The 126977-nt window shown below is 50.0% G+C and overlaps 6 protein-coding genes and 1 pseudogene across 6 annotated transcripts; 6 read left to right on the forward strand and 1 right to left on the reverse strand.

Annotated features, from left to right (window-relative positions):
- The first annotated feature begins 5071 nt into the window (after positions 1-5071).
- On the forward strand, positions 5072-10046 carry LOC136130998 (keratin, type II cytoskeletal 6A-like). The gene is made up of 10 exons (XM_065887677.1): positions 5072-5297; positions 5358-5671; positions 6627-6841; positions 7185-7245; positions 7390-7485; positions 7612-7776; positions 8263-8388; positions 9214-9434; positions 9654-9688; positions 9802-10046. Exons 1-10 carry the CDS (start codon positions 5072-5074, stop codon positions 10044-10046), a joined length of 1704 nt encoding a protein of 567 aa, XP_065743749.1.
- A 5987-nt stretch (positions 10047-16033) lies between these two features.
- On the forward strand, positions 16034-29020 carry LOC136131380 (keratin, type II cytoskeletal 6A-like; annotated as a pseudogene).
- A 5453-nt stretch (positions 29021-34473) lies between these two features.
- LOC136131382 (keratin, type II cytoskeletal 75-like) lies at positions 34474-56555 on the forward strand. Its single transcript, XM_065888167.1, is given in 11 exon segments — positions 34474-34596; positions 34599-34858; positions 34860-34971; positions 35497-35718; positions 37830-37883; positions 38243-38354; positions 39178-39329; positions 41230-41355; positions 49411-49631; positions 50399-50569; positions 56429-56555. Coding segments are annotated over 11 exon segments (1680 nt in total).
- A 3000-nt stretch (positions 56556-59555) lies between these two features.
- On the forward strand, positions 59556-67551 carry KRT84 (keratin 84). Its single transcript, XM_065888168.1, is given in 13 exon segments — positions 59556-59584; positions 59865-60056; positions 60058-60397; positions 61637-61845; positions 62454-62514; positions 62991-63045; positions 63048-63073; positions 64000-64162; positions 64291-64418; positions 64909-65133; positions 65593-65623; positions 67150-67340; positions 67342-67551. Coding segments are annotated over 13 exon segments (1860 nt in total).
- Positions 67552-77551: 10000 nt separating this feature from the next.
- On the forward strand, positions 77552-84072 carry KRT85 (keratin 85). Its single transcript, XM_065887878.1, is given in 11 exon segments — positions 77552-77971; positions 79603-79811; positions 80381-80441; positions 80540-80635; positions 81291-81442; positions 81681-81784; positions 81787-81833; positions 82241-82461; positions 83220-83251; positions 83883-83909; positions 83912-84072. Coding segments are annotated over 11 exon segments (1530 nt in total).
- Positions 84073-91542: 7470 nt separating this feature from the next.
- On the reverse strand, positions 91543-98078 carry KRT86 (keratin 86). Its single transcript, XM_065886550.1, is given in 9 exon segments — positions 91543-91724; positions 91859-91890; positions 93782-94002; positions 94256-94381; positions 94644-94808; positions 95033-95128; positions 95904-95964; positions 96765-96973; positions 97710-98078. Coding segments are annotated over 9 exon segments (1461 nt in total).
- A 9566-nt stretch (positions 98079-107644) lies between these two features.
- On the forward strand, positions 107645-113152 carry LOC136131145 (keratin, type II microfibrillar, component 7C). The gene is made up of 9 exons (XM_065887879.1): positions 107645-108075; positions 108813-109021; positions 109823-109883; positions 110660-110755; positions 110980-111144; positions 111407-111532; positions 111786-112006; positions 112276-112307; positions 112555-113152. The coding sequence occupies exons 1-9, from the start codon at positions 107707-107709 to the stop codon at positions 112752-112754; spliced, it is 1479 nt and encodes a 492-aa protein (XP_065743951.1). The 5' UTR covers positions 107645-107706; the 3' UTR covers positions 112755-113152.
- Positions 113153-126977: the final 13825 nt, after the last annotated feature.

The raw sequence follows: 126977 nt of genomic DNA on the forward strand, positions 1-126977 counted from the left end.
CTCCCAGAGTCATCCCTACAGAATCCCTTGCTAGCTAACCCTTCATTGTACTTGGCCTTGAGAAAAGCTGACAGTAGATCCCAGGATGGGAGCAGAAAAGGGTTGAGGAGTTCTTCTCTAACAGCAGCTGGATTCCTTTAACCATGAGTTTTGCTGGGCAGTGCCTTCTCCTCAATGCTCTTACTTCCTGGGCTCCAGGGGTGTCCCTTTAGCACTAGAAAGTGAGTGGCAGAGGAAAACCATCCTCTTGTGGTCTGGGAGGCCGATCCCCTCAGATGTGCCATTTTCCCTAACATTCTTACTGCCCCCAACCTCCTCATGCACCTATAGAACCCCCTTCTTTAACCCCACTGCCATCTGTATCTGTACTCCCTTCCTTAAGAAACTCCTCTCCATCAAATGCAATAATGGAAGACCTTTCCTTCTTGCTTCTGTTTGAAACTGCAAGCCTAGAATTTATCTGGATTCTTATGAAGGTTTTCCTTCATCCCGCCTTTCTATCTCTCCATTCCTCTTGCCTAAACTGATTTTCTTCATAGCACTTTCAGGGTGTAGCCACAAAGAAATCAGAAACTGCATTTAATAGACCTCTTTTTGGTAATAATATTTGTACTGTTATTTTGACACTATCATAGGTTTGTTGTAGGATAAAGCAAATAAGTAATATGTCATTCAGAGCTCAGCTTTTCAGAGTGAGTAAAATAAATACAGGTATAAAATCATCCTGTATTCTATCTGAATTAGAAATATCAGTATAAACTTCTGATGTGAGTACTTTTTAATCATATTTTTACGTTTTTCTTAGCTCTATCCATTGAAAAGTCTTCAAAGCAAGAATAACCCAGTAACAATGAGCACCCATAGCATGCAAATTTTAGCTTGTGAATATCATTTCTCAATAAAAGGTACCAGAGCTACTCACAGAAATGGCTGATTCCATGTCTGTTGCAAGACAAGTACAAGGTAGCCTTGAGACATCTCATCCCTGTCAACAAGGGAGCTTTCAAAGTCCAATGCGTTTCTGTCCAAAGGACACAGAAGCCAATCTGAGGAGCTCCCATTGGCCTAAAATGGACAGTTTAAGCACCAGAAGGATTAATGCCTGCAATGGACTCAAACATATCAAATATATTTTTTGAACTGTGAATTTATAATTATACAAACCCCAAAAAACAAACAAAAAAAAATAACTTTCTTTATTACATTTGGAAATTGCTGGGGTCCCACCCCACTATTCTAAAATTGCAAAATAAAGGGAAAAAAGCACTTATTCTGCCTTTCCTGTATCAATTAACTACATATTAGGTTACCTAAAAAGGAAACAATGACAATTCCTTCCTTATAGATGACTCCCAGGTGATAAATGCAGAGGCAGGATGTTAAATTAATAAGTTACCAGTTTGCAACCCCTCATGAAATGTCAATCTGGGAATTGATCAATGAATATTAAAATATTACACGACAAATTTATTGGACACTTTTTCAGGGAGGGTTAAGACTGGAACTATAGATATACCTAGATCAATCTTCACCTCACTAAATTGAACAACTTGTATTATATGCCTCATGATCTGATGCAACATGGGGCACACATCACCAGCTGGGACATAATCTTGCCGGAAACAATGGAACTAAATCTAATCAACTCTAATATAACTAGTACCTAGGAAAAACCGGCGTTACAAGTTATGTGGCACCGACAGAAACAACGAGCCAAATCCAGAACGTAGACGTTCTAGAGAAAAAAAACAATTTGTCCACAAATCAGTGGTATATAAAAGAAAACAATGGAATCTATTACAGAATGAAAGAAGCTTAAGAGAACCAACAGTCCAATGCGATATGTGAATCTAGTTAGGATGTTGCTTCAAGCAAACCAGCATAAAAAGACATCTTTGAGATTATCAGAGAAGTATGAACATAAATGAGTAGGTTTCATTAAGAAGTGACTGTTGCTCATGATTGACATAAAACTGTTGTACAGTTAGATTTAAAAGCCTTTAAGAACTTAGACATGCGTGCAAATATTGACAAGTGAAATGACTTAATGTCTTAATTTCCTTGAAGATACATCAACAGAAGTAGAAGGTTTCAATATAAGAAGTAGTGGAATTAGATGAGACATGCTGAGAAATCTGGATAAGTGTTTAATCTGGGGGATTGGTACGTGGTGGTTTACATACTATTCTCTTTCATTGTATCTGTTGGGCTTTCAATGATGCAAACTGTGACTAAACAATAAGGGATGTTCTTCCACTGAGGAGAACACAAATATATTTTGGGATTAAATTTCTGATTATGGTAAATATGCTGGCTTGTAGAAAACTTTCAGGTGACTCTTATCATGGCTCAGGGAAGGGAGAGGCCCTGAGCACAATGAAGTCTTCATTGAATCCAATAGCTTCCATGCAGCATGAGAAAGGAAAATTAATATTTTGAATTTCAATCATTGCTTAATATTTTAAATGCTATATGTATTTTAAATATAAATATATGAATGGGAGACTTCTGAATGTAGCCTAATGGAGGAAAGGGAGGCATTTCCCCCTCTCAGATATTATCTTAAAACAAACAAGGAGAACAAGAAATGTAAAAGTAATCTCCACACTCAACCCCCAAAAGGAAAACATCTTAAAGTGCTTCAATCAAAAAACAATAAAAATAGAAAACTCTTCTCACAGAAAGAAAGAAATCAAACACAGTTATTGGGAAACTGAGAGAGAAGATGCCCTCAGTGCAGATCTCAGAAAATCCAGTGAAGAACACTCTTGAGAGCAAACAAATCAAAACTAAACAATGTGGTAACCACAGAGGGACAGAACACAAAGTTAACCCTGAGGTTTTCCTACTGCCAGGCACTGATGACTCATTTAACTCCTACTGTATGAATGTGAAGAACACGTCCTCGGGTGCAAATCCAAGAATTGCTGGTTTGCAACAGTCAGAAGTGGGTGTGTGTGTTCCAGGGAGGACCCATTTGCCATGAAGTTTCAAGACCCGGTGAAGGTAGGGTTGAGTAAGGGATCAGAGGCAAGGTCTATTGGCAACAGGTTGTCGGGGAGGCAAAGAAGACTGAGACTGAACTGCGAGCCATGCTGCAGCCATCTTCCTTGGCTTCGTCTAATTAAAATTAAAAGAATTATTCACACAGCCTGTGCCATAATGAGAATTCCTGTTAGCCTGGTTGCAGCCTGGCCCCTCCTCCCAGAATACCGCCTCCAAAAGACAGGTCCAGAAGGAGCTCGCCTCTTTCAAAGATGAGCCCTTGTTAGAAAGGAACAATTCCAGGCCCCACGAAGGATACTTTACATTGAAACAGGAAAACAAAAGTCACTTAGAAAACACTCCACAGAAAAAAGTGACAAAAATTATTACCGAAAAGGCAATGAAATAAACACCACGGTGAAATAAGAGAACAAAGGGGCAGTAGAATGAGAAATAAAAGATTAAAATATTAGTTGATAGAGCTCAGAAAAGGAGCAGAGAAGAAAGATAAAGCCACAATAGAAATGAAGGCCAAGCTGAAAGCAGCATAAGACGTTGCTGAGGCATGGCAATGGACCACAGGTAAAGGTGGAGAAAACAGCCTGTAGAAAATAGCATGAGAATCGAGTGAAAACATAGATATGGGAGACAAAGTACATATACCATGAGTGCAACTTCTAAAGAAAATATATATGTATGTATATATTCAATATATATACCCGCATGCATCACACATACCCAAGGAAAAACACAGAAACATATCTAAGTGATGTGACTACAAGGGTACACAGGGAAGTGGCAACACTGCTTTGTCTTCCTAGACAGGAGTGGGGAATGATCTCGAGCATGTAATTTTTTCCTTAACCATTTTTTCCTTAACTTGTTTAATTTTTCAGTTAATAAGTAGGTGTGTAAATATCAATATTCAGTATATAAGTAGGCATTCTATGACATTTGTATCTGTAATGTTTAAGTAGATAGCTTATTAAGCTGCTAGTTTGAACTGTCAGTTTACAGGATACACAAAGGACATGAGATCATGTTAAATGAGATAACATGACTATGCAAATGCACAGGACAAATAACCTGTTTTGTTTTTTTTTTTCACAAATAAACTGCAAGTGGAAAAGCGGAGGAGGATTTAAGGACTTAAATGATTTTACAGATGTATTACTTTAAAGACATATCACCGAAATACAAAATGTATGGGACTTATTAGAATCCTGATTTGGACAACCAAAACATAAAATATAAATAACACAAACAGATTTAGTTCAAGATTGAATAGATACTCCTTAATGTTAATGCATACATAAATATTAAGGATATATAAATGGTATTTGGTTATGTATTTAAAAAGCACCTCATTTACAAAATAAATGTTGAATTCTGTACTAAAGAAATGATATGACCTCTGGGATTTGCTTTTGAATATTTTAAGATTGATAGGGAATTGGGTGGGAGTACAGAAAAAATAAGGCTGACCATGAGTTAATAATTTGTATAAAATCCAGTGATAGATATGCAGAGGCCCATTATATTGTAAATCTACGTATCTACCTGTGGGAAATTTTTAATGAAAGCAAAAAAAAGTCATGTTTAACTTCTGTAATCAGTGAAAACGCTAATAATTATAGGTAAGGGATAAGCAATAGGTTATTTTGATCTCCAGTATTTCTGCCTTGTGGGTGAAACACCAAGGCAGAGGACCCTCAGTACATTTCATACATGAGCATAACATGGAGAACCTCTGTGTGAGTCAGTGACTAACTCCCAGCTAAGTGAATTCAGACCAGTCTTATTGTACTGAGAGCAGTCAAAGCTGGAAGGCAGGAGAAATTTTCCCTGACTAAAGGAAACCTAAAATGCAACCTTCAGATTTCATAACTTTTCTAATAAACCACATGTGATCTCACTGTTTGTAAAGCCCAGCCTCCCCAACCTGCAGGCTCACCTTCCAGCACTGAGCCCAGCCCATTTTCCCCATATATAAGCCACTGCTGGGAACCTCGTCTCACCGATCTGCTCCTCTCAGCTCTACCCTCCACCTCTCACGCCCTCCTCAGCCTCTTCGACTTCAGGAAGCATGACTTCCAAATCCACCGTGAGAAGCCAAAGCAGCAGCCGCCGTGTCTTCAGTGCTGGCTCAGCCAGAGTCCCTGCGGTCAACCGCTCTGGCTTCAGCAGCATGTCCGTGTGCCGCTCCAGGGGCAGTGGAGGCTTCCCTGGAGTAGGTGGAGGAGCTACTTTTGGCAGCCGCAGCCTCTATGGCATCGGGGGCCCCAAGAGGATCTCCCTCGGAGGGGGCAGCTGTGCCCTCGGTGGCGGATATGACGGCAGAGCTGGAGGCGGCCTTGGCGTTGGAGGTGGAGCCGGGAGTGGATTTGGTTTCTGCGGTGGAGCTGGTGGTGGCTTTGGGCTCGGTGGCGGAGCTGGTGGTGGTTTTGGGCTCGGTGGTGGAGCTGGTGGTGGTTTGGGGCTCGGTGGTGGAGCTGGCTTTGGTGGTGGCTATGGGGGCTCTGGCTTCTCTCAATGCCCCCCTGGAGGCATCCAAGAGGTCACCATCAACCAGAGTCTCCTGACTCCCCTCAACCTGCAAATCGACCCCACCATCCAGCGAGTCAAGACTGAGGAGCGGGAGCAGATCAAGACCCTCAACAACAGGTTCGCCTCCTTCATCGACAAGGTGAGCCGGGAGTACCTGCCCTCCACTGGGATTTCAGAGTCCCCAGTCGAGAGACGCAACCAATGTCCTACCAGGGGGAGCCTCGGGAGAGAGGGAGGAGGGGACTCGGGCTAGCTCTCCACTGGGATGCAGGACAGGCTCCATGTGGGCCACAGGTAGAAGGTGATAAAAATCATTTACAACTACTGATCCCTTAAATGTCTTCATTCCTGTCTGGGAAGCATTCTCCACTCTTGATAACCCTCAAGCAAAGGAAAGGAACTGAGAGAATGGAACGACTTAGCTTGATCTTCTGAAGGGTCTAAGAAATTAAAAAGGGAATTACAGTGGAAATAACACTTGAGCCTTAGCTGGGGTGGCGGCGGGGAAGGAAAGAAGATAAAAAACCAAAGGAAATTACAGGAAAAAAGACTCAGAAACATGTGTATGTGCATAGAAATACGTAACTTGTAAAACCAGATCATGAGCATTAAGGGAGCTTGTTTTAGAGGGACTCATACACTAGATGGGAAAGAAGATTAAATCCAATCATCAATAGGGTTGGAATTTAACCATTAGATTCTAAACATTTGACATCCCTTTAACTGAGATACACTCTATAAAATAACTCTGTGCGATATACGAGAGAAATACTATTTTAAAGTACATTCGTGACTGTGCTTATCAAGAGGAAGAAAAGAAATGTTGAAAGTCACTGAGTGACAGACCCTGTAATTGAGAAGAGAGACTATCTGATAGCTCCCTGGGGAAACTTGGCCAGTGAGATCTGTGTGGTGTGGAGGAAAACAGTCAGGGGAGCAGAACTGTCAGCCTGAGCCTCTGTACATGCTCTGGAGTAGCCCAGCACCATGGGGACCATCAGATCTGCTTGGGGACAGTCAACTCACCTCTCTTCCTTCCTTCCTTCCCTCCTTCTTTCCTTTGTTGGACAAATAACCATCTTGTCTTTCTCCAGGTCCGATTCCTGGAGCAGCAGAACAAGGTCCTGGAAACCAAGTGGGCCCTGCTGCAGGAGCAGGGCACAAAGACCGTGAGGCAGAGCCTGGAGCCTTTGTTCGAGCAGTACATCAACAATCTCAGGAGACAGCTGGACTGCCTTGGCTCAGAGAGAAGCCGCCTGGACTCAGAGCTCAGCGGGATGCAGGACACGGTAGAGGACTTCAAGAAGAAGTGAGTTACAGGAGAGAAAAGGGCTCAGTTTCCTGAAGCCCACGCTTCAAGTCTATTAGATGACCAGGTCCAAATGAGGGCATGATTCTTAGTAAAACGTGTCCATGGAAATGAAACCACAATTCTTGCCTAAACACAAACCCCGAAGAACAAAAGGGCCATACAGGTGGATGGGGAGAGTAAAGATGTAAACAATTTAGGGACCACAGAATTCATCTTTTAGGCTTACTGGCAGGAAAGCTCCATTTGGATATATCCATTGTGGGAAGTTGGGATCCCAGGCTGCCTTTTCTGTATCATCTTCACCACTGACTCAATTCGGTTTTACCCTTTCTAATTCCAGATATGAAGATGAAATCAACAAGCGCATGTCAGCAGAGAATGAATTTGTGAATCTAAAGAAGGTGAGATGAGTAAGATCAGGGGTTCATGTTTCTTTGCCGAAGGAGAGGACTCTCAGAAAAGAATAATCAGCGAGACTAAAGGAGGAGCAGACTGGGAAGGAGGGCTTGGCTCATCTGATCCCAAGTTTTTGGCTTCTTCCCTAGGATGTGGATGTTGCTTACATGAATAAGGTTGATCTACAAGCCAATGCAGATGCTCTCATCGATGAGATCAACTTCCTCAGAGCCCTCTATGAAGCAGTAAGCATCTTTCTACACTCTGTTTTATTGACTCTAAAGAGATTTGCAAAGGATGTAAAATCTTAGGCTTGGGTAACTCTGTAAATGTCATGGGAGAAGAGGATCTGACGATCTCATGTTCTGCAGGAACTGGCTCAGGTGCAAACCCACGTCTCAGATACTTCTGTCGTCCTCTCCATGGACAACAACCGCACCCTGGACCTGGACAGCATCATCGCTGAAGTCAAAGCCCAATATGAAGAGATCGCTCGCAGGAGCCGGGAGGAGGCTGAGTCCTGGTACAAGTGCAAGGTGAGCGGTGAGGGGGAAGCTGTTGAAGAATCCCTGTACCTCCCCCTTGAAGACCAGCAAGGTTTCCCGAGACTTCACTCGGGAAATTTACGTCTAGGAAGCAGGGGTCCTCTCAAGGAACATGTACCCTGAACCAACAGAGTAGATCTTTACATTATTTATGTCCAAGGTTCTTTGACTAGTAAGTCAAAGAACCTAAATGTAGGACAAAAGCTACCATAGATAAAGGCCAAGGGATCTTTGCTTTAGCTTCACCCTTATGCTGATTCTCAGAAACAATACAGAGGATGTTCTGGTCCTGAAGAGAACCAGGCAGTCAGTGGTCCTACCAAGGGTGGTGTGTGATGGGTGTACAGGGTCCATGACCTTGTAACACCAATCTTCTTAAAATGCCTTGTGGAGAAACTATTAGTTTCGATTTGTGAAAACCTTGATTAGTGTCCTGTGAAGCCCATGAACACCATCCTCTCTCCCTCTGGCTTACAGTACGAGGAGCTGCAGAATTCGGCGTGCAGATATGGGGATGACCTGTGCAACACCAAACAGGAGATCTCTGAGATCAAACGCATGATCCAGAGGCTGAGATCTGAGATCGACCACGTCAAGAAGCAGGTATGGTGGGGACCATGGAGGAGAAAAGCATCCTTTCCTTCCTAGACCACCAGGGATCATCAACCACCATGTAGGGAATTCCTGGGCACTGAGGGAACAGCAGGGAGGGGAGGACATGTACTTCCTCCCTTAGTGAGTTCCCACAGTTTAGAGAGATGGATCCCAACCCAAGAGCAGGAAACAAATGCATGACAGGACCAATCCTGACAGGTCGACGGTACAAAGATACAGTCTTGAGGCACTGAAGTGAGATTCGATAAGAGGAATGATTGATTTGGGAATGCAAGACACAAGCTGGCAAAGAAAAGGTCAGGCCAGAAAGTGTGAGGTAGAGTGCTGCAAATATGCTCAGATTTGATGTGAAAAAGAAGCTGAGAAAAGACACAGGACAAATGAGGGTTTTCCAAAAATGTGAAGTGGAAGGAAGTCAAGGTCACAGCAGTTTAAAGTGAAATCATCTCCTCACTGTGGGTGTCTGTGGTTTTGTGTGAGTTAGTGTCCACCCACATGCACTTACCCAAACTGTCAATATTCAGAAGAAGCCAGTGGGTCCATTTCTTCCAATGTCCCCTGGTCTTGGGTCTGCTGTAGTATCTTCCAGCAGTCACCACCTCCATCTTCATTAGGGTGGTTAACACAGAGGCGCAGAGGGAGCTCCTAGCCTAGTTCAGGTTTGCAGAATGGAAAAAGACTGGACAGAAAGAATCAAACCTCCTTTTCCATGGAATCTGGGCTCTAGAGCTCTTCCTCCCTGGGAAAGAAGAACCATGGTTCATCTCCTCAGGAGTCCAGATTGCAGGTTCATCGGCCCATCTTCCCCTCTAGTGCACCAACCTGCAATCCGCCATCGCCGATGCAGAGCAGCGTGGGGAGTTGGCCCTCAAGGATGCCAAGAACAAGCTGGCCGAGCTGGAGAATGCCCTGCAGAAGGCCAAGCAGGACATGGCGCAGCTACTGAAGGACTACCAGGAGCTCATGAATGTCAAGCTGGCCCTGGACGTGGAGATCGCCACCTACAGGAAGCTGCTGGAGGGCGAGGAGTGCAGGTGAGTAACTCACACAACCGCCTCAAACATCTGGGTCCATCTCCAAGGTGTCCAGCCAGTGAGCACCACTGGAAGGCACTCTAGTCGTGGCCATAATGCCACTCCCAGAAAACCACGTAGAAGGCACGTTCCCCATGGGCTCTCCTCACGCCAAAGCTTCCCACGCTGGTCCAGTTCTGGCTCTGAGGTCTTATAATGGCTGTGTCTCCTCTCTCCTAGGCTGTATGGGGAAGGCGTTGGACAAGTCAACATCTGTAAGTATCTTCACTTGCCTCTCTCCCTTGCCCTTGTGCTCTTCTGACTGGACTCTGTGTGGCAGAGTGAGCTCACCATGTCTTCTCATGGCCTTGTCTCCTTGCCTCTCCAGCCGTGGTACAGTCCACCACCTCCAGTGGCTATGGCGGTGCTGGCGGTGCTGGCGGTGTCAGCAGCGGCTACGGCATGGGCGGAGGCAGTGGCTACTCTTACGGCAGTGGTCAGAGCATTGGAGGTGGCTTCAGTTCCGGCAGTGGCAGAGCCATAAGTGGTGGCCTCAGCTCCTCCGGGGGCAGCAGTTCCACCGTCAAATTCACCACCACCTCCTCCTCCGGCAGGAAGAGCTACAAGTCTTGAACGCCTGCCACGGGCTCGTGGTCCCACAGCGTCTCAGGCTCCCTCTCCGGCTTCACTGCCCTTTCCTCCAGTTGCTTCCTCTCTCCTGCTTCTTTCTTCTCTTACTCCTTGAGTTAGAACTGAAGTTGCTGAGTGCCCTTGTGTCCTCTCTGCCACACCTGCTGCATCTGAGCTTCCATTGCTCACCATCGGAAGGTCCCTGTCTGGGTCCTACTCCAGAACAGGACAATCCCCCTAGCTTTCCACTGGCCCAGTATGTCCCATCTCACAGGTGTTGTGTTCCTCCCTTGCAGTGATCATGAATGCACAAGTGACTAGTTCTATGATGTACGGGGGTCTGTATCCTTGTGATGCTTCCTCTGCTCTTTGCTCACTTGTATTGCTAAATAAAGCAGATTTATACTATAATGCGTGGTTTCATATTGCCTTGCTTTGTTACCAATGGTTCTTGAGGTTTTCATCGGGCAAATGCCTTTCCAGGAATGAAGCATACTCCCAATCCCCTTGTGCTTCACCCCCCTCCTTTAGAGAACTTCAACAAACAGCAGTTTGGCATCCTTATGCTCAGATTTCCCTCACGGATAAGATTTCATCTAAATGTTTGGCAAGTGTAATGGGAAGAATATGGTTCACCATATTGTATACTCTCCTTTTAATTGCCCATACCAAGAAGTAATGGTTGAGTTTCTCTTCCTTCTTCTCTAATATCACTCCAGCCATGCCCAAGGGATCAACTCTCAATGTCCAGTAGGGGAAAGATATTTCTGGTCTAACATAGCAAAATGACATTTAACAAGAGAGTAAGATGTTTGATTTTTATTTAGACTTAACTTCATGACCAACAAACTTGCCTGACAAGGTGTATCAAGGGTAGTTAAAGTGGATATACTGCTGAGCTGAAATTCTATTTCTAGAAAAGTATTCTGAAGAAATACTACAAATGCAGGAAGAAGTATGTACATGGATGTGAATCCCATCTTCCCAGCAGGGAAAATTAAAAGCAGGAGAGCTGGTCAAATCACCACCAAACTCAGATTCTGGTTTCTTGAAGTGTGAAGGCAAAACGAGAATGGAAATATCTACCTTCTCACACCTTAAGACTCTTGCGGAGATGGATGAAGCTGAATCCTTCATCTCTCTGGTGTGCTCTGGCTACTGCGACTTCTCTGAATGGGTAATGAAAACTCAGGATATGGTGCAAGGCTCATCATTCACTAGTGCTGCCTTTTGTCCACACCATTCCCTATTTCCTCATGAGTGACCAGTATCTCCCTTGCCCCCAGGCTCTTACAACACAAGCGAAAGTTTCTTGGATTCAGTAATATAAAGAGGGTGAATCTGGATCCTTTTGTATCAATATTCTGCTGTATTCACCTATAACCATTCCCCCAGCAAAGTGGGCAGCCTCTCACATTTGTACCTCCTCACTTTGCCCAGAACTTCCCCAACAGCTGGTATGTGATGGTTTGGTTCCAAAATCTAAGCCCACTTAGTATTTATATTATTATGTACCCGTGAGGAATAATGGAAAGAAAATACTGACCAGGAAAAATATATAGAATATATCAATGAATAGTAAACAGGTTGCAAAATAATATGTACACATGGATTTATCTTATTAAAATCTTATGGTACATGTGCTGATAGCAAAATGGCAGACTGTAAACCACCAAGCTCTCCTTTTGCCAAAGAAACATTGAAAAAAACAACCAGAAGCTGTCTGAACAAACTTTGCAGGAGCTCTGGAAAACACTCAAAAGTTTACAGCAAACAAGCAAATGCCCAATCAAGAAAATCCACCTTCAAAACGATAGCAAAGCTTTGTGACAATTTTCCTAGCACTTGCCCTGCCCTATACCTGGTGTAGTTGTGGTCTTGAGAAAGCAGCAGCCTTATTCTAGAACTTTCCCCCACCCCTCTCCCACCCTGCAGTCCCCTCTCAAACCCATTTGCTCCTCTTGGTCACCCTCCACCACCCAACACATGCATCTTGAACCAGAGAGCAGATGCAGATTATTTGCAAATTACTGTGCAAGTCTCTTCAAACACATCTGGGGCATTCCTGAAGAAATAATACAAGATTCTCACCTTTGTTCCACATAAATCCAAATGCAGACAAGAGAAGCAGCAGGTACAGTTAGTAAAAACTGTAGGGCAGACTACAAACCCACAGAGGCCTGGGGCAAAAGATTACGGGAGAAGATATGCAATAGACCCTCTGACCATCTAAGGTCTAGAAGCTAAGCTGGAGTGAGACTCTGGGAAATGAGGACATTCAGGCGCAGCTGTGTATATGAGAGAATTTAGAAAACTGTGCCTAGGTCCAGACAAGACACCTGCTCACAAAATTCTTGAGAAGGTCTTAAGCATTAACCTTGGGCTGATCTCTAGGTTCAGAGCAAGCCCCACTAAGTGGTGAAGGAGTATCCAGTCACAGGGAGAGTTGGTTGCTCTCGGTTTGTTATTTTGGCTTTTGGTGGTTGTTTTTTTTTCAGCTCCTGGTATACAAGAAGATCTTCATCAAGACAGTAGCTGAACACAAGCTATAGGAGCAGCCTGAAGTTGAGGTTTTACTGCATGCCAGGCACTGTTGACTCATTTAACACAACTAGGTCAATGTGAAGGACAGGTCCTCAGGTGCAAATCCAAGAATCCCTTGTTTGCAAGTCAGAACTGGGAGTAGGACCTGAGGCAGGACCACATTAGTCATGATCTTTCTAGAAACTGGGAACTAGCATTGAATAACAAATCAGAAACAAGGCCTATTGGCAGCATTTTGTTAACAAGAGGGGCAAAAAGCAGAGAGAATGTGAATTTGCCACTCTGCAGTGATTTGTTGGGCAAGGTTTTCAAGGAATAAGAGAATTATTCGCACAGCCTGTTAACCTGAATATGGCCCCAGCTCACTCCCCAGAATACTTTCTGCAAATGACTGGTCTAGAAGGAGTTCACATCATTCAAAGATGAGCACTAGTCAGAAAGGAACTGGTCCAGGACTCACTAAAGAGAATACACATTCAAAAATGAAACGAAAAAAATGTCATGAAGAACCTAGGGATAAGACAAGAATAGAGGCGCAGACCTACTGGAGAACGGACTTGAGGATATGGGGAGGGGGAAGGGGGAGCTTTAGACAGGGCGAGAGAGAGTCATGGACATATACACACTAACAAACGTAGTAAGGTAGATAGCCGGGGGGAAGCAGCCGCAAGGCACAGGGATTTTAGCTCGGGGCTTTGGGACAGCCTGGAGGGGTGGGATGGGGAGAGTGGGAGGGAGGGAGACGCAAGAGGGAAGACACATGGGAGCATATGTATATGTATAGCTGATTCACTTTGTTATAAAGCAGAAACTAACACACCATGGTAAAGCAATTATACCCCAATAAAGATGTTAAAAAAAAATGAAACGAACAGGAAAAACAAAAGGCAGATAATGACCACTCATCAGAACAAAGTCACCATAAAATATCGCCAAAATAAAACAAACCCTCTATAAAATTAGAGAAGAAAAAGTATATAATGAGACAATAAGAGATAAAACATTACTAACAGAAGTCAGATATGAGGCGGAGAGAAAAACAAAGCCAGCAGGGAAATGAAGGCCAAGTTGATGTCAGTACAAAGGACAATAGACGTGCTGAATGCACAACAAGGGCGTATGGGAGAATATGGAGAAAAGAGAATCAGGGGTCATAGAGGGAGATAACGAGGGGTTAAAGGGGGATCAAGAGGATATATAGGTAAAGAAGACAAAGTAGATTCAACACAAGAATAATTGAAACACCTAAAGGAGGAGTATACACACTCATACGCAAACTCATACACACAAATTGTACCCCCCAAAGCACAGAAACATCTTCAATTAGGTGGCTGGGGATTTGCCCTGAAATTTATTTTGATAGACAAATGTGCACAATTTAGGCATTTTTTAAATATGTAAATATTGTATGTGGGTATAAAGAATGAAATCTTGCCACTTGTGACAACATGGATGGATCTCTAGGGCATTATGTTAAGTGACATAAGTCAGACAGAGAAAGACAAGTACTGCAAAGTCTCTTATATGTGGAATCTACAAAACAAATTTTCAAAAATTTAAAAACTAAGCTCATAGACACAGAGATCAGATTGATGGTTGCCAGAGGCAGGGGAAGGGATGGGAGTGGGAGAAATGGGTGAACTGTTTTCGTGAGTTTTTTTTTTAAGTTTAAATAAATGAAATTTTAAAAGCCCACAGAGATAAAACCACATACTGTTAGAATGGCTAACATCAAAGTAATTGAGGATACCAAGGCAACAATATGGAGCAAACAGAACACTCATACACTGCTGTTGGAAACTCAAAATGATGCAACCAGGGCTTCCCTGGTGGCGCAGTGGTTGAGTGTCTGCCTGCCGATGCAGGGGACACGGGTTCATGCCCCGGTACGGGAAGATCCCACATGCCACGGAGCAGCTGGGCCCGTGAGCCATGGCCACTGGGCCTGCGAGTCCGGAGGCTGTGCTCTGCAACAGTAGAGGCCACAGCAGTGAGAGGCCCACGTACTGCAAAAAAAAAACCGAAACAAAACAGAAAAGAAAATGATGCAACCACTCTGCAAATATATATATCTATGGATGTATATAATGTAATACTCAATCTTATACACTTTCAGCTACATCTACTTCTGGAAAATAAACTTATTATTCTTCCAGATTTAAGATTCCAGATTACAGGAATATAGAGGAGAGAGTAACATATGGAATGACATCAGAGGATGCAATCACAAAAGCCAAAGAATGGAAAACTCTACAGGACAGTTAACCTAGTTTATTTAACAAATAAATGGCCAAAAAGATGAACAGCTAAATGATGTAAAGGATGTATTATTTAAAGGATGTATCATCCAAATAAACATGTATGGACCTTATTTGGACCCTGAATTAAACAAATTATAAAAATAAGTAAGAATAAAGGGAAATTTGAATGTTCACTAAACTTAGTGATGTTAAAGAATTACTGTTAAATTTTTAAGATATAAAAATAGCATTTTGTGGACTTCCCTGGCAGTCTGGTGGTTGAGACTCTGCACTTCCAATGCAGGGGACTCGGGCTCCATCCTTTGTCGGGGAGAACTAGGATCCCACATGCCGTGCATTGTGGCCAAAAATAATAATAATAAATGTTTAAAAAAATAAAATAAAGTAAAAAGAGCATTTTGGTCATTTTCTAAAGAGTCTGTTATTTAGACATAAATACTGAATTGAATATGAAATCATATGACCTTTCTTCTGGAATTTCCTTTCAAATAACTTAAGGTGGATGAAGAAAGTAGGTGGAGCTATGGATAAAATAAAGTCGGCCTTGAGATAATAATTGCAAAATCCGGGTGATGTGTATCCATCCTTAATAGACAAATAGGGGTCTATTATGTTGTTCTTATACTTTTCTATCTGTTCAAATTTTTACATACAGAAAAAACAAGTCAAATTTAACGTATTTGTAATCATTAGGGAAATGGTAATCTTTCTATTAGGGCATAAGCAAGAGATTGCTGTTAGATTTCTAAGTTCTCAGCTGTTACAAAAGATCAGATTGGAATTATGGATGAAATAAATCTGGCTTTGACATAATAATTGCAAAATTGGGATGATGGGCACGTTCATTCTGATACACAAGCAACCCATATTGAACCTTTATTTGAGACAGTCTAACTCCCAGCCTCAGTGAATTAAGAATAGTCTTGTTGTATTGATATAAATCAAAGATCAAAGGCAGGAGAATTTTTCCCTGGCTAAAGGAAGCCAAAAAGCATTCTTCATATTTTATATCTTTTCTAACAACCCAGGTATGATCTCACTGTTTGTAAAGCCCAGTCCTTCCCTACCTGCAGCCAAGCGCATTCCTCCCTGTACACTGGCTGCTGGAAACCTATCTCATACTTTTCCTCTCAGCTCTACCCTCCACCTCTCACGCCTTCCTCAGCCTCTTCGACTTCAGGAACCATGACTTCCAAATCCACCGTGAGAAGCCAAAGCAGCAGCCGCCGTGTCTTCAGTGCCGGCTCAGCCAGAGTCCCTGGGGTCGGCCACTCTGGCTTCAGCAGCATGCCCGTGTGCCGCTCCAGGGGCAGTGGTGGCCTTGCTGGAGTGGGTGGAGGAGCTAGCTTTGGCAGCCGCAGCCTCTATAGCATGGGGGGCTCCAAGAGGATCTCCCTCGGAGGGGGCAGCTGTGCCCTCGGTGGCGGATATGGCGGCAGAGCTGGAGGCGGCCTTGGCTTTGGAGGTGGAGCCGGGAGTGGATTTGGTTTCGGCGGTGGAGCTGACGGTGGTTTTGGGCTCGGTGGTGGAGCTGGCTTTGGTGGTGGCTATGGGGGCTCTGGCTTCTCTCTATGCCCCCCTGGAGGCATCCAAGAGGTCACCATCAACCAGAGTCTCCTGACTCCCCTCAACCTGCAAATCGACCCCACCATCCAGTGAGTCAAGACTGAGGAGCGGGAGCAGATCAAGACCCTCAACAACAGGTTCGCCTCCTTCATCGACAAGGTGAGCCGGGAGCACCTGCCCTCCACTGGGATTTCAGAGTCCCAAGTCGAGAGACGCAACCAATGTCCTACCAGGGGGAGCCTCGGGAGAGAGGGAGGAGGGGACTCGGGCTAGCTCTCCACTGGGATGCAGGACAGGCTCCATATGGACCACAGGCAGAAGGTGATGGAAATCATTTACAACTACTGATCCCTCAAATGTCTCTCATTCCTGCCTGGGAAGAATTCTCAACTCTTGATAATCCTGAAGCAAAGAAAAGGAAAAGAGAGAATGAAGTGGATTAACACTTACCACCAATGGGTCTACAATGGGATACAAAGAAAAGGCCAGTCACTACCTTCTCTGAGGTTCTGGCCTACCTTTCCAGCAGGAAGAAAAAAAATGAAAAAGAGAAGAAAGTAAAAGTGGAATTATTTTCCATCCAGGTGAAAAAAAGAAACATTTGAGATGTGCAAATATTTATAATTTGTTGGTTTTGTGTGTGTGTGTGTGTGTGGTACGCGGGCCTCTCACTGCTGTGGCTTCTCCCGTTGCGGAGCACAGTCTCTGGACGCGCAGGTTCAGCGGCCATGGCTCACGTGCCTAGCCACTCCGCGGCATATGGGATCTTCCCGGACCAGGGCACGAACCCGTGTCCCCTGTATTGGCAGGCGGACTCTCAACCACTGCGCCACCAGGGAAGCCCCTATAATTTGTTTTTTAAAAAAAAAGTTATTCTAGAAACAGAGTATGACCACCTATCAAGAGTGTTTTAGAAGAGATATATGCACTAAATGGGAGTTTAGATTAGAATCTAATCATCAGATAACATTTAACATCCCTTTTATTTTAGAAAATAAAAGCTTTGTATAATACATCAGGTAAAAACTATTTTAAATTACATTTTTGATTCTGCTTCTCAAGAGAAAGAGAGGAAGTGATGAAAAATCACTGATAGGCACAATAACTTATAGGGCAGGAACAGCTCAAAAGTCTATGGGGGCATTTCATCAGTGAGATCTGCCGGTTGAGAAGGAAGAATATCAACGGAGCATACTGCCCAATCTGAGCCTCTGTATATTCCCTTAGTAGCCCAGCACCATGGACACCACTCCAGCCTACTTGGAAACCAGGTAATACAGACACTTGTTCCTTTCTTTCTATGTCTGGCAAACGACTCTCTTGCCTTCCTGCAGATGTGGTTCCTGGAGCAGCAGAACAAGGGCCTGGATACCAAGTGGACCCTCCTTCAGCAGCAGGGATCCAAGCCCATGAGGCTGACCCTGATGCCTACGTTTGAGCAGTACATCAACAACCTCAGGGGGTGGAAGGAATCTCTCCTCTTCTTTAGTGGCTTCCCGGATTCATAACTCAGACACACGCAGGATCTGGTGGAGGACTTCAAGAACAAGTGAGTTACAGGAGAGAAGTGAGCTCAGTTTTCTGAAAACCACACTTCAAGTCTACCGAGTGACTAGGTCCATTTGAGGGTATCATTGCTTAGGAAAAATATCCAATGGAAATGAAAATTTCCATTGGCTTTCAAATCCTTTGCTCACTGGCTCAAGCGTCTTTCAGCACCCTCTCTGGAAATGAAGAAGAAATAAATAAGCCTGCAACAGCACCGAATGAACCTGTAACACTGAAGAAGGTGAGCTTAGCAATATTAGGTGTCCCCATTCCTTTGTTGAAGGCTGGAAGAGCCCACACATGGGAGGAGAAGATATTGGGTGGGCTGGGAGTCGGGGTCGGCTGACTCTGAGTTGTTCCTCCTTTCCCAGGACTAGGATGCTGCATGAATGAGGTTGAACTGCCCACCAAGATAAATACCCTTAACGATCAAATTGATCACTTATGTTCTTACTTTGAGATGGAGAGAACCTTACCCTGTTTGTTCATTGGTTTGTTCATTTTTCTGCTTAAGAGTCTGAGTGGATGGAATGTTTGGGAGTTGGATCTCATAGATGCATCACTGGAATCAGAGGTACTAACAATCCATATCTGGTAGGAGTGCTCTCAGATGCAATCCTACAGCTCAGACATTTCTGCGGTCCTCTCCGTGGACAACAACCATAATCTGGACCTGGACAGCACCATTCCTGAGGTCAAAGGCCTATATGGGGAGATTGCTCAAATGAGGCAAGCTGAGGCCAAGTCCTTACACCAGACCAAGGTGAGCAGTTGCCAGCAACGGGAGAGACATCCTGTGCCCGCGCCCCAGGTGGTTACACTCAGCTGTACCAGCCTACCACAGTTTTTTGAGTGGAGTTTGAAATACAAAGACCCTGGATGATTTCATAGGAGGTCTGTCGTTGCTCAGTTCACGTAGACAATTAAAGAATTTACAGTTGGGCCTATTGAATAAAAAGAAAAAAGAGTTTAATGACATTGCCCTACTGAGTTTTGCCTTCAACCTCTTCCTGATTGTGAAATCCCTTAGATATCACTAAGAACATCACTAGTTTATTGAAAAACTAGGTGCTCAATGATCATACGGAACTATTCAGTTGTGCAGCAGCAAATAATCTTGTGCCATCTATTTCCAGAGATGTCGCATCGTTTGGTGTGAGTTTATTAGATGGCTGGGAATTGAAAGCCATTTTTGGCATGTGAAAGCCCATAAACACTGTATCTACCCCCATGCACACTGCATCTCTGTTCTTCTGGACTACAGTGTAAGGAGCTGCAGGTCAAGGTACATAGACAAAGGGATGACGTGTATAACACCAAGCAGGAGAATGCTGAGCTCGACCACATGATCCAGAGACTGATCTGAGACAGACCATGGCCACATGCAGTCTACCATCTCCAGTGGCTATGGCAGTGTCAGTGGTATCAGGAGTAGCTTAGGCCTGGACAGAGGCAATGGCTATTCCTACAGCAGTGGTCACAGCGTTGGAGGTGGCTTCAGTTCCGGCAGTGGCAGAGCCATAGTGGGTGGCCTCAGCTCCTCCAGGGACAGCGGTTCCACCATCAAATAAACCACCACCTCCTCCTCCAGCAGGAAGAACTACAAGCACTGAAGTCCTCCTGTTGGTACTTGGTCCCACATTGTCTCAACCCCCCATCCAGCGGCATTGTCCTCTTCTTGGGTTGCTGCTTCTCTCCTGTCTCCAACTTCTCTTGGCCTATGAGTTAGAGCAGAAGTGGTAAGTCCTCATTTCCTCTGTCTATACTGGCTTCACCCGAGCCTCCATTACTCACCATCCGAAGGTCACCAATCAGTGTCATGAACATATGTAGACATCCTATTGATGTTCCCATCTTATTATCAGTTTCATCAGTCTACCATGATTCTAGGAAGAAAATGACCTATGCCCTCCTTGAAAACTGTCACTTGAGATCATGAAAACAGAGCAGGGAATCTTCCCTTTAACTGTCCTGCCCATTCTATCTAGACTCAGGAGTTCCCCCACAGAACAAATAAGTTATCTTCCCATGCAGTGTCCCTAAATGGTATTGACACCACCCTCTCAGCAGCAGTTATATCCCTACAATGTTTTTCTCTGCTCTCTTTGCTTTCTTTTGTTGTGTTGAATAAAGCAGATTTCTAATATAAAGATTCTGTGTTAGACTGTAGTGCTGATCATGTACTGGTTCTGAAACTTACTCATCCCATTCAGTGATCCTCATCTTTGGAGAACCACCTCTCAGCCCCACTGACAACTTACCCTGCTTCATACCCAACTCTATCAGTCAACATCATGTGATACTCAGTTATTCTGTGGGTGGATTACTACCAACTACTATTCAGCCCTCTTCCACTCAGGGTTTTTTCTCAAAATGGAGTCTTTGAGAAAGTCTCTTCAGCAAGTGGTGTTGGGAAAGCCGGACAGCTGCATGTAAATCAATGAGGTTAGAACACGCCTTCTCACCATACACAAAAACAAACTAAAAATGGCTTAAAGACTTAAACATAAGACATGACACCATAAAACTCCTATAGGAGAACATAGGCAAAACATTCTCTGACATAAATCATACCAATGTTTTCTTAGGTCAGTCTCCCAAGGCAATAGGAATAAAAACAAAAATGAACAAATGGGACCAAATCAAACTTACAAGCTTCTGCACAGCAAAGGAAAACATAAACAAAATGCAAATACAACCTACAGAATGGGAGAAAATATTTGCAAACGATGCGACTGACAAGGGCTTAATTTCCAAAATATGCAAACAACTCAACAACAAAGAAACAAACAACCCAATCAAAAAATGGGCAGAAGGCCTAGAGAGACATTTCTCCAAAGGAGAAATACAAATGGCCAATAGGCACATAAAAAGATGCTCAACATGGCTAATTACTAGAGAAATGCAAATCAAAACTGCAGTGAGGTACCACCTCACTCTGGTCAGAAGGGCCATCATTAAAAAGTCTACAAATAACAAATGCTGGAGAGGGTGTGGAGAAAAGGGAACTCTCCTACATTGTTGGTTAGAATGTGAGTTGGTGCAGCCACTGTGGAAAACAGTATGTACACTCCTCAGAAAACTAAAAATAGAATTACCATATGATCCAGCAATCCCACTCTTGGGAATATAGCCAAACAAAACTATAATTCAAAAAGATATAGGGTGACAGTGGCCTCATAGAACGAGTTTGGGAGTGTTACTCCCTTTGAAATTCTTTGGAAGAGTTTGAGAAGGATAGTTGTTAACTCTTCTCTAAATGTTTGATAGAATTTGCCTATAAAGCCATCTGGTCCTGGAATTTTGTTTGTTGGAATATTTTTAATTACAGTTTCAATTTCATTACTTGTGATTGGTGTGTTTATATTTTCTAATTCTTCTTGGTTCAGTCTTGGAAAGTTGTACCTTTCCAAGAATTTGTCCGTTTCCTCCAGTTTGTCTGCTTTATTGGCATATAGTTACTTGTAGTAGTCTCTTATGATCCCTTGTATTTCTGTGGTGTCAGTTGCAATTTCTCCTTCCAGGATACAAAATTAATGCACAGAAATGTCTTGCATTCCTATACACTAATGATGAAAAATCTGAAAGAGAAATTAAGGAAACAGTCCCACTTACTACTGCAACAAAAAGAATAAAATACCTAGGAATAAACCTACCTAAGGAGGCAAAAGACCTGTATGCAGAAAACTATAAAACACTGGTGAAAGAAATCTAAGATGACATAAACAGATGGAGAGATATACTGTGCTCCTGGAGTGGAAGAATCAATATTGTGAAAAACGACTATGCTACCCAAAGCAATCTACAGTTTCATGAAATCCCTATCAAATTACCAATGACATTTTTCACAGAATTAGAACAAAAAATTTTACAATTTGTATGGAAACACAAAAGACCCCAAATAGCCAAAGCAATCTTGATAAAGAAAAATGGAACTGGAGGAATAAGGCTCCCCAGCTTCAAACTATACTACAAAGCTACAGTAATCAAGACAGTACTGGCACAAAAACAGAAATATAGATCAATGGTACAGGATAGAAAACCCAGAGATAAATCTATGCACCTATGGTCACCTAATCTATGATAAAGGAGGCAAGAATATACAATGGAGAAAAGACAGCCTCTTCAATAGATGGTGCTGGGAAAACTGGACAACTACATGTAAAAGAATGAAATTAGAACAATTCCTAACACCATACACAAAAATGAACTCAAAATGGATTAAAGATCTAAATGTAAGACTGGACACTATAAGACTCTTAGAGGAAAATATAGGAAAAACACTCTGACATAAATCACAGCAAGATCTTTTATGACTCACCTCCTAGAGTAATGGAAATAGAAACAAAAATAAACAAATGGGACCTAATGAAACTTAAAAGCTTTTGCACAGCAAAGGAAACCATAAACAAGACGAAAAGACAACACTTAAAAGGGGAGAAAATGTTTACAAATGAAGAAACTGACAAAGGATTAATCTCCAAAATATACAAACAGTTCATGCAGCTCAATACCAAAAAAACAAACAACCCAATCAAAACATGGGTGGAAGATCTAAATAGACATTTCTCCAAAGAAGACATACAGACGGCCAACAAACACATGAAAAGATGCTCAAGATCACTAATTATTAGAAAAGTGCAAATCAAAACTGCAATGAGGTGTCACCTCACACCAGTCAGAATGGCCATCAACAAATAATCTACAAACAATAAATGCTGGAGAGGGTGTGGAGAAAAGGGAACCCTCTTGCACTGTTGGTGGGAATGTAAATTGGTACAACCACCATGGAGAACAGTATGCAGGTTCCTTAAAAAAGTAAAATAGAACTACCATATGACCCAGCAATCCCACTACTGGGCATATACCCAGAGAAAACCATAATTCAAACAGACACATGCACCCCAGTGTTCACTGCAGCACTATTTACAGTAGCCAGGACATGGAAGCAACCTAAATGTCCATCAACAGAGGAATGGATAAAGAAGCTGTGGTACATATATACAATGGAACATTACTCAGCCATAGAAAGAAACGATATTAGGTCATTTGTAGAGATGTGGATGGACCTAGAGCCTGTCATACAGAGTGAGATAAGTCAGAAATAGAAAAACAAATATTGTATATTAATGCATATATGTAGAATCTAGAAAAATGGTATAGATGATCTTATTTGTAAAGCAGAAATAGAGACACAAATGTAGAACAAGCATATGGATACCAAGGGGAAAAGGGGGGAGTGGGATGAATTGGGAGATTGGGATTGACATATATACACTATTGATACTATGTATAAAATAGATAACTAATGAGAACCTACTATATAGCACAGGCAACTCTACTCAATGCTCTATAGTGACCTATATGGGAAGGAAATCAAAAAAAGAGGGGACATATGTATGAGTATAGCTGACTCACTTTGCTGTACAGTAGACAGTAACACAACAGTGTAAAGCAACTATACTCCAATAAAAATTAATTAAAAAAAAAGAATAATGGTCCCGGTTAACAGATGACACTCAGATTAGCACGGAGGCGGTTATGGCTGGGAACATTCTCCTTTTGTGATAGGATATCCAAAAACCATTTTCAGTGTAAAATTCTATACAAGTTTTGACAAGCAAAACAGATGTTAGAGGTTTATTCAAATCTTCCCAGATATCAGTGTCAGGGTTATGATTTTGACTTTTAGACAGAAACAGATCTTTAGGCCAAGTTTACACAAGCTTTTTCTAGAATTTGGCTCATCAGGCTTTCCAACCAGATCCTACCTGTATGCAGAAGAATAAAAAGCAAGGGAAAATTCCATAAGAACAACAATTACCCATTCAATTATAATAATTGTTGCTTATTTGGAGCCACAGCAGAGACTCTCTGCCCTGGATCATAGATCAAGTTGCAATCTAGCCTTATGCCATGGTGGTCCACAGGTGTGCAAGGGTCTTGCAGCTGAGCGGGTCACTAGGCAGAAGTTTGGATCTGGGGAAGACTTCCGAGAGTTAGTGACCTCCCTACCCTACTATTACACAGCTGTAGGGTTTGAGTCAAGGGAATGATGGAAGCAGAAGTTAGGAACTACCAAGCTCTACAAAATCCCCAAAACTGGTGGGGAAACATCTCAGTGAGCCGGGCACAGACTCTGGTTCCCCCTCCCCATGTGAAAAGCTCCGTGACAGCAGGTTACTTACAGGCTTCTCTCATCACCCTGGAATGAAGGCCAGATATGTCCCCAGTCCTGTGGAGGCCAGCTACATGCCAGCAGCTTGACCTTCAGGGCAGGCATTACTATCCCAGTCAGCTATGAATAGGGCCACCAGAAAAAATAGAGGCTGCCTAGTGGAACTTGAATTTCACATAAACAGCAAAAACATTTTAACATAAGCATGCCCCAAATATTGTATGGAACCCACCTATATTGAAAAATTATTTGTTGAATTTAAAATTGAACTGGACGTCTTATATTTCTATTTGCTAAATATGACAACCCTACCTATGAACTACAGATACACTGAATGACAGACATTGAACTACAGACAAGGGCACTGGTGGTTGGGCTGCTGCTCCATATTTCTATTGTAAAGCGGCAGACAATGGGCAAGGACCAAACCCCCGCATAAGTCAGCTCAAACAGCCTTGAGATCCCCTGGGGTTTCTCAGAGTTATGTGTCATCACTGGTGATTCCTAGTGTCCATGACTTCCATGTTTCTATAATTTCTCAGGCTTGATCCTGGGAGAAGGAGACAGCAGTACACCTGGCTGGCCATTTTAGACAGAACTTAAGCCATGGATTCTAAAGGACATTGTGCTTATTTATTACGTATGTGATTTATTAAACGATGTTAACACGGAGAAAAGGGTGAAAGCAAATACATGCGTCAAAATATTAATAGTGATTGATTCTGAGGAGTGGGAATTTGGGTCAATGTTCTTTTCCCTTTTGTACGTTTTTGCTGCATAAAAGTATATCCTCCTTTTCCCCCATTGAAATACTACTTTTATTACATTGAATTCATGCATTCTCTGTCCTGTTCCAGTCATCTCTTTGTGCGATCACACCATTGTCATTACTAAAGCTTTCTATTCCATGATGGTTTCTGATACAGTGATTTCTACTCATTGCTTGTTTGTTTTCAATGTTTTCTTCTTATTCTTGTGCATTTTGTTTTGTGGTTGCTGTTGCTATTAGGTTCCCCTAGGGATCTCACAGTTTTTTTGTTGTGAATTAGAACCTCTTCTGTCATATTTTCTAATCACTGGAAGGTAGTGCATGAGAGTTACTGATTCCTGTACCAACCACCTTGCTAAACTTTATCCCAGTTCTAACGATGAAGTGACAAGAAAGAGGCAGAGCCAGGATGCAAGGACCGACCTGCCTCCTTTCGTAATCTTCGCTCTTCCCCAGTGCTAGGGCGGTGCGATCTCCCCCTTGGACTCTGGCTCCATCAGTTCCCCCTCTGGCCATGGGGAGAGGTGCAGGTGTGGACCAGGAGGGGCCGACCTGGTCTCCCCCATCACTTCAGCCCTTCCTGGCTGTGCTTGCCCTCCGGTGGAGATGCCATTGTTCTAGGGTGCTAAGAGTAAACACAGGAGTGGGCTCCTCTCCTCAGTGGGACATCTGCTGGCTCATGACATCAGCTGGTGTCACATACCCCGCACCGAGGGCAAACACCAAGGAGTGTTGCCCTTGACCCTGAGAATGCCAGCCCACCCTGAGAGAATGAGGAATGACTGCTTTTGCCCAAGCTGACACAGCATCCCATTCTCTCCTCCCCCAGCTCTGGACTCCATCCAAGCTTTATTTTGTCCTTCCTCCTCCTGAGAACCTTACCAGTCTCTGCAGCCTTATTTTCCCCACTCTGACCTCTCGTTTATTCCTTGGTGATGTAGGAGTGATGAGTGGAGTATGACTGTCTTTAGCCTGTATTACTCTCATCTAAAAACATGTTTTCCAAACCTCATTATTTGCTCATATATGCTCTATGTCACTCAGCCACCCAGCAAAGTCACTCAGCGATACAGTGTAAGGTTACCTGTGGCAGGGCCAGCTTCTAGACACTGCAGATAATTGAAAGGCAGGTAGGTGCCTTATTAAGCTCATGTTGGATTCAACTGAATTATGTGCCTACGCTTGAAGAAAAATCCCTCTCACTTGACAGAGCCAGAACCACACCCATAATCACACACACACACACACACACACACACACACACACACACACACACACCATGTAAATTAAGAGGCAAGAGCAATGCATGCACGCAAAGCATAAAGGTACGTGAACAGTGGCGGGTCCGACATCAGAGAGGCTGAGTGACTGTCAATTCCTTCAAGTGAAGGGCAGTTTTTTTAAATGTAGGGAAACCACATTTTAGATCTAAATCCATAAAGTACCATGATACCTAAACAACCTTATCAGGGTACAGCGTATAGGTACTAATCTCACAGAGACATTAAATGCTCCAGAAAAACAAAACAAAACAAGCAAACAAAAAGAACTCCATTTATTCCGGAATCACACCCTCTCAATCATTCCAGAAAGAATCAGAAATCTCATGACTTCCTGCAGAGAGGATTTCCTTGTCTACAATTAGACAGTAGAAGCCCTTTGTTACTGAGTTGAATTCCTCTTGCTGAGTTTAAGTGTATTCTATTCCCTGGTGGCTACAACAAAGCCAAAGAAACAGATTGGTCTCCTTGCATCAGGCCTTTCCCCTCCCCTCACACCTCCTATTTCCCAATACCTTCATCATTTTCACCTCTGGGCTCACTCCAGGCTGGCCAGCTCTTGCTTAATAAACCAGTGCTGGGGCAAGTGGAAAGCACATGGAAGCATTCCTTTAAAAGGAATTAGTGTCTCTCATTGGCCTGATGGGAGCATATCCAGAATATCCACCGGAGGAGAATCGCCAGCGGGCACTGAGGCGTCTGCCTGTGGGATCATACACCATTTTAGCCCTTTTCCAGGAAGTAAGGTGAGAGCAGTGCCCTGGCCGTTCAGTGTAACCTGTAGCACAGACATGGCACTGGTCGTTTCATGAAAACTATTTCATCCCATCAGATTCCAGAAATACACGTGGTTTTGCAGAGGGCTTTTCCTAGAAGCCCTCCAGGGAAGCTGCATATCAGTCAATCACACTTTGAGTGCACGCAAGAAGAGCTGACCAGTTGGAAGAGTCCTCTGCTGAGTCCTTCTTCAAAGAGACAAATTCTTTTGCAGTAATAACTCACAGATCTTAATTTTTCATCCCTCTGTCTCTAGGCTTTTGAATATTTACCCTCTTAAAGTAGAGCATGGAGAGCTACCTGCTCTCCAGTTACCTGGGGCCAATCGCTCCCAGCTTAAGGGCTCTTGGTTTCCCAACACCATCGTCATTGTCACCATCCTCATCAACAGCGTATGCTCACAGGGTGCCCGCAGGTCAGCTGGGTGTCAGGCAGTCCAGAATGAGACAGGGACTCCGAGGCCAAGGCGGAATGCTCCGCAGGCCCGGCCCTCCAGGGGATGGTGGAGAACACAGCCCCCCACCCATAAACTCCTGCCCGTAGAAATACCCAGGTAAATAACGGACAAGGTGCATGTGCATTCAGCAGATCAATGCGATCCCATCTCAAGGATCCATGAATGGAATCATTCTGCTTTATCAGTGAGAAATGTTAAACCAACCCAGCTCCCCCGGACTCTCCTCCCACGCTCGGGAGGTTGCGTCCTCTTGCGCGCACCCAAAATGTGGTCCTTGGAGCCAGCAGGGAGAGCAAGGCTCGTCTGCAGCCTTCAACATCTATCCTGCATTCAGTCATGCCACTCACTGTCTGAATTTCACCTTTTTAAATTCTGTTGTATGCCACTTTACATGACTTTTATTGTTTCACATAAGTACGTCAATTTTATCTTCCTCACAGCCCAGCAAGCCCCTTGGGGTAGGAATCGTGCAGAACATTTTACCTAGCAGGGATCAGGGTGACATGGGCACAAGTCCTGTGCTAGGGGACAGGGGACAAGAGTCCTAACTCCAGATTTACTCTCAACTTCCTGTGGGACTCTAGGCCTCTCTCTCCTCATCCATAAAATAGGGACCTCTGTAACATGTACTTCATGAACTTTTCTGGAGCTGAGGTGAAAGCAAGGGTCTGGGGTCTACACCCCAGGGTCATGGCCTGACTTCCTGGACACGTGGCAGCTGTGTCAGAGCTCCCCATGCACATCCTATGCCTACTCCTATCCATACTGTCTTAATGGTCTGTTCCCTGGATGGGTTGGTAATGGGACCCCCTTCACTCTGGTATCCCAGTGCCGAGTACACTGTAAGTTCCACAGATATTTGTTGAATGAAAATATGAACAACTGCATCTTGTCTGAAGGCTCAGGTCAAAATAACTGGGGCTGAGAGGATGAGACTAGAAAGCAGGAAGGAAGAAAGCGTTTCCATGACATCCGAGCCCACGAGACACTGGGCAGTGCCCAGCCCAGCACAGGCGTGAGGCTGACACATCCGGCTGTTTCTTCCCAGCTGGTGACACACACACCCACCCTCAGCTGCTACCCCCAAGCCCAGTAACGAGCCAATGGGATGGTGTAAAGAGCCTCCCTGGGTGCTCGGGTATCGTCCAGCCCACCCAGCCTGTGCCCACAGACCATGACGACGTTGCACGTTTACCTCGCCGGGATTCCTAGGTAGTGTGTTCCTCTGTTCGCAGATGGCCCAGGAAGAGCCGCAGGGGCATCCCATTGCTCCCCCACTTTCCTCTCCCAGCAGCATCCCCGTTTGGCAGCTCCTCCTCAGCAACAACCAGAGAGACTTGGTGAAGCGCCCCCTCCTGGGGACACGGGAGGATATTAAGATGGTCAGAGGCAGATGGCCAAGACACATCTGAATCCTTCCAGATGCTTTCGGTGGGGGGGGGGGGCGGCGGCACTGTGACGGCCCTTGAGACACTGGCATCGTACCACCCCCTCCCTCCAGGAAGAACCCCAGCTGTGCTTCCCAGGCAAAGGGGACTTTTCTCACTGGCTCTATGACGTGAGGGACGTCCGGGGCAAAAGGCATCAGAAGGGATAGGGAGCTCTGGCTTGTCTACCAGATGATTGTGTGGACTTCGGTGGTTCCTATCCTTGATTTCGTCCTCTCTGAGCCTCCCTCAGCTCTGAAGATTGACTCTGCTCCTTGGCTTCACCTCTCCATCCTGACGCATCCTGTCAACACTACGTTCACGTGTAGATTATCGTCTCGTGAATGTCCTTAGGACGTGGGTGTCCATGTGTCCATCCATGCTTTGTACATGCACGTCTTCTGGGTGTGTCTGAAGCTCTTGATCATGGAGGGAAGGGGCTGCTCCATCTTGCTTCTCTTAAGCACAAGCTTGAATGGAAAGAGCACCTCAATTTGCTGCTAAAATTGAGGAAAGGGCCTTGAGGGCCACCTGCCCACCTGCACCAGGCTCTGTACCTGCCCATTGAATCTGGACCTGAGTGAGAGCCCTGGTTATGTGGGCAATGGGAAGCAGATCAGGTAAGTTCTGGCCGTGTGCAAGTACACATCCCACGTCCTGAATCTCGGTGGTTTCTTGGGGTCAGTTGTCACGTTTAGTCCCTTTGGAGAGGAATTGTTGCCACTGAATGCAGGAGCAAAAGGGCCATGTGGTGGAATGTCTGACCTCTGTACAGGCAGGCTGGGTGGTACCTGTTAGAGATGCCAAGTGTTGAGGAAGTCGGCTGCCCCGGCAGGAACAGTCAAGGTTGAAAAGTGTTTCTGGTGGGATGTCTCAGGTACCACTGCAACAGAATTAACATCACTGTACCCAGTCCCCAGAAGTTGTAAGACTCAGGCTGTGACTGAACCTCCAGACGGCCCCAACCCCCTTTCTCTTTCAACGTGAGCTCCGGGAGGGAAGGGGTTGTCTGCTTTGTTCACTGCTATATCTCCTGTGTCTCCATCAGTGAACACCTGGCGTATAGCAAGTGCTAATAAATAGTTTTTAACTACAAGCAGAACTCCTTGAGACAGTAGGAGAGGGCTGTCTGGGATGCATCTGGCATATTGAGGGATTGGGGGTGGGTGACTGAGGCCTGGGGACTCGGACACTGTACCCAGGGACCCTGGCTCTGAGCATCAGCCAGCATGCTCTAGAGGATGACCCAATCCCCTCTGCCCCCTCCAGCCTGCCCTACTCTGGCCCTGGCCTGGTTGGAAGCCAAAGCTCCTTGGTGTGCCCCCAACCCCCATGGCCTTGGGAGGTGTGCCTCCATGTTTTCCTCCCCTCTTCCCCTGACTTCAAGCCCTGGTTGCCACCTCGGGTCAGTCTCCTTGAAATCCACCACAACCAAAAGCCTCAGTATCCCTCTAAGGATGGGAGAGACCAACCTGAGCAGAAGGTGCAGGAACAGGGAAGTGGAGGAGTTTGAAACTCCCAGCCTTGGGCACCAGAGCCCATACTATAGCTTTTGCGTCCACGACTCCTCAAACCTCAAGAAAACTCCTCCCAGACAGACCCAACAGTACAGTGTTGGAGAAACTCAGGAGATCTGGAGAACAGAAAGGAATATGTTCCTAAAGCTCTTCTTTAAATTAGACAACCTATGTCCAATGAGCTGCAGTCACAATTCTCTGTAGGGTGTTACGAGGCAGGGCAGGGGAAAGGGGACACACCCCAACCCTCCAGACCACCAGGAAACCAAGGCAGGAGGAACAATACGCCGCTGTGCAAGCCACACACAGGCCTGCTCGGGGAACAGGTGTGAAGGGGCTGGTCTTGGGCACAGTTTATCTGAGAAGGCTTCTTGCAGGGAGAGTTCAAAGCAGAATTATAAAGGAGGTTAAAAATCGAAAAAGAAACCTCGTTGGCAGGAAGGAAAGCAGAGATGTCATAGTCTCTAAGTTCTGAGGTTTTAAAGTGGGACGCCAGGGTGTCCTAGGCATTCAGGTAGACATTGTCCACCAGGGTAAAGGTCATAGTGAAGGTCAAAGGTCACAGGAGGGGGGAATGAAGGAGAAAGAGAGGTAAGACATATCTGTCTCCATCTACTTCACCAAAGTCAACGAGTAAGACAATCTAGCTTTGGAAACAACAGTCCAGGTGGGAAAATTAGAGAGAGGAGGGAGGGAAGGAAGGAAGTGGGAAACCCCAGACAAGAGGTGATGGCCAAGGGAAACAAGATTGGAAACAGGATGAGATGGCAATGCCTGGAATAGGCTCCCAGGAGAGGGTTTGGGAAAGAAAGGCATGACCCAGGAGGGAAAGCAGCCTGGAGCATCCTCCACACAGGAAGCTTAATGGGCAAGAGCTGCGGTGACCCCCATTCCCGTGGACGGGCCAACAAAGGCCCTCCCGGCCTTGACCCTTCACAAGCTTTTGTTCCCTGGAAAGCTCTGAAGAGTTTCCTCAGCATGGCTCAGGAAACAAGTGTCCCTTCTTCTGGGAGAAAGATCGTCATGCCATGAGTACAGAGAGTAAAGACGATTATTCTTTCCACTGCAGATGCATTCACCACGCCAGCTGGGATCTGGACGCGTTGGCAACCAGGCAAGAGAACTCCTGTGCTCCTCCTGGTCTGTATCAACAAAAGCTATGATTCACGGGTTCCCTGTGGAAAATGAGACTCTCAAGCAATCTCTCGATGGAGGAGAGGCCCGTTCCCTGGCCTCAGCCCCAAGGAGGAACTAGCCCAGAAAACAGAGAACTGCCACTCCAAGGGCCAAGCTGCTGCTTGAGGCTGGCGAGCGTCTGCCAACTCATCACGTGCACCTCTGAAAGGACCCCTATGTGGAGAGACCACGGAATGTGGCTCTGCTTCTCTCTGGCTCGGCAATGTTGGTCTCCTTCATTTACCAAGTGGGGACTCAGTTTCCTCATCGACAAAACAGAGACGGAATACATTTCAGCTTCTCCCATCCTCCAAAACCACTGCAAGAAGCAAGAAGTCAGCAAGACAAAAGAAGATCTAAGGATTTCTCTGTCTGACTCCGCCCGCCCCCCACCCCCACCCCGCCCCCAGGATGTGAGATGAAGACAAAAGGGGACGGAATGAGAAGCCTTGGAGACTCCTTATCAATTTCGATGGATAGGGGCTGGAGGACACAGTCAACAAGACCAACAGGGATCACTATAAACTTCCCTCTTAGAACGGCTTTTGCTTAAAACTGAATCACTTCGCTGTATATCTGAAATATTGTAAATCAACTATACTTTGATTTTTAAAGAATCAAAAAAAAAGAAAAGAGAACCGCTTTTACTGCGTCTCATAGGTTTTGGATCATCATGTTTTCATTTTCATTTGTCTTTAGGTATATTTTAAATATAAATTTATTTTTAATTTTTGGCTGCATTGGGTCTTCGGTGCTGCGTGTGGGCTTTCTCTAGTTGCAGCGAGCGGGAGCTACTCTTCCTTGCGGTGTGCAGGCTTCTCATCGCAGTGGCTTCTGTTGGTGTGGAGCACGGGCTCTAGGTGTGCCAGTTTCAGTAGTTGTGGCACACAGGCTCAGGAGTTGTGGCTCCCGGGCTCTAGAGCTCAGGCTCAGTAGTTGTGGTGCACGGGCTTAGTTGCTCCGTGGCATGTGGGATCTTCCTGGACCAGGGCTCAAACCCGTGTCCCATGCATTGGCAGGCGGATTCTTAACCACTGCACCACCAGGGAAGTCCCATGTCTCTAAGTAATTTTTGATTTCCTCTTTAATTTTTTCCATGATCCATTGATCGCTTAGTAGCATATTGTTTAACCTCCATGTGTTTATGTTCATTGCAGCATTATTTACAATTGCCAAAATATGGGAGCAACCTGAGTGTCCATCAACAGATGAATGGATAAAGAAGATGTGGTATATATATACACTGGAATACTACTCAGCCATAAAAAGACTGAAATTTTGCCATTTGCAGCAACACGGATAGACTTGGAGGGCATTATGCTAAGTGAAATAAGTCAGAGAGAGAAAGACAAATACTGTATGATATCACTTATACATGGAATCTAAAAAATACAACAAACTAGTGACTATAACAAAAGAAGAAGCAGACTCACAGTTATAGAGAACAAAAACTAGTGGTTACCAGTGAGGAGGGTCAATATAGGGGTAGGGGAGTGGGAGGTCCAAACTATTATTGAGTGTAAGATAGGCCACAAGGATGTATTTTACAACATGAAGAATATAGCCAATATTTTGTAATAACTGTAAATGGAAAGTAACCTTTTAAAATTGTATAAAATATTTAAAAAAAGATTTTTAAGACTAACAGGGAAAAAAAACCCCAAAACAAAAAGCAAGTCCTCTACTCAGTGTAGCCACTGAGGCTTTTTGATGAAGGATTAAAGGGTCAGGATTCTTGGCCATCAATAGGAAAAGTGGCCAGTCAGGGAGACTTCTGGAATAAGGCGACCTGAAACAGAGCCAAGAGGTGGTGTTTTACTGCGTACCACCTTTTCATAAGTTACTCAGTGTGCTTTCATTTTGTCTTCCCAACAGGACCACAAGCCTGTTATTAAAGAACAAGAATGTGTGTTGTGCTTCTCTCGAATCCCCACAGGACTTGCTCAGGACAGACGCCTTGATGGCACTTCCTTCACACATGCGTGATTATATCAGGAAAGAAGACACAACAAACATTGGCTCACCATTTACACGTCCTCAGTGTTGCAAAAGCTGTTTTGCCATGAATAATCATCACAAACCCCACTTTACAGACACCCACACCGAGGCCCAGAGAAGTTTCATGACTGGCCCCATGTCTCACCACTAGGAAGCGGCAGGGCCGGAATTCAAACCCATCTTCCCACTCTCTCAACTGCTCTCCACGCAGGCAGAAGACCTGGCCTTGAGGGTCACGTTATACAGGAATGGACGGGACATACGTGCGTGCACGGACGCACACACTGACGCCCCAGAATGTCGTGTGTGACCCATGCAATAGAGATGGCAGCTTCAGAGTAAAATAAAGGGGCAATCAAAATGGCTGGATTCCTGATAAAGGTGAGTGTAGAGCAGGATTTTCAAGATCTGGAGGGACTGCTTGAGCTGGGGACGGGGTCGGGAGGGGGGATAATTGCCCAGAAAGTGCTCAGGAATAAGATGCACACCTAAGGGATAGGAAGGAACAGGAAACAGTGAACCGCAGTCACTGGGGTTGACACAAGATGTTTGGACAAGAGAGAGTTGGTCCCAGGCCTAAGAGAGCGGTTTAGAAATGAGGCAGTGTTTTCTGAGTCCATTATAAGATGCATGCTTAGGACGTGACTGAAAGCTATTTACGTGCTTCTCATTCATCTGCTGATCAAGTTGTGACTAGGATGTCAGGGAACCAACCAGTGGCTTTTACACTGTTTCCAGAGGGGAGCTGAGTGTGGGCTCAAGGTTGGTGGATGCCAAGGAGATGCCATCAGAGGCCTGCCTGAGCACACCCCGCCCCTCCCAGAGGCCCATAAAAGCCTAGGGGGCAGGGAGCCCCAGCTGCCCTGTCTCCTCCATCCCCCTCCACACATACCCACATCAGGAGCTCTCCTCGCCAGCCTCTCCCAGCCACCATGTCCAGGCAGTCCACTCTCACCTTCCAGACAGGCAGCCGCAGGGGCTTCAGCATGGCCTCAGCCACCACCCTAGCCACCAGCCGCTCTCGCTTCAGCTCCGTCTCTGTGGCCCACTCCCCGGGGTGGGCAGTGGAGGGATGAGAAGGATCAGCGGTGTTGGGACCAACTGTGGAAGCCTCAGCCTCTACAACCTGGGGGGGACCAAGCAGGTCTCCATCAGTGGGTGCAGCAGCAGCTTCCGAAGTGGCTTTGATGGCAGGGCGAGCAGAGAGATTGAGGTCAGTGGTGGGTTCGGCTATGGGGGCAGAACTGGAGAGGGCTATGGGGGCCCCGGCTTCTCCGTCTGTCCCCCTGGAGGCATCCAAGAGGTCACCATCAACCAGTCTCCTGACTCCCCTCAACCTGCAAATTGACCCCACCATCCAGCAGGTACGGAAAGAAGAGCGGGAGCAGATTCAGACGCTCAATGACAAGTTTGCCTCTTTCATTGACAAGGTGAGCCGGGGGCTGCATCTTGTCCATGCGGTTGGGTTGGCAGGAAGTTTTGGAGAGGCCCCGGCCAGAGGGCAGCAGTCACCCAACGACCTCCCTGTGGAAAAGCGCATCCGCTCGGCAAGCATCTCCCAGGGGCAGAGGTATTTGCAGGTGGGGCCCCTCAGGACCTGTGGGAATTTCCCCTCATCCTCCTTGGGAGCTAGGCCAGCTGATTCAGTCAACACAGAGGGAAGGGTGAAGCTGTTAAATTCCGTGGGCAAACTAACTTAACCCAGAGCAGGTGTTGTAGAGACACTTACCCCAGGAATGGAGGCTCCCCATCAAAGCCTCCAAGGCCCACTGCACTAGTTCTGTGGAGCCCCAGAGAACATCGGGGTGGCTTGATGGGCTTTTCCATTTTGACGTGGAGTTGCCAGTTATATCATTGGCAGATGGGCATACTTTTCCTCTCTCCCGTATTAATTGGGGTGTCTGGCTCTGCCTCCCCAGTTTCTCCAGACTTCGCTCTCTTCTTCCCCCATCCAGATGTGGTTCCTGGAGTAGCAGAACGAGGTCCTGGAGACCAAATGCAGCCTGCTGCAGGAGCAGGGCACCAAGACCGTGAGGCAGAGCCTGGAGCCCATCTTCAACACCTACATCAACGACCTCCAGTGGCAGTTGGACAGCGTCACCACCAAGAGGGGCAGGCTGGGTGCTGAGCTGAGAACCATGCAGGTTGTCGTGGAATATCTCAAAAGTCAGGTGAGAGTGGGAGACCCTTCTGATCACATGCAGTCATCCCAGAACTCCTCTTTATGAGGACCAGAGGGGTGCGAAGGAGCAGATGCCCATGTCAGGGAGGTTTGGACTTGCAGTCATTATCTCATGAGAAGAAGACAGCAAAGTATGGGGTAACCAAGGGACCCTCATCTCATGTATCACTATTAACAAGAAGCCTACTCTGTCTGTCTCCATGACTGCAAAGGGACATCTGTGTCATCTCACAAAAGATTCCGACTCTGGAAACAATATATTATTTTATAATCAGCTTATTATTTAACTCTGCTGGACATGGGCTCTGTTATTGAGACACCTGCATTTCCAAGATGCACACTAAAGTATAAACCAGTCAATCTGATCCTCCTCAGGGGAGGCAATTTTGACTTGCCATCACCCAGGCTACAGTAGGTGAGGTATCTAACAGAAAGGATGGTCCTCGCCAATCCCTTAGCTGGCTCACCCTTGGTTTCTGAGTTAGAGCCACACCTACTCACTAAAAGCACACTACTTAAATGACTGCCCTGAGGTTCAGTGAAAATATATCAAAATCGACTGGAACAGTGTCCTGAACAAAGTTTACCCCACAGTTCCAGCAGGCACTTGAGGGAGCAAAAAAAAAAATTTTTTTTTTGTAAAGCAAGCATCTGCCTTTTTTTTTTTTTTTTTTTGGCTGTGTTGGGTCTTCATTTCTGTGTGAGGGCTTTCTCTAGTTGTGGCGAGCGGGGGCCACGCTTCATCGCGGTGTGTGGGTCTCTCACTGTCGCAGCCTTGTTGCGGAGCACAGGCTCCAGACACGCAGGCTCAGTAGTTGTGGCTCACGGGCCTAGTTGCTCCGCGGCATGTGGGATCTTCCCGGACCAAGGCTCGAACCTGTGTCCCCTGCATTGGCAGGCGGGCTCTCAACCACTGCGCCACCGGGGAAGCCCAGCAAAAATTTTTAAAGATTGGAATTGCGCATCTCTAAGAGGATGGAGTTGCATAAATATGTATTTCTATTCCTATCAGTTGCACACTCACCTTCTAGTCTTACAAAAGAAAAAAGGGAAAAAGAAACTCTGGCAGAAGAAATTATTCCCCTTTCACAGGGGGAGAAATAGAGGTTAAGTGAATTACCCAAAGTCACACACAGGTCAGCGGAAGAGCGGGGAAGAACTTAAGGCTTCTTAGCTCTTACTGCACCAGTACAGCCCTCCTCGGTCTGGGAAGAGTTCAATCAAACCCTTACTCATAAATGCTGGAGAGGGTGTGGAGAAAAGGGAACACCCTTGCACTGTTGGTGGGAATGCAAATTGATACAGCCACTATGGAGAACAGTATGGAGGTTCCTTAAAAAACTAAAAATAGAATTACCAGACGACCCAGCAACCCCACTACTGGGCATAAAACCTGAGAAAACCATAATTCAAAAGGAGTCATGTACCAAAATGTTCATTGCAGCTCTATTTACGACAGCTAGGACATGGAAGCAACCTAAGTGTCCATCAACAGATGAATGGATAAAGAAGATGTGGCACATATATATAATGGAATATTACTCAGCCATAACAAGAAATGAAATTGAGTTATTTGTAGTGAGGTGGATAGACCTAGAGTCTGTCATACAGAGTGAAGTAAGTCAGAAAGAGGGAAAAAATACCGTATGCTAACACAGATATATGGAATCTAAGAAAAAAAAAAGGTTATGAAGAACCTAGGGGTAAGATGGGAATAAAGACACAGACCTACTAGAGAATGGACTTGAGGATATGGGGAGGGGGAAGGGTAAGCTGTGACAAAGTGAGAGAGTGGCATGGACATATATACACTACCAAACGTAAGGTAGATAGCTAGTGGGAAGCAGCCGCATAGCACAGGGAGATCAGCTCGGTGCTTTGTGACCACCTAGAGGGGTGGGATAGGGAGGGTGGGAGGGAGGGAGACGCAAGAGGGAAGAGATATAGGAACATATGTATATGTATAACTGATTCACTTTGTTATAAAGCAGAAACTAACACACCATTGTAAAGCAATTATACTCCAATAAAGATGTTAAAAAATAAAGCAAAGAATAACCCTTACTCACAAGCACGCTCTCTCTCCCCTGTGCTTACGGGGACGAGGATGAAGTTAACAAGCGCACGGCTGCTGAAAATGAGTTTGTGGCTCTGAAGAAAGTGGTTGGGAATGTCTCTCAAAGGAGAAAATTCAAAACCGAATCCTGGAGTGTGGAGTGATGGACACTTGGGCCGCCCAAGAAAAGTGACTTCAAACTTGAGAATATCTGGATAGCTCAAACCTGCCAAAATCCTTCCTCTGTATTTATGGCCCCAATGACCCTGCTTGGGTTTCGGTTAGCCCAGGAGATTCGAGCCTGCAGTTCCCAGCAATCACCCACCCCCAACCCCAAACCCCAGATACAGAGTTTGCTAAAATCCAAACTGTAAGGGCCATGGAGGAACAGTCTGCCCAGCTTCTTTTGGACCTGCTGCCTGGTGCCAGGGTCTCAGAGGAGCATTCCGTGCTGTCTTTCCAGGACTTGGATGCCCCCTACATGAACAAGGTGGACCTGGAGGCCAAGGTCAACTCTCTGACCAAAGGGACCAATTTCCTCCTGGTGCTCTTTGAGGCAGTAAGAGCCTGCAAATGTGTTTGTCCCTCCTATGTCTGGACCCTGAAAAGAAAAGGATGTGGCAGGGTGTTATCCATATAGTGCCTCTACCCGGGATGGAGGGCTTAGGAGGTCATGGGTATTGGGAAGAACTGCTTGAAATCCTGCCACATTCAACCCCGTCCCACCTCTGAGGCTTCTGCCCCCAACCCCATGGCCTAGCAAGGAGGGAGTGCTGATTCCTAAAATCCCATGTTGTTGGGTAACATTCCCAAGGAATTAAGACCCACCTCTCCCTTCCCCATCCCAGAAAGTTCATAAGGCAAGCTGCCCCTCAGCCCTTTGGTCAGGGTGTTTCTTGACCCCTAAAGATGCCTCTTTCTGGGCACTGCCACTCTGATGGCAGAGACCTGGGTCTGTGGAAGGGGAGGGAGGGGTAGAGAGTAATGAATTCACACTGTGCAGGGGGAGGGGAGCAGGGTCCTAAAAATCACCCAATCCCGAAGAAACCTTTAATGTTGGCATATGAATCACATAAGTCGTATTCAACCTGATATAATTTGGATTCAGAGAACACTTACTCATCCTTCATACTCAGGGAAAATACACAGAAGGAAGCCCTGAGAAGGGATGCTGGGACACACTCCTATCACACTGATCTGTGACCCAGAAACTCCTCAGGGGTTGACATGGGACCTCCCCCTCCATTAAATGCCTGGCATAAGAAGAGCTGGGAAATCCCTGCCGGGGTTACCAAAGGATTCCTGACTTAGATGGGAGGTCAACTGCATTATTTCAAGACCCCTTCTTTTTTTGCTGTAGTGATGCTGATTTAACTGGCTCTGCAGGAACTGTCCCAGTGCAGACCCGGGTCAGCGACACATCGGTGGTCCTGTCCATGGACAACAACTGCAGCCTGGACCTGGATGGCATCATCGCCGAGGTCAAAGCCCAGTATGAGGACATCGCCAACCGCAGCCGGGCTGATGCTGTGTCCTGGTACCAGACCAAGGTGAGCGTGGGCACCTCCACGATAGGCTCCAGGGCTAGTGTTCTCTGAAGCCCCAAATCATTGTTTAACTACTAGCCACAAGCCTCAGGAATCATGTGAGCATTCCTGTTTCTTTCAACTTGGCAGGAGCCAAGTTGAAAACTATGAAAACTAAGCTTGAAATGCATGCGGAAACCCTAATACACACGCACACTGATACGTGGTCAAGAAATGCTGGGTGCTCAAAAGGACAGCCACAGTCCCCACACCACTTACAACTGGTTGGGGGTTGGATGAGACTCAAACAACCAAGAAACGGTCATAAAACTATTTCTAAAGGGCTTGTTTATTTACAGAGCTCCTACTATATGACAAGCAGGGTTACAAAGTTGTAAATGAATGAACTACAAAAGGAATCCAAGGTCTGGGAGGCCATGAAGTGAATGAACAGTCACAGAAAGGAAAAAGCACCAATAAAACACTTCCAAGAAGGGTGGGTTTTCAGTCTGTGTTGGAAGCAATGAGAGGAAAAGATTGCCAAGGAGCAGGGAGGGGTTCAAGGCTGAGCAAGCAGTCCCGTGGGGCTGCAAGGCAGAAATGAACACTGCTGAACAAAAGAGTTTGTACTGGGAAGAGGGAGGTTGGAATAACTCCCTCTTCCCAGGGAGGTTGGATAGAGAGCTACTATCCAAAGACGCAGATGGCCAGAAGGTTTGGCTTTGGAGGGGTGTAGTAGCGTGGATGGTCCAACCCATGAGATCAGTTCTCTGCCAAATGCAGGTGCTTTTCTGGGGCAGCTGCTCACCTACAAACTGGCTCCCATCCCTTGCCCTGATCTGGGCATGGACTTAGTCCCTACCACTGCAGCGTGGTAGAAAGGAAGCAGGGTGTCAGGTGCCAGGGGTGCAAGGACGAGGCAGCCCCTTGGTGGTAAGTGGAGGTGGGATGCACTTAACTCCAGGTGGGATGGTTGAAATGTATAGCGAATGATTCCCTTTGCTGGCAAGGCTGTTGTTCCCTTTAACTGTGTGTGAAGCAGGTGAACTATTCAGCACTTTCAAAACTGGACAGATCTTCACTCAGGCAGGGGTTCTTCTTCTGTTGGGCAAGGGCGTGGGTTTTCTTCAGGCTGCTGGAGGCCATAGGGTGCATTTATTTCTCCTAAATGAGTGTGTCCTGGATACGCACTATTAGACAGAGAGCCACCTGAGATGGAGGATTCTGTTACAATGTCTTCAGAACGGGGTACTCTACAGTCTGGGCACCAGCCAACACCATAACCCCTGCATCTCCTCCCTGTTTCCCCAACACCTGTGTCAGGAGGGCCACCAAAATTCATCGTCACAGTTGGTCTGGACGTATGTCCCGTGACCAAGAACCACCCCCCCAAGAACAATGCCAAGTCACCTCTTACTCCTAGAGCTCTGCACGCGCTTTCCTATCCCAGGGTGCTCGCACACAGGCTGTTTCCCGGTCTGGAATATTCTCCCCCAAGCCGGTCACTTAAGTCAATCCTTCCCAGCCTTCAGCACCCGGCTCAAGTATCTCCATCTCTTGAAGGACTTCCCTGCCCATCCCCCCAGCCACTTCCATATCTAGGTCAGATTCCTTTATCACACCCCCATAAGCCACTGTTCAATTCCTAAGGGGCTCATCTCAGTTTGGAACCATAAAGTTGATAATATGCTGGTTTGATTGTTGCCAGAAAACTGTAGGCAGGGCTCTGATTATGCTCTTCATGATATTTCCAGAGCCCGGGACACACCTGGCGAGTAGACGTGCTCGAAAAACATGCGAGGGAATGTGCGAATGATCAGTGAATGGATGGGCCCGCTCAGGGCACCGAGGGCCAGGCTGGGTGCACAGGCAGTGCCCTTGCCAGTGTTTGATGGACTGACTGACTCTACTCTGGTGGCATCAGTACGAGGAGCTGCAGGTCATGGCAGGCCGGCCCGGCGATGATCTCCGCAACACCAAACGAGAGATCTCTGAGATGGACCGGATGATCCAGAGGCTGAGAGCCGAGATCGACAACGTCAAGATGCAGGTACATTCTGGCAGGGCCCAGAGCTCCCCACACACTCATTTCTTCCGGGTCATTCTGCCACTCTTACAAGACTCCTACCCTGAGGGACTATATATGAAGCTCTTAGAACAATGCATGGGACACAGCAAATGGTCAATAAATGTTAGCTGTCTTTCAGTTTAATGGCCAAAGATATGAGCTTTGGAGTCAAATGGATCTGACCTCAAATCCAGCTTTGTGATCATGGGCAAGTTAATTAACCTCTCTGATCTTCAATTTCGTCATCTGTAAAACTGAGATAATAAAACCTACTTAATGGGGTTGTTGAGAGAATTAAGTGGCATAATGTAGGTAGTAGGTAGGTAGCCCTTTTTAATGTTCTGTCTGTGTTTATAATGAATGCCACGTCTGTCCTCAAGATGCTAAAGCAAAACTACTCTACTTGCTACAGCAATGATAGACTTCTTATTGTTCTCGTTATACTTATGACTCAGACTCCTCTCCACACCTGTAATAACCTCAGTGCCTGACAATAGTCCATTATTGAAAGAGAGCCCTTCTTGTTCTATGACAGCCCTACCTTTCCAGCTGACAGTAGCATATGATTAGCTTTAATTTTCTTAAGGTGTCTACCTCATTTACACCAAAAAATGTGTTTCTGAGATTACAGGTTTGACTCCTATGAACCCCAAACTCTTCATTATTTCATTAATTAGATTATTATTTTTACTACTACTAGTATTTAAATAATTTCAACCTCCATTACTTCTGCAATAAAAAATAATTCAGGTTTTTCTAAATACATTTAAAACAATTGCAAAAACGTTGCTTCAAATGGCTGCAAGCTGTTGGACACCACAGTAACCTTCCTTCTCTCCCCTCCCCCCCAATCAGGCTGAGTGGAGAGGGTGTTTCTCCGGTTAATATCTGTGAGTATGACATCCTCTTGTATCGTTTGGAGTGTATGTGGCTGGGGTCTGGGGAGCTGGTGGGCATGCTGGAGGGTGGCAGGGATACATGGGGCATTGGAGGGGATCCCACCTATAGGGGGTTCATTTTGAGAAGGTTTGAGGTTCTGAGTTCATTAAAAAGAGCTGTATTAGGAGGGTCTTTAAAGTCACCATTCTTACCTCTTTGCAAGTGAGAGAGGGGCCACAGAGGGGGCAATGGGAGGTTTGATGTAATCCTTCTGCATGGGTTTGGAAAAGCCACCGGCTGCACCTCCCACCTCCCCAAATTCCACACCTTTCTTTTTTTTTTTAACATCTTTATTAGAGTATAAATGCTTTACAATGTTGTGTTAGTTTCTGCTGTACAAAAAAGTGAATCAGCTATATGTACACATATATCCCCATATCCCATCCCTCTTGCGTTTCCCTCCCAGCCTCCCTATCCCACCCCTCTAAGTGGTCACAAACCACTGAGCTGATCTCCCTGTGAGATGCAGCTGCTTCCCACTAGCTATCTATTTTACATTTGGTAGTGTATATATGTCATTGCTACTCTCTCATTTCGTTCCAGCTTACCCTTCCCCCCTCCTTGTCCTCAAGTCCATTCTCTACGTCTGCGTCTTTATTCCTGTCCTGCCCCTAGGTTTGTCAGAAACATTTTTTTTTTAAGATTCCATATATATGTGTTAGCATATGGTATTTGTTTTCTCTTTCTGACTTACTTCACTCTGTATGACAGACTCTAGGTCTATCCACCTCACTACAAATAACTCAATTTCATTTCTTTTTATGGCTGAGTAATATTCCATTACATATATGTGCCACATCTTCTTTATCCATTCATCTGTCGATGGACACTTAGTTTCCTTCCATGTTCTGGCCATTGTAAATAGAGCTGCAGTGAACATTGGGATACATGACTCTTTTTTTTTTTTTTTTTTTTGCGGTACACGGGCCTCTCACTGTTGTGGCCTCTCCCGTTGCGGAGCACAGGCTCCGGACGCGCAGGATCAGTGGCCATGGCTCACGGGCCCAGCTGCTCCATGGCATGTGGAATCCTCCCGGACCGGGGCGCGAACCCGTGTCCCCTGCATCGGCAGGCGGACTCTCAACCACTGTGCCACCAGGGAAGCCCAGGACTTTTGATTTTAAAAGTGGGGCAATAGGAGAAGGATGAGACCAGATGGTATTTTAACAATAATAGCAAACACACAGTACCCTGTGCCAGGCATAGGCATGGTGCTTTGCAGACGTTAACTAGTGTGATATTTGTAACACAGCAGCTCTGTGAGGCAGGACCAGTGTTATCCTCATTCTACAGATGATGAAACTGAGGCCCAGAGAGGCCCAGTCACTTACCCGAAGTCACATGACTAGCACAGGACAGAGCTGGGGTTGAAACCCAGGCGGCAGGCTCAGTGTCCTGAGCCTGTGCAGCGCCAGAGTTATGCTGGAAAATGGAAGGACAGGCATTAGGAAGCATGGGGAAGCTTTAAATGCATCAATGTCACTCATCAAAGTGAGTCATTCGGCCAGACTAAATCCCTGACCCTGATTCCGTTGCCTTCGGGGGCAGTGAGTGGGTGAGGAGCTCCCTTGGAGCCTAGAGGAAATAGGCGGGCTGTCTCTGAGGCTCTGGTAAAGTGAGTAATTGCTACCTCTGCAAGTGAGCTGCAGGCAGAGGCCAGGCTCAGAACTCTCTTGGTGAGGAGGGGCTCGGGGTCAGCTGGGATTTCAGTGACTACAGCCAACTCTCAGAACAACTCAGAAAAGACAGCTGTGCCAGCAACAGGAAGCCAACTCTTCACTGCCCTCCCAGAGGGAACGACTAGATGATGTAAGCTTCCTCAGCAGCAAGATAGAATAAAGGTAGCTTCAAGAAGGACTTCCCAGAGAATGATTCGACACAGGAACAGGCTACTGGGCAGTGGCATGGAAGGTAAACTTGCAAAGTGCATGGAAGGTAAACTTGCTAATGAGAGGCAATGATAAAAGTCAACTGTGTTGAGTGGATGGAGGAGCCAGACGTGTCCAGAGATGGGGCTGGACCTGGTGCCTCCCTAGGGCATTCAGTCGGTGAGACACGGATTTGCCCCCAGAGGCTCCTACCCTCAGGCCCGATACCAACTCCCTTCCAAACCCCACAAGCCCAACTAAAACATTTTCCCCTGCCCATTCCGCCAGATATGAAGAGGAGCTCCCCCTGCAGCCCTCTGCTGAGAATGAGTCTGTTGCCTTGAAGAAGGTGAGGGAGGATGGCCCAGGGAGGGAGAAGGCCCCCTGAGCTGGCCCACTGGGCCTGGGGACACTCAGCCCCTGGACCGTGTCCAAATGTGCCTGCAGCGCGCCCACCCCGCAGACCCTGGTGCCAGCCCCACTGACCCTGGGAGAGAGGAAGGTCAGCCTCCCCCGCCCCTTGCAGAAGGACAGGGACTGACCTGGCCTCCACCTCCCAACTCATGTTAAGGGTTGTATTTACACCTGCCCAAGAAGCTGGAGATGTTGCAACCGCCAAATCAAAGCCAAAACAAAGACTCTGACTCAAACTCCCAGAGGTGAAAATCAGCTTGTTGATCCCTCACGTAGATAGCGATGTATTTTCTGGCCTGGGGTCCATAGGGAGCTCTGAGGAATGCATTCAAGGCTCCTTTAACCCCATTGTCTTCAGATGCTTCCCCATCAGAATGCCAGGCCCAGGCATGGGGTCCTGGGGCTGGGGACCCCTCACTCCATCCTTGGCTTTGTCACCCCTTCCCTTCCCCATAGGCCTAAGTGAGGAAAGGTGGGTCCCACACCCGCCACCTGCCACCACCTTGCCTGGTGGCCCAGCTGGCAGAGGGGTGGCCCCAGGTTACGACTGTCACTTCTCTGGCCGCAGGATATGGACACAGCCTTCCTGATAAAGGCTGACTTGGAGACCAATGTGGAGGTTCTAGTCCAGGAGATCGACTTCCTGAAAAGCTTATATGAGGAGGTACCTGCAGCCATGCTACCCACAGGTGGTCAGCCAGGGGCCAATCTCCCAGGGTCCCCACACCCAGGAGATCAGCCTGCTGCAGTCTCAGATCTCAGAGACCTCCATCATTGTGAAGGTGGACAAAAGCCAGGAGCTGCAGGCGGGCAGCATCGTTTCCCAGATCGAAGCCCCGTACGACAAAATCGCCAGCCGCGGCAAAGCGCAAGCGGATGCCTGGTACCAGGGCCGCCTGGTACCAGGGCCGGGGGAGGAGGCTAATGGCATGGGGTGGTTGCTAATAGTGGAGCAGAAACCGTGATTCAGGTGGCCCCAGACTTAGGTAATTAGGGCCTTGGCTGGGAGGGCAGTTGGTGTCCCTGAGGGCAATTTGATTTAACAAATATTATCATCTCAGTCTTGCCCACCCTATCTGTGAAAGGCACCATTATTATTCACTCACTCATTCATTCATTCATTTATTGAGCGTCCATCGTCTGCCAAGCACCGTTCTAGGTGCTGGAGGTCCAGCAGGGAACAGCACAAACCATCACTGCCTTCGTGTCACTTTCATTCCAGAGGCAGGGGCAGGGGCGGGACAGGCAAGACAAATAAGTACAGTGGATGTATGTTAGATGGACACGTGCTACGGAGAAAATAAATCAGGGTGAAGCGTAGGGAGTGTGGTGTGAATACGGTTTGCAACAGGGTGGCCAGGGAAGGAGGGCCTTACCTGGGTGTGTGGAACCATGAGGATACTAAGAGTCACAGCACGCCCATCCTCAAGGAAATCACAGTCCACGGGAGAGAAACGTGTAACCAGCCAAACTGAGATACGAGGTAGCATGAAGTGACCGCTAAGGTCAAGCTGCAGGCCAAGGGAATAGGATGATGATGGAAGTAACAAATTGTGTCTGGAAAGGTGGAAGCACTGGGGTGTGGTCTGGATCTCGAAGGCCAAGTATGATTTCCATAAGCGTGGGGGAAAGGACGTCTGGCTGAGGTGAAGCATGAAAGGAAGCACCATGAAAGAAATGCAGCTGGAGACACAGGGCCAGATCACAGCAGATCTGCAGAGCTGCACTGAGGCCTTTGGACGTTTTTCTGAAGGCAATGGGCACCAATCTCCAGGGAGTGTCCCAAGCAATGCTCTACCCTTTTTCTGGAGATCCATGGTGATCAAGGTGTCAAACCCTGGCCTGACGTCAGCTCCCTGTGACTCAGTCTGTGGCTCACCCACGGCCAGGATTTGCTCCGGCCGGCCCCTCCTCCAGTTGCTCTCCTGGGCCATTCATCAGTCAGGTGGGCTCAGGAAAAATAACCACAGTTTCCCATCCTCCTAAGTTAGAAGCAGAAAGATAACTCTATTATTTAAAAATTGTATTTAGCCGTGAGGATCAGAAATCAATAATAATAATGACAGTTGAAACAAATTTGATTTTTACTTTTTTCTCAAATAATTTGAAAGTAAAGAAGTAGACTGCCCACAGGTGACTCTGGGGTTCTATGTTACCATCAGGAACACAGGCTCCTTCTAGCTTTCTATTCTGTCATTCTTAGCATGGTGCTTTAATCCTCATGGTTGCCCCATGTCCCAAGATGGCTGCGATACCACCAATCTCACATGTTCATTCCAAGCAGGCAGAAGAAGAGAGGGCAAAAGGAACATGACAATTGAATCATCTCTGACTTTAAACAGCTTTCCTAGAAGCCCTACCCAGCAATGGCTGTGCACCTCGTTGAGAAAGCTGAGAAATATTCTCTTATCTGGGCTTCTGTTTGAAGAAGAGGAGAATGGGTATTGATTGGGCAACTACAGGCTTTTTCACAATAACCAAAGAGAGTGACTTGTGCTTATCTTGTTTTGCATTTTCTATGCAAAACGCTCCCATCCATTATATGCAGAAAATACAAAGTTGGCTAATTTTTTAATCTATTAATGTAATCTATAACACACTATTCAGAAATTAGATTCAATGAGCAAAAGTTTAATAAAAAAGTGTTAAGCCAAGATAGGAAATAATATTGCATTTTGTTTTCAATTGTTTTGAAGGAGAATATACAAACATATTCACCCTGGTGGGGGCAGATGTGCTGTGTCCTCAGTCCTTGGTCTGTTAGGTACCCCAGGCTGAGCACAGAATCTCTTTCCAAGGTCCAGAGCAGGGATGGAGAAAAAAAGGAGGGAAATCCCAGGGCAGAGAGAAAAGGACAAGACACAGAATCACTAAACAGAGAGTCGGGGAGTTTGGAGCTTAGAGGAGAATTTAATAAGCCTAAAGATTCAGGGCTGGAATATGAGAAAGGAATAAGGAATAGCCCAGAAAAGGACCAGAAGTGGATAGGGGATGGGGAACAAAACAAGTATAAGAATCCAAAAGCACCTGACCCAGGAAGTTAGGAGAGGAGACACGGGGGACAGTGGGAAAGGGGGCTGGGAGGGACCACAGTGTGGGTGCCCAGGTTCCGACCTCCCTATGTGGTGGTATGGGGAGCTGCGGCTGACAGCCGAGACCCACTGTGACAACCTCCACAACTGCAAGAACGAGATTCTGGAAATAAACAAGCTGATTCAGTGGTTGCAGCAAGACATTGAGAATGTCAAAGCCCAGATGAGGCCATCACAGGGTAACCCGCCATCTGGTCTTGGTCGCGATGGGGGGCGGGGGGTCCATCCTCCCTGGGGGCCCAGTTGAGGAGGGAATAAACTTGCGCTGTTTCCCACGAGAGGGAGCGAGCCCTGTCTACAGAAGAGCTGACCCACAGCAGGATGAGGAGGCTCAGGAAACACTGAGGCCCCCAGCAGAGGCTAGGCAACATACTGCAACAAGATGGAATAGCAGGGATGCTTCACTAGATGGGCGTATAGAAAAGATGTTCTCCAAGGCCCCTTCCAACCAAAGACTCTAATTCTATGATCCTGAAATTCAAGGTGACCCCGCAGAGTTCATAAACTCAGACTCACTCTCTTCTCCTAGGCTAGTGAAGACCAGGCAGACACTTAAAATCTATTAGTCACAAAGAAATTGCTTGGCTTATCTAGAGGAAACTCACAGATCTCCTTGAGGTGTTATAGACAGGAGAACTGGTCCCCATCCCCCAGAGGAACCAGATGTCACAATCCTAGGAGGAAACCCACAGCAGATTTGAATCTGACACATAACCATAACTGTAGGAAAAACTCACTCTTCCTCCTGTGTCCCTCCTTTACCCTCCCACCATCACATTCACAACACTTTCTGATACCAGATATGGGGGAAGGGTGTTTCCATACTAACCAGTTCTGCAACACCAGCTGGGTGTTCTACAACTTAACGCACTTCTGACGCTACCTACCTGGAGATAGCATCAGATCCCACAGGTTAGGGACTGCCCCCCAAGTCCCACAAGGCTGCCCCCAGTTCAGATGCTAATCACAAGTCCAGGTTGTGTTTCCGACCAATCGGCTATATATTGGAGGTCTCCATGACCCCCCTCCTTGGGTTCGATTAATTTGCTGGAGTCGCTCACAGAACTCAGGAAAATAGATTCCTTTACATCTACTGCTTTATTATAAAAGCATGTCATAAGGGATACGGATGAACACCCAGGTGGAAGAGATGAATAAGGCAAGGTATGTGGGAGGGGTGTGGAGCTTCCATGCCCTCTCCAGGCGTGCCATTCTCTCCACACCTCCGCCTGGTCACCAACCTGGAAGCTCTCGGAATCCTCTACCGTTGGGATTTTATGGAGGCTTCCTCTCATAGGCATGATCAATTATTACCTCCGTTCCCAGCCTCTCTCCCCTCTCGGGAGATTTGCGGGGGGTCTGAAAATTCCCAGCTTCTAATCATGGCTTGGTCTTTCTGGTGACCAGCCCCCATCCAGGAGCCTACCTAGAGTCACCTTAATTAAACAAAAGACATTGCCAATACCCAGGAAATTCTAAGGGGTTTAGGGACTCTGTGTCAGAAACCAGAGTCAGAGACCAAATGTTAGAACAAAGGATGATCTTACTGTGTTTATCACTTAGGAAATTACAAGGTTTGGGGGCGTTCTGTCCAGAAACTGGGGGAAGAGACCAATGTATATTGTTTCTAATTGTCTCACAACGACCATGTTCTCTGTTCTTCTAAGAGTCAGGCCAGGGCTCCAGGGCGCCCCGTAATGCCTTTCTGTGCCCTGTCCTCCCAGCGCTGCAAACTGGAGGGTGCCATAGCTGAGGCAGAGCAGCAGGGGGAGGCGGCCCTCAACGACGCCAAGTGCAAGCTGGCTGGGCTGCAGGAGGCCCTGCAGAAGGCCAAGCGGGACATGGCCTGCCTGCTCAAGGAGTTCCAGGAGGTGATGAACTCCAAGCTGGGCCTGGACATCGAGATCGCCACCTACAGGCACCTGCTGGAGGGCGAGGAGCACGGGTCAGTCAAGGATGGGCACCAGGGATGTCTGTTCTCCTGCCCTCTGTTTGCTGTCGCTGCCATTGCAGTCGTGGAAAATCTAAAACAGCACGCAGACCACAGGCCCTCCTCGTTGGCAGGGTCCACGGAGCAGGCAGAAGCGGTGGGGTGCCGCGTGCTTCTTGGCCTCATCCTCTGATGCAGTTCCCTTGTGTCTCCTTTGCCTCCCACCCCCAGGCTGCATGAAGGTGTTGGGCCCGTGAAGATGTGTGAGTAGATGAGCCCTCCGCAGCGGTTCTGGGGTCTTGGGAGCTGATCGACCCATAATAGACCACACTGGCCCCTGTCCAAGCCTCAGCGTGCTTCCCCCACCCCAAAGGGAGAGTTCTGTTTGCCTGGAGCTCCTGGAAGATGGAAAGGCTCTCCCTCAGAGCTACCCAAGTCTATGGGAGTGAGAATGAGGGGCAGACAGGCAGCGTGGTCCCAGTGCTTCAGGGCCCAGAAGCTGCAAGGAACCATATAGACAAGGGGATGCTTTTCTGGAGAAAGAGGATTTGAAGCAGGCTCAGACAAATAGAAACAGAGAGGCTGAAGCAGAAGATAGGGCTCTGGGGCAAGAGGAGAGACACGTGGGGAACTGGTAAGCACTTTATGTGGCCAGAGTGAGAGACATGGAAGTTGGTAGCTGGGATGGGAATGTCCTTAGAAGTGAGCTGCAGCAGGTGGGGGCCTGGCCTGGCCGAGATGTTTCAGGGCAGGGCCCTGAGTATCCCTTCCTGTTCCCGCAGCTGTGAACAGCTCCAAAGGCACATCCTCTACAAGCCAAGTGTGGTCAGCACACCCATGTACTGTCCAGGGGACACCAGTGTCCTCAAGAGCAGCGGGGGCTGCAGCATCACGGGTACCAGTGAAATCTACCTCCCCTGTGAGCCCCAGGGGCTACTGGGCTGTGGAAGCAGGTGGAGCTTCAGCATGAAGCCAGGGGCTGGGGGTGGCTCCTCCTGCCACAAGTGTTAGTACAGCCCCAGAGGCTAGAAGCCCAGGGGACGGGGCACCAGCCCCCAGCCCGGATGTTGTCCCCCTGTCACCAGGGTTGAAGACAAGGCTGTTCCAAAATCCCACCTTCCTATACTGATCGGAGTTTTCCCTTGGGTTTTCTCCGTGAGCCGCCCCTCAGGTATCTTCAAGAGTCACCTTTCACTTAGCTGTGTGCAGACCCTGCGCTAGGTCCTGGGGTCGGGGTGGGATGCAAAGAACGAAAATGCATCCGCCGTATATCTGGACCACTGACAGTCAGGCTCTAGTGTGGCCAAGAGAATGGCAATGGCCCCCAAACACTTCTCTTCCCCATGAGAAGGCCAAATGGGCACATCACAGCTCTGCTTTGTGGATCGCCCCATGGAACTTTCCCCACAAAGCCAGCCTCCCCCGACCCCGGGACAGTCCCCTCCTCTCTTACCTCGGTCTGTCATGCGCCTAAAAAGTGAACTCCTTTTAACACCCACCTAATACGCACACTATTACAAATATGAAAATACCCCCAAATCCCATTCCAAATTCCCAAGCCAAGTGCCAGGATTTCAGCTTCGCTCGGGACCTGCCCATGTTCCTCTCAGTTAGCACAGAATCAAGAGGTGGTCTTTGGGCAGTAGATTTACCTGCTCAGGTGTGTTGAACTGGCGCTATAAAAATACATTTTTTCCTGAGCTCACAGGGGCAGCTGACGGCTAAGAAGTGCCTAGCACAGAGGCAAGGGGACATGGAGTATTTACTGAACAAAGGCACAAAGGAATCAGCCCCACCCCTACCCTCTGCACGCAGCCAACCCTGCCCTGCTCCCTCTCCCTTGAGTTCCTCTTGCTTTGGGTCTGATATGAATGTGCTTTCCTGGCTGCAGTGGTATGGGGCTGCCTCAGCACCCTTGGAGGCCCTGACTCAGGGGCTGCGAGGGGAGGGGAGGTGCTGAGCCGACCCCACCTCCCCAGAGCACAACCCCTACTCCCGAATTGTGCTGCATCTGTAGAAGCCCTGCCCACCCAGGGATCCACGTCTCTGCCATGAGCCTCTGGGCTTGTCTATTGCCAATCCACTGACTGGTCCCAGCCTACAGGAATCAGGATTAGTGGCCCTGCTCTGTGGAGGACAATGAGGCTGAAGGGGGACTGATGGGCAGCTTTGGGGCACGGGGGGCTGGTGCGGGGTGTGGGGTTGGGAGTGGAAAGAGAAGTTATGATACAAAAGGGAAAACTACGTATGAATGATTGGCAAGTGGCCTGTGGAGTGAGTGTGGAGCCATACAAATTCCACTTAAAACCTGCACATCACACCCCAATAGTTTGCAAGTCACCTGCCACGTTAAAAACCACAGCCCTGTTCCCCACAGGCCTCCTCACCACATGGTCCCCTGCATACGTCCTAGAGAAAGTCTGTCATGTCTGTACTCGGCAGCCTCAAAGCCTGGGCTCTGCCTCCCCAGCCAGGTCCCCAGGCAGGGCAGGTGCAGGCCTGGGGAAAGCAGGGAAGATAGGCAGCAGACTGGCTAGGGCGGGGCACCTCCTAGCCTCCTCTCCCTCTCGGGAGCCCCAAGACCAGGAAATGAGACTTGGTGGCAGCGGTTCCACCCTCTGTCTGGCCCTGATACCCTCCCTGTTGCCTCACTGATCCCCTGTAACAATCCCCCCACTACAGATGCCCCCTTGTGGCTCCCCTCTCCTGAGCGCTGGGGTGTAACTCCTCTTCCCCCACAGCCCCGCATAGGGCATCTCTTCTGTGCCAAGCCCTGCATTAGAAGCTGGTGATACAGAGGTGACTACAACATGCTCGGAACCCTAGAGTGACTCTCAGCCTCACAGAGGAGTCATAAGCAGTGACAGCCAGAGAGAATGGAAACGACAAGGAAAAGCAACTTGTGATTATGCCAAGCAAGGAGATCAGAGAGAAGCTCACAGGGAGGATTACAAGGACAGGGTCTGAACAGACAAGGGTTACTGACTTATGGGCAGCATATTAAAAAGAACCCACTCACTTGTTTTTTCATTCACTCGATATAATATTTATCAAGCATCTGTTATGGGTCAGACCACCCAGGGGCTGGTATCTCTGTGGTGAACAAGGCAGCCCCAGTCAGGGCTGACCTACCAGTAGGGACAGTAGACACAGTTCCTAGAGCCCATGGTAGGGACCATAAACTGGTGCAGCCACTTTGGAAAACAGTCCGGCAGTTCTTCAAAATGTTAAACATAGAGTTACCGTGTGACCCAGCAATTCCACTCCTAGGTAGATACCCAAGAGAAATGAAAACATGTCCACACAAAAACTCGTACGTGAATGTTCATAGCATCACTATTCACAACAGCCAAGAGGTGGAAACAACCAAAATGTCCATCAGTGGATGAAGGGATAATCAAAATTTGGTCTCTCCATACAATGAAATATTATTTGGCCATAAAAAGGAGTGAAGTACTAATACGTGCTCCAACATGGATGAACCTTGAAAACATGAGGAAGATAAAAGAAGCCAGACACAGAGACCACATATTCTGTGATTCCATTCATATGAAATTCCAGATTAGGGAAATCTACAGAGACAGAAAGCAGATCCGTGGCTGCCTAGTGGGCTGGAGGGAAGAGAAGATGGGGTGGCGGGGACAGCCAAAGGTTTCTTTTGAGGCGATGAGAACATTCTAAAAGGGACTGGGGTGACGGTTGCACTTATCTGGGAATATACTAAAACCACTGAATTGTAATTTTCAATGAGCGAATTATATGATATGTGAATTATATCTTAATAAAGCTATTTTTTAAAAATGGGGCCCTGGCCCCAATCCATGCCCCTGGGGCTTACAGCCTACCTGAGGGTACAGACCTGGAACAGGAAATTACAGATGTCAGGCTTGTTGTGAAGGAGGACATAACTGAGGGTCCTACCCTGGTCACAGGCCTTGGGAAGATCCCCAGAGGAGGGGGCAGGCAAGCTGGATCCCAAAGGCCAGCAGGACTGAGGGGAAGCAAGGAAGCCCAGCAGGGGCTCCAGGCTGAGGGATCAGCAGCCGTGAACCAGAGTGTGCAGTGCCAGACCGGTGAGGGCCGGTGACTTTAGGGATGCACATCCACACCCAGGGAAGGAGGGGGTGGGACAACGGGGGCCTCATGGCCTCCATTCCCACTTGAAGCCCTGTCACTCTGGACCTGGCCCTAGAGCCAGCTAAGCTCCTTGCTGGTTAAGCACTCAGAGCTCTGAAAACTACAGGAATGCCCTGGCCTGCAGTCAGCAGAAACAGAGATGACAACAGGCCACCCACCTCTGTCCCAAAGATGACTACCCAAGGCCCAGGAGGCACTCCAGTGGAGTAAAGGAGGAGAAGGAGAGAAGATTCCCCCACCCTCACAATGAGGTGTGCTTGAGCCTGGCGACCATCCCTTTGGGAATTCCCATCCTAGAGTGGCCCAGGCCCCAGGGGAAGGGAGACTTGTCTGGAACCATCCACTAGGCAGACTCATCCCAGTAGTGAGGGCACCCCAGCTCAGTCCTGGACATGAGCTACAGGTCCCGGCGCGCCCTTCTAGAGCCTCCACCAAGGCATCCCCCTCAGTGCTGTGCAGCCGTGCCCCCATTCTCCCCCTCTCTCCAGGGAGGAGGTGACTCTAGGCAGGCAGGACAAAAGTGCCTCCCGGTGGTTCCCTGGGCGGTTCACCTCCGTTACCTGGGCAAACATCTGAGTTTCTCCCAGGACCCACCCTGCACCTATAGGGAGGATCAGACCCCGCCCTGCTCTCGGAAGGAAGGGAGAGCCGACTGCTGGAAGCCAGAGCCTCCCTGCATTCCACTCGGCCTCGGGAATCCAAATCCCAGCCCTTCCTAGAGCGCCCCCATGAGGACAGGCGGGGAACAGCCCAAAGAGGCCTGGGGCTGGGAGGACCCTGAATGAAGCCCCTTGTTTTTGTGTCTGTCTCCCCCGAATGTCTTCCATTTCTTGTCCCTCTTCTCCCTAGGAGAGCCTTCCTTGCTCCACTGTGCCCTCCCTCAGATGCCCTCTGCCCTTCCCCTGGGTCCCCCAGGATCCCTTGCTCATCCGAGTCCCATCAGTGGCCCCAGGTGGACCCACTACCGCCTCTCTCCCCTTGGGGCTCGGATTGGGGGAAATGGCTGCAGAAATGGAACTGGGGGCAGAGAAGGGGTACTCAGGATCACTGAATCTGGTAAAAGGAAGAGGGCTGCACCCAGCAAGCATCCCAGCACCTAATCTTGATGTCGGGCTCACATCACACCCAATAAAGGTTTGTTGAAGCAAACCGACCTGCACCCCTGCGAGCAGGTCACCTGTCACATTTCACCCTGACAGGTGATAACTGTGTGGGCAAGTGAAGAATTTGGGCTAAACCTGAAAAAAGTCATTCTGCCTGAAAGGGTGGGGATGGGCTCAAGCAAGAGGGGTGCTTTGACTCTCCTGGGAGGTGTTTAGATTCTATCCAAGCATCACTAGTCTGACAGGGCAGAGGGCTCTCTCCTCATCGCCCCCCTCCTTCTGCTGGGGGACCCCTGAGCTTCCCTTCCCACCAGGGCAGGTCTCAGCGTGAACACCTCCCAGTGAGTGCCTCTCTCCTGTGCAAACTTGTCCCTAGGCAAAACGGAAACATCTGAAGAAGGTGGCTTTAGCAAAGCCTTCTCACCATCTGGATTTCCCTGCCGTCCTCCTCCCCTCCCACAGGCATGCACACACACACACACACATGCACACAGTGCAGCCACTGTGCACCCAGGGTTCGCAAGCTCTGCTCAGCCAACCAGGATGGCCCCTTCCCCTCCCATCCCCTCCTCCCCGCCAAGCCCTCATCAGCAGTTCCCCCTCCGCCCCAGGCAGTTAGCATCCAGATGAGCCAGCAATCTGTCTACACTAGCTCAGCCAGCAGATCTCAGGATTACATCCAGACCAACTCTCAACAGGAAGCAGAAACTGTCAGAGCAGCAAAAGCCCCAGCCCAGAGTTTCCAGGACAACTCCCCTCTCCCCACCTGCCACCCTTTAAAAAATGGCTGAGGATTGTGTTTTGCATTGTCTGATGAAATAATGCCTCAGAAGTATAAACTGCTGATGGCAACAGCCCATCTCAGAAAAGGGGTTATGCGTGACTGGTCTCAATTACCGCCACCCCGCCTGGGCTGTTAAGGTTGAAGGAAGCTGAACCACAGGACAGCCCCGGGAATGGCTGGTGGGGTAATGATGCCACAGCCACTGGAGTGGGAAGCAGGTGGGGTGCTGGACGGGAACAGAACTGACGGCTTACCAGTGAAAGGAGGATTGTGCAAAAGAGAGGGGAAGGGGGCAGAGAGAAAAAGAGGGGGACGGAGGGGGGAAAGAAATGGATGACAATAACCACACCAGGCTCCACACAGCATACACTCCAAACATTTTCACATGTAACTCGCACATACTGCGCGGTAGGTATAATTCCATTTTACAGATGAAGAACCTGAGGCTTAGAGAGGTTAAACAATTTCCCCAGGTCATTTGTATACCATGGAGGGCAAATGTTGCACAGTGATAATAAAAGGCAAGTAGACTTTTAGTTGGGTGTATTGTTGTTTTTAAGTTCTCTACAGACACGCACCCCTGACTGCCTGCATCCAGGGTGTGCCACTACCGTGCCATTCCCATGCCACTGCCCAAGGTCACACTGCTGACTGATGGCAAAATTGGGATTGAACCCAGTTCCATTTGACTCCAAGGGCTGTGTCAAGTCTTCTGTTCTCAGCCTGGCACACTCAGTGGTGTCCTCTATGCCATCCCTCCTGCTCCCCTCCCCTTTTCTCCTCCACAGGCGTCCCCCATCCCCTTCCCAGTCACCTGGATCCCCTTGCCTGGCCTCAGTGGAGGGGGATGCCCTTTCCTCCAAGCAGCCAGGCTCACACCCCAAGAGGCTGGAGCTGGAGGGCAAACTGGGTTGACCCTCTCTGAGCTCTTGGACTTCTGCACCATCCTCCTCAGGGTCATTCCTGTCCATTTTGGAGACTAGAGTCTCCTCTTCCTGAAATACTTACAAAGCCAAATGCCCAAATTCCTCTTCTTTCACGCCCTGTCCTTTCTCCCTTTTTCCTCCTGCTTTTAATCTTTGCGGTGTCTTCATTCATTCAACAAAACCATATAGCATGCCTCCCACACGTCCCTGCTATCTTAAGCAGGAGACACAGAGGAGGAAATAACACACAACAGTGCCTGCCTCCTGGAGCTTATATTCCAGCCTGGGAAGACAGGTGATAAACAGGCAAATCCATGCAGGAAAGGACCTCAGACTGTAAGCACTGCTAAGGAGAAGAGGAAGCGGGGAGGGAGAATAGAGAGTACACAGGGGAGGGGGCTTTAAAGAGGGGGCAACCCATGAGCAAAGAACTGGAAGAGTTGAGGGACCCGGCCATGTAGCCATTTGCAGGAAAAGAGTTCCCAGCAGTAAAAAAAAAAAAAAAAAAAAAAAAAAAAAAAAAAAAAACAACAACAGCAAATGGGAAGGCCTCTGATTAGGAGTTTTCCTGCCTGTCTGATGGACACACAGGAGGCCAGGGTGGCTGGAGCAGGGTGAGCAGTAGGACGGATAGAGGGAAGTGAGGTCAGTGAAAGAGGAGAGCAGACTATGTAGAGTCCTGTATGGCATTTACTCTGAGTGGGGTGGGAAACCACCAGAGGCATATGAGCTTAGAAATGGCACGATCTGACATGCTTTTAAAGGACCATACTGACTATGGTGTTGAGGAAAGTCAGAGGGGGCAAAGGAGGAAGCAGGGTGACTAGCTGGAAGGAGACTTCAATAGACCCTGTGAGGAGTGATGGGCTTGGACCAATATGGTAGCAGCGAGGTGATGAGAAGTAGTAGGAGTCCAGGTATATTTTGCAGGTAGAACTTGCCAATGGATTGAATGTGCGATATGGAAAGAGCTGAGGAATAAAGGATGACTCCCAGATTTTTGGCCTGAGCCACTACAGGGATAGTGAGCCTGGCAAGTGGAACATATTTCATAGGAACAATCAATCGGGAGAACAGCTTTGGATAGATGAAGGTTGAGATACTAATCGATATCCAAGTAGAGATGTGGGGGCTCCCCTGGTGGCGCAGTGGTTGAGAGTCCGCCTGCCAATGCAGGGGACGCGGGTTCGTGCCCCGGTCCGGGAGGATCCCGCATGCCGCGGAGCGGCTGGGCCCATGAGCCATGGCCGCTGGGTCTGCACGTCCGGAGTCTGTGCTCCACAACGGGAGAGGCCACAACAGTGAGAGGCCCACGTACCATAAATATATATATATATATATATATGCATGTGGGGCACAGAAGGGATGCCTGGGATAGAGATACACCTTGGCAGTCATCAGTGGAAAGATGGTATTTAAGTCATGAGGCTGTATGCTGTCATGAAGGGAACAAGTATAGATAAAGACATGAACAGGTACAAGGGCTGAGCCCAATGATGCTGTGGTGTGTAGAGGTCAGGGATATGAGGATAAACTGGTTGAGAAAACTGAAAAGAAGCAGTCAGTAATATGTATAGAAAATCAGGAGAATGTGGTATCTGGAAACCAAAAGAAGAAATTGTTTTAAGGAAAAGGGAATGATCAACTATGTCAAATCCTGCTAAGTTAAATGAGAGCTGGGAATGGACCAGTGATTTTAGCAACCTGGAGGTCCCATGCAACCTTCACAAGAAGTATTGTGTTATTATTATTTTTCTGCTTCTCCCTTTAGACATACACCTGATAGCTGGGTCTGTATAAAACAGTAGTAAACTAGGAACAGAGGAAAACTTCCTCAACTTGACAAAAATATATATATATCTACAAAAAAACTACAGCTAACATTGTACTTAATGGTAAGAAACTTGAAGATTTCCCACCAAAAATCAGGAATAAGGCAAAGATGCCCCCTCTCACCACTGCTTTTCAACATCAAACTGGAAGTCCTAGCTAATGCAGTAAGACAAGAAAAAGAAATCAAAGATATAGAGATTGGGATGGAAGAAAATAGTAAAGACCTGAGATGGATAGCTCCAGAGAAAAGCACATATCCCCTTCCAAGTAGAATCCCAAGTGAGCATCTAGTCAAGCACAAGTTCCCCCAGGCACAGATGAGTAGGACAAATCATTTCACTCTCTAGAATAGAAAAGGCAAACATCTGTCTCTGGGTCCTGAAATACCTGCGATATTGATTAACAACGATAATGATATCCAGTGACTTAGAACTTTTCATTTCCTACCCAGATGCTTATTGCTTGGTGTCTCTCCCTCCTAACCAAAGATTCATCAATAATGCAAGGAACCTGCATAGGCAGGACTATAGATCAGCCCTAATGTGTATTTTGGGGGCTCAAAATTATGTGGTTAACTTTCCACACAGATACATGGCCAAATCGTACATAATTTTGGCCTCAAACTATGCCACAAAAGTATTGGTTGGTAGAAGTCCTCAAGATTAATCTCCCCCCAACACCAGGAGGACAGAGACCATTTTTTTATCTCTGTACCCTCGGCACCAAGCACATTACCTGAGAGAGAGTAACTGGTAATTGTCAAATGAATAAATGAACGTATGAATGAATGGATCTCCTTTGAGTGTCTTAAATCAGACATGTATCTACACTACCCCAAATGAGCTTTAGTGACAATTCAATTTTTATGTAAACAGTCAAATCAGTTCATAGAGGTTAGATAAAACACTGCAAAATGTTTTTGGACTGTTTAATCCATCTACAGGATTGCAACAAACTGTATTCTCACCATATCATTTCTTACTTAGAGCTATGAAAACCCTGCCTGTCTTCTGCACACCCCCATCTACTGAGGGGGTTATCTGTATAGCTGCAGTCTCTTGCTGGAGCAGTTACCATCCTAACTTGCTGGTGGTTAGCCACACTTACTGTGGAAAGCCTATTGGATTTATGACCAAAGCAAATTAAGGTCCCCATAATGGCAATAGTGGTGGACTTGTGGAAAAAGTAGGACCATAATGTTTACGAGTTTATATGTTTTTAATGTTTATAGGTTTGATGTTATGGCCCTGATTCTGAGGAAAATAGGTGTGTCTGAGATTAACTCATTGTGAAGGAGGTTACTGGCTGGAAGATTTTCTGCTAACTACCCAAGCTCATAAATGCTTCCAAATGGCTTTTTCCATTTTTATGGGGCCAATCCTCAGATCCCCACACACATAAAAGTGCTTAGAGGAATCCACTGGCCTCAGAGGGCCTCCCAGCTCCAGCTCCCCCTGCTCTGCAGTCGCTGCTTGCCTCTCACCCAGGACACCGTCACATCTTGCCGCTCTGACACAGTCAGCTCTGGTCGCCATGTGGGCAGCTTCAGCTCTTGCTCAGCAATGCCCCCCCAGAACCTGAACCACTTCCGGGCCAGCTCTGTCTCCTGCAGGAGTGGGCCCCGCTTCCAGGGTCTTAGCAGCTTTGGCAGTCGGAGTGTCACCCCGGAGAGTAGCTGTGTGCCCTCGGCCCATCCGCTACGGAGTTGGCCTCGGTTCTGGCAGTGGGATGGCCTTTGGCTTTGGTGATGGGAGTGGCGCTGGTCTGGGGTTTGGAGCCGGCAGTGGCCTCGGCTATGGCTTTGGCGGCCCTGGCTTTGGCTACCAAGTTGGAGGAGCTGGAGTGCCAGCAGCCCCGTCCATCACGGCAGTGACTGTTAACCAGAGCCTGCTGACCCACCTCAGCCTGGAGATTGACCCTAATGCCCAGAGGGTGAAGAAGGATGAGAAGGAGCAAACTGAGACCCTCAACAACAAATTCGCCTCCTTCATCGACAAGGTACTTGTGACAGCTCAACCTCTGGGTCTGGGATGACGCGAGCTAAATGCACTGAGATGTTCTCTCCCTTAAGAAGAACTGGTCCAGACCTAGGGCATCGACCTTGACCCCAGATCCTTCAGGCACCAGCCAGAGACATGGCGGTATGATTTCTGGGTCACGCTGCTGTGGAGCCAGGACGAGCCCGAGGAAGCGCTGCATAGAGGGATAGATGAAGACGGTGGTGTCTTCTGGGGGAAGGAGGAACATCCAGCCAAATCTGAAGGCATCTGAACAAACTAAGACCTACCACCTAGTCACTTAGGAATATCTCCCTAACAGGGTAGAAACACTAACACCTCCACCAGGTGTTGGCTGGTACAGGTTTAAGAGGTCTTATCCTTTGAGATCCTCATGCTCTCTTTGAAGTTTCCATGGTTTCTAAGGCTGAGTGGCCACACCTATTCAGGCTTAAAGAAATGGAGAATGGAGTTGAGTAATTTTTGTACAAAGCAAAGAATTCATACCCCTCCCCCACCTGGGATATCCAGATTCAGTTGAGTCCCCTAGATTGAGGGAAACAGTAGGGAATGACCACTGCTGGTCACTGGTCTTCAGGCTGATGAGAGGAACAGGGAGGTGGAACTGACACAGCCCCAAACCCCAGACCGTGTCTCCATGAAGTGGGGATGCTCTATTGTGTCTGAGATTGGAAACTCACCTCTGTGAGCTTCATTTCACTCCGAAATGAGGGGTTGGAGCAAATGGCCTCTATGTTCCCCTCCAGCTCTATAAGTCTCAGCTGATGGAATTTCTGAGGTGATGGGTATATGAATTATGACCTGAGAATTCCCACCTCCTAATACCACATCCCAGCCCAATGTACTTTACTCTGCTCCTCATTCCCTGCTAGGGATGGCTGAAATCAGTTTTCAGATATAGGCAAACCCCAGCTCAGGTAGAATCGATCTCCAACTTTCCAGTGAACCAGCCCTCACCTTTCTCAGAGGGTTGAAAGGGAAATGGTTGAAGAGCTTTGGTTCCAAAGCTTCTGTTTGTAGATAAGCCTGGTTGAGCACGAGGAGGGGTTGTAGCCCTGCTCTGCCAGATTCTACCGAGTTAGAGGAGGAGCTAAATTCAACAGAAGGGGGAACGATGTCACCACAGGTTTAAGTCACCTCTGGCCATCTGAGCAACGTTGACATACAGGTAACTATATCAAGCACTCCAATTGCCATGTCTTTGCCCCTGTGGATTTAGGTGCGGTTCCTGGAACAGCAGAATAAGCTCCTAGAGACCAAGTGGAACTTCCTCCAAGAGCAGAAATATGCCAGGAGCAACCCGGAGCCCCTCTTCGAGAACTACATCACCAGCCTGCAGAGACAGCTGGACGTAGTGAACAGCAAACAGGCCCGGCTGGAGGCTAAGGGGAACAACATGCAGGATGTCCCTGAGGGTTTCAAGAAGAAGTGAGTGGCTGCCGGACTGCACTGACCTAGGATGGGCACGGGTTGGTCCCCAAAGCAGCAGCCAAGCTTGGATGAGAGCTGCCGGAAGGATCAGGGTTGAATGCTGGTTTCGATTCCCAGCCTGAAGACAGGGGTGGGGATGTGATATGTATGAGAGGAGGAGGCCCTCCATGGGTCCTGAGGAGAAAGGAGACTTGGAATTGGGCATGGTTGTCCCTAATCCTGCCTGTGAGCATGGGTGAGTTGACCCCAGAAAAAGAAATTCTCTGGTTTTGAGAACAGTGCCTACGTCCAGCCACAAATAAGGTCCTACTTCCTCTAAGTGCAATGACCCTAAGGCTTTTCCAGCAGAGGAGCACAGCAAAGGTCCAGGTTTTCAGACCCCACATCCAATCTGAGAAAGTAAAAGGGATTTGGAGAAACCAAGGGCTGTGGACTCATAAAAGGTCTTAAAGATGGGACAGAGTGGATGAAAACATGCAGATGGCAACAGGGAGCCCGGCTCCTGGACGGAGCAGAGAGGTCACAAGAGGTGATAACTGGGGAGCTGGGAGTAATCGGCTCTCAGTTCAGAGTGAGAACTCACCCTCTTCATCCTTATCATCCGCGTATGAAGAGGAGGTGGGACCCCTGGCCAACGCTGAGAATGAGTTTGTGGCTCTGAAGAAGGTAAAAGGAGAGCAACAGGCCCAGGCAAACTTCTCCTCCAGACAGACAAACGTTCTCGCAACTCCAGGACACTGCCCGGACAGCCCTGTGAACACTCACACACAGTGGACCCCCTAAGGTCACAACCGCTTCCCTTCGAAGTTCCGATTTGGCCTCCAGTGACTTAGAATTGGGTCTTCATGAGAGCAGAGGTCTGAAGGGATGACATCTGAAGAGTCTTGGATTGTCTAGACTCTTCTTGCCTCTAAATAAGCATCAGAAAATGTCCAGCATCCCTGGGGGTTTCATGCTATATAAGGGAGAAGAAAAAGAGTCACTAAGCTGTATTTCCACCCAATGACTTTCCCATCTGTCCCACTTGGCCTGGCCCTGTGGGAACTGGCCTGGTCTTCCCACCCACCTCCAGAGCCTGCCAAGGTGGGGAGGCTAAACAGTGTGCAAGTAATGAGCATTTTATCCTTTTCTCTTTGATACAGGATGTGGATACAGCTTTCTCAAATAAGTCTGATCTAGAGGCCAACGTGGATACCTTAACTTCCTGAAAACCCTATACATGGCGGTAAGTGGTCATCCCCTCTGAGCTATCCAAGGAGCTCAGTGTGTGGTCTGGACTCCCTGGGGGATTCACTGGACTAGAGTATTTTCTAACCTTTGGTATCATACATCTCTCCTCCCATCAAATCTATATCCTCTATATGTTGATGTATGTACAAGTGGAGAAGGTAAGGGGAGCAGGCTTCTCAGCAGCCTGACTCAGGTCTACGAATCAACTCCTTGGATCCATGAGCCAACTTCTTGTTGACCAATCTAAAGACTGGGGTCTAGGAATGTCACTTCCTATCTACTGATGAGAAGACCCCGGAAAACTGATTTTCTAGGAGATGTAAGAAAAATTGTGTTACCTAATTAGTCAAATGAACTAGCGCTCTTTTGCTTCTGTTTGGTCTGGAACGGTCCCAATCAGAGCTAAATGGCTGGCTCTGAGTGGAAAGGCTGAAGAAAGCTCCCTCTGGGGCCCTCACCTTGCAGGCCAGTTCCCAGCCCTCCCCCAGCCCCACGCCTGGTTCTATTAAGGACTTGGGATATAGGAATTCCTAGACCACCGTGTTCTAAAATATTGTCAGCTCTCAGTGATCCAGACTGGCACAGCCACTGTGTGGATAAGCCAAAGAAAGTTTAAGCTTTAGCATGGTCTCACTCCTCTCCGCCAAGTCCTTAGGCCCCCATGGTTTTAATAGTCACCTAAGAAGTTAAGATGTTAAAGGAATGTCTCCTAGTATATAACAAGGGTTTAAAGTCAGACTGAAATGGTTCTGGGCCACCTCTTTTTCTTTGCTTTTGGTTTGGATGATCTGTCCCATTGCTTTGCTCTGAACAAACAAGCAATGCTCTCTCCTCCGGCTCCGCATCCTGGGGACCCTGTGGCAGAGCCCTGGTCACTGACGGGACTCTGAGCCCATCTGTCTCGCTGATCCTACAACACAGGAAATCCAGTTGCTGCAGTCACACATCTCTGAGACATCAGTCATCGTGAAGACAGACAACAGCCGGGACCTGAACTTTGATGGGATCATCGCCGATATCAAGGCCCAGTATGAAGAGATTGCCAGGCGCAGTCGGGCTGATGCAGAGGCCTGGTACCAGACCAAGGTGGGCAGGAGGGCGCTGGGGAAAGGGTGTAGGCAGCCCTGGGGTCAGACTCATGGATGACAAAGTGGGCTGTGATCTTGACCCAATCTTCAAGCCCTCGGAATACCCCTTTCTCCCCCACCCGCCAATATGAGGAGATGCGGGTGACAGCTGGCCAACACCGTGACAACCTGCGTAACACTCGGGATGAGATCAATGAGCTGACCCACCTGATCCAGAGGCTGAAGGCAGAGATCGAGCACGCCAAGGCTCAGGTGAGCGAAAGAAAGGAGAAAAAGCCCCACAGGGAGGACAGGCAGGGCCCCAAGCTCTGGGGAGCCCAAGTCTGAAGATGTGGGGGAGGCCACCAGGACCCAGAAACATAGGAATAAGAGAATTAGTCCAGGAAGACTTCCTGGGGGAGGAAAATGTGGAACCAGGGAAAGAGTCTCCCACGTAGAAGGAAAGACCTGGGGCTGACTTAGAGGGGAATGTGAGGCAGAAAGAATGACTTTGCTCTCTGGACCCCATTGGTTTAGAGCAGCAGAAATCAGTCAGTGCAAAATCAGTGAGGATAGAAATGGAAGATAAGCAATGTTCTGCTCCCTGGTGACGTCAAACTACAGGATGACAATCCCTGGGAACGCATCCTCCACAGGCTCCATCCCATGCTATGTGCTCACTCACAGGGGGCAGAGTTTCTAGTCTGACCTGAGGATCCCCTAGTCCCTGCCAAAGCCCACCTGCAAACTGCCCTCCCCCCAGCACCGCAAGCTGGAGGCCGCCGTGGCCGAGGCAGAGCAGTGGGGCGAGGCAGCCCTCGGCGACGCCAAGTGCAAGCTGGCGGAGCTGGAGGCTGCCCTGCAGCAGGCCAAGCAGGACATGGCACGGCAGCTGAAGGAGTACCAGGAGGTGATGAATGTCAAGCTGGCCCTGGACATCGAGGTCACCACCTATAAGCGCCTGCTGGAAGGCGAGGAGAGCCACTAAGTGCTCTCAGTGCAGCAGGTGGGAGTGGGGTCAGACTTCCGGCTTCTAGAAAGACTAAGTGGGGGAGGGAACTACGTGAAGAATTGCTGAAATGGGCACTCTCTAGGGGTAGCTATTTTTTCTGCAAACCTTAGGCGGGTTGCCCTTGGCAAGGGTTTAGAAGATGGCTCTAGATCTGTGCCTCTCAGTGCAAGCCTGTAGACGGGCTGTACCAGAATCACAGGGAGTTCTGCTTGATTGGTTAGCTTGTTTTAAAATAAGAAAGAAAGAAAAGAAGACATTCCCTCAAATATTTTGATTCAATAGTTTTGGGGCAGGGATTAGGAACGTGTCATTTTTCAAAGCTCCCTGATGCTTGTGCAGCCAATGGTGAGAACCACTGGTCCACTGAGCCCTCTGATAGCACCTAGGTTTTCAGGGAATGACACCTTGTGAACTTGTTTCTTTCTCTCTCCAAAGATCTATGAAGGTGTTGGACCAGTAGACATATGTAAGAACCTTCAGTCTTTTCCTCTTCACACATTTCTCTCCTGGGGCCCTTCAAATGTCCTTTAAACTCAAGCCCACATTGGGGTCAGGAGCCCATGGCCAGACTGGCCATGACAGCCAGGGGAGCAGGGACCATCTGGCCCCTAAACTGAGAGCATCCCTTTAGCTGAGGTCTGAGACACCCCCAGAGCCTTCCTCCCCGGAGCTAGGTTTGCAGGGCCTGGTAGGTGGGAGAGGGTTCCAGAAGAGAGTCAGTCTTTTTGCTTTAGGTGGTCTTGTCCTTCGAGGGCAAAGACCAGAGGAGGAATGGAAAGGTCTATGCCAGGGAGTTCCCTCCCCTCCTGATGGCAGGGGATGGCGAGGCTAAACGCAAGTCCCCTTGCTGCTGCTGCGGCTACAGCCACCAAACAAAGCGCTCAGGACCTGTGCCGGGCTCTGCAGGGTAGGGACACAAAGAAGGTGAGACCCAGCCCCTCCTCTCCAGAATTATAACCTTCTTGAGATGGGTCCTATCCACCGTCACCCTAATCCTCAAAACCCCGGGGGGAGGAATAGGCATGCACAACCCCCTTTTACTCCATCAGAGAAAATACAGGACATGCCAGAAATCACAAAGGTAGTCAGTGGCACGGCCAGAATTCAAACCCAGATTTCTGATCCAAAAGCGCAAATATACACAGCTGTGTATGCTAAACCGGGTGGGTCACAGATGGCAGGAAGGATTCTGGTGAGAGGAGAAGGATGATAGGGAGGCCGTCCACCCTGGGGGCTGGTCTAAGCAAGGTTTAATCAGATTAGCGTCCTGGGTCATGGAGGTGTGCCCAGTGAAGACCAGAGGGCTAGAGAGCAGAGCCATCAGTGGGTCAGGAGGAATGAAGGACTACCTTTTTTTTTTTTTTTTTTTTTTTTTTTGCAGTACGCAGGCCTCTCAGGGCTGTGGCCTCTCCCGCTGCGGAGCACAGGCTCCGGACGCGCAGGGCCAGTGGCCACGGCTCACGGGCCCAGCCGCTCCGCGGCATGCGGGATCCTCCCGGACCGGGGCACGAACCCGTGTCCCCTGCATTGGCAGGCGGACTCTCAACCACTGCGCCACCAGGGGAGCCCAGGACTACCTTTTTGATGGGCAATGTGGGGACCGCCAAGGAGCATGATATCATTGGAAGAGAGAAGCCCTGTGGCTTCATAGAAGCTACTGACGCAGCTGCTGGGTAATCCAGATCACTACCCACCTCACTCAACCCAACCTGACTTTGGCCGTATATAAATGGTGGTGGGCTTATGGCTATAGGCCAACACCTGGGGAACTGGCTGAATTCTTCCATTTTAGTCCGAATGTTTGACTTCAGTGGAGTCACAGCCTTTGAGACACCCAGACAAGAGAAGGGAAAAGTGGGTACTGACTATGTAGACAGTAGGAACTACTCGGACCCAGGTCACTTCCCCTGCTGCCACCGCCCGTCCCTCCCCCCACCCCCAGTGGGAGGTGGAGGATGAGGCAGCCTCACTGAGGGTTTCATCCTCCCACAGCGGTGAGCAGTTCCTGGGGCGGCCTGGTGTGCGGGCCAGAGCCTCTGGTCACCACCTGCAGCCTCTCCCGCGGTGGGGTCACCATCTCGGGCCGCAGCAGCAACCGGTCCAGCGGCTTCTGGAGCTCGAATGTGGGCGGGGCCCAGGTCGTGGGCGGTGGGGACCCGCTGAGCGCGGGCTTCCGGGGAGGGGAGCTCCGTGCTTGTGGGCGAGACCTGCGCCCCCAGCGTCCCCTGCCCGCTGCCCACTGAGGGCGGCTTCAGCAGCCGCGGTTCCAGCGTCCACTTCGTGTCCACCACCACCTCGAACCGAGCGCCGGCCAGCCACCGACCAGGGAGAACCATCTCCACGGCTCTGCTTCTGTCCCGAAAGTGCCCGGACTCTGGGCCGAGGGTGCTCTAGGTACCCATCCTGCCAAGAAGCCAAGGGCTGCTCTGCCTGGCCTGTGTCCTCTGGGGGGATTTTTTTCACCACCTAGACGCTCCATCCACAGCCCCAGTGGACTGGCCTCTCCCTGACTCCCAGTTTCCTTCCTTTGGATCACTCCTCACCACCCAGCCCAAAGACCTCAAGAAATGCAGATTCAATGCAATTACAAAAATCAGCATGTTGGTCCTAGCTTTGGATTAACTTAGAGAATGGAGAGCTGGCTGTCCACACAGCAGGTGTCCTCAGCCACCGTCCTCTGCTTCCCTCCCCTTCCTTTCCCTGGCAGGAGAAGGTCCTTTCCTTCTCTTCCTGACCCAGAAGGATCCACCGTTTTTGGTGGGCCAAGGGATCCCTGAGTCCCCAGAGATGGTTCTTCTCCGAGTGGCATAGATCCTAGCTGCTTCTCTTCCTGGGGTGCTGGTGTAACCCTGGCATGTGAGTCCACGAGGTGGGTGGGTGCTGGTAGAGAGATGGGCCCTGCAACACTCCACGCCCCTGCTGGTGGTGTGAGGGAGGCCCAACTCTGTTCACTGCAGGGGGGTTTATGTCTGCACGCTCCAGGGAGGCCTGGGCTGGGGTGGGTGCCTGTCTGTACTGCTCTTTGTGTTGCTGGGATTTCAATAAACTTGCCAAGCTAGCATCACTAGGACTCTGGCCTTTCCTTCCCAATCACACTGGGGATGGGGGAGCTTGCCTCCTAGACTCCACTAGCCCACCCCCCTGGGGACTTGCCAAGGGCAGAGGCTGGTGTCCTGGGACAGAGGAGGTACTGAGGAAAGAGCGCTCAGGCCCCTCCCTGGAGGGGCTCACAACTCAGCAAGGGAGACGAGACATATAGCAAAAGCTCTGAAAACAAATGCCAAGCGGCCCACTTCTCTCCACGCATTGCCCTCCAGCCTCCTCCCTACCAGGGCGAAATCCTTCACTTGTTCCCCAAGTCCCACCCTGCCCCCAGTTGCTCTGGGATCATTGCAGGGGCCAAGAGACCCAACCATGTGTTTAGTGGGTTGGAACTTTCAGTCCACCCTCCCCAACCTCCAGGGAGGGAAGCAGGGTTGGAGGTTGAATCAATCAATCAATCCTGACTATGTAATGAAGCCTCCATAAAAACCCCACAAGGACTGGGGGATTCAGAGAGTTTCTGCGTTGGTGAACATGTGGAGGAGTGGCACACGTGGAGAGAACGTGGATGCTCTGCACCCTTCCCCCATACCTTGCCCTATACATCTCTTCCATCTGGCTGTTCCTGAGTTATATCTTTTTATAATAAACTGGTAATCTAGTAAGTAAAATGTTTCCCTGAGTTCTGTGAGCCACTCTAGCAAATTAATCAAAGCCAAGGAGAAGTCTTTGAAACTTTCAATCTATAGCCGGTTGGTCAAAAGTCCAGGTGACAGCCTGGGTTTGCAACTGGCAACTAAAGCAGGATTGGGGGTGGGCAGTCTTGTAGGACTGAACCCTTGACCTGTGGAATCTGATGCTATCTCCAGGTAGATAGTGTCAGAATTGAGTTGAACTGTGGGACACCAGCTGCTTATTGGTACAAGAAACCCCATGCACACACACACACGCACACAAACACATCGGAACTGTGACCAGAACTCTTAACGTGTGTCTTGTGCAACCACAGAGGACCTCACACCATAGAAAGTCCCCACACATGGTTTAATGACTCTTGTCATCATCTTGAATTCCTTAATAATTTTTAACAAGGGGCCCTGCGTTTTTATTTTACATTAAGCCCCACAATCTGTGTAGCCAGTCCTACCTGAATAGCTGTATTTCTACTAAAAGAATTGAACATGGGCTTCCCTGGTGGCGCAGTGGTTGAGAGTCCGCCTGCCGATGCAGGGGACGCGGGTTCGTGCCCCGGTCTGGGAGGATCCCACATGCCGCGGAGCGGCTGGGCCCGTGAGCCATGGCCGCTGGGCCTGCGCGTCCGGAGCCTGTCCTCCGCAACGGGAAGAGGCCACAACAGTGAGAGGCCCGCGTAACGCATAAAAAAAAAAAAAAAAGAATTGAACATGTAGTTTAAAATCTTCCAAAAAAGAAAACTTCAGGCCCAAATACCTTCCCTGGTGCGTTCTACCAAATATTTAAGGAAAAATTCAACCCAGATTCTTCCAGAAAACATAAGAGGAGGGAAAACTTCCCAACTCCTTTTATGAGACCAGCATTACCCTGATACCAAAACCAAGCAAAGAAATAATAAGAAAAGAAAAACTACAAGTCAGTATCTGTCATGAAACTAAATATAAAAATCTTCAACAAAATATTAGTAAATTGAATACAGCAACAAATAAAAGATAACACATCATCGAGTTTATCCTAAGAATGCAAGACTGGTTCAACTTTCAAAAACCTATTAATGTAATTCATGACAGCAACAGACTGAAAAGGAAAAATCATATGATTATCTTAATAGATACACTAAAGGATTTGACAAAATTCAACCTCCAGTCATGATAAAAACTCTCAGCAAACTAGGAATAGATGAGAACTTCCTTGACCTAAATGGCAACTAATAGATAAATAAATAAATAACAAAGCAACATCCTACAGCTAACAACATACTTAATGGTGAAAGGCTGAATGATTTCTGCTGTAAGACTGGGAAAAGATAATGGTATCTGTTCACACCACCCTTAGTCAGTATTACACAAGCTGGCCTAGCCAGTGAACTAAGGCAAGAAGAAGAAATAAAAGTCATATGGTTTGGAAAGGAAGAAATAAAACTCTTTCTATTTTCAGAAGACATAATTTTCTATTTAGAAAACCCCAAGGAATCTTTTTTCTAAAACCTACTAGAACTAATAAGTGAGTTTAGTAAGATTATGGGACGTGAGTTCAATATACAAAAACTAATTGCATTTCTATAAAAGCAAAGAACAGTTGGAAATTAAAACATTTTAAAGTATTTTTAACATTTACAATAGCACCCAAAAAGTGAAATACCTAAGTATCAGCCTTTAAAAAGGATCTGTATGCTAAAAACTATAAAACAATAATGAAAGAAATCAAAGAGGACCTAAATACATGGAGATACATACTATGTTCATGAACTGGAAGATTCAATATTGCTAAGACATTGATTCTCCCCCAAAGATGGCATAAGGTTCAAACCTGTGGACTCACAGACCCCGGTTCAAATCCCAGGCTCTCTACTTAAAATAGCTGTGTGACCAAAAGTAATAATAGGCAAGAATAATACTTATAGACTGAACTGAGAAGAGTTTCAAGTGTGTTTTGTGTTTTGACTTTTTCAACAATCTTAGGCAGTAGGCACTTTAAGAATTTCCCTCTTGACAGATGACAAAATTAAGGCCCAGGGGTCAAAGCAGAGGCATTCTGACTCCAAAACTCACACTCATCACCACCATGCTGTTCTGTCTGTCACAATCTCACTAAGCCTCTTGCCTCACCTGTGAAATGGAAAATAGTTCCTATTTCAAAGATTATTAGCACATAGCCTGGCACATGGTGATGCACAGCAAACCGCTGCTACTGTTTTGATGGTGATGGTGGTGGTGGTTCTAGTTTTACTACTAATGGAGAAGAGCTGTTTTCAGCAGCTCAGCCACTCCAGGACCAAACAAGGGTGGATACCGAGGTGTCAGCGGACTGTTTCCATCGTCTGCACCGAAGCCCCAGCTCTGATCCGCAGGCAGGCGGCTCCCTAGCCTTTCCAGCTCCGGCAACCAGGACTGAGCCGCTGCGGGGCTGCCTGTGGGGCTTTGCTGCCCTCTGCTGGCCACCAACTTCCCTGGAGACACCGCACCAGGGCATTTTCAAAGCACTCCCGCAACAGGATTTTGAGAGGGGAGTTTTTTGTTTCGTTTTTTTTCCTTTTTTTTTTTTTAATCAATTTCCCTAAGTTTTTTTTTTTAATTGACGTATAGTTGATTTACAATATCGTGTTAGTTTCAGGTGTACAGCACAGAGACTCATTTCTATATACATATACAAATATATATATAAATATTCCTTTTCAGACTATTTTCCCTTATAGTTTATTACAAAACATTGAGTACAGTTCCCTGTGCTATGAGAGGGGAGTCTTTTAAAAAGAAATTGTTTTCTCCAAAACTGTGTTTAGGACACAAGCATTGCAACACTGAATAGCAACTTTAGGAAAAGAAATCCCCCCCCTCACTCACCAGGCCAGCACGGCACTGTTTTCACCATCCTGTGTCTCTGTCAGCCTGTGTTCCCACAGATGCTCAGAAAACCACAGGCTTGAATCAGGAAAGAGCCATGGAGGGCTCTGAGCGCCATGGTTCTCAAACTAAGTGTGCTTCTCAGGACTCAAGGGCCAGAGTTTCCCATCAGTGGCATTTAACGCCACACATAAAATATTTAAAGTATCCAAGACATCCATTCATTTACACAGTCATTCAGTCAGCAAGTATTTACTGGGCACTTACTCTATCCCCAACACTGTTCCAAGTGCTTGGGAACCATCAATGAACAAGATGGACAAAAATCCTGCTTCCATGGAGTTTATTTTGGGTGAGAGGAAAGACTGATAATCATCAAGAAATAGAACCAACAGGCCAATTATAGGGTGTGCTAGAAGGTGTTAAGTGTTATGGAAAAAAGAAATAGATCAGAGCAGGATAAGCTGGTTGGAGAACGCTCTGGGAGGGAGAAGGGAGGTTGCCATTTTTAAAAGAAATGCCAGAGAAGCCTGTTTGAGTAGTGACGTTTGGGCAAAGAGCCACAGGAGGCAACGGAGCGGGCCATGTGGCGGAGGGAACAGCATTCAGGGCAGAAGGGCCAGTCAGTGCAAAGGCCCTGAGTCAGGAGTGGTCCAGGTGTGTCTGAGGAGCAGAGGGAGGCCGGTGTGGGTGACGAGAGCAAGGGGATGAGGTGAGAACTGTAACAACAGGGACAGGCGGTGCATCATTAGGACTCTTTTTTCTTTCTTTTTTTACTTTGAGTGAAATGGAGAATTATCGGGGCATTTGAGCAGAGGAATGACACAGCTCAGTGTCTTAAGGGGAGCACTGGCGTGGGGGTGGGCAGGGCAAGCAGAGACCAGCATGTCCATCTTTTTTTTTTAAATAAATTTATTTATTTATTTTTGGCTGCTGTTGGGTCTTAACTGCTGTGCGTGGGCCCTCTCTAGTTGTGGCAAGCAGGGACTACTTTTCCTTGCTGCTCGCGAGCCTCTCATTGTGGTGGCCCCTCCCACCGCAGAGTATGGGCTGTAGGCACGCCGGCTCAGCAGCTGTGGCTCGTGGGCTCCAGAGCTCAGGCTCAGTAGTTGTGGCTCGCGGATTCTAGAGCGCAGGCTCAGTAGTTGTGGTGCACGGGCCCAGCCACTCCGCAGCACGTGGGATCCTCCCAGACCAGGGCCCAAACCAGTGTCCCCTGCACCGGCAGGTGGGCTCCCAACCACTGCATCACCAGAGAAGCCCCATCATGTCCATCTTATCTGTTTGTATAGCTGGATAGATAGACAGATAGACAGACAGACAGACAGACAGATAGATAGACAGGCAGGTTTATATAGCTGTTTTCCTCCTAAGATTTAGGGAAATGGTTCTACTGCTAAAGAAGAAGAGAAGGAGATGAAGGAAGAGAAGACGAGGGAGGGGAAGGGAGGGGGAGGAGGTAGAGGAGGAGGAGAGGAAGAAAATTTCAAAACCATTAATATGGTCCAATTTTGAAATTTGAGGCTCTGTATTTACTGAGCATCTGCTCTGGCCCAGAATAGCCACAGGAAACAGCAAAGCCATGAGAGAAAGCTGCCTGCAGGAAGGCATGTGGACAGGGTTCGGGAGGAGAGTCTAGAGTTTCTGGCAGGGAAGCCCATGAGAGGAAAGATGGGGTGGCCCAGGGAGCGGCTTTGCCAGCTGGATGAGGGGCCCAGCCCCAGATGCGCTTGGGAGGGTCCAGTGTTCATCCAACGCCTCTCTGCTGCTCTGACCTCACTCCTCTCACATAGGGTCTCTGAGTCACACCTGAGTCTTGCAAAAGCCAGAGGAAGTGTCACGGGGCTAAAAGACCCTTCAAGAACTGTGTCCCAGCATCAGGAGGTGGCGTAGATCTGGACGCATAATAAAATTGTGGAAAAGACCGGCAGAGATGAGGGGAGATGCCCAACTTGCATGAACTGTGTGGACAGCTACCAAGGCCCTGATCAGGACAGGCCCATGGGAGCTCTCAGGGTCAATCCCAGAGAACTAGTCAGCCGGGTCAACAGGCAGCTCTAAGGACACGTAGGGCAAGATGAGAAGGTATCAGCGCTCTCCCATCTTTGGACAAATCCAGGAAGCCCTCCTAGGAGCAGGGGGATTTTAAGCACCGTAGAGAAAGCAGAAGGGAAGGCAGGTAGTGAGTGCCTGGTGGGTGGAAGAGCACGTGTGCCCCCAGCAGGCATCCCAGCTTAGGCAACATGCGGGAGGAGGATGGAGCATCAGCCGTGGGTGTGAGTATGAGCGGTGAGGCCTCTGGGGAGCCCCAGGAGAGGGACTCCAGGAATGGAGCAGATTCAAAGGGAGTCATGGAAGCTGCCAGGGTGGAGTAGGAAACCTCTCTCAGCCAATTAGCGCTTGAAGACTTCCTGGAAAAAGTGGCCTCTCGGGAGTATTTTAAATTATGGGAGGGCCATGGGTTTTCGAGTGGACATTCTGACACTGGGTGTGGCTTTCAAAAGGTGGGGGGAGCACAATGGGACAGGACCAAAGAGCATGACGAATGCCAGCACCCAGGACAAGCGCGTGTGGAGGAGGCTAATTGGAGTGAACCGAGCAGCCCTGGAAAGGGCATTTAGTGAGCTGCCTGCTGAGCCAGAGGAGGAGAAATCACAGCCTTCCTCTGACCAGTCCAAAAAGACCTCCTGGAAGAGGTGGCCGGCTGTTCCGGGACATTCCAGGCAAAGGTGTGACCAGGGAGAAGGCTTGGGGATAGGGAGAGGGGGTCGGAGAACCCACAGGGCACATGTGGGCAGTAAATGAGGAGAAGGCCAGTAAAGAGAGATCCAGATCCCACCCCAGCACCCAGACAAGGATCTGGTCTCACTAAGCAGTGTGCTTGGGTGATGGGTAGAGATGGGCATGGTTCTATGGGTTCTCTGTGCCTCCCTTGGGTAGAACCAGATGGAAAAGACCCAGGTCCCATAGGTCTACACAAACCCCCCAGGGCGTTGTGCCAGATTGGCCTGATCTGTGAGTTTCTCACTTGCCCAGGATGACCTGGGAACAGCCCCATAAGGACTCAGCCTCCCGCTCCAGCCCAGCCCCTTCAATCCGAAGCACCATGTGGACGGTCTTCCCGAGCATTCCCCACTGGCCCTGGGCTCTGCTGCCACCTGCAGTGATGCAAACTTCACCCAGCGCCCACTAGCACATCCCTGTGCTGGGCGGGGCCTGCCCTCACTCCCGGCACACCCGCCCAGGGGCTCACACCCTGGTTCTGAATAGTCCTGCTGGTCCTGGATGGGTCTTTTATTTCTGAAGGCAGTGGGGTATCTCTAGGTCTCCTGAGTCCCCTGGCTCTCCTTCCCCATCCTCAGTGCCTAGGCCCAATTTGAGGTGGAGGCTTGCGGTGTGTGTGCGTGTGTGTGTGTGTGTGTTGGGGTCCTGAGGGGACAGCTGACACAAGAACCTCCCTCTGGGGCTAAGCCTCCGCTCCCTCCTGCTGCCAAGAGGCAGACATGGGTTTTCCATCCTCTTCAATCGGCTGAAGGAGAGCAGAGGCTCACAGGAGTTGAGAAGCAGATGAGGTTTTATGGGCTCTCCAGGCTGGCAGAGCGGAGGGCCCATCCCTCCTCCACCTCCCATGCTAAGTCCCCACCCTCCTCACTTTCAAAGGGTCTGAATCCCTCTTGGCCACACCACACCATCCAGGTCTACACCACCATCAGTCAGTGAGCTCACTGTCCGAGGCTCAAGAATCCATCCCTGGAACCAGGCCCACAGGGCCCCACTTGAGGGGTGGGGGCTGGGAAACCATCCCCCGTCTCCCCAGTATAGCCTCCTCTCTCCACCCCAGACTCCACCCCAAATTTGTACACTAGGGAAAACAGGTTAAAGAAAACATTAAAAGCAACCTTGAAAGGATAATGAAATCATAAATGTGCAGAGGAGGTGAAGCCTGTGGACCGGGCAAGGAGCAGGCCCACTCTCTGCTGGGTGGGGGGATGCAGGGGGTGGCAGGGGAGTTTCTGATGGGAAGCAAGAGTCCCTTTCCTTTATACAGACCCTTTTGGTCCCCAAAGCACATTCTTGTATATTATCCACTTAATCCCCCCAACAACCCCAGAAGATAAGAATGAATCCCACATTACGGCCAAGGAATCAGAAGCTCAGAGAGGTTAAGAGCTTCCCCAAAGCCACACAGCTAGGAAGTGTCCAAGCTGACATTTATACCAGGTCCTCCAATTTGGATTCCATTGCCCAGATTGCTAAATGCCAGCGGCTTCACCATGGGTGACTGTATGATCTGAAGACTATTTGGGGCCAGCTAGTGAGGTCTCCTGCTCCTTGCCTACCCAAAGTCTCTGCCCTACTTGGAAGGACAGGCGTGGGATGTGGAGATAGAAACCAGTCAGCTTGGTGCTGGGCAAAGACCTGCAGTGGATCTGGCTGTGAAGACAAGGGCAGACCCAGGACAGAACGTGGGGCATCTGAGGGAGGATTCAGGGAACCGTGGCACAGGGATAGCATTCGGTTCTGGGAGGCTCCCTGGAGGGGCTGTCACCCTCAGAAGAAGTTCCTCAGCTCTTCTTCCTGAAGTCCCGGACCTCTCAGGGGCCTGGCTATCCTCCCTCAGCACAGATCACATCCCTAGGTCTGTGCTCAATGAACATTAAAGACTATCCATCGTTATCCTAGTAAATGGCCCCAGGACACACAGGGATGCAGGGATATTAGAAGGAACGACGATTTCAGATCCCCCAGGAGCCAGAAATCACAGTGTCCTTGGACAAAAAAAAAAAGCCACCTTCCCACCCCCGTCTCTGTGCAGAGCAGTCTCTGAATGTTCTTCTAGGGGCGACAATTCTGGAGCCGACAAACAGGCTGAGCCCCTGCCCCTGCCCTGGCTGGTGGTCTTGGAAGGAAGTGAGACTCACAGGACATGTTTCTTCTTAAAGAACCCAGGGACGGTGTCCAGAGCAAGTCCGTAGCAGCGAGGTTATCCCGGCTTCTGCCATCCTTTCAGCCAAGTGGGAGAAAGTGGCTAAAGGGAGGCACCCCCTTATCCACAAGGGGCCGTCACTGTGGCCACTGAGAGTTGCAATTCTGCGGGTGAGAAATGAAGGCTCTGGAACAGAAACTCCTAGGGTGGAATCCAGAAGGTTCTAAGGGACCACGTGCTCCAGCCCTCTGTTCTGCAGGGAGCATGGTCAAAATGGCCCCTCTGGACCCGAACGACCTCCAAGCAACGCTGCCTGAGTGGGTTTGACTCACCTGATCTATCAGCCCCTGAAGCACATCGATTTACTTGAGAACGTGTTCAGTGTGGAGCCAAGAGGACAGAGGTGATGACCGCTGGTGGTCTCACCCAACCTGGGACCCTAGAACTTCTCCCTGGAGACAGTGGCCCCAGCCCCTACTCCATGCCCAGCCACCTCAGACTGTTGTGGAGTTCAAACCCGCCTCCAGGTGTGGGTGAAGGCCATCTCACAGGGAGACTGTGAGAAAATTCATTACCTAATGTATGTAAACGAGCTCTGAAGATGAAAAGTGCAAACACACAGTATCCCTAATAACATCTTCAATACTTTTAGGGAGGCCCAGAGTTGCCGCTGAGCTCACCTTTAAGACGAGTCCTCGGGGAGTTGCTGGCAAACTCCCCAAGCCAATAAACAACATAAAATGACTTTTCACTCCTTTCATGCAGCCAAGCCCAGCTCTCCCCACCAATAAAAGGACCAGGATCAGAGGAGCCAGAAGCGTCCTAAGCAGTGCACCCGCCACCCTCGACACCCCAGCGCACTCAGCCTCCATCTGCTCAGACCCACACCATGACCTGCCGCTCCTACAGGATCAGCCCAGGATGTGGGGTCACTAGGACCTTCAGCTCGTGCTCAGCTGTGGCCCCCGAAACTGGCAGCCGCTGCTGCATCAGTGCTGCCCCTTGCCGAGGGGTGTCCTGCTACCGGGGGCTGACGGGCTTCGGCAGCCGCAGCGTCTCAGCCCTGGGATCCTGCGGGCCCCGCATAGCGGGGGGCGGCTTCCGCGCCGGCTCCTGCGGCCGCAGCTTCGGGTACCGCTTCGGCGGCGTGTGCGGTCCCAGGCCGCCCTGCATCACCACCGTGTCGGTCAACGAGAGCCTCCTCGCGCCCCTCAACCTGGAGATCGACCCCAACGCGCAGTGTGTGAAGCACGAGGAGAAGGAGCAGATCAAGTGTCTCAACAGCAGGTTCGCTGCCTTCATCGACAAGGTCAGTGAGGCCTGGGATGGTCCAGAGACAGCCCCAGCCCCGCCCTCCCCTCAGGAGGATCTGTAGGGGAGCCAGCATGGCAGCCAGCAGCAGGAGAGAAATGCAGACCAAACTGCGTGGAAGGATGCGTCTTCTCGTTTAATTCCTGCAAAGTATATCGGACACCCATTGTGGTCCAGAAATTGAGTCTATAGTCTAAAGTGTGCGTGTTTCCCGAGACAAGACAGCGTGGGAATATCAGAGTTGCCGCTGAAACACAGGGCACTGGGTACCGGAAGAGCGGGAGACAGTGGGGAGAGGAGACTCCTGCGGCGGGGCCGCTCCGGAAGTGGTTAGGGCGCGGCTCAGAGCCACGCTGCCTCCCCACCCTCGCTCTGCCCCTGCGCCGCGCGAGTCCTCATGCGGGCTGCTTGTCCGGCCTCACATGCGTGGTGTGAGGATCCACGGGGTTCATGCAAGGACAGTGCTGGCACACAATAAGTGCTTGATAAACGTTAGCTGTTAGCATTCTCTTCCAAGGACAGTAGTGGGCGAGGAGGTGTAACAGTTAACCAAGCAGGCTTGGCAGCCTCCTTCGTGGATGCAGAGCTGGGAATGGGGAAGGCAAGGCTGCCAGGATGGCGGGAGGAGGCCCACCAGTGCAGAGCGTGAGAAACCCGGAACTGCCCTGAGGCTGCCTCTCAGAAAGGCCACCTCTGCATCTCCCCTCATGTCGGCTCCTACTGTGTCGTTGAGGCCTTACTCCAGCTGAGGAAGGAGGACCAGGCTCTGGGGTCTGGGATTGGGGGCAACGGGGGTACCTTCTTATTATCCCTTTCTCTTTAGTGATCTCAGTTAATACTCAACATGACTCAATGGAGTAGATATTATCATCTTTATTTTTTGAATAACAAATTGAAGCTGAGAGTTTAGCGAGCAGCTCAGACAGACTATGGTGACAGGCAAGTGAAGGGGACTCAAGGGACATGAGATCCTGACTCCTTACTAATTATGAGACAATAAGTTAGTCACTTCATACCTTGGGGTCTCTGCTTCTGCTTTTGTACTATAGGAGAAATAAGATCTCCCCCCAAAGCGTTGTGAGAATTGAATAAAATTGATTGATAGGTACAGACATAGACAAAGATGTGTGTGTGTGTGTGTGTATCTTAGCACAAGTCCTGGCACCACATAGTAAATATTCAATAAATGTTTGTTGCATAAATGAAGAATGACTGATAATTAACGAGTCATAGTTCAACTGATTGAGCACTTACTGTGTGTCAGAAACTGTTCCAAGCACTTCACATATAGTAACTTGTTCAATTTTTACAACTTTAAGGAAGGTACTATTATCATCTCTGTTTTGGAAGTGAGAAAACCAAGCACCCAGAGGTTAGACAACTTGCTGTGACAGTGGCAGACCTGGGAGCTGAATCAGACCCTTGGCCTCAAGCCGGGGGCACTCACACCCACAGTGCCTCCCTAGGGGGCTGGGAGCAAGGCCCGCTGAGTCGCAGACACTCCATGGCTCAGCCCTCGCCTGGCCCTGGCTGTTCAGAGAACATCAGAGCAGAGGGAGAGAGAGCTCTGGGGAGGCAGGCACCTCCCCAGTCTCCTCCTGAGTCTCTTTATCCCACCCTGGGCGGCAGGTGCGCTTCCTGGAGCAGCAGAACAAGCTGCTGGAGACCAAGTGGCAGTTCCACCAGAACCTCCAGTGCTGCGAGAGCAACCTGGAGCCCCTGTTCCAGAGCTACGTCGAGACGCTGAGGCGGGAGGCTGAGCGTGTCGAGGCCGACAGCGGGAGGCTGGCCTCGGAGCTCAGCCACGTGCAGGAGGTGCTGGAGGGCTACAAGGAGAAGTGAGTGCGCCCGACCCAGAATAACAGGGGCCGTGGGAAAGCTCCACCCACAAGCCTCTTGAAGCAGCTTCATTAAGAAGCTGCCTGTCTGTCAACAGGGGCTGCCTGGGACCCAAGGGGATAGTCAGGAGGGGCCTAGATTTTTTCAGATTCTTTGGCTCCACCTCAACCCCGTGGAGGCCCGTGAGTCTCAGAGCTGTTTTCGGGGGAGTAAGGAAACCCACTGTGGGGTTCTACAGCTTTCTTGTTCCTCCACTCCCGCTCACCTTCATGACAGGGCCTCCGTGCCCTTCCTGCCCGTGGCACCACCTCTCTTTGGATCTAGGACGCACAGATGATTTTAGGCTTGGGGGATGGAGTGTTACTCATCCAGAGGCAGCAGGAGTGGGGTGGAAAAAGCCAGGCTGGGACAGGGCTAGCCCACGAACAATGCCCAAAATAGACCAAGGAGAGGACAGGATGACATTTGCAGTTCATCCCTTCTGAGCCCCGGAAGAGCTTGCCCAGGTGCTGAGATGGTTGCCAAGCCCCGACCCCTCACCTCCAGCCCCTGTCTCCCCCACCCCCAGGTATGAAGAGGAGGGGGCTCTGAGGGCCACAGCAGAGAACGAGTTCATGCTTCTAAACAAGGTGAGCCTGCCCTGTGGTGGGTCACCACACCGACCCAGAGGCACCTTCCGGGGGCCTCTTCCCACATGCACACCCCCTCCTCTTCGCCCCACTGCCAGGACGTGGACTGCGCCTACCTGCGGAAGTCAGACCTGGAGGCCAACGTGGAGGCTCTGGTGGAGGAGTCTAGCTTCCTGAAGCGCCTCTATGACGAGGTGAGGAGGCCCTTGCCAACCAGCCAGGAAGCAGGGAGGGAAGGCGTGAGGACTGGGGGGAGGTGTTGTGTGCACATTTGCCCCCTGAGTGATGGAAGCATGTAAAGAACATGCACGCACTGGCAAGAGGGGCCTGTCGTGTAGCTGTCACAGACACGTGCAGGTAAGCCCCAAGGACGGTGGCGCTCGAGTGTGCTTGGGCCTCTCTGTGCTGGTGAGCCCCTGGGTGTTGCAGCGTGTGTGCCTGTGTGCTGGCCTTTGTGCGTGTTGGTCTCTACATGGATATGAAAGAGTGTATGTGGGAGGGGGGTAGGGTGAGTTTCCAGTCAGAGAGGGGGTCCTAATTCCTGGACAGATCACTAGTCCCGGCATTCAGACCCCAGCTCTCTTGCTGAATGACTTTGAGTCAGGCCTTTTTCAAATGCTGGGCCTCAGTTTCCCCCTTTGTTAAGTCGTGGGCTGCCCCCAGCTGACCTCCAAAGCCCCTCCCAGCTTTACTGTCTTATGATGTACCTGTGTGTGAATAAAAGGGAGTGGGAGTCATGTATCATACATGACCAGTGCCCACTCCAGGGAGTGGACATGGCCCCCAGGGGTGGAGCACGTGGCCCAGACAAGGCACCAGAAACAAATGCATTGGCTTTCGGCCCCCCAGGAGCTCCAGGTCCTCCACGCCCACATCTCAGACACCGCAGTCGTCGTCAAGATGGACAACAGCCGGGACCTGAACATGGACTGTTTCGTCGCCGAGATCAAGGCTCCGTACGATGACATGGCCAGCCGCAGCCGGGCCGAGGCTGCAGCAAGGTGTGTCGCCCAGGACACCTGCCTCCTAGACATGGCACTGGGAAGGATGCAAGGTGTATATTAGAGAAGGCTTCTTTTGTCTGGGGATTTTGATCTTTAGGGATGGTAAGAAAAGGACTGACAGATCTCAATTTGGGCGTCAGGGTGGGGCTGCCACGTCTGGCTGCACAGGCTGAGCACTGCACAACCTGCGCGATCATCCGTGTTGTCCTGAGTGGATGGGATGTCCCATCCTGAGCCGCAGGAGCCTCTCTGCTTCCCCCAAGTGCGAGGAGATGAAGGCCACGGTGATCCGGCACGAGGAGACCCTGCGCCGCACCAGGGAGGAGATCGGTGAGCTGAACCAATGATCCAGAGGCTGACGGCCAAGGTTGAAAATGCCAAGTGCCAGGTATGGGTTCCGGGAGAGCTTGAATAGCCAGCACAGGCAGACCGCAGCACCAGGCCCTTTGCCAGCAGGAGAGCAAAGGCCTGGCCCTAATCAGGCCTCAGAATGTGCCCGTGAGGAAGCAGGGGTCCAGAGAGAGGGCAGGGCCCCTGGCACATCACACAGCACTGGAGCTGGGATGAGCTGTATCACTGATGTTCCCCCTCCCTGGCCACCCTGCAACACCACCAAAGGAGAGGTGGTGAAAAGTGCCCATTCCTCCCTCGTGTTCATAGTCCCATTAACTACCTGTTTATAGGTAGTTAACCTACCTTTTCTCTGGGACCCTTGCCCCAGCTCCCTCCACTCAGGGGAGCCAAGTTGCACCTTCTCTCTCTCTCCTGCTCGTCCTCACATCTCCTTCCCCACAGCGGGCCAAGCTGGAGGCTGCCGTGCCCAAGGCAGAGTAGCAGGGCGAGGCGGCCCTTAATGATGCCCGCTGCAAGCTGGCCGGGCTGGAGGAGGCCCTGCAGAAGGCCAAGCGGGACATGGCCTGCCTGCTCAAGGAGTACCAGGAGGTGACGAACTCCAAGCTGGGCCTGGACATCGAGATCGCCACCTACAGGCGCCTGCTGGAGGGCGAGGAGCACAGGTGGGGCTAAGGGAGACCTCGGGGTCTAGAAGGGGGAGGCCCTGGTCCTCTGGCAGTGAATTTCGCTGAGCCCAAATGTGAGCTGTATCTCTGCCCACTGCTAGCACAGCTCAAGCTTCAATAATAATGATAATTTACTGAATGCTTATTAGGGCTGTGCTAGGTGCTCATTTTAATCCTCCCAGTCCAGTGAGGTAGGTATCATTTTTCCCATCCAAAGATAAAGAAAGAAGGCCCAGCGTTCAGTGGCTTTCTCGTGGTCACACGGTTAACAAGCACAAGAGCCAGGACCCGCACCCAAGACATACGGCTCTAAAATCCATTGTCTTCCCGTAGCTTCCTAAGGGAGACTGAAGCGTGGCCTGGCCTGGAGGCGGGTGCATTATAAGGATGACGCACCCTGCGGCGGTAGCTCTTCCTTGGCATCAAGCCCTTTCACACACGCTGCTGCATTCAATTCGACTCTCCTTTCTGTGAGCCTGATCGGCACTATCCAGGGTGGGCCACGCCATTCAGATTGGAGGACACGGGTGGAGTTCATAAACTCGCTCACCTCTGCTGAAAATCAGAAGGCCTTGTCTCTGTGGTCAGAGAATAGTTAAAGAGAGTGAGCATTTAGTAGAGACTTTGCGGGAGCACTTCCTGCCTCTCGGGGGCTGGCTCTGTACACAGGAAGGCCCTCTCTGTGGCCAAGCAACCATCTGCCTCAAGGAATCCAGCTCAGTGCCCAGAATTAACGGAGTTTTCTTTCCCCTTAGGCTGTGCGAAGGTGTGGGCTCTGTGAATGTCTGTAAGTACCCGCTTGAAGCACCCCTAGAAAAATGGCTTTGTTGATGGGCAGATCTGAATCTGACAGCCTAACCCACTAAACCCGGAATGTTCCGGGCCTGGGAGGGAGGGGGACTTTCATGCCCCCCTCCCGCCCCACGCTTCCCTGGAGGCACTGAACAAAGGCATAGTTGAGCGCCATCCACTGGTGGCGATGTGAACTGCAGGCCAGGGTAATAAGGGCACAGTAACTTTGCCCCTCTGAGTGTAGGGGTCCTCGATTCCTTCTCACCCAGGTGCCCAAGAACAGCGGTCCCCAACCTTTTTGCACCAGGGACCAGTTTCGTGGAAGACAATTTTTCCACGGAGGCGGGGTGCGGGGGGACGATGGTGGAGTGATGTGGGGAGCAGCCGATGAAACATCGCGTGCTCACCCACGGCTCACCTCCTGCAGTGTGGCCCGGTTCCTAGGGGTTGGAGACCCCTGCCCTAGAAGGCTGAGATGCTGAGGAGAACAGGGTCTGAGTTATGAACCACTAAACCCCTTTGAGGAGGAGGAAGCTCCTGCGGTGCAGAAGCCCTTAGGGCCTGTCCTGGGGTTGGTGACATCACAACAGGCCACTCAGCCCTTCCTGTCCCCTCTCTTCCCACAGGCGTCAGCAGCTCCCGCGGTGAAGTCACCTGGGGGGCCTCATGTATAGCACCACCCCGGGCCGCCAGATTGCCTCTGGCCCCGTGGCCACTGGGGGCAGCATCACAGTGATGGCGCCCGAGTCCTGCGCCCCCTGTCAGCCCCGCGTCTCCAGCTTCCGCTGCGGGAGCAGGTCGGTCCGCTTTGCCTAGAGTCCGAGGCCCCGCCTGCGTCCCCCAGGCACGGAATGGTGTGTGAATGGAAAATGTGTGCTGGCTGCCAGAATCCTCCACGTGTTCCTCCAAGGGAAAGACCCTCCACGGCTTTCCACCACCTTCTCATTTTAGGGAGTTGTTTCCTGGTTCTCCAACAGGCTTCAGTTAGAGAGAGTCATTCCCAGCCCTTTTACTCAATTCCGATTTGACTCCTAAATACCAGTGGCCAATTTGTATTGTTCACCAGGCTCTCTGGGACCCTACCCGTCACCCAGGGCCGCGGACATGGTGAAAATTTGACCTTCTCCTGGCACAAGGAATAAGCCTAACTCTGTAGCCTGGTCTCCCACAGCCTGAGAACCAGAGAGGAAGCAGCACCCCGCCACTTCCAGCAGCTCCCCTCTCCTGGCCGGGAAGGTCTCTGCAGGAAAGAATTGCCCCTTGGTCATTTTTGTTTGTGTTTTGCTTGTCTCTCTAACCAACTGCCTTCTTCTGGGTTAACCTGTTCCAGCCAAACTCCTCCTGTGACCTCCCAGTTGAGAGGCCCATTATGGGGGAAATTCTTCTGACTTTGGACAGGTCTTGCTATTCAATACACCTTTATACATTTCAAAGAAGACACCATGGTTGCTCCAAGGTCACCCACTGCGGGTGCAGAAAGGATCTGTCCAGTGCTGCGTGGGTGGGATGGAGCAGGTGAGGCCACTACCTGGGTCTCCCTCTTGCTATGACTGTCTGTGGGTGCCTCACCTTCTGGGTTGTCTCAATCCTTGTTTCAATAAATGCTGCTGCTATGCAAAGACACGTGATCTTTTGAACAACACTGTCTTTGTACCTGCAACAAGTCCGACACTCGGAGCCCTCTGCCCCCATCTCCAGCTGGCCAGTCCTTTCCAACCCCATGCAGTGTTTTCCAGCCCTCCAGTGATTCTGCCTCTTCCTGTCCACTTCCATAGCCTGATTCCAGCTCAGACCCCTCAGGCCTGGATCACAGCTCCAGATCCCCACATGACCTCTTTCTCCCCACCCCACAAACCCCCTCCCCAGCAGCCAGAATCCCAGACTCATAGCTCTCATCCCCCACTGCCTGGTTCACACCACTTCCCAGCATACGCATGTGCTCCTTATGTCAGACACAGGCTCCTCCAGCTCCTCTTTCCCCAGCTGCTCGTCAGCCCTGTGCAACCCCTCCACCCAGATGCTCACCTTCCCAGATGCAGGCTCCACCCAATGGAGACAAGTCCGCTGCCTGAGGCCTCCCAGGACTATCCCACGTGGACACATAGGCTACCCCACACCCCTCCTCCCATTTGCCTTTGCTCAGCACTCCCTCTGCCCCCTTTCCCTACCCTCCCTCCCCCCACACACACACATCCTCCACTTCCTGCCCCACAGTGTCTCAAACCCTGAGGATCTCTGGTTCTTTCTTTGTGGCTCGTGGCCAGGGATGTCACTGGGTGTGTCTGGACACTGGATCAAGCTGGAAGTTCCTGGAGAGTAGGAAGTGTCTCCTCCTGGCTTTGACCCCCAGCCAAGTCCCAGGATGGGGCTCCAGAACACGTCAGGCCTGAGATGGTTGGATGAACTCAGACAGCTGGTAGGGCAGGAGGTGTAGACATCAGCCCTCTTGGGCTCACCTCCATTTCTCCATTAGGAGAACAGACTGGCCATCGCTATTCCAGGCAGATGTCCCCCTGCCGGCCTCCTCTGCTGCCCCATCCCCCAGTCTGTCCCTGGGAGGCGATGTTAAGGGCCTGTGCATTCTGGTGGATCCTCATCTCAGACCCAAAGAGCTATGACTCCACTGGAGGCCTCTCCCGAGTGCTCAGGCTGCTGCTGTTTGAGGTTTGCCAGCTGACACCAGACAGGCCTCCTCCAAGTTTCTGGCCCCCTCTCCTTCTTTCTACCATCTCTCTGGGCTTCAAGGGCACGGTCACACTCACAATAGGCCAATGTTCAGTTTAAGGCACATCATTCATCCACAGGAAAGGTTAAATCTCCAGGGCTGAAACGTCAGGAGATCAGAATTTGAGCATCAGCTCTGCCATGTCTCAGAGAGACGCTGGGCAAGAAGTGGCCTCCATGCTCTGGGCATCAGCCTGGGGGCCTGTGCAGTGAGTCTGTGCTTGGGGAAAACACCTTGATGTTACCTTGGGTCTGGGCCAAGCATAACTAAAATGCCAAATCTGATATCCAAAAATATGACACCGTGCATTGAAGAGTCAAACAACCAGGAGCTGGGAGATATCGATAAGCTTTTTAATACGTTTCCATGTTTTGTGCGCACGGCAGCCTGAGGTGCCATCGGCTTATGAAGATGAAACCTCTCCCCACCACCCTCCTTGCAGCCAACAGCAAAAATGCAGAGCAAGTTCTTCTCTTTTCAAAGGATTCTGGGTCTCCCACAGCTCTCTCCTGAGAAAAGAGCTATTCTTTGCAGAAAGCCAAGGGCACGCTCCGAGAGTAACTGAGGATTAAAGTTTCATTAGAAGAAACAAAAATTTTAAGAAGACAAGTGGTCTGAATCTCTCGATCAAGAACAAGCCAGGAGAGCAAGGGGCCCAGACGATAATGAGGCCCACGTTGGTGGCTCCAGGGCTCTTTCCTGGGCTCTTTTTTTTTTTTTTTGAAACTCCACAAACCAAGCTGAGACCCCCATCGAGAGAAAATCAGACCTTCTATCCACATTCTACTCCTATGCAAACATTCAATGCCCCTCCCCAAAATACACAGGATCTCCAAAGGATAAAGAAGTATGGATTATAGTGCTTTCCAAAAGTCAGGTAAGCTTGGGCTTTGGGGTCTTCTTCGCTCCTTTCGGAGGCCACAAGTGCTCTTCCAGCAAGTCTCAAATCCCCTCTACTTTGGACCATCCTCACAAACACCCACACCCAGGCTTCTCCTTCTCCCGGCCCTGGTGCTGCCAACTGTTCCCTGCTTCAGTCCTTGGGATCTCGGGAAGTACAAACTGGAGCCGTTATCCACCCGAACCAAGCATGGTGAGAAATGCAGGGTAATCACGTGATCAAGGAAATCACAAAGTGTAACCCTCTTTGGAATGGACAGGGACATTGGAAATGACCATCTGGGAATCACCTCTTGTCTGGCTACCCCCGCTCTTATACTCTTGGTGCTACTGAAGAGCGGTGGTGAGAGGCAAGTAGCCAGGGAAGGGAGTGGGTCAAGGGAGCATTCAGAAGATGAGCTTTTGCATTAAATATGGAGGAAACACTAGAGGCACAAATATACATATACACACCTTCCACCACCACCATCAGAAAGGAGAGGTAGACCCTCCCCCATTTCTACCACCCCCCCCTTCCCCAGCTCCATCCTGGTACAACACCTTTCCCTCCGAAGAGCAGATCTAGTGGCCTTTTGAACCTGATTTTCTCCCCAGCTCAAACTTGGTGGAATCCAGACCATGCTGTGCCCAAGATGCAGCCCCTGCAGGACCCTCTAAGCCCAGGAGGCAGAGACTAGGTAGATACCACATGAAGAAAGATCTGGAGAAAGATCCGAGAGTCCCAGGGGACCAATGTGCCCCTTGGGGACACCTTCTGAAGTCAGCCCTGGCATTGCCAGGGAGAACTACTCAAAGGTTTTTCTATATCTTGAGATCAAATATGTATTCTTGTGACAAAATATCTTCTACCAAATCAGGTCTTTTTTTTTTTACATCTTTATTGGAGTATAATTGCTTTACAATGGTGTGTTAATTTCTGCTTTATAACAAAGTGAATCAGTTATACATATACATATGTTCCCATATCTCTTCCCTCTGAGTCTCCCTCCCTCCCACCCTCCCTATACCACCCCTCCAGGCGGTCACAAAGCACCGAGCTGATCTCCCTGTGCTATCGCTTTTTATAAATCCCAAATAACATAAGGTGAGAGAAGTAAGAGTTTTTCCTATAAAACAAGTGAAAGAATGTTGTCCACCAGAAACCCCTCTCTCCATCTTATCACATCCAGGGGGGACACCCTTTGCATCTGAGGGGACTCTGAACAGACTTCCCTGGTGGGACTTCTTGAGGACTGTCAATTCAAGCATATGCCGGAGACAGAGGTCCCCAATCAACTGTCTCTGTCCAGGCCATCAGGGCAAATGTCCTCCCACCAGAAGTCTGAGTTTTAATTCTGGATCCCCACATAAGAGGCATGTGTGAATCAGATATACTCCCTCTGCCACTACAACAGGGGGCGTTTGCAGTGGGTTCCTGACTATACCTAGAGTTGTTATGAATCAGGGACTTCCAAGTGCCTCCAGCTTTTCCTCTTTCTAAACGGGAGTGCGGGAATCCCCTGGCTATCCAGTGGTTAGGACTCAGCACTTTCACTGTCGTGGGTCCGGATTCGATCCCTGGTCAGGGAACTAAGATCCCACAAGCCATGTGGCGCAGCCAAAATAGAAGTAAAAATTAAAAAAAAATAAATGAGAGTGCAGACTATGGCTATCCTATCCCATCTCACCATTGCATGATAGGTGTGGTAGACATAGATAATTGCCATTTGGTTCACAGGACTTCAGACTGAGGTAGACCATCATGGGGGAGCTGCAACAAAAGAACCATATCCCACGAGCCTCACGTGTCACTGGACTGAATCCAAATAGCAAGATCCTGAAACTCAAGCTGATATAATAATGGGGAGAAACCTGGGGGGATCTCTGGAAGGGTGAGCATATGTTGTTTGTGGGAGGGACATGAATTGTTGTGACCAGAGAGTGCACTGTGGGATCTAGTCTCCACACGTGGCCCCAGCAATTCCTTCCCTCTCTGCACGTCACAAGGAGAAGCCTATTTCCTCTCCCCTTGAGCCTGAGCCGGCCCTGTGACTGCTCTGCCCAGTAGAATATGGTGGAAGTGAACGTCTGAGCTCAGGCCTAAAGAGGACTGGCTGCTTCTGCTTCCTACCTCCCTTCTTCTTGGAACCCAGCCACCAGGCTGTGAGGAAGCCCAAGCAGCTACATGAGAAAGCCTCATATGGAGGACAACCAAGTCTCTGGATGCCAATTAGCAATGTATTTTCTCTCAGCTCCAGATTCACCCGTCATTGCCTGCTCTGTGAAAATTTAGAGGGGCCCTTTCGATATTTTCCTTTGTTTGCTGGCACAGTATTAAGCTTTGTCAGTAGAGGACGCTGGAGAGATATTGCAGGAGGAAGGGGCTTGCCTTCCTGGTTCCAGGTTCCTCCCGGCAGATTCTGGCAGCACCCACAGTTTCTCCAGAACTGCTCCTGTCTTCAGTAGCTTCACTGCTGCAGTGCACGGTAGTCAGCAGTACCCTGTGGCCAGCAGCTTCCAACATCCTTCTCAGGTGGTTTTGAGGTGGAGACATGTCTTCTTGAACAGGTTTCCCTAGCTTTCCCTGGATCTCAGGTCCAGATCTTGGCCACAGGGGGTCCACTTCCTTGGGTGCACTCTCTCAGGCCTAGGCGTAGGGGCTGCTCCTTATATCTGCAGCTCCTGTATGCTTTATTTTTTTTTAATAAATTTATTTATTTTATTTATTTATTTTTGGCTGCATTGGGCCTTTGCTGCTGCATGCGGGCTTTCCCTAGTTGTGGCGAGCGGGGGCTACTCTTCGTTGCAGTGCGCAGGCTTCTCATTGCTGTGGCTTCTCCTGTTGCGGAGCATGGGCTCTAGGCACGTGGGCTTCAGTAGCTGTGGCTCGAGGGCTCAAGAGCGCAGGCTCAGTAGCTGTGGCGCACGGGCTTAGTTGCTCCGTGGCATGTGGGATCTTGCCAGACCAGGGCTCGAACCCGTGTCCCCTGTAATGGCAGGCGGCTTCTTAACCACTGCGCCACCAGGGTAGTCCGGCAGCTCCTGTATGCTTTAGATTTTTTGCTTCTTACTAGCCAGTCTCTCATTACTCAATCCCCTGTTATAGTTAATGATTATTTATATTAAACTTCATCTGTTCAAATTATCGTCTCCTGATTAGGCCCTGACTGACACATCCTGGCCAATAGCTCCAGCTGAACTCATAGCTGGTGGCTAGTACCAAGTCCAGCTACATGGAATGAGGTCATTCTGGACCTTCCAGACATCCTAGCATCCCAAAAAACATCACATAAAGTAGAAGAGCTGCCCAGTAAGCCCACCAAATCACGAGAAATAATAAAGCATTATTGTTTCAAGCCTATAAATTTTGGAGTGATTTGTTATGTGCAATAGATATCTGAAACCTCCCTACAACCCAGGAGGCGTCATTATTCCATTTTACAGATGGAGAAGCTAAAGCTCAGCGAGGATCAATGACTTGCCCACAATTACAGAACTAGTAAATGGCTGAACCAACATTCAAACATAGGATTGTATTAACCAAACTCTTTTAAATACATAATCTCACTTAGGCGGCCAGAAGGGACCTTAGGAATAATGTCCAACATCCCTCATTCTATAGCCAAAGAAACTGAAGCTCAGAAGGTGGAAGCAATTTGCCCAAAGTCACCCACTTCAGAAATGGCAGAATCGGGACTCTGAACTAGAAGCCTGGTTCTCCTGACCCAAAGCTCTTCGTCTCCCTCACACTGTCGTCCCACATGCCTTCCTTCACCCATTTCCTCATGTACTTTCCCCCTCCAGGAATGTCCCCAGCAGGGTGGAGGGGACGATTACCCTGGTTGAGAAGCCCTAGGGGTGTTGAAGTTGAGAAACCTTGGTCTATAGAAACCCGTAACCACACAAGGCAGGGAGGGATTCCCTGCCTCCATGGGTCTTCTCTTGTTTTTGCAAGCCTCAGGTTGCTCAAGGCCAGGTGGGCAGCTTCTACTGCAGTCATTTTCACCTACTGAAAAATAACTAAGTGCATGAGAGGTCCTGAAGAAATCTCTAGCAGGGAGCACCTATCACAGGAGGGCCCTGGCGTTTGCAAGACTCTGAGGCACCAGGCTGGATTAGTTACAATTAGTTTATTGGAAACAAAGAGTGAAATAAAGGCAAACAAACTTGCAGGCAGCTGACTCACCGGCTTTTATAGAAGCCTCCGCAGGCGTCCCTGGAAGGTGATGGTCTCCCCTCCAATGGGTCACATCCCTCACATAGTTACAGGAAAACCACCATCAGTGTTCTTTATCTCCATTCCATAGGTACAAGCACACTGGCAGATTCCCCAGGATGCGCAGATGGGGAGATTCTGGGGCCTGTCCTGTTCCCCCAAGCTTAGAGGAAGGGATCAGGCAAGACCAATGAATCCAGCAAAAAACAGAAGGCGGAAGAAAGGATGAGTCCTCAGAACAACCAAACGACTACTAGGAAAGACTACAGAAAGAAGCCAGGGTGCGCCCCAGCCTCAGTGGGGCTCAGGTGCTGGGGGATGGCACACAGAGGGAGCAGCTAGGGAGCAGGAGAGGCAAAAGGTACACATCTGGAGCCTGTTCTCCGGAGGCCAGCAACCGGCGGCGCGTGGGGCCACGGAAGGGGCGTTCCGCTTGCGAGAGGTCCTGGCTGGGCGCAGGGCGACCCTAGCACCTCTTAGAGCCCACGATGCTGCAGCCCAGCCCGGAGCAGGGGCCGTAGGCGTCGGCGGTGCCCACCACCACGTTGTCGCTGCAGGGGGCGCTGCAGACGCTGGTGGTGACAGCAGGGGCAGCGCCGGAGGCGCAGAGATCGCCACAGACGACGCCACCGCGGCAGCTGCTGACGCCTGGATGGGGGGAGAACAGGCAGAGACGCGGGTCAGGCACTGCCACAGCCAGGCGGCTTGGGGCAGCGAAAATGCTCCCTCCCCAAAGGCACTGTGGCCACCCAGCTGGAGAAGGGGGCGGGGCGGCTACTTACAGACATTCACAGCCCCGACGCCCTACCACAGCCTGCGGGGGGAAAGGGAAAGAGAAAGGTCAGTGCCCCGAAAAGCCGCTGGACCACACACAGCCAAGGTGAAAGGTGAGGTCCCCCACCTTCCTTCTGCGCACTTGCCCAGGGGAAGGGGCGATTTAGCGGTAGCCGGGTCACTGTACGGGTTCTGGAGACAGATCACCTGGTGCGCCGGCTCTCCACCCCTTATTAGCTGAGCAACCTCAGAAATGCCCTCCCTCAGCCTGACTCCTCCCGGGGAAAATCTACTCCCTGATCTGTTGTGAGAATGAACTCAGAATACGCCTACAAGTGCATAATGCCTGCCACAGAGTAAGCACTTCAAAAATGGTGGCTGCTACTCTTTGTTTCGGTTCTTATGGACTTGTAAATGCAACTGAAGTGCAGCAGATTTAAACTCCTGAATCTGGTCTGATTGGTGTCACCAAAATGTGAGTTTCGGGAGGACAGTTTTTTGTCTATTCCTTTCCCCAATGCAGACAGTGCCCCAAACGATGCCTGGCTCAATAAATAACTTGCATGAATGAATGGGATGTTAGAACCCATTGAGAGCAGGCTCAGAGACTAGCTACACCAATTCCCTCACTTAACAGATGGAGAAACTGAGGCCCAGAGACAGGAAATAACCAGTGCCGGAGGCAGGGACATCACTCCTGCCACCTAACTCCACCCAGCCCGTGTTTCCTTCCCACACAACGCTCTCTCCTTAAGGAAAACGCACAGAGTCCCTCTGAGGGACCGTGGCAAAGGGTTGTCAAGATCAGCTTCAGAAATGTGGAGAATCCGCAGCCCACCATCTACCGTCCCATGCCCAGGTTTCCTAGGGAACCCACACCAAAGCTTCAGAGTTCATTCCAAGAGCGCTTTGTGGCAAAGGGGTGGACCTCTGTTTCCAGTGCTATTGTTTCCAGTGTCTCTCCAGCATTCAAACTCAGTCTTGAAAAATTCTCTCTCCTAGAATTCTGCCCCAATGAAACTACCCAGGCCCAGAGAGCCCCAGTGCCTCTGAAATCTCCAAGGCAATTACTTGAGTTTGTTGTGAGTCTCACATGTGATCGCTTTGATTCCAGCTACCAAACCTGTGTCCTCATTTCCCCAATACATAGAATGCTCCCTCTACATCCTCACTCTACTCTTCCCAGGACCAAGGGCCTGGCTGGACATGAGAAGAGGAAGGCTCAGGGTAAGAGCACCTGACTAACTGGGGAAAGAACCAAAGGCAACACCCCGGGACTCTTGTCCTCATAGGAGCTGTTCAGCCGCCCCCCTCCAGCTGAACATAGAAGGCTGAAGACCAGTGGGTCTCCCCACGCCCTCAAAACAAGCAACAAGCAAAAATGTCCAGACCAGGGCAGCTGCTTCAAGAGACCAGTCCCTGCTGTCTGTCTATCCTTAGTCCCACTTGCTGCAATGGACGACCACTTAGGGATGCTCACTGTGGTTAAAATATATAAGTGTGTGTTGATAAAACCCCCTATTGAAGCTGTCATTTGGGGAGAAATCTGAACTCCCAGGGCTGGGGCCAGGATCAGGCTTGAAAAGAGAGCTGGAACCCTGAGGGACATCTGCAACGAGGGCCCGGGACGGAAGAGGCACTATAGAGGGAAGGTGGCCCAGCCCAGACAGGGCTTCTCAGGAAAAGCAATGACTATGGCCTTGACCCCGGGCTCTGAGAAACAGATTTGCAAAAGGCACCAATCTCAGATCAGCACCTAAGTGGGCATGAGAGACTCAAATGGGGCTAGAAACATACCTAATGAATAACTCAAATTACCTTTCCAGTTGCAGGATGGGGAGGTTTGGAAACAGGAGTAAAGTAGGAATGTGAGGGACAGCACACTGAGAACCCAGGCAGGGCTGAGAGAGAAATTTGGCTACTGTACCCACCTGTGCTCCTCGCCCTCCAGCAGGCGCCTGTAGGTGGCGATCTCGATGTCCAGGCCCAGCTTGGAGTTCATCACCTCCTGATACTCCTTGAGCAGGCAGGCCATGTCCCGCTTGGCCTTCTGCAGGGCCTCCTGCAGCCCGGCCAGCTTGCAGCGGGCATCATTAAGGGCCGCCTCGCCCTGCTGCTCCGCCTGGGTCACAGTGGCCTCCAGCTTGGAGTTCTAAGGGCCCAGAAGAGAACAAGGTGAGTTATGGCCCCTGGGTCTCTGTGTCCACTTCCTGGACGCATCCAGTCTCTCCTGGCCAGCTGGGATCACGCCAGAAACAGGTCTCTCCTCTTCATCACCTGGGTTTCCTTAAGTGACCACAACCTGGGACTCAGGTCATGCAGATGGGCTGGAGAATGAATGGTGAGATCCAGTTGGGTGCACACACTGCCTGTGGGACCCTGGGTGGGCCTCAAACGACCCCTACCTGGCGCTTGGCATTCTCGACCTCGGCCGTCAATCTCTGGATCACGCGGTTCAGCTCGTTGATCTCCTCCTTGGTACAGCGCAGGGTCTCCCCATGCCGGATCACCGTGGCCTTCATCTCCTCACACTGGAGGGAAGCAGAGAGGCTCATGAAACTCAGGATGGGACATCCCACCCACTCAGGACACCACAGATGGTTTGCAAATTGTGCAGTACTCAGCCTGTGCAACCATACGTGGCAGCCATGTCCTGCCACTATAACCTGAGAGGGGTCTGCACTTCTTTCACCACCTCTAGGAATCAGAGTCCCCAGACAAAAGAAGCCTTGTTAATATGTACCACCCATCCCTCCCACCATGTCTAGGAGGCAGGTGCCCTGAGACATTCACCTTGCTGCGGTACCAGCTCTCAGCCTCGGCCCGACTGCGGCAGGCAATGTCGTCATAGTGCGCCTTGATCTCGGCCACAATGCTGTCCATATTCAGGTCCCGGCTGTTGTCCATCTCGATGATGACCGAGGTGTCTGAGATGTGAGTGTGGAGAACTCGGATCTCCTGCAGATGGTGGGGTGGGAGGATGCGTGTGGTTTACACCATTCCCTCCCTCACCACAGTGTGTACCCAACCTTCTCAGCCCTCCTTGGTCTCTAGCCCCCACCCTCTCTGACAGCCTCACGGACTGCAGCTCCTGCCCCAATCCCTGTCCCACTCTGATCCCAGACCAACGCCCTCTCTTCCAGGCCAGCTGCTGGTTTTCTGCCTGGACCACAACCCCTCACCTCCTCATACAGTCGCCGCAGGAAGTCGATCTCCTGAATCAGGGCCTCTGAGTTGGCCTCCAGGTCTGACTTGCAGAGGTAGGCACAGTCCACATCCTGGGAAGGTGGGGAGTCGTTGAGTTCAGAGGACCTCTGGTGATCACCACCCAACATTCCTCTCTCCCTTCACCCATTACATGGAGGTGAGGGGGAAAGGATTCCCAGTGCTACTATTCTCGTGTCATCTCCATACCCCCTGACCTTCCCCAGAGGCACCTCACAACCTCCTCCCATTCTAAGAACAAACGCCTCGTGCCTTGGAGATGGGTTACCAGCCTTTCAGTCCTCGCACCTGAGACCTCTTACCTCCCAGCTCTCCTTCTTACCCTCCCCTGTACCAGGAAGCCTGCCAGACTGGCTCCCTCACTCAGCCACCTTGACACTTCCGTGTCCCCCAGCAGTCCTCCAAGACTCCACCTGGCCTCTCCTGGCTCTGCTCCATCCTCCCCGAGATCCTGAGACTGTGCCCCTCTTCCTAATCAGACTCCCTGCAACACTAGACAGGACACCGTCCCTCAACAGCAAGACTGAAGCTGCCATGCCTCCATGGGACCCCAGCCACACACCACCACCTCTGGGGCAGCACAGAACATCCAGAGCTCAACTCAGCCATCGCCCTGCTTCAGGGCAGGGTGCTAGTGGATACTCCAAGGTCAGTGCCCTTCTCAGAGCCCTACATGGGCCTTTCATGACCTAATCTCTGGGAATTTCCCATCCTGACTTGGCAAGGTCGCTGCACCCCGCACTGAGGTTGAGACCATGGGTCTCCCCAGCAAGAGCCTGTCATTCTGAGATCCCTCGTGTCTCTGGTTCCCGATCCCACGTGACCCACCTTCTTCAGAGCCACAAACTCCTTCTCCGCTGTCGCTCTCAGTGCGACTTCCGCCTCGTACCTGAGGCAGAAGAGGGCAGAAAGGGAAGTCATGGCAGGGCAGGTCTCCCCAGAACCCCCTCCACTTCATACCAGTGAAGGAGGCAATGTTAGGGACCTGCCAACACAGCCCGCCCCCTGGCAGCCCTGCTGGGGTCCGCTGTGGTTGGATTTGGGATGTGTTTGTGATTCTCTGTCCACTTTGCATTGAGGGGTCCAGGGGGCCACTCTTCTGGGACCTCACAGCCCTGTTCCCAAAGCTGCTCTGAGGTCCCATCTGGAGAATAAGGACTCAGCACCAGCCCCATGCTAGGAGTGGACAGCAGCACGTGTGGGGCACTGCAGCCTCTGCTCTCCTGGGTGTCCATCCTAGCTCAGCTGTGGGAGGGCCCATGAGTCCCAGAGGCCCTCAGCACTCCGCACCCTAGACGGTGGGCCACCAGCAGCCCCAGGACCTGGCAGCCCTGAGCGACACTGGGACTCATATCACGCCCAGGTGCTACAGGTGGGAGCCTGAGAGGCCGGGAGGAGATGGCTTGGGAGAATGCAGAAGCGCCCTCCCCACAGACCGCAGGGCACAGCTGCTGGGTGATCAGGCTCCAGGAAGTGAAGGCTGAAGGAGCAGAGAGAGACCTCCTGGGGAATCACGGCCCTACTCTTAGGCGTCTGATCGATGACTGCCTGATGTGACGATCCTGCTGCACAGCGCCCACCTGCCCTGCAAGGTCCCTGGCCCTTCTCGGAAAGTCTTCTCCAGTCTCATCCAGTAGGCTTTAACTCAAGTCCATCCCTGTGCCCAACATCATCCCTGACCGCACTCACTTCTGCTTGTAGCCCTCCAGCACCTCCTGCATGTGGCTGAGCTCTGAGGCCAGCCTCCCGCTGTTGGCCTCCTCGCACTCGGCCTCCCTCCTCAGCGTCTGGATGTAGCCCTGGAACAGGGGCTCCAGGTTGCTCTCGCAGCACTGGCGGCTCTGGCAGAACTGCCACTTGGTCTCCAGCAGCTTGTTCTGCTGCTCCAGGAAGCGCACCTGCCATTTGGGGTGGGAGGACGGGTCAGATGGCTCCCACTGCCCCAAAGGCTACTTGGGGCATGTGGGGATGGGGGAGGGCACTGATTGCTTTAAGGTAAACTCCCAAACCAGGAGCTCAGCAGAGATTACACAGGGCACTGTGGAAGACAAGACAACTTCTGGATTTCGGGATTGGGATCTATGTTTGGATTTTCCAAGTTAGGGGTGAGAGCAAGGGGTCGGGAATGATCAGTCCCTGCTCAGGTGAACTGATTTATCCTGACGTGCTGAGCCTAGGTGGCATGTGGTCAGGAGCCAAGTAGAGGTCTTTTTGCCTCTGACTCCCCCATCAGTGCCCAGCCTGAATTGAGCATGGGTGGGTTCAGGAAAGGTGTGATCAAGGACACCCACCCAAAGGCTGGCCTGTGGTCCTCTTCCTATATCTTATGTGCATTTCTTGTGTCTTGTTTGCATGTATGGCCTTCTTCCTCTGATATGCGGTTCCCAACCTTGTCCTTGTCTGTCTATGGGGACCCTGCCTGTCTGGACAGAGGTTGTATATAATAACAATTGCCTCATCAGGAGCCCCTGCTCTAGACTCATCTCTCTGATCTTTCTGTGCCCTGGATATGTGTCCATCTCCTCCATCAGACTCGGGGCTCACCTAGGCCACATCCCTCCTGCCCCCTGACTGCCCCTTCAGTGCCTGCCCAGGAAGGGAGGGTTCAGGAAGGGTGTGATCAAGGACACCCACCTTGTCGATGAAGGCAGCGAACCTGTTGTTGAGACACTTGATCTGCTCCTTCTACTCGTGCTTCACACACTGCGCGTTGGGGTCGATCTCCAGGTTGAGGGGCGCGAGGAGCCTCTCGTTGACCGACACGGTGGTGATGCAGGGTGGGCTGGGGCCGCACACGCCGCCGAAGCGGTACCCAAAGCTGCGGCCGCAGGAGCCAGCGCGGAAGTCCCTGCAGAGGCTGCGGCTGCCGAAGCCCTCGCTGAGGCCGCGGTAGCAGGAGATGCCGCGGTAGGGGGCGGCCAGGATGCAGCAGCGGCCAGCCCGGAGGCCCGCAGGCTGAGACACAGCTCTAGGCTGGCCAGCATGGTAAGATCCACAAGTCATGGTGTATTTTGGGGCATGGGAGGCTCTGAGGAGGAAGACGGCCTAATGGAGGGCACAGTGGACGAAGGTGTTTACCTCTTGGACATCGTTGGACCCTTTATATACGTGGGGAGCCTGACACATCCATGGGTTACGAGCAGTTAGACTTTTATCGGCTTGGGCTGGTTAGCTGCTATTGCTTCTTCCTTAATGTGCTTAATTGGGGGCCAGATGCGACCAGATGTTTCTGGCCTTTACCCTAAAATGCACAATTTTTTTTTTTTTTTTTTGCGGTACGCGGGCTTCTCACTGTTGGGGCCTCTCCCGTTGCGGAGCACAGGCTCCAGAGGCACAGGCTCAGCGGCCATGGCTCACGGGCCCAGCCGCTCCGCGGCATGTGGGATCCTCCCGGACCGGGGCACGAACCCATGCCCCCTGCATCGGCAGGCGGACTCTCAACCACTGTGCCACCAGGGAAGCCCTAAAATGCACAATTTTTGATTTCAAAGAGCCAGCTGACCTCCCCCACCCACCCCCAACCTCCCTATACACAGTTGGCAAAGCTCCGGGTTTGGAGGATGGGGGAGCAGTGACTCAGGTTGGAATGGAGGGCAGGGAGAGACCGTGCTGCGGCTCCTCCTGTCCTGCCCCATTTGATGAATCATGCCGCTGTCCATGGTGCCCCGAAACACTGGGGGAGTGTGAGATCGACAGAAGGTGCGGAACTTGAGGCGCACTTGGTGATTTCCCTCACATTGACGGCCTCTTTCTGCACCACCAAAGCCCCACACTGACACAGTCTCTCACTTAATCGCACATGTGCTCCCAAATCCCTCACCTATACCCATCAACATATTCTCTGTCTCTCTCACACACTCACACGTACACACTGTGCACTCACAAGCTGGCCTTCCCATCCACAATCTCACACATACTCACACGTGCTCACATCCACACTCACCTACCTTCACTTGCACGCAGACCAGTCCCTAGGCCACTTATTAGACCTTCTTTGTCAACCTATGCTGAGAGAAGGCAATCCCTCCCTCAGAGTCTTCCATGGGGCCTCAGGGGGCACACACGGGCTCAGTGGCCTCAGGAATGCCCAGCCATTTCCAACAAGGCCCCAGGCAAGGATAGCCTGTCTGGAGTTCACCTCCTGTCTCCATGTTTTCTCCAGGGCCCAGAAGGACTGGAGTAGACACAGCTGTTATAAATCTCTATAGCATTTGGCTCCAAATACCAGAGAATCATTCCAGATAGAGACATATAAGGAGAGCATCCAGCCCCCTGCCATCACCCCCCTTAGCCCGTACGGCTTTCCATGCTCTAGCAAACCTGCAAGCCCCTTCCCTTTACAGCAGTTTGTCGGTAGCCTTGGAAGATGTCAGAACACATCCATTTTGGTGTGTGCCATCCATCCATCCAGTGTGGATAGGTTGGGCCTTGAACGGTAAAAGTCTGGGTAGGAACCAAGGCTCTGCCATGAATAGCTCTGTGTGATCTAGGGGCAAAGCAGTTCACTCCTCCGGGAAATGGATTGAGCCTCTTCTTCCTAGTGCTGCCTCGGAGTATTACAGAAACGTGCATATGCTCAGTAAGTTCCAGAGCACAGCGCAGATGTGTTTTACTGTAATCTTTAAGAAGCAGCAGGCTCTGGGACTGCATTTCTTTTTTTTCAGAGTTCATATTGTGACCCACCAATAGGAACGACCAGAATTTTAATGAGACAGATTAGGACAAAATCAAGTAGAGTAGAATATAGTAGAAAATATTACAGCGTAACTTCTGTAGTAAAAGTAACGTTTCAGGATCTTTTGTTTCAAGAGCATGTGATATGTATGTATGCGCGTACTTAGTCATTACGCAAAGTTATTTCTTAATATAATTGAAACGAAAAAGTTTAAGTACGTGGTTTATCAGTTAAGAACACAGACCCAGATTCCAAACTGCCTAGTTTCAAAGTCCTGCTCTGCCACTTTCTAGCTGTGGAACCTCAGGCAATTACTTAACCTCTCCGCATCTCATTTCATGATATGTAAAATAGGGATAATAGTACCCACCTCATAAAGTTCTTATGAGGATTAAAAGAATTAGTCAGTGTCAAGCACTTAGAACAGAGCCTGACACACTCTAAGTATGTAATCATATTAGTGGTCGGTATCGGTGCTGCTGCTGTAGTTGTAGTGGCAGGTTGGACGCGGAGACAGAGATACGTGTTATTGTTGCTGCTGCTGTGGATGTATCAGCAGGTTTGATGGAACATACCTACCCACATTCCTAAACCACCTATGTAAAATTCCCACTAATGGTGCCTATCTGAAAGGACTAATAGAAGGATTAAATTTAAAAAGACATGGACAATGCTCAACTCAACACCTGGCACATAGCAAGTGCTCAATAAATGTTATCAACTATTATTCTACCATGGAGGTCAGTCCAAGGGGCAGGGAGGACCGGAGACCTTTGACCATCGTCACTTCCTTTATCCTGGAAAAGAACCCCAAACCAAACATCCATCCTCAAACCCAACTGCCCCAGGGATGGCCCAATGAGAATCTCTCCTCTTAGGCAAAGGGAAAATGTCACCAATCCTTGGGCAACCACACTACTGAATGAAAAGAAAAGCTTGGACAGTCCAAAAAGCCTGTTCTCTGTAGTAACTGATAAATGCGTATGTCTTATTTGGCCTTATTGGAAGTCCTCAGCCATAAATCAATGACATGTTCATTCATCTTGCTTTTTTGCCTGATTCTGAAAACTTCTGATTGGTCAGTAGCCCAGGGATACCATGGGGTTGAGAGTGGGGGATTTGCCATTGATAATCCATCCAAGTATAATGGAATTCCAAAGAGAGCCAGAGAAGTCAGGCTTTCGCTGCGACTGGAAAGACAGAAGTTGGATTTGAGGAAAGACTTGCCAGAGGGGGTCAAGTAGTCATGGTTTCCTAAGGAGCTTGCATTATGTCTCCCATTTAGGGAAGCTTTATGTAAAAGAGAAACACTGTTTATTCTGGAGTGGCTATCATGTTTGTGGAGACAGGGCGAACCAAAAGACCTTCATATCTGGAGATCACAGCCTCTTCTTTTAGCCCAAGTAGATCTTGTTTCAAGGGTTGCCTGGAAAGAAGGGGTAAATCAGGTGGTTTTAACGTTGAGAAGTTCTTGTTCAAGACTCCCTTCAGTCCATCCTGCTCCTCTGGGGGATGTTATAAGGCAGATTCCCCAAAATGGATGATGGCTTAAACAAGGTAACATCTTGTTGCGGGATTCAGGGATTCTGCGATGGATGTGTCCCTGCAATGTGCTGAACCCTGTCTTAATTTTGGAGGGAGGGAGGAAAACACTAAGAGGAAGGAGACATGGATTCTGGAGCTCCTGATCTGATGAGGAAGACAGACCCAGAAGTTCCTGAGAAAGTCCGGAAATCTGAAGAGGGCTGGGTTTTAGCTACACCATCAGATGCTCAGGAGCACAAGGCCTACTGACAGTGCCCATTCTGAGGCAATGTGAAATACAGCTGGTCTGATGAGAAAGACAAGAAAGGCTCCCTGGAAAGGGTGAGGACAGGCTTCAGTAAGGCAGCAGGCTTCAGTAAGGCAGTGTTGGTAACAAGATGTACATGGAGATATTTCAGAGAGTGGACGGTAGGGGCAGCTGAGGGACCCTGCAGAAGAGGAAGGGATCATGAGATGCTGTGACAGTAGAGAGCCGGTTGAGACAGAGACTTCAGAAGCAGGGCCCATGTCATTCTTCTGCTCCACGGCTAGAGGCTGGGAAGCAGCCTGTGGACTCTACACCTGGAAGATACCAGAACTGCACTCTAGGCTCGCAGGTATCCAAGAGGTCGTGCCAGAGCTCTGCCTTCTCACCAAGACAGGCCGAGACAGTGACCAATTATCCATGAGAACTCACCGGAGGAGGGAGGGCCAAAGGCCATCCTGGAGAGTCTGGCAGAGGATGAAGCCTGACTCAGGAGCTCCACCCTTGGCGAGGCCCATTCCCACTAACCAGGCTGAGCCTCTGCACCTCCCCCAGCCCACGTCTCTGCCCCATGAAGCTTCATTTCTTTACAGCTGGAGACGAGGTTGCCCACCCCTTCAGGTAGGTCTACACCGTGTCCTCAGTGCAGTGCCCCTTCCCCCATCAACCTCGTCCTCCTCTGCTCTCCCACCCCTGGAGTGTCTCCCCACCATTCTCCCATGGGTCTTCTCCCTCTTTTCCTCCACTGTCCTCCACTTCGCTCCCCTCCTCTCTGTCTCCCCCAATCTCCCCTCCCTCCCATTCTCCTCAACCCCCAGCCAGTCTTCATCCTTCTTCCAAGGGGCCCTGGAGAGTCTAACACCAAGCATCTTCTTCCTCCTTTTATCCAGAAACCTACCTTCCATCCACTTCTCTCTTTCTTTCCCCAACCCTAGCCCACCTCTACTCTGACCCATGGCATTCAGAATTCTTGCCCTCGTTAGTTGCTTTTCCCTACCACCCCATCATCACTCAGGTCAAGGACTCAGGTAAAGAACACATCTACTCACTGCATCTTTCCTTCAGGCCCCAGCCAGGATCTCTCCCCACCCCATCCGTAGCCCCAGGAATGGCTGCCCTCTGGTCTGCTTCATCTGGTCCCCACCCCATCTTACCAAAAAGCTTTGCATAATTAACCATCAAGCTTTGATGGCTCCATTACTCAGCACTTAATATGCAGCTGGTATTCATATCATTCACTCAAGAAATATTTATTGAGCACCTACTATGTGCCAAGCCCTTGGAATATAGCCATGAACCAAACATTTGTACCCATTGGTGTGCTGCAGGGTTTGCATTTTTGTTCATGATCTAAGTATATGTTCAGCTTTTCTCTTAGAACTGGAAGCTCACATCAAATAAGGGTGAGTTCATCCTCTGGCCCTGAACCCTGAGAGCACACTGAAGGACCCTGAAGAGGTACTGGAGGGAGGGATTAGCGAGTGTGTATGATTGTGTCCTATACAAACACCATCTACCATGTGATACTTCAGTGATGACAGATGGTGGATGGATAGGAGTGCAGTGAGATAAACTCATCCCTTCCACTGGGATCAAACACACCAAGCTCTGAGTGCCAGCTCTGCCTCTAACTACACAACCTGAGCAATCTCTTAACCCTCTAGGCCTCAGGGTCCTCATCTGTAAAACTAGAATAATAACACCTGCCTCAGAGGGTAATTGTAAAAATTAAACGCATCAACGAAAGTTGGGCAATCAGTATAGTATCTACTATGAAGTAAGATGAACATCAAAAGATGTTGTTATAAGTTTGGAAGAATATTCATAAAATAGTTTTCTACACTAAGCATATGCTACCCAAATAATTTTTTTTTAAAATAACCACACACCCTAGAAAATCTCTTGCACAAATACACCAGAAGACATGGAAAAGAAAGTTCATGGCAGCTCTGTTCATAATACAAACTCTGGGGGCAACCATGAGGCTACCAGGGTGGAAAGATGAATAAACTGTGACATATTCATACAAAGAATACAGTCCACAGTGAAAATGAACACAATACAGGAAGCAACACTGAACAATGGAATACACACATTATGATGCCATTTATATGAAGTTCAAAAACTGGAAAACTAAATCATATATGGTCTAGGGATGCATTCCTTGGTCCTTAAACTGTAAAGAAAAGCAAGGGAATGATTCCACACAAAATCCCAGAGAGGAGCCATCCCTGGATCAGGAAGGAAGGGGGTACGGTGAGAAAGAGGCTCAGAGGAAGCTCCTAAGTTACACAGATGTTCTATTTCTTCCTACAGGTGGTAGGCACACCACCTATACTTTCTTTTTGGGGGTGGTATATTTCACCATAAAAGCAATTTTAACTTCCATAAAGCTCCCATTGGCAGAGCCAAGACCACGGAGTGGTCATTCTGCCAACTCTTCCCCCCTCCCCCCTTCTCTTCCCCCACCACAAGCTTTTTTACTCTAAGAAAACCTACAGATTGAATGTCTTTTTAGGTCTTCAAAATTAGCAGCCATTAATAATACCTGACGTTAAATGAAATGTTACATCTGAATGTTTTTTAATATCTTGTTTTTTTTTTTTTTTTTTTTTTGCGGTACGCGGGTCTTTCACTGCTGTGGTCCCTCCCGCTGTGGAGCACAGGCTCCGGACGCCAGCGGCCATGGCTCACGGGCCCAGCCGCTCCTGCGGCATGTGGGATCTTCCCGCACCGGGGCACGAACCCGGGTCCCCCGCATCAGCAGGCGGACTCTCAACCACTGCGCCACCAGGGAAGCCCCAATATCTTGTTTTAAATTGCTTGCTGCTCCCTTCAAATTGCTTAGAAAAGACCGGCCATTAATAATTAGCTCATGTTGGGCTTCCCCGGTGGCGCAGTGGTTGGGAATCCGCCTGCCGATGCAGGGGACGCGGGTTCGAGCCCTGGTCCGGGAAGATCCCACATGCCGCGGAGCAACGAAGCCCGTGCGCCACAACTACTGAAGCCTGCGTGCCTACAGCCCACGAGCCGCAGCTGGAGAAAGCCCGCGCGCAGCAACGGGAATGCAATGCAGCCAAAAATAAATAAATAATAAATTAAAAAAAAAAAAAAAATAATTAGCTCATGTTTACGCGTGGCATTTTTATAGGGAGTTACACTGGTAGAAAAGGCAAAGCGTGTGTGGGCTGCACCCTGACTCACAGTGCTTCTCCTCAGGACACCCGGCCAGCTGGCTGGCTGGGAGCACCACGGCTCCCTTGTGGGCAGTGCCCAGAGTGGCGGATGAGGGCATAAAGGGCCTCAGAAGAGCTGGCCCAGCTCCCCAAACACATAAAGTATCAGGAGTGACGCCCTCCTCTGGGACGGCAAGATGGCTGGTACAGTCCGTGCCCCCATGTCAGTCCTGTCACAAGCCCCACTCCTGAATGTTTTGCACAGACACACTATTCTCTTTGCCCACCAACCCCCCCACTAAGCTGACCTGCCTGCCTTTGCCCCTAAGACACAGCAGCTATGGGGGCCGGGGGGCGGCGGGGAAGACTGCTAGCTGCGGTGTTTTTCACTTCTCTTTTCTTCCCTTCCATTTAATGCAAACCCCTGTACTTTATGGTATCATTTTTCTAGACCTGCTCTATTGGAATGGGGTGCTTCGCGGGTACATAGAACACAGTATAACCTATCTAGGTACTTACAATGTACCAGAGGTAAACAAGTAACTAAAAGTGCTGTTCTCCATCCCCTTCCTTCAGTTCGCAGCCACACGGTCCTGCAGATCTCCACCCCGCCCCCAGCCTCTCATTGCCCTGTGCCACATACATGCCCATTGGCCCTCCTGGTTGCAACCATTCCAGCCTCCTCTGACTCTGCCCACCTTCCTTAGACTGACTCTCCCCAATCCTATATCCACAGATATCCTCTCTCTAACAACTTCTCCACCCTCTTGAAAGTTTGCAGGGATTAGGAAATCCAGGGGGTGCCATAGCCTATAGGTGAAAAGGCATTGCGTCTCCTGAGCTTCACTACTTAATAGATGGGAGACTGGAGCCTACCCGGCTCTTTGGTGGGGCTAATGGCAGACTCTGGGAGGGCTCACGCCAAGGAGTACTTCCCAGAACTTCTGCTGCCAGTGTCCTTGTTCCCCCAGTGAGCCACAGCCACCCCCCACCTCTGCAGAAGACCCTCCAACACTAGCAGGAGTTGTATCCTTTTGATGTGATTCGATTTGGGGTGGTCCGGGAAGATCCCACATGCCGCAGAGCAACTAAGCCCGTGCGCCGCAACTACTGAGCCTGCACTCTAGAGCCAGCGAGCCACAACTACTGAGTCTGCGTGCCACAACTACTGAAGCCCCTGTGCCTAGAGCCCTTGCTCCACAACAAGAGACGCCACCGCAATGAGAAGCCTGAGCACCGCAACGAAGAGTAGCCTCCACCCACCACAACTAGAGAAAGCCTGCGCACAGCAACGAGGACCCAACACAGCCAAAAATAGATAAATAAATAAATATATATATTTTTTAAAAGAACAGAAGCAATATTGTACCAAATTAAATAACGACTTTAAAAATGGTCCACATTAAAAAAATCTTTAAAAAAAAATAGATGGGAGACTTTGGTTGAGTTATTTAACCTCTCTGAGCCTCAGTTTCCTCATCTGTAAAATGGGGATAATGATACATACTTCATAGGGTTGATGTGAGAATTAGAGATCATTTATGGCATATAATGATGGTCACATAGTACGTGGCCAATAAAAAGAAAGTAGGACCTATGTTGCCCTATGGAGTTCTTTCTAATTGTAAAGGGGAAAATGTACTCAAGTGATCCGATTTAGCGTCACCAGTAACAGGACAACCTGACATTTTGTGCTTCCTGGGGTGATACAGTAAGAGTTATAAAGCATCAGTTATGACGTGTTCTGCCCAAAAATGTTTCAGTTAAACCCAGTCAAGCCTCCAGACCAGCACTATCTAATAGAAGCTGGTGTGATGGTGGAACTGTCCTGTAGCTGTGCTGTTCAATAAGGTAGCCAGTAGTCACGCGTGGCATGTAATTGAGGGACTAGATTTTGAATTTATTTAATTTCAACTAATTTAAATAACCACCTGTGTCTATTGGCTACCACACTGAACAGCCTAGCTCAAGAGTGAATTTTCAGTGTACAGAAAATACAAGAGATAGAGCGATAAGTTAAATCAAGAAAACCTATTTTTAAAAATTATTAGGGCAATTGGGAATTTTTAATACGGAATGGATAGTAAATGATTCTTTGGGATTATCGTTCTTTTTCTTGCATGTGAAAATGGTACTGTCCTTATTCTTAAGAAATGCATATGCTTAAGTATTTAAGGGCTCCATGTTATGCTTTCTGTAATCGTCAAATAATTGGGCAAATGTGAAAGCAGATATGGCACAATATTAACAACTCTTGAATCTGGGTACCTGGGTGGAACACATCCGGGCGTTTGTTACACAGGTACTATTCCTTCAACTTTTCTATATGTTTGAAAACTCTCATAATAAAAGTGGAAGAAGACATAAAACACAAATATTTAATAATCTGCTGGCTGCTGCCATGACAGGAAGTCAGGTGTATTTCAGCTGCCAACTGGACTTTCTGCAGATGGGGGAAATACAGCTTTATGTTGTAGTAGGACCTTGGCCACTACTGGGATGGAAACTTCTAGAAGTTATTCATAAATATCGCAGTCTTTCCTGGGTCCCCCCCTCACACCCTACACACATACAGTTTGCCTGCTTCTGCCCCATCTGGCTTCCCTTCTCCTCTAATTTTCTTGGCCCCATTCTTCCCTCCCCTCCCCTGCCCTGCCCTTCTCTCTCCAGTACCCTAAGATGTGTGCATGCCCTGCTGTCAAGGCACTTTGAAGATGAAACATGCTGAGTTCCCCTACAGCCCAGGGGTTGCATTCTTTACACAGAGGAGGGTGCGGGCCACTCCACTATTAAAGCACATTCTAGAGAGGCGTTGGACCCAGCTAGTCACCCAAGCCCATAAAGCACAAATTGCAAAACCCCATCTGCATAGCCAAGCACTTCCTACCTGAGCATAAATAGGACCCGGGCTCCTAGAGGAGGACATTAGAGTTTCCACAAGACTCCAGTTCTCCTATCCTGTACAACGCAAGCCAAACTTCCAGAAGCATCATGACCTACGGATCAGGATTCGGTGGCGGCACCTTCAGCTGCTTCTCAGCCTGCGGGACCCGGCCCAGCCGCTGCAGCATCACGGCCGCCCCCTACCGCGGCATCTCCTGCTACCGCGGCCTCACCGGGGGCTTCGGCAGCCGCAGCCTCTGCGAGGGCTTCCGCACTGGCTCCTGCGGCCGCAGCTTCGGGTACCGCTTCGGCGGCGTGTGCGGCCCCAGCCCGCCCTGCATCACCACCGTGTCGGTCAACGAGAGGCTCCTCGTGCCCCTCAACCTGGAGATCGACCCCAACGTGCAGTGTGTGAAGCACGAGGAGAAGGAGCAGATCAAGTGTCTCAACAACAGGTTCGCTTCCTTCATCGACAAGGTGGGTGTCCTTGATCACACCCTTCCTGAACCCTCCCTTCCTGGGCAGGCACTGAAGGGGTAGTCGGGGGGCAGGAGAGATGTGGTGCCCACGAGATCCCAGTCTAATGGAGGAGATGGACAATTATCCAGGGCACAGAAAGATCAGAGAGATGAGTCTAGAGCAGGGGCTCCTGATGAGGCAATTATTATTATATACAACCTCTGTCCAGACAGGCAGGGTCCCCATAGACAGACAAGGACAGGTTTGGAACCGCGTGTCAGAGGAAGAAGGCCATACATGAAAACAAGACACAAGAAATGCACATAAGATATAGGAAGAGGACCACAGGCCAGCCTTTGGGTGGGTGTCCTTGATCACACCTTTCCTGAACCCATCCATGCTCAATTCAGGCTGGGCACTGATGGGGGAGTCAGAGGCAAAAAGACCTCTACTTGGCTCCTGACCACATGCCACCTAGGCTCAGCACGTCAGGATAACTCAGTTCACCTGAGCAGGGACTGGTCTTTCCCAGCCTCTTGCTCTCACCCCTAACTTGGAAAATCCAAACATAGATCCCAATCCCGAAATCCAGAAGTTGCCTTGTCTTCCACAGCGCCCTCTGTGTAATCTCTGCTGAGCTCCTGGTTTGGGAGTTTACCTTAAAGCAATCAGCGCCCTCCCCCATCCCCACATGCCCCAAGTAGCCTTTGGGGCAGTGGGAGCCATCTGACCCAACCTCCCACCCCAAATGGCAGGTGCGCTTCCTGGAGCAGCAGAACAAGCTGCTGGAGACCAAGTGGCAGTTCTGCCAGAGCCGCCAGTGCTGCGAGAGCAACCTGGAGCCCCTGTTCCAGGGCTACATCCAGACGCTGAGGAGGGAGGCCGAGTGCGAGGAGGCCAACAGCGGGAGGCTGGCCTCAGAGCTCAGCCACATGCAGGAGGTGCTGGAGGGCTACAAGCAGAAGTGAGTGCGGTCAGGGATGATGTTGGGCACAGGGATGGACTTGAGTTAAAGCCTACTGGATGAGACTGGAGAAGACTTTCCGAGAAGGGCCAGGGACCTTGCAGGGCAGGTGGGCGCTGTGCAGCAGGATCGTCACATCAGGCAGTCATCGATCAGACGCCTAAGAGTAGGGCCGTGATTCCCCAGGAGGTCTCTCTCTGCTCCTTCAGCCTTCACTTCCTGGAGCCTGATCACCCAGCAGCTGTGCCCTGCGGTCTGTGGGGAGGGGGGCTTCTGCATTCTCCCAAGCCATCTCCTCCCGGCCTCTCAGGCTCCCACCTGTAGCACCTGGACGTGATATGAGTCCCAGTGTCGCTCAGGGCTGCCAGGCCCTGGGGCTGCTGGTGGCCCACCGTCTAGGGTGCGGAGTGCTGAGGGCCTCTGGGACTCATGGGCCCTCCCACAGCTGAGCTAGGATGGACACCCAGGAGAGCAGAGGCTGCAGTGCCCCACACGTGCTGCTGTCCACTCCTAGCATGGGGCTGGTGCTGAGTCTTTATTCTCCAGACGGGACCTCAGAGCAGCTTTGGGAACAGGGCTGTGAGGTCCCAGAAGAGTGGCCCCCTGGACCCCTCAATGCAAAGTGGACAGAGAATCACAAACACATCCCAAATCCAACCACAGCGGACCCCAGCAGGGCTGCCAGGGGGCGGGCTGTGTTGGCAGGTCCCTAACATTGCCTCCTTCACTGGTATGAAGTGGAGGGGGTTCTGGGGAGACCTGCCCTGCCATGACCTCCTTTTCTGCCCTCTTCTGCCTCAGGTACGAGGCGGAAGTCGCACTGAGAGCGACAGCGGAGAAGGAGTTTGTGGCTCTGAAGAAGGTGGGTCACGTGGGATCGGGAACCAGAGACACGAGGGATCTCAGAATGACAGGCTCTTGCTGGGGAGACCCATGGTCTCAACCTCAGTGCGGGGTGCAGCGACCTTGCCAAGTCAGGATGGGAAATTCCCAGAGATTAGGTCATGAAAGGCCCATGTAGGGCTCTGAGAAGGGCACTGACCTTGGAGTATCCACTAGCACCCTGCCCTGAAGCAGGGCGATGGCTGAGTTGAGCTCTGGATGTTCTGTGCTGCCCCAGAGGTGGTGGTGTGTGGCTGGGGTCCCATGGAGGCATGGCAGCTTCAGTCTTGCTGTTGAGGGACGGTGTCCTGTCTAGTGTTGCAGGGAGTCTGATTAGGAAGAGGGGCACAGTCTCAGGATCTCGGGGAGGATGGAGCAGAGCCAGGAGAGGCCAGGTGGAGTCTTGGAGGACTGCTGGGGGACACGGAAGTGTCAAGGTGGCTGAGTGAGGGAGCCAGTCTGGCAGGCTTCCTGGTACAGGGGAGGGTAAGAAGGAGAGCTGGGAGGTAAGAGGTCTCAGGTGCGAGGATTGAAAGGCTGGTAACCCATCTCCAAGGCACGAGGCGTTTGTTCTTAGAACGGGAGGAGGTTGTGAGGTGCCTCCGGGGAAGGTCAGGGGGTATGGAGATGACACGAGAATAGTAGCACTGGGAATCTTTTTCCCCTCACCTCCATGTAATGGGTGAAGGGAGAGAGGAATGTTGGGGTGGTGACCACCAGAGGTCCTCTGAACTCAACGACTCCCCACCTTCCCAGGATGTGGACTGTGCCTACCTCTGCAAGTCAGACCTGGAGGCCAACTCAGAGGCCCTGATTCAGGAGATCGACTTCCTGCGGCGACTGTATGAGGAGGTGAGGGGTTGTGGTCCAGGCAGAAAACCAGCAGCTGGCCTGGAAGAGAGGGCGTTGGTCTGGGATCAGAGTGGGACAGGGATTGGGGCAGGAGCTGCAGTCCGTGAGGCTGTCAGAGAGGGTGGGGGCTAGAGACCAAGGAGGGCTGAGAAGGTTGGGTACACACTGTGGTGAGGGAGGGAATGGTGTAAACCACACGCATCCTCCCACCCCACCATCTGCAGGAGATCCGAGTTCTCCACACTCACATCTCAGACACCTCGGTCATCATCGAGATGGACAACAGCCGGGACCTGAATATGGACAGCATTGTGGCCGAGATCAAGGCGCACTATGACGACATTGCCTGCCGCAGTCGGGCCGAGGCTGAGAGCTGGTACCGCAGCAAGGTGAATGTCTCAGGGCACCTGCCTCCTAGACATGGTGGGAGGGATGGGTGGTACATATTAACAAGGCTTCTTTTGTCTGGGGACTCTGATTCCTAGAGGTGGTGAAAGAAGTGCAGACCCCTCTCAGGTTATAGTGGCAGGACATGGCTGCCACGTATGGTTGCACAGGCTGAGTACTGCACAATTTGCAAACCATCTGTGGTGTCCTGAGTGGGTGGGATGTCCCATCCTGAGTTTCATGAGCCTCTCTGCTTCCCTCCAGTGTGAGGAGATGAAGGCCACGGTGATCCGGCATGGGGAGACCCTGCGCTGTACCAAGGAGGAGATCAACGAGCTGAACCGCGTGATCCAGAGATTGACGGCCGAGGTCGAGAATGCCAAGCGCCAGGTAGGGGTCGTTTGAGGCCCACCCAGGGTCCCACAGGCAGTGTGTGCACCCAACTGGATCTCACCATTCATTCTCCAGCCCATCTGCATGACCTGAGTCCCAGGTTGTGGTCACTTAAGGAAACCCAGGTGATGAAGAGGAGAGACCTGTTTCTGGCGTGATCCCAGCTGGCCAGGAGAGACTGGATGCGTCCAGGAAGTGGACACAGAGACCCAGGGGCCATAACTCACCTTGTTCTCTTCTGGGCCCTTAGAACTCCAAGCTGGAGGCCACTGTGACCCAGGCGGAGCAGCAGGGCGAGGCGGCCCTTAATGATGCCCGCTGCAAGCTGGCCGGTCTGGAGGAGGCCCTGCAGAAGGCCAAGCGGGACATGGCCTGCCTGCTCAAGGAGTATCAGGAGGTGATGAACTCCAAGCTGGGCCTGGACATCGAGATCGCCACCTACAGGCGCCTGCTGGAGGGCGAGGAGCACAGGTGGGGCCCAACCCAGCCTGGCCCTGAGCTGCCCATTTCCACCCTTTCCACAAGCACCACCCTTGATCCTGGCTGAGCAATGGCCAGGGATCTGGGACAAACCTATCATTTATCACTTTGGGGTGGGGGGCGGTTTGTGAGGACTATTACTTCTGACCCTCTGCCCCCTCCTTCCTGACCACTTGTGAACCACACCCCAGGAATTTGTAGAGCTCTGTCGGCAACTCTGGCTCAGTCACTAATGTTGCTTTTTTCCTCTTCCCTCTCAGACTGTGTGAAGGCGTTGGGGCCGTGAATGTCTGTGAGTAACCTAGGCCCTGTGTGGATGAATTTACTCTCTTCCTGTAAGGGATGGAAGGAGGAGTTCCACTGGACCTAAATATAAGAGTGGGCTGGCATCACAGGAGGAGGGATTTGGGTTAGACAAGAAGCAAGGACCACTTCTTTGGGACTAGAGTTGTTAAGTAAAGATGCTTGGAGAGGTGCATCGTCGGGGATGCGGGAGACTTGGCCCCCCAGAATTTTGACTAAGCCTTTGGGGTTCGCAGGTGTCAGCAGCTCCCGGGGCGGGGTCGTCTGCGGGGACCTCTGCGTGTCCGGCTCCCGGCCGATGACTGGCAGCGTCTGCAGCGCCCCCTGCAGCGGGAACCTGGCGGTGAGCACCGGCCTGTGCGCGCCCTGCGGCCCCTGCAGCTCCGTCACGTCTTGCGGCGTGGGCTCCCGCGCCAGCAGCTGCCGCAAACGTTAGGCGCCCCAACTCAGGCCCGGCCCGGGCAACCCTCCCGCGCAGCCCGGCAGGGCCCGCCTTGCCTGGCGCCGCCCCGCCCACCTCTGGGCGGAGCAAGCCCTAGGCTACTTCGCTGGCTCTTTGAAAGGTCCATCCCACTCCTAGCATCTCAAGCCTGTGTGTGATCCCCTCTTCCCGGGCTCTGCCGCCCACGCTGGGAAAGGCTACCCTAGAAAGAAGTCTCTTTGGCCACCACAGGAAGGGGACTCCGGGGCAGGGGGGACCAGGATTAGGACCTGGGCTGCTATGGGGCCAATGGCCAACGCTCCCACTCTGTCCCAGCATCACCCCTTCCTTCTCTGCCGTGTTCCTCTCCTTCTTGATCTGTGTTTCCAATAAATCAATATAGCCAACCCTGGGCCTTGTCTTCACTTCTGCTATCTTCCTCAGGGGTCGAGGTTTGGGAGGGTCCCCAAAGTTACATGGAGCAGAAAAGCCCTAGATCTGGGGTCTCCACTACAGTCTTTTGTCCCTGGGCTCACAGCGCTCTCAGATTTAGCCAAGGACTCTGCTAGGCCACTCCATCCTGTAATTTTATCCATACCACCTTCACAATATCTCTTGCAGAGCTCAGGGACCCGCAGTAGCCAGGGCAAGGTCCCACCCTGAGTTCGGTGGCACAGCTGGGGTTTGAACCCCGTGAGCATGTTTAGTGCTCATTTCACTAAACCACAGCTGCCTCCCAGAGAACATATCTGTGCACATCTGTAAACCTATGGGTAGATGCACCAGTCACTCAAAGCTTAAGGAAACATCACTCCTGGCTTTGGTGGGGAAGGCTCAAGCCTGAGTAACTTACAAGAATTCTTTAAGGGGTGAATACATGAACATGACTTAAACTTTCAAAAAGCCTTTGATATGGCTGTCTTTTTTTAATGGAGTCCTTTTGGGGTTTGGAGACCTTCCATAGCTGATAAATTGCCTCAAAGCTAGAAAACATTACGTAGCAAGAAGATGATGTGATGTAGAGGTGAGCACACAGACCCTGGAGCCAAGCTGCATGGGTCCAAAACTGAACTCTGTTCCTAGCTGAGTGACTTCGGGCAATTTACTTACCCTCTCTGTGCCTCGGTTTCTATATGTCTAAAGTGAAAATGAGAAAAAGAGCATTTTTCTTTTACCTCCTAGGGTTGTTGGGAGGATTAAGGAATTTCGTATATGTAAAATACTTAGTGCCTGATCAGGGCCACGGGCAGCCTCTCATTACACTTATATGATCAGAGATTGCAAGCACAGAAAGAAAACCCCACGTCTTCCAGGCCATCAAGCTCCTTCATGCAGGAGACCATCCCCGCCACACTGATGAAGGTATTATAAGTGCCGGTGGGAGTGGAGAGATGGCCCCTCCGCTTCACTATAGGCCAAGGCAAGTCCCTGAACATACATCTGTACAGCAGAGTGAATCTCTAAACTTCCGGTGCCGGGCCCAGGAAACTATAGCAGAAATGGAAGTGCCCATCCCCACCTCTAAGTGTGATAGAAATAAATTGATAATATTGAGAGATCAGAAGTGAGCGGTCTGAAGAGACACTGGCTCTTTTAAAAGATAGGATTAATTCCAGGTCTCCTGGCAACCAATGTGTCCCCTCCACCCTCCAATGGAATTCTGAGGACAAAGCCCTCAGAGAGTTCCAGAATATGCAACTGTTCTAACCAGCCCTCTGTGCTGTGACACCACACAGCTCAGAAGCAGGCCCTGTCTGGAGTCCAGACCTGAGGCCCCAGCACCAGCTCTATCCCTCCATCCCTCCCCAGTTCAGAAGCCACCAGTCCTGAGGGACTTCTCATCTCTGTCAACTGACCCCTCCCTCTGCATCTCACTAGTCTCATCAGCCCAGCTGGACCTTGATAACCTGTCATACTTCACTCTCTCACCCTCCCTCTGGCTCTGACCTTCTCTTTCCTACTCCAGTTCCACAATCTTCACCTTCACAGATCTAGGTTCCCACTCCTGGACAGTTCAGGCAGAGGAGCGAGGGTGAATGAATCACATACATATTGCCCATGACACAGAATGGTGAAGAAAATGAAACACCTTGCTGTGTGACATTTAGCAAGTCACCTCCCCTTTCTGGGCCTCAGTGTATTCACTAGTGAAAAAGGAATGACTGGACTAGATGACTGCTCCTTAGCCATTTAAAGTCCCTTAGCCATTTAAAGTTCTATTATTCTTTTTAATTGAAGTATAGTTGATTTACAATGTTGTGTTAGTTTCAGGTGTACAGCAAACTGATTCAGTTTATATATAATATATATACATTCTTTCTCAGATTATTTTCCATTATAGGTTATCACAAGATATCAAATATAGTTCCCTGTGCTATACAGTAGGACCTGTTGTTTATTTTATATATAGTAGTTTGTATCTGCTAAACCCAAACTCCTAACTTACCCCTCCTCTCACCTTTCCCCTCTGGTAACCATATGTTTGTTTTCTATGGCTGTGAGTCTGTTTCTCTTTCATAGATAAGTTCATTTGTGTCATATTTTAGATTCCACATATAAGTGCTATCATGTGATATTTGTCTTTCTCTGTCTGACTTACTTCACCCAATATGATAATCTCTAGGTCCATCCATGTTTCTGAAAATGACATTATTTCATTTTTGATGGCTGAGTAATATTCCACTGTGTGTGTGTATATATACATATACATATATATATATATATATATATATATATATCACATCTTCTTTATCCATTCATCTGTCGGTGGACATTTAGGTTGCTTCCATGTCTTGCCTATTGTAAGTAGTGAAAGCTCTATTATTCTTTAGGAGATGTGGGAAAGGATGAGAAGCTAGAGGGAAGTAGGGAACCAGGTGCCATGCACTGTGCTGTGTGCATGCTGTGTCTTCATCCCGCACAGCTCACTGTCTATAGGCTGCTGTCTGTGAGTGGAACAGAATGATTGCAACCAGGTACACGCACGTGTCTGGGCATCTGTGGGGAAACATGTACATTTGTGTGTAACTGTGAGGGTTCCTATATGTGTGATGATGTCTGTGAATGTGTGTATACCTGTATATATGTGCTGAAGAGAGGACTTTTGCGGGTACATGTGAGTGCACAAGTGGACTCGTGTTGGTGAGATGGGGTCACAGAGGGAGAACTGGGTATGGTGGGAGTGGTGATGGGAAGGTGCTGCTGGGTGTTATCCTGAGGAGGTGACCTCTGACTAGGGAACCCCAACTCTAACCCTCGGGCTCCCCTATGTACCCCTCCTGCTCTGCAATTACTGTAGCGCCAGCCAGGGCAGAGGGGGATCAGCTGGCCTTCTTGAAGTTGGAGAGCCTTCTTTAAAGGTGCTCAAAACCCTTCCCAAGAACTCCAGTAAGTGAAATATTAATTACATTTATATTGGTACAATTCTTACTATGTTTTCAGCACTTTACATATAGTAATATATTTAATTCTGAAACAATGCTACGATAGGTACTATCCTTGTTTTACAGATAAACTGTAGAGCAGAGAGGTTAATTAGGGAGGAAAAATAAAAGAGATAAATGAACCTTCACTAGTTAGGTCTGAGGAGGGCAGGACTGAGGCCCAGAAACAGGTGAAAAGTAACAGCAAGATTGGGAACAGAATCTGGGCCCTTTCTTCTTATTCCAGACTGGACTGGTCAATATATTGCAGCTAGAATCACATCAGGAGGGACTGCATTTAGACTCAAGACACTCCCAAGGAGGGTCTCGTGAAACACGTTAATAGTGGAAGAACAGAGCCCAATTCATCCAAGGACAGAGCAGACCAAACAGGACCACAGAGCCTCAGCTCCTTCATATCTACTACGTGGCAGGCTCTGGAGACAGATGGATGAGAAAGGTCACGTGCTCGAGGGGCTTGAATAGAGATGCGAGCACAGCGAAGTCACATCCAGCGCTTTAAGTGCTGCTATCAAGTGTGAGGCAGGCGTGGGGAGCCGATAGGGGCTGATCCCTCGGGATCCCCTTCTGCTGAGAAGCAACTGATGACAACCGTCCTCCCTTCAGAAGTCACTCCAACTCACAAAGCTTGTAAGTGGGTGAGGACTGGCTCTCCATAAATGCCCCAGGCTGGAATATGGCCCGTGGCCTGGGGAGCCACTCAGAAAAGTGGTCCCCTAACCACAAGCATTGCTGGTGGCCCATGTGGCCCTGGCCCAGCAAGTGACTAAAACCTGACCTCATGGCCCTTGGGATCTCCCGACCTGACGTCAGGCTTAGGATTTGGAAAGAAAACCTGTGGTCCACAACCAGTCCTCGGTGATGCTGGATGCAGGACGCTCACCATCAATCCTGCCTACAGCTCCTGGCTGGGGAAGGGCAGCATTGCCTTCTGCACATCCCACAAAGTTCCTCTGTTGACATGGTCAGCACAGCAGGAGCTAGAAAAACTTGACCTTGAATATCAGAGAATCTCGTTACCTCCTAGCAAAATGCAGGGAATAAGGAGTCCAGCTGAAAAATGTTGCGGAGGAGTGGCTCTGCCTTCAGGCGGCTCCTTTGCATTGGGAGTCTTGGTAAGAATGTTTATACAATTGGTGTCAGTCAGAAAGGCTCGAAAGGGTCTGATGCCTGAGTCCAATGGGGCCATGTTACCTACCCCTCAGGTGGATGACAGCCTGCCAGCCAAGTTCTGGTCCCATTCCTCTTGCACGAGACTGCTCTGTTTATCCAGCAAGGGGGGCTTTTGGGGTACCTATTCTCTGGGCTTGGACCCAAGAGAACACAGCAGACACTCTGGCACTAGTGAACCTTAAAAGGTAAAGCCGGGGCCTCTGGTTAATTATGCGCACCTTAGCCCCACCCAGGGACACAGAAAGCGGGGACCATTGTTCCCCAGATGCATTGGTGATGTAATCCTTTGTGCAAAAGAAAAGAATGTGAGCTCGCTGAATGGAAGCTTCTCTCAGGCCTATGTGGCAAAGAAAGAGCCCAGAAACCCAGCCTTTCTCTGCACAAACTGGCTTACCTTCTGCCCACCCCCTCCCCAAAGTTGCCTTGTGAGAACTCAGACCAAACTACACCATGGATCTGGAAGCAGAAGCAAAGCTGGAGTCTCTGATTCCAAAGCCCATGTTTTCCTCCACCGCGGTATGTTATTCCCAGCCCACAGTCAGATCACTTGTTCAACTGAAACCTGGGCCACCCAGTTGTGTCTATGTCCTCCAGCCCCAGTCTGCCAGGGTCATCTTCCCCAGGGCCTGCCTTCAAGCACCCCTGCCAGGGCAGTGGAAGGAGGTCCACCTTCATCCCTGTCTCACGGTATGTCTTTCTGGTCCATTTCCTGGTTTTGCCTGCCTCACCACCAGACCGTCATCTCCAGAGGCCCAGGACTAGAGTGTCTTGCCCACCAAGCGCTATGCCTGACCCTCAGAGGCCATTTTGCGCTTGTAGAGTGAGTGGGTGGATGAATGAGTGCGTTCTCAGCAACTCTGCCAAGGACGGCTGCCTGTGGACCCCAGGCTAGGACTAAGTCCACCATCATGCATGAATTAACCCCTTCTTTCCCTTTCACCAGGGACCCTCACACACACACACACACTCACCAACCTTTAAGATCCTGGTTCTATGATACCACCATCATCTGAAGTCACGTGGACCCACACACCAAAGGGTTCCCCCTTTTCTTTCCCCTCCCCCAAATCCAGTCAGCTTTGTCTTTGCTCTGGGGATAAACGGCCTGAGGAATCTAGGCACAAACAGCCGGAAGGCTGCATTCACTGCATAACTTTTTATTTCAAAGGAGGAGTCCCAGGAAAAGAGTAGGTGGGGCAGTTCAGAGAGGTGGGGCGCTGGGTCCAGATAAGCCAAACGCCTTGCCTCCCAGTGGCACAGCGTCCAGCCTGTCCCCACCCTGGGAATGGGTCTGTCATGGTCCGGTAAACTACATTCCAAGACTTTACACTCTAAGGTGGGGGGCAAGAGAGAAAGGTGAGGCAAGGGCCAGAACCGTGGGAGGGGGCGTCTGAGACACAGCGCCAAGTCACTGGGGCGGAAGCTAGGGTTCCTTGACTTCTCCTGAGCAGGACAGGAAGGGTTCAGCATCCGCGGGAGCCGCTGCCGCTGAAGCCCCCGACCCCGCCGGGGGAGCCGCAGGGCGCGCAGCCGCCGCCAGGGGCGCTCGTCTCCAGGGCGCCGGGGCCAGCTCCAGACGGCAGCTGGACCGAGAGGCCCGAGGCTGAGACCAGCCCGCAGGTGTTGAGAGCGGCTGTTGGAGGAGAAAACCCCTTCTTCTCTCCTGCTCGCGCCGCCCCCCGAAGACAGACATACAGATGCACAGACAACCCCCCTCCCCCAGGAGACAGACGTGCAGTGCAAACTCCCCAGTGTTAGAGACACAGACCGCATCCCTCAGAACCAAACTCGGGAATCCCCCCGACCCTGAAGTCAGACACGGATTCTCCCCACACGAGAATAAAACAGTCTCCTCCACAGGGATAAACACACAGAACTTCTTCCCACACCCCAGGACACACCAAGAGATCCTCCCCGCAAAGAACAGAACACAGAACGCCCTCCCCCAACACACACAAACACAAAAAAAACCACTATGAGAGGGAACAGCCCCCCACAAAAGGGAGACACACAGAGGCAGCAGGCCCCTTCTCCTTTCCCAAGAGGATACACACAGAGCAGGTGGGGGGGGGGGGAGTTAAGATTTGACCCCTCTAACCCAAGTTACTCTATTATTTACTTACTGATGTTCCCTGCCCCAAATCCCAGACCAAGCCTGCAGGGAGAAAGAGGAAGCAGGTGAGTGAATCCATATACCAGGGAGAATATTCTCCATTCTTCAAGACAAAGCACTCCTGGCCCTCTCCAGACAGGCAAAAATCCTTCCATCCTGCAAGATGCTTGGTTCTCTCAGATCCCCTCAGCCCTTTTGAGTAAAGACTCCTTCTGGGCCTTTAAACTCAACCCTTCTTGCCTTAAAGTCAAATAATTCACTTTTATTGATGAGTTCTTACAGAAGGGAGAAGGCAGAAGATCTACACTGTCTTTGGCCTAAACTTATCTTGAAATTAGAAACCACGTGGGGGGCACTTTGAAGGAGACGGCGGAGGAGATAGGTCAACTGTCTGGAGAATATTGTTCAAGCCTCATCCAATCAGTTTCCACCTGTGTGTCCTTGAGGTGGTCTTTTACTCTCTGACACTCAGTTTTCTCATCTGTAAAATGGGGATAATAGCACCTCCCTCCCAGGGTTTTGTGGGGTTTAAAGGAGACAATAAATGCAGATTGCCTGTTGCACGGTGCGTTCCCTTTCCTTCCTCTAAGACTGGTGAGCCCAGCTGGAGCTGGCAGCCCTTGGGTCTCTACCTGCCTAAGGTTAAAAAGCCAGGCCCTACCTGTTGCCATAAACCCTGCCTCCCCCAGGCCTGGAGGAGAGGTGGGCAGAGTTGAGGAGAAGGCACCCCACACTGGGGACTTTACTCCCGCTGGCTGGGCCTTGGTCCCTGCAGCTGTCTCGATAGACAAACTGGCCCCTGCTTTCTGATCCCGGGGGTCAATGAATTGCCCATCACAGGTGCCAAGGGTGCTCGTTAGCTGGGACCTTTTGTCTAAAGGGCTGTAAGATGGAGGGAAAAAACTGGCTCCAGGAGAACAGATCCCTGGATACCCAGCTCACCTCTCCCCATCCCTCCCAAGCTGGCGAGGACCCAGGTGCTGCCCTCCCTATGCCCCTGCACCACCGCATCTCAAGCACCGCCCAGCCCTCACCTCCTCTCCTCGCCTTCCAGCAGCTTGCGGTAGGTGGCGATCTCAAAGTCCAGGCCCAGCTTGAGCATTGTGAGTCCCTGGTACTCGCACAGCTGGCGCACCATGTCCAGCCAGGCCAGCTTGCTCTTAGCGCTTCCTGAGGCACCCACCTCCTGCAGAGCTGCTGGGTCCTTGCCTCCTCCCTCTGGTTCGCAGGGCTGGGGGTGAAGGGAAGACCACAGACAGGAGGACATCCTTGGCCCCCACCCCTCCCCACTCAAGGATCCAGACCTTTCTCAGCAGCTGGAGGGCCAATGAGAGACTTAGAGATCGTTGTGAGGAGTGAGCGTGCCTGTTCTGAACGGTGTATTTGTGTGTCTGCCTCCCTCCCAGGGTGGAGGTTGGGGGCCAGCCGTCTTGATGACTGAGAGCCTTTTGCATCTAGTATAGTGATGCTTCTAAAATGAGCTAGGGTCTGGGAAGCATCAAATGCTTTTTAGCACATAATGCTGCGATTATGGTTTCATCAGGGAAACAAACAGGAAGCATATCCTTTCCTCACAAGAGACTAGAATTTGCAGTCTCTAGGGAAAAATCATAACAATAAAGGTTTGCCTTGGTGAGATGGGCTTGCTGCTTAGGGGACCAGTCAGGAAAACAGAGCAGCTGGGGCTGCTGGGAGACTGACAGCGATGGGTCCACTCACCCACCCGCTCTGCCAACCCTTGAACTTAAATAGTTCGTCCTGCCTCAAAGTCATGGGTTCCTAGAGAAGGGATAACCCACACAAATATCCCGCAGAGCCCGAGACACTTGTATCTGCAGAAAACAAGAACACACCGGAGCAGAACCCCTTCCCTCTGCGGGATGGGACATGGGCCGGGGGGCTTGACAGAGAGGGTGACTGAGAGGAAAGAGAAGAGGGTGAGAGGGAGAGAGGCGGGGAGAAAGAGAGCATTCATGTGGGAACCTCTTCTTTCTAAGGCAGAGAGCCTGAGTCACAAACACAAATACTTTCGTTTTCCTGACATCACAAGGACCTCTTTCATGTTTCCAGTCTTTCATTTCTCTGCCTTAAATAGAGACCTAGGTCCAGAGCCTTTTTTTTTTTTTTTTTTTTTTTTTTGCCTGCGCCGTGCAACATGTGGGATCTTAGTTCCCCAACCAGGGACTGAACCCATGCCCTCTGCATTGGAAGCACAGAGTCTTAACCACTGAGCCGCCAGGGAAGTCCCCAGAGCCTTTTCTCTTTGACAAGGATAACAAGAGTACTAGCCAAGGTGATAATAAATGGCAAAGATCCCTCTGCCTCAGTGTCAAAGGATGCAATTTGGAGTGGTCGGGACCATGGCACACAGAAGGAGCGTGTCCCCCGTGTGAAGATGGCAAAGAAGATAGAGGCCTCTATTCTCTCACCAAATGTTACTGTGTGAGATCATAGTTTAATACTGCCAGATCTGCATGTTTTTAGAGAGAACCCAGAAAACTGGGTTTCTAGATAAAATCTTGCCATTTCTGAAGATGGGCTCAAATTGCACGCTGTGTAAGACAAACAAAACATACAGACAGGGCTTCCCTGGTGGCGCAGTGGTTGAGAGTCCGCCTGCCGATGCAGGGGACACGGGTTCGTGCCCCGGTCCGGGAAGATCCCACATGCCGCGGAGTGGCTGGGCCCGTGAGCCATGGCCACTGAGCCTGTGCTCCGCAGCGGGAGAGGCCACAACAGTGAGAGGCCCGCGTACCACAAAAAAAAACAAAAAAACATACAGACATAAAAATATACATAAAAAATAATATACAAACAAGCATCCCTAAGCGTAGATATTTACCTACATGTTAATTACTGACCCGCATGAAATACTGAAGGTCCTGGGCAAATGGAAGCGTGATGTACACATACAGCCACAATCCTGTTTGCTCAGACATCCACAAAGAGAAACTTTACCCGTCTATTCCAAAGGATGGAGGGAAGGTCTAGTCTAGTTGTCCTAAACAGTCAATGCCCTTCCACCATCACCACCCAGCTGCCCCCACTCCCACCCCTCACCTGGCTCTTGGTGCCGTCCACCTCCACTGTCAGCCACTGGATGGCCTGGTTAAGCCTGTTCAGCTCCTCCTTGCTGTGGCGCAAGCTCTGCCTGTGTTTCTGCACCGTTATCTTTATCTCCTCACACTGTGGAGTCGGGGCAGCCAAGCATGGGAGAGGATCAGGGAGATGAGGAGAGCAGCAAGGGTACTCGACTGAGGCCAGGAAGACGGATCATTTAACTCCCCTGGGCCTCCGTCTCTCCATCTGTAAGATGGGGATGATCATCTTTCCTAACCCCAAAGGTTGCTGAGAGAATGAAATGCACTTGGCTGGCACAGTGGTGGGTGAGCCACCAGGCCTGGAGATGCCAAAGGTAGCGTGAACTCAGCCGCAAAGGGCAACAACGCAGGGCGGCAGTCTGTTGTGTTTGAACTGAGGTCGCACAGCGTTGATCCCAGGAATAAGGGTAGTTAACTCTAGGAGATCCAGATTCCTGCTCCTTCCCCAAACCCAAGGCCACTCTGGGACAACACTATGGGACTACAAGGGACAACATCAGTGGGCCTTTTCCCTTCCTGCACCCTGTCCGCACACTCCAACACATAACCAGCCGGGCACAGGGACCGACGCTTTCACGATGCCTCCACCGCCTCACTGGGGCTCATGACCACCTGTAACGTAGGCCAGGTAGATGTTACTCTCTCCATTATCTTTCCTCGGGCAAAAGCTGATGCTCAGCCGCTGTGCAAGGCAGAGGGACCCAGAGGGACATGAGTGACCCTGGCGGTCAACGGCTAAGCCAGGCTTCATCTTAAGCCCATGCATTTTGCTCCATACCCTGAGGGCCAGATAAAGTCACACACACCCTTCAACCCAGAGAATAGGAACTGTTCACACCAGCCCACTGCAAATTTCCTTCCAAGGCAGGTGGGGTGGGGGGGAATGGATATAAAGAGACTGCAAAACTCCATCTCCCACCGATCTCTGCCCTGTTCCTACTGCCTACACGTTCCCGCTCTCGTTCCCAAAAGACGAAGACACAGCAGACAAGCTTGTGCCCGGCTGGGTCCAACAGATCTGGAGTCCAAGACACCTCATCCTGTGTGAGCTAATGAGCCGTGTGGACAAGTCTCACCGTGATGAACAGAGCTGTCACCTCCTCCAAGCCTTTCCTGGGCACCGAAGCTCAGCTCTAGCCCAAAGAGCTTCCAGAACGCTCACCTCTCCTTCCTGGGGGCTTTGTGACCTCATCTTGTTACAACTGCAGAGTTCTGACGGGGGTGTGGAAGCAGACATCCTGTGAACCCAGATGGGAACGTGGTGGTCTCTGGGCTGGAAAGGGACTTGAAGGAAAGAGGGGGAGGGGGAGGGGGAGGGGGAAGGAAATGTACTTCAAGTGGGGGAAACGTGTGGAGCTGAGGACTCCAGGCTTATGGAGTGGGCAATGGGAGCCACAGAAGGTGCTTGAGCAGGCCAGCAGCATGGTGTGTGACGCAATTTGGAAGGCCTGTCTGGCAGCAGCGTGGAAGACAGATAGGAGGGAGAGAGACTGAGGCTGGGGATTCCATTTCCACGACTAGGCAAGAAATCTGGGGTAAGACAAGACTCTAAACTGAAGGAGTAACAGGGATCAGAGAACACAAGTTGATCGGCATTTTCTTTTGTTTTATAAATTTCTCATACATGCAAGAGTATATACAACATACGTTTAATGATTTAAATAGCAACAGTAATAAAAACAAATCCTTGTGTACCCAGCAGTACCTTCAGAGCCCCCGTGGGACCCTTCCTGAGCACAGCAGCCTCCCCCTCTGACCCCATCCAATCTCCAAGGTAACCACTGTCTTGGGTTTTTGTGTTAAGCGCTCCTTTGATTTTCTTTATTGTTGTGTCATATGAGTATGAACCCCTAAGCAACTGTTTAGTTTTGCCTGCCTTTAAGCTTTCTATAAATAGAATTACATGTTCGCTCCTATGACTTGCTTTTCCCCCCTCAACATTCTATTTGTGAGATTCATCCATTTTGATGCATGTAGCTTTCTTTATTTTTCAGTGCTGTAGAGTATTCCAGTGTATTATTATTCTCCATTCTCCTAGGGGTATACATACGTGTGCTTTTTTTTTTTTTTTTTTTGGTTATAACAAACAATGCTGCCCTGAACTTTGGGATACATATTTGCTGGTGTACTTTGGCAAGAGGTTCTTCAGGGTACTGGCTGTCAAACTTTTTTTGTAACCACAACTCAAAATAAGGAATATATTTTATGGGGCTTCCCTGGTGGCGCAGCGGTTGAGAGTCCGCCTGCCGATGCAGGGGACACGGGTTCGTGCCCCGGTCCGGGAAGATCCCACATGCCGCGGAGCGGCTGGGCCCGTGAGCCATGGCCACCGAGGCTGCGCGTCCGGAGCCTGTGCTCCGCAATGGGAGAGGCCACAGCAGTGAGAGGCCCGCGTACCGCAAAAACAAAACAAAACAAAACAAAAGACAGCCATTTACACCAGATCCTAAGTTTCATGATAGTGCAAGCTGTGCATTCTACAGTGATCATCCTGGTGGGTACCAGAGGAAATGCCTGGAAACCTCAGCACCCCCTCCCTTACCCAGACCTGCTTCTGACCCCTTGAACTGAGTAAAGGGCTTCATCAGTACCATGGCACCAGGCACTGGAACGAGCAGCTAAGGAGGGCCCAGGGAGTGTGCCCAGCCTGATGGGGTGCCCCTCCCTGGCGGGGAGAGCTCTGTGCTGTCTCCCCAGCGAGACTCCTTTGCCACCCTCTCCCTTTAGGTTGTGGACTGCGGCTACCTGCAAAAGTCAGACCTGGAGGCCAATGCGGAGGCCCTGACCCAGGAGATCGACTTCCCGCAGCAGCTGTTTAAAGAGGTGAGGGGCCACAGAGCAGTGGGGCAGCAAGGAGGATGGTATTTGGACATTGGAAAGGACTTTCCACCATTTGGCTTCCGAAACCCCTGGTGAGGGGAGCACGGGGCAGAGGTGAGGGACCCGAGGCAGGTTTACTGTCAGAAGATGAAAAAGCATAGCTTCTTGTCTTATCTGCCAAACCCAAACAAGCTGTTGTTCCTGGTTACTGTGGTGATGATGATCACAAATCGTAGATTCACAAATTGTTCACAATTCACAAATCAACGCAAACTGTAAGTTGCTGCCTGATTTCCGGAAGGACCATGAGAAAGGGGACTTCGGGGAGTGGGACTACGGTCCAGGAAGCTCTTACCACTCCCCCACTTCCCCGCAGGAGTCCAGTCCTCCACGCCCACATCTCAGGCACCTCAGTCATAGTCAAGATGGACGACAGCCGGGACCTGAACATGGACTGCATTGTCGCCGAGATCAAGGCTCAGTACGATGACACGGCCAGCCGCAGCTGGGCTGAGGCTGAGTCCTGGTAACCGCAGCAAGGTGAGTGGTCCAGCGCCCCCTCTTCCCAGAACAGGGATGCTAAAAGCTGAAAGTATTAGCAGGAGGGATGCTAAAAGGGCTTTGGCCTTTATCTAGGTGGGATGGGTAAGGGAAGGGCAGGCAGCTCTCAGGATGGGGTGGCCGATGTGCAAACTGTGGGGCTCAATGGGATGGCATATCCTGTGTCCCGTGAGCATCTGTGCTTCCCCCCAGTGCGAGGAGATCAAGGCCACGGTGATCCAGCCCGGGGAGACCCTGCACTGCACCAAGGAGGAGATCAACGAGCAGGGGGATTTAAGTCAGACACCTGGCCAAAGTGTGGGAGAAAAAGCGACATCAAACTTCAGGCAAGTCTTCTCCACGGAGAATGCTCTCCGTCCCCGCTGAATGGGGGGCGCAGGGGGAGGGCTATGGAGGGGAACGGAATGACCAGGGCTCTCATGGTCCCAGGGGCAGAATGGGGCAGAGGAAATAGCACCGGTCTGAGAGGTAGGAAACCTGGGCTCTCAAACCAGCCCTGCCACTAGCTCACCATGTGATTTGGGGGAAGCCATTTCACCTCTCTGGCCCATTGCTCTAGATCACTGACCGCACACTTAGATGTCCCCAGAGGTTAGTAAGTGGGTGAAGCAGGCTGTACCGAAGGCACTAGGGTGTGGTGAACTGGAAAACAAAACAAACGGGCAGAGCTGATCAGATCCAACCGAGGCAGGCCCTACAGAAATGCAGGTACGGTGTGGCCGGATCCTCTGGTTTTTCAAGAGAAGCCAGGAATTTGGATTTTTACATTAAATTTCAAAACTTAAGGACACTGTGCCAACATTCCCCAAGAGCACTAATTTGCAACCCCTGACCTAACAAACGAGTAAGGCCTCTTCTTCCTCTGATAGTCAATGGTCAGTGGATACCTGGTCTCTGACCCTAAATCCAGAAGAAGGAGCCTTAACAACCCTCCCCTGTCCCCCAGAACTCCAAGCTGTAGGCCACTGTGACCCAGGCGGAGCAGCAGGGTGAGGCGGCCCTTAATGATGCCCGCTGCAAGCTGGCC

The sequence above is a fragment of the Phocoena phocoena genome, chromosome 11 (genome assembly GCF_963924675.1).
Source record: "Phocoena phocoena chromosome 11, mPhoPho1.1, whole genome shotgun sequence".
NCBI lineage: Eukaryota > Metazoa > Chordata > Mammalia > Artiodactyla > Phocoenidae > Phocoena > Phocoena phocoena.

Bases quoted from the DNA above. Each gene is read 5' to 3' on its own strand.
- LOC136130998 (XM_065887677.1), top strand. From the start codon at position 5,072: ATGACTTCCAAATCCACCGTGAGAAGCCAAAGCAGCAGCCGCCGTGTC. The intron at 7,246-7,389 runs GTGAGATGAGTA...CTTCTTCCCTAG, and splicing joins AATTTGTGAATCTAAAGAAG to GATGTGGATGTTGCTTACAT. The intron at 9,435-9,653 runs GTGAGTAACTCA...CCTCTCTCCTAG, and splicing joins CTGGAGGGCGAGGAGTGCAG to GCTGTATGGGGAAGGCGTTG.
- LOC136131145 (XM_065887879.1), top strand. From the start codon at position 107,707: ATGACCTACGGATCAGGATTCGGTGGCGGCACCTTCAGCTGCTTCTCA. The intron at 109,022-109,822 runs GTGAGTGCGGTC...CTTCTGCCTCAG, and splicing joins CTGGAGGGCTACAAGCAGAA to GTACGAGGCGGAAGTCGCAC. The intron at 112,308-112,554 runs GTGAGTAACCTA...TGGGGTTCGCAG, and splicing joins CGTTGGGGCCGTGAATGTCT to GTGTCAGCAGCTCCCGGGGC.